The 139,963-nt window shown below is 48.4% G+C and overlaps 5 protein-coding genes and 11 non-coding genes across 18 annotated transcripts in view; 4 read left to right on the plus strand and 12 right to left on the minus strand.

The window, feature by feature from the left end:
• PSMB1 (proteasome 20S subunit beta 1) overlaps positions 1-9,789 on the minus strand; it is a 14,281-nt gene extending 4,492 nt beyond the window's left edge. Inside the window, exons 1-4 of the mRNA XM_004470703.5 lie at positions 9,608-9,789; positions 6,168-6,275; positions 5,118-5,199; positions 2,393-2,522 (exon numbers count right to left, since the gene is read on the minus strand). Coding sequence (XP_004470760.1) covers positions 2,393-2,522; positions 5,118-5,199; positions 6,168-6,275; positions 9,608-9,720 — 433 coding nt within the window. The 5' untranslated portion in view covers positions 9,721-9,789. The remainder of the gene's footprint in view (positions 1-2,392; positions 2,523-5,117; positions 5,200-6,167; positions 6,276-9,607) is intronic.
• Positions 9,790-13,565: 3,776 nt separating this feature from the next.
• TBP (TATA-box binding protein) lies at positions 13,566-73,332 on the plus strand. 3 transcript variants are annotated; one of them, XM_058289711.2, is made up of 8 exons: positions 13,566-14,072; positions 15,047-15,252; positions 36,596-37,005; positions 44,712-44,799; positions 56,841-56,932; positions 67,753-67,920; positions 69,693-69,787; positions 71,451-73,332. In XM_058289711.2, exons 2-8 carry the CDS (start codon positions 15,199-15,201, stop codon positions 71,528-71,530), a joined length of 987 nt encoding a protein of 328 aa, XP_058145694.1. In that variant the 5' UTR covers positions 13,566-14,072; positions 15,047-15,198; the 3' UTR covers positions 71,531-73,332. The 3 variants fall into 3 exon arrangements, with proteins under 3 accessions (XP_058145694.1, XP_058145692.1, XP_058145693.1); XM_058289709.2 differs by having other exon boundaries at positions 13,570-13,679; positions 15,044-15,252; XM_058289710.2 differs by having other exon boundaries at positions 13,571-13,679.
• Positions 44,934-45,040, plus strand: LOC111767127 (U6 spliceosomal RNA). Its single transcript, XR_002799023.1, has one exon. It is a non-coding gene; the product is annotated as a U6 spliceosomal RNA (small nuclear RNA).
• A 3,983-nt stretch (positions 73,333-77,315) lies between the features above and the next one.
• PDCD2 (programmed cell death 2) lies at positions 77,316-109,600 on the minus strand. The gene is given in 8 exon segments (XM_058289708.2): positions 77,316-77,604; positions 91,289-91,402; positions 92,850-92,858; positions 92,860-92,906; positions 92,909-92,953; positions 105,712-105,840; positions 108,511-108,750; positions 109,231-109,600. Coding segments are annotated over 8 exon segments (1,026 nt in total). The 5' UTR covers positions 109,514-109,600; the 3' UTR covers positions 77,316-77,445.
• Positions 109,601-112,166: 2,566 nt separating this feature from the next.
• Positions 112,167-112,285, minus strand: LOC111759295 (5S ribosomal RNA). Its single transcript, XR_002793336.2, has one exon. It is a non-coding gene; the product is annotated as a 5S ribosomal RNA (ribosomal RNA).
• Positions 112,286-114,972: 2,687 nt separating this feature from the next.
• LOC111761854 (5S ribosomal RNA) lies at positions 114,973-115,091 on the minus strand. The gene has a single exon (XR_002795096.1). It is a non-coding gene; the product is annotated as a 5S ribosomal RNA (ribosomal RNA).
• Positions 115,092-117,802: 2,711 nt separating this feature from the next.
• LOC131276503 (5S ribosomal RNA) lies at positions 117,803-117,921 on the minus strand. The gene has a single exon (XR_009183975.1). It is a non-coding gene; the product is annotated as a 5S ribosomal RNA (ribosomal RNA).
• Positions 117,922-120,637: 2,716 nt separating this feature from the next.
• Positions 120,638-120,755, minus strand: LOC131276501 (5S ribosomal RNA). The gene has a single exon (XR_009183973.1). It is a non-coding gene; the product is annotated as a 5S ribosomal RNA (ribosomal RNA).
• Positions 120,756-123,478: 2,723 nt separating this feature from the next.
• LOC131276498 (5S ribosomal RNA) lies at positions 123,479-123,597 on the minus strand. The gene has a single exon (XR_009183970.1). It is a non-coding gene; the product is annotated as a 5S ribosomal RNA (ribosomal RNA).
• A 2,059-nt stretch (positions 123,598-125,656) lies between these two features.
• LOC139437786 (basic proline-rich protein-like) lies at positions 125,657-130,539 on the plus strand. Its single transcript, XM_071212463.1, has 4 exons — positions 125,657-125,806; positions 126,456-127,640; positions 127,763-127,857; positions 129,318-130,539. Exons 1-4 carry the CDS (start codon positions 125,657-125,659, stop codon positions 130,537-130,539), a joined length of 2,652 nt encoding a protein of 883 aa, XP_071068564.1.
• Positions 126,339-126,457, minus strand: LOC131276505 (5S ribosomal RNA). Its single transcript, XR_009183977.1, has one exon. It is a non-coding gene; the product is annotated as a 5S ribosomal RNA (ribosomal RNA).
• LOC131276500 (5S ribosomal RNA) lies at positions 129,179-129,296 on the minus strand. Its single transcript, XR_009183972.1, has one exon. It is a non-coding gene; the product is annotated as a 5S ribosomal RNA (ribosomal RNA).
• A 1,440-nt stretch (positions 130,540-131,979) lies between the features above and the next one.
• On the minus strand, positions 131,980-132,098 carry LOC131276504 (5S ribosomal RNA). Its single transcript, XR_009183976.1, has one exon. It is a non-coding gene; the product is annotated as a 5S ribosomal RNA (ribosomal RNA).
• A 2,317-nt stretch (positions 132,099-134,415) lies between these two features.
• LOC139437787 (basic proline-rich protein-like) lies at positions 134,416-139,272 on the plus strand. The gene is made up of 6 exons (XM_071212464.1): positions 134,416-134,454; positions 134,935-136,110; positions 136,232-136,387; positions 136,437-137,065; positions 137,825-138,944; positions 139,066-139,272. Exons 1-6 carry the CDS (start codon positions 134,416-134,418, stop codon positions 139,270-139,272), a joined length of 3,327 nt encoding a protein of 1,108 aa, XP_071068565.1.
• LOC131276507 (5S ribosomal RNA) lies at positions 134,818-134,936 on the minus strand. Its single transcript, XR_009183978.1, has one exon. It is a non-coding gene; the product is annotated as a 5S ribosomal RNA (ribosomal RNA).
• LOC111763280 (5S ribosomal RNA) lies at positions 137,685-137,803 on the minus strand. The gene has a single exon (XR_002796172.1). It is a non-coding gene; the product is annotated as a 5S ribosomal RNA (ribosomal RNA).
• Positions 139,273-139,963: the final 691 nt, after the last annotated feature.

The raw sequence follows: 139,963 nt of genomic DNA on the forward strand, positions 1-139,963 counted from the left end.
CAAGCACACGTAAATTCATCAGCATAAAATTATAGCCAATGTATGGTTACAAGAAAATATGTTGTATGGTCCCATTTATGTAAAACTACACGCATATGTGTGTACAGCTTGTATGAACACCAAGATATCTAGAAGCCCGCTTTCCAGGAGTTTAATGGTAATTATCTCTAGGGACAGGGTTTGGGATTATTTCTACCCTCATCTTTGTATCTTTCTACAATGTTTGAAACTTCTTCAGCAAGCATTATTGTTTTCATTAAAGAAAAACTAAAGCCATTTTCAATGCAGAGGAAAAAATTGAAAAGAAGGTGACAGCAGCAGTAAGTTAAAGCACAGAGGTCAAAGTAGACAATTTTTTGACTCCTAAAAGTTCTAAAGGTCTTTAAGGAGCACTCGTTCTCCAGGTCCCACAACTCCACCAATACATTTAAGCTACTACCCCATTCTCCACAGAAGACAGGAAATACAGTCTCTTGAGATATTAAGCAGAGGCTTTGGACTTGGGGATACCAGACTCAGGAGTGAACAGAGACAAAGGACAGGAACAAAAACAGAAACCTTGGGAAGCGGACTTGGCCCAGTGGTTAGGGCGTCCACCTACCACATGGGAGGTCCGCGGTTCAAACCCCGGGCCTCCTTGACCCGTGTGGAGCTGGCCCATGCTCAGTACTGATGCGCGCAAGGAATGCCCTGCCACGAAGGGTGTCCCCCGCACGGGAGTAGCCCCACGCACAAGGAGTGCGCGCAGTAAGGAGAGCCGCCCAGCGCACAACAACGTGCGGCCTGCCCAAGAATGGCGTCGCACACATGGAGAGCTGACACACACAAAAAAAGAAACAGATTCCTGGTGCCGTTGATAAGGATAGACGTGGTCACAGAAGAACACACAGCGAGGGACACAGAGAGCAGACAACTAGGGGGGGCGGGAAGGGAGACAAATAAAAACAGAAGCCTTAAGTGGAAGTCTGATATGGAAAGAAGAGAGACATCCAGTCTCCTACCTCCTCCTGGCTCTAGAATGCTGGCAACCAGGCTTATTTCCTACCTCGTCCACCCTCCCCCAGGCACAAGATTTAAGGAACTGTCAGCTGAAGAAAATGCTGGCTACCTAATCACCCAGTTGTAAAATCAACACAGACCTTTACAATCAGATTTTTGGTATATCACACAAATATGAAAGGACATATAAAAATCAACAGAAACTTGAAGAGAGCCTCCAGAGTAGAAAACAAAGGCCAAAAATAAAGAAAGAAAAAAAAAACCATTTAATGAAATGCAGAAAACCAAAAATATATCTTAGAGAGATAAGGGGATCTACTGCATCCACTGCACAAGAACAGGATGCTTTGGGGGGGAAAGGGGAGTCAAAAAATAAAAAGCACTTAGAAATTAAACTAATAGTAGCAGAAATAAAAATAATTACATTAAGGATTAGAAGCTAAAATTTTCATAAGAACAAAAACCAAAGATTTGGACAACATGAGGAAAAAAGAAGAGAAAATTAGAGGATAATAATCCACGTAGTGGCAGAAAAGGACAAGATTGGGAGGAAGGGGAGAATGAGAACACAATGAATGGGAAAAGACCCCAAACAAAGATTACCACTGTAAAATGTCAAACATTGGGGTAAACAAAAGATCCCAAACGCAAAGCCTTGGAAAAAGCCCCATGAATTATTTTTTTTTAACCTACTGGGAGATGTACACCAACAAAACAAGCAAACAAATCACAAGAAAACACGGGATCCAGGAAATGGGGACGCCAACACCAGGGACAAACCAAAGGAAATTCTCACATGATGGCAAAAGGCGCCCAGGATGCCAGCCGTGCTGCCAAGCAGGGTCGTGTAACCCTGGGTCAAAAACCAGATGGAAACAGAAACAGGACTGATTTTCTCAGGGCTGATTTTCACGGCTGATTCTCACAGTAAAATCAAAGAGTGTTTCAAAAATGTTCTGAAAACACTTTGATGGAATGCATTTATTAGTAACCTAAAATGACTTCTAAGACACCACTTTTTAAAAAAATATTGAAGCCAAGTATGTTTCCTAATAAACTGTCCTTACTTAGAATCACACTTGGGTCAAGTGGCTCGAGATCAGGTAGGATAAAAATACTTATTATCTACTCCTGAACACACACAAGCCCTGATAAAATAATTAAAATAACCAATTGCCCAATCACTCCTGTATTAGAGCTTTCATACACCACTTGCTGTATGCCTTTTGCTAATCATTTATTTCACTTTTAACTTCAATCTCCTTATCACTTAATTACCAGAAAGCGAAGTTGTTAGATTAGTTGGTGTTTTTGGTTCTTTTCAACTTTAGGATTCTGTACCTGTAGATGGAAATACATACATCTAAGATGCTCCAGAAGGAAAAAATTTTACCTTCTTCATCAAGTCCGCCGATGATGTTGTAAACATAATATGGAAAGAAGCGTCTTGAATAAAGGATTGTAGATAGCATTGCAGCAATTGCCCCCGTAGTCATGGCCTTATTATTGGAATGCTTATACATCTGTAATTATTAATGAAATTAACAGACATACAGAGGCAGGATACATTACAGAATAGCACAATCAATGGTAAAATGAAAAGAAAGCATAAATCAGTGAAGGGGGAAAATACACCAGTTTCTTTCATGATCAAACACCACAATATTCATAAAATAAAATAATTTATTACACCCTATCATTTTGGGGACTATAAAAAATTTTAAAGGGAAGAATGCTAAATTTGTCTTGAGCTCTCTAGTTTACAGGTACTATTTTGCATGCCTGTGTTATCTCAGGCACTGCTACCTCAAGAGCAATTGCATACAAGCAGTGCGCAGGTTACTTGGGAAGAATGTTTCAAATAGCTCTCACCATAACTCTGCATCTAGACCAGGGGTCAGCAAATCATAGCCCAATGGCAAAATCCAGCCCATCATGTGTTTTAATGAAGTTTTGTTGTTACACTGTCATGCTCATTCATAATATAGCCTGCATTACAACAGCAGAGTTGAGTAGTCACAACATTCTCCGTATGGCCTGAGAAGACGAAAACATGTACTATATGGCCCTTTATGGATGAAGCTTGTGACCCCTGATCTAGACCCAGACATAGTCCCTTTCTTGCCAGAGTGGATATCTAAGAAGATATGAGGGTGCAGCCTTCCTCTGCATGATTCTAAAGCAGGGCAGAGGCCTTTCCCTTGAAGCATCTCCAGTGGAACACTTACAAGAATGTTAGGATGATAACACAGTGATTTCTAGATCTGAATTTATTTACTCCCTTGGGAAACCTAAATTACCGGGCAGATGGAGAAACTGTACCTAAAAAGTGCTAACATAAGATAATTTGAGTTCACCAATTTCTTTTGTCAGCCACATAGCAAATCTCTTTAAAGTGGGACCTAAGAAGTACTGTAAAATCAAACAATGACAGTCAAAATACTGAAAAAGATTAGAAATCAGTGGTACTATACATAATGGATAAATCAATTTAGAAGATTTTTTTTCCAAGATAAAAGTTCTAAAAAGATAATTCTTAAATTGCATTTTGAAACCAAGTACTACCAGTATCCACTCACTTAACCATGTAATAATTTATTTAAGAAAACTTTCAGGAAGGATTGTTCATTAAGTTGAACTCATTTATCCTTGTTTTATTTTATTAACAAAACACTACTCTATGCTATGTGTTTTTTTGGGGCTCCAATATCTATTTTTAAAATATGCATTAGGCATCATTGTGTAAATATAAATCAATAAATATGAGTCACTGTGTCAATAAATGTAAATCACTGACCCTTTTGATGTAAGCAAGGGTTTTAAAACAAGTATTGGATATAGTAACAATGAACACTGAGTGAAATCATTTCAACACATTACAAAAAGCAGGTGTCACTTAAATACATCATGTACGCCAATGACTGTAACTACTCATAAGTGTAAGTAACCTCAAGTGTTATTCACAAATACACAAAACAAAATGTGATCAGTCTTTACCAATTTTTTCATGAACCAGATAGACTTATCAAGTAAGTATAAGTTATGATATGTATCCTATAATACTAAAAAAAAACAAAAAACAAAGGACATATAACACTGATACTGTAAATGTCATTAACAACTATGAAAACAATTCTAGTAGGCTATACTTGTTTGAAACCCAAACCTATGTTTCCAAATATTGACATCTGGTGACAATGACTCTCAACTCTATACTGTTACCAATTAAGAAGAAAGCATGAATTAGAGGTTATTACAAATAAAACCCCATTATAATACATTCCAAATGACTCATATTCTATTCTCCTTGAAATTAACTTAAAGCAAATACTTCTAAATATGCTTAAAATACACAGGCCAAAATTAAAATCCAGAAATGCCTTTGTTTTATCCAGAGGCAGTTTACCAGCATGTCTCCCATCCTGGCACACGAGACATGCAATGGCAGTTACCAGCCTCAGGCCCATTAAAACAAACAAACCAAAAAAGAAACCTGCAAAAGCAGCTCATCTTATTTCCTCATTTTTTCCCACAGGCTACTTCTTTGCTTCTTTTTTCCTATCTCTAGCACATGCCAAATCTTTTGCTTCAGCAGGCTCTTCCTTCTCCAAACTCCTGGCTTGTTCCTACTCCTGCTCATGCAACTGGTCAACTACAAGTGCAACCAAGAATGTAACTCCGTAAATAGAGACAGCATATCAGCTGATGGAGTCCCAAACCAGGCTCCTATCTGAAAGCTCATCTGGGATAACCTCCTGCCACAGAAACTGAATTGTTTTATTTGAGGAAAGAGTATCTTCCAGAGGAAGAAACCCCCTCCCAGGATACCTCTAACAGGTAGAGAACCCGCTGCGTTATACTGTAACAGGATTTTTAACAAATGAAATCTGCTATAGTTTGATATACTATACTAACAACCCTGCATTAACAATATTATTTCATTTCTGGGATACACTACAGTCTCACCAACTAACCTAGTGCCTCACCAGCTATTCTAAACAACAGTCATGCTGGAGGCCTATAAAAATCCAGTGAATTGCTATATGCTGGAGGCCTATAAAAATCCAGTGAATTGCTATTAATTTTTCAATACTGTAGACATATATAAAAACATCTACCTTTAGTCTTGCTTCAATAATTTTTGTAAGTGTTAGGCAGTCTCCATGAAAACCGCTGCATCCAATGACTGTTTTGTCTGTTCTGTAAGAAGCACATTTCAGGAAATTGAGTTATTTCAACAGTAAAGTAAAACATGTCTTGGACAATTTTAAACTTAAAACTACTACTCCCTTATTCAGTAAATGGCAACTTATCTAGCCCTTTGGGGGAAAGGGAGGACTTATACCAAATAAATTACAGATGAATAAAAGATTTAAATTAAAGAAAGACAAAAAAAGGAACTGAATGGACTAGAGAAAACATGGGAAAATTTTGTACAGTCTTGGGCCGCGGAAAGCCTATTTCATTATGATACAACCCAAGAGTCACAAAGAAAATATTCATAAATTTGACTACATTCAAAATTAAAATTTCTATAGAGAAATACATGAACAAAATTTTTTTAAAAACTAAGAAAATATATTAGTACAAATGACAAAACTCCAATTTTAATAGTCTACAAAGTAATCCTACAAGTAAAAATATTAACATAATAGAAAAATGGATGTTATAAGAACAGATGGGGGTCACATAAAAAGAAGCAAATCACCATTAATATATGAAGAGATCCTCCGTTATACTCAGAAACTCATATCTAAACAAGAAACAATTTTCTACCTACTAGGTTAACTAAAATTCAAAATTTTGAGGTAAAAAACATGTTAACAAAACACTGCTGGTACCTAGAAATGGCAAATATCATGAAGATAGTATGCAAATGAATTACTAGGAAACACTAATTTAGAAAACTTTTCAAAAGAAAAAGCAAGATAAGTTCTAAACATCAACTTTAAAAATTCATGAAATATTTCTTTTAGAAGTTGAAATCTCTAATAGAGTTGTCATTACAAAGGAGTTGGGAGGGAAGTGGGTGTAGCTCAGTGGTTGAGTGCCTGCTTCCCAGGTACAAGGTCCTGGGTTCAATCTCTGATATTTCCTAAAAGAAAAAAATTATATAGATATATATTTTTAAAAGGAGTTGGGAAGTGTGGCCTTAGAAATTTACTTACAATTTATAACACTTGGGGCTGTCCCGGGTATGAATTGAAAAGCCTTCACTCAATCGAGTGTCAGAAGCAACAATTGAAAAATCTTCTCCAGCAATTGCCAATACAGTACTAAGGGGAAAAGAGGAAAAACTTAATTAATACTTCAGTATGGTAATAGTATTTCCCCAAATAGTAGAGTAAACAAGAACAGGATTCAAGTGGAAAAGGAAAGACTAGGGGGGAGAGGGGGACGGGGATGATTCCTGGCTATGAGTATCACCTAAAAAACTAAGACTAAACCAGAGGAAAGGCTCCTCAGCAGAAGACAACTGAAAAGGCGTTGGATTATCATTGTCAGCAAACAATTAAATGCCAACTTTGTGCAAGGTCCTGGAGTTCTTTGAAGACTAAGCACAGAGAGTGGCAGAGTACAGAGCTATAGGCACTCAGAGAAGATGATTAATCGGGTTTTTTTCATTTCTTTACATTTAAGCCCTACATACGGTCTAGTGCATAGTAACACTCAAATATTTGCTGAAAAATGAACAAACCAAAGAGCAAACTTTTGCTTGAGTTGTTGTATAATTTATTACAGTAGTTTAATGAAAGGCTGAGAGCATTAATTCCAGGAGATTGCCTGGGTTCCAATTCTGGCTCTTCCACTTTGCAGTTCTAAAGGCTGTGGGTGAGCGAATCACTTTCTCAAAGCCACAATTTCCTCATAAGTAGAATAGATATCTTAACAGAAACTCATAATTAGAATGTTGAAAGGATTAAATGTGTTAAGAAATGTAAATATAAAGCAATTAGAACTGGTATCTATTAAGTGTTAACTTAGCTATTATTGAGGCATATGCATGAGGCAGTATAGTATGATGATGAAGCACTTGGGCTCTGGAGTTAAGATAGAGCCCCATCTCTGTCACTTAATAGCTGTGACCTTGGACAAGTTCTTCAGGTTCAAGCCGATGATAGTAATGGTACTGGTGTTACAGGGTAACTGAAAATTTAAGAACATAATTAACATAAAGCACCTGGCACAATGACTCACATAACTTAAGAAAATTTTAGCCACTATTGTTACTGAGGTGGGATGTGAGCTAATAAAGCTTTGAAGAAAAGGATGCCATTCCAGGTACTGTGAACAGTGAGCAAAGGGAAGGAGGTAATAATTCCAACAGTACATTCAAGCAATTTATCCACTTTTTATATAAGCAAGTAGAAGAATATAAGACTTATTATAAATGGACAGGGATCCTACTGGAGAAGATCCCAAATTCCAAGACTGAAATTTTAGCAAGGAACCACGAAGTTATATGAGCAAGAATGGGAAAAGTCCCACTTACGAAGTAGGGTTTTAAGACTACTCTGACAGTAACATATGAAACAAGACAGGAACATTGTACCAATAAGACTAATGTAATAGGAAGGAAGAGGGGTGAATGGAAAGAAACAGAGAAATCCAGAAAACATTAAAAACAAAATGGACAAATTTTTCTACCTATTTAAATGTGGTGGGAACTAGAAGAGCCAACTATAACATCCAAGATTTTAAACTTGACTGTTTAAACAGAATAATGGCATTATAAAGAGGAAAAGTAAGGGGAGAGGATGAAAGAAATTATTAGCTTGCTTTCTCCGACAGAAAATCCAGGTAGAAATGTTTTATAAAATGCCAGAACTGAAGGACTCACGAGAGGTAGAGTTAGTGAAAGAGATTTGGGAATTATTCTCCCAGGAATGATGACTGAGCCAGACTGAGACAAGTGAGTGCTAGGTGACAAATGTGGAAGCTAATGACTTGGAGTTTAGCCACATTTAAAGAGTTAAAGAGTAGAAAGAGGTATAGCACTAAGCCTAATTTTGTAAAAGAAAGCAAGGGATGGAATTTTAAGAGCCAGCAGCAATGAAAAAGAACAAAATTTGAGAAAAGGTAATTTAATCATCAGAAAGTCCTGAGTAACAACTTTCAAGGTGGTAATGGTGTAATCAGATTACAATGGGTTAAGAATGACTAATGAGTACTGAATATTGAATGCCTTGAAAATTCTTCTTATAAAGAAGTTATACCTACCTTATGAAATGGGTCTAATACTCCACCTTACAATAAAACTACTTAAGTCACCACAGGAAATGTTAAAAAATGTAACAGAAAATACACACACAAACTCAGTGGTGAGAGAGATGAATTCAAGTCTTGGATCATCTTCACACCAGCTGTGTGTTGGTGTGGCCAGGGGCAATTTATTTTCTCAGAGTCTCAGGTTCATTTGTAAAACTGAGGCTAATATCATCTATCACTCAGTTACCTCAAGAATTAAGTGACATAACTGCTTGCCATTTACAAAATGCTTCTCATTTGATTTGCCTCCCAAAATTCAAGAAGTAACTAAGGCAGATAAAGACATAAGAGTTTGATATTGAACCCAATAACTGCACAGCCCTTTGGTGAAATTGAACCCAATAACTGCACTAGGTCTAAAATCACAGCCTTTACACTTGGTTTCCAACATACTCGAAAAATCTGCCTCCGTATTTCAAATTCATAAGGACCTAACTGATGTTTGTGGTCTTCTTGAACTATCTGTTCGAATTAGGTGTATGTTTTAATGTACAAAGCCCAGCTGGTAAACTATAGCCACAGCTTCCACTTACAACTCTTCATTGTTATTGTCCTAAACAGAGCATCTTTAGAACCCTGATTCTTTTGCTGTACTCGTGGGGAAAAGCATTACCAAAAAAAGCAAAACAAACTTGTATTTAAAACAAAAAACAAAAAACTAAAATTCTGAATGTAACATGCAAGGATACACATATTAAAAGATCCCTCTTCTGAGTATTTTTTTTCCCTGAATTTAAACGTTCAAAAAAAGGAATAATCTTTTTAAGTTGTCTGGCCAGCTACGTCGAGCTTCAACTTAAAAGTAACAGGAAATGATTAAGCTGTTTCCTTAGATGTTTCAGCTACAACACAACTATGCCTCTAATACGGAGCAATCAATAATAAGGTTTTTATTTCACATATTAAACCTGCCCCCCTTGCCTGCTGGCATGGGAAATGTGTTCAGACGATACAAAAAGATACATTTTTAAGCTCTTCCAAAAAGCAAAGGATATGTTTCAATTTCTATTTACTGTCTCGTTACGGCAAAGAGCAGGCTATGTGGACTATGGAGGTCCACATAAAGACCCAAAAGACTCATTTATGAGGGGAACCCCTAAAAACCAAAGCTGTGCCTCAACTGCCAAGTGAACCCGAGCAAGGCAGGCATGAAGAAAGACGGGAAAAGGGAGGAGGGGACGGAGCCGTGCCATTGTACGAACGCACACAGCTCAGGGTCCTGAAGGCCTGTGGGGTGACAGAGGGGGCCGTGCCCTTCCCGCCCGCGACCCCAAATAAGCTTTCGCACACAGCGCAGAGAAGGGTGAAAGTGAAAGCGGCGGCTCTCTATGGATTTTACCCTCCGTTGAAAGCGTAGGGCGAAAAGCGAAGCTGCGAGGGACCCGCGGCTCTGTAAGGTTCCATCCCCAGTTCTCGGCCGGGACCCGAGTACATAGCTGCTGAGGACAACATCCTCCGGCTCCGGCTCCGGCTCCTGCTGTCTCACGGCGAGATGGCGGCTCCGACCGGAAATCAAGCCACTTCCGGGTGTTCCTCGGCGCCCACCTCCGAGCCGCTCTATCTCGTACTCCTCGTTGCTCCTGGAGGACACGGCCGTCACCTGGGCCAATGGGTAGAGGGCACTTTCTATTCCAAGAAAGCGGTCGGGGGTGTAAAGGCTTTTGGTTTTTGTTTTCCTTAAGGAAACATTCGAATTCCCTCTAGGTGAACAAAGATTAAAATGTCTGGCCATATAAAATATTAGCAAAAATGAGGTACAAGGGAAACTTGTAAACCTTATTGGTGGGAATGTAAACTGGAACAGCCAATTTGAAAACAGGTGGGCATCGTCTACCTTAGCTGAAGATATGCATCAGGTCCCAATCCTAGGTATGTACTCTAGCCATTCAGACATGCACAAGAATGTTCACAGTAGTATGGTTCTCCCTGGCCCCAAACTGGTAATGAGCCAAATGTCCATTAAACAGAAGAATGGGTAAATTGAAGTATACACATACAACGCGATACGTCGCAACACATAAATTAACGAACTGCAGCTAAATAAATCAACATGGGTAAATCTTACATTATTGGGCAATAGAATACAAACTATATCACTTAGGGATTCATTTAGAGTAGGAGAGGTCGGTTGGCCATATGAGAGGGGTATTACAGTATTGGCAATACTGTTTCTTTACTTGGTTTATAACTATTTGTTAATCTGTACATACGTTTTCATTCCCTTTCCTATAGGAATGCTATATTTTACAAAATTTTTTTGTATTTTTTAAAAATTTTAAGGTTATTTTAAAAAAGCAAGCAAATAAGTAATTGGTTAATATAGGATTGTGAGGCCATAAAACCAGAGAAGTCATAAATTCCTAGATAAGACAAAAACAAAAAACCCTCTGTAAGTGCATCTTATACACATGCACATTCCTAAACATAGTAGCTGTCTCTACTAGAACTCCTTCACCTACTATCAGGGACTTCAGAACAGATGTTTAAAGTCTTGGAAATCCCGACTTGGTTCTGCGCTTTCCTTGTTTTTGCCTATAGCCACAAACACACTAGGCAGCTCTGAGTGCTCCTCCAAACATCCTGCAACCCCCTAGGATCAGTTTCCCCATCTATACATTCCCTAATAAACTGTTACTGTTTTGCTATATGGAGTGAGTGGCCTGCATTGGTCTTGGGTCTTAAGTGCCTGTCTCACTTTGGCAGAACCTATTCTGTAGGTTACAGCCAGACAAGGATGGACTACCTGATCTATACATATAATCTGGGATCAAAAAAGGCTTTAAAAAGTACTCGTCTGATTAAAACTTGTCCCATAATTCACTGTAAATAAATATGGACAGAGAAGTACTGTACTTATTCAGTTCTCTTCATAGGCTAACAAAGTGTTGTTACCTGTCTGCCGCCCCCCCCCCCCCCCCAAGAGGGTTCACTTGCCCAGTGTACGCAAAAGCCAATACTGAGTCAACAGGATTTCGAGAAAAAAGTTCATTACTAAGTCAACAAGAGGAAGGTCTCAAATCAATCTCCCTGAGCAAAACGCGGGGTCTGAGATTTTATACTGTGTGGGGAAGGCAGGCTTAAGGGTGTGGCTAATAATGGGGTGAAGTGATGTGGGCCAATCCGCTTTGAGAAAAGGCGGGGTCAAAAAGAGCCTGCTGGGTTGCAGACTGCCTTTGGTGATTAGAACCAGTCAGAGCTGGCTTTAGCAGGCCCTGAGAGGAAAAGGCAACAGTAATTTATCTTGCCTTACAACAAGCCTGCAATGAGTAAACAGGAGGAGGCAGGCATTTGAACAAAAGGGAAGTAGAAACCTCTAGAAACTTATATGAACCGGTAAGGGAGGGGCTACACTAAAAAGTGGGTTGGTAAGTGGCTATTTCAATGTCAGGTACTGTACTAGATACAGAAAGTGTATATATCATTTCCTATCCTTAAAGAGATGACAACCTTGGTGATAAAAATATAAAGAAGGAAATAAACAAGACAAAGCTGCACAATATATCGTTAAACCCAGAAGGGAGAAATCAAGGTGTGCAGGATCTAGTCAAGAAGGAAATGAACTAAGAAACAAGTACCAATAGCTTTGTGACATATGTCAAAAGATTACAGGAGATGATTGTTGTTAGAGAAAAAACGGCCCTCACTGGGGCACGGAGACTGACAATTACAGGCAGGAAATTTTTTGAGAAGTTCTCTCAGCAGAGGGAGTCGGAAGATTCGACTTCAGCCTGCTCGTGGAAGGTGGTGGATATGACTTTATACAGTACATCAATAGGTGGGGAGGGGGTTAGAGTCTGAGCCTGTGGTCAATAAAGGGTTGTAAAAGTGAATTCTTCTTGTGTATGGCCCGGGGTTGCTCGCTCGGAGGCAGGGTATTCTTGGAATGTGGGAGGGTTGGGTTGAGGGTCCTTATCTGCTCCATTCCTACTGTGATACGGCTCTTTCTTGGCGGGTGTTGCGATTTTCCTCACATAGGCAGTGTTGCTCAATCTATTGGAATGGAGTCACAGCCTTATGACCTGTTAATCACTGTAACCTTGTAAGGGGGAAATTCTTTTTTTTTTTTTTTTTAATATTTATTTATTATTATTATTTTTAATTACATTAAAAAAAAATATGAGGTCCCATTCAACCCCACCGCCCCCGCCCCCCACTCCCCCCACAGCAACACTCTCTCCCATCATCGTGATACATCCATTGCACCTGGTAAGTTCATCTCTGAGCATCACTATATCCCATAGTCAATGGTCCACGTCATAGCCCAGACTCTCTCACGTTCCATCCAGTGGGCCCTGGGGGGATCTACAGTGTCCCGTAATTGTCCTTGAAGCACTAAGGGGGAAATTCTTAACAGTTGTATTAGTGGGATTCTCCAGAGAAACAGAACTGACACATATACATATGTAAATCTTCAGGGATTTACTAAAGGAATTGGCTCACACAACTGGGGATTGGCAAGTCTGAATTCCATAGGGCAGGTGGCTGGTTGGGAATTCAGTGAAGGTGACGAGGTATTCCCGGTGAGAAGCTGGCTGGCTGAAGTAGAAACAGAAATTCTTTATGACTGCTGAAATCCTCAGTTTTTGCTTTAAGACCTCCAACTGATTGATAAGGAAACTCCTTTCATTGCCAAAGCAAACTCCCTCGTGATTGTGGATGCAATCAACTGTAGGTGAAATCAACTGACTAATGACTTAAACCCATCTACAGCATGCCGCCCCAGAAACAGACCAGTGCTTGCTTGACCAAACAAGTGGACATTATAACCTACCCAAGTTGACACATGAAATTATCCTTCATTATATCAGTATCAGAATTATAAATATAACGGTATCTCTTTATTAAGGCTTTTTTTTTTTTTTGGTTGTTCTTATGCTACATGTTTACGAAGGATTCTCTAACATTCAATAAATGCCTACCAGGTGCACTGTTCACACACCTACTTAACCTCACAACATTTCTATAGTGTAAATACTATTAAACCATTTTATAGACAAACCCAGGGCGAGCTGTCAGGTAAGTGCCAAAGATTACACAGCCACCAGGTTTAAAAAAAAAAAAATCAACATTTAAAAAATCAATAGCTTGCCTACATCCACCAAGGACCAATCAGAAAACGTTATGGCAAAGCGTCCCCGCCCCGGAACTCCCTGAAGGGCTCTCACCCTTATTTCCCTTAAGCCTAGCTCGGGAGAAACATAGGGAAGTGACGTAGTGCCCGACTTCCCATGCCCGTCGTTCCAGCAGCCGAGTGCCCGCTGAAGCTGAGGGCGGAACTGGCGGAAGTGACATCATTTATCCCGCGCCGGGAGTTCAGTAGGGTCGAGAAGGGTCGCCGTGGCGGGCGCCAGGGTCGCCTGCGGCTGAACTGGGTTTGCGTTGGCTGGTGGCCGTTATCACGGTGACTCCAGGTATCAGCCCCCTTGACTTTTCCTGTTCTCCTGAGGACTGTGGCGTGCGGAAGAACGGCGGCTCTGGCCGAGGCGGCAACGGCAGCGAGGCCCTCCGGGCGGTGAAGGGGGAGGGGGTGCGGGGCTGGGAGCACAAGGCCCGGCGCGGGGGGGACGTTCCTCCCGGCTCGTGCCTCCCACCGTTTCTGGCTGTACCGGCGGCCCGCCTGCCGCGGCCGCCATTCCCATCCGGTTCCCAATACGGCTGAGGTTCGAAAAGCGGCTTTCCGTCGCCCGAGTGTTGGGTGCAGGGCGTTTAGAAGGGTCCAGCCCGGAGGGCCGCTGCGTGCCTCAAAAACCCAGAGTCTTCCCTGCCCTTTTCTGTCACACGTTTCTTCTTCTCGAAGATAGAAGGTAGAGTAACGCTCGTCTGTGCCTGCTCGTTTTTCTAACGTGCTGGTTTTACTCTAAAGTTGTGCTTGGGACCTTTTTAACATTTTGTCATAAGCCTGAGACTTCGGGGTTCGTATGGCTTAGATAAGAATAAATATACGCCACTTTATTTACAATGCCTACATCTCTCGATCCAGGCCAGTGTGATTTTCCAATTTAAAACTCCAGGTTAGCTTCACTGAAATGGGGCCTCACAGATTGTTTGATTGAGTTACGCAGACGCTAGAAGGCGATGCAGAATTAATTGGTTCTCTTCAATTATCAGTGATTGCCATCAAAAAGAGATCTGATTTGATGTCTTCAATTTCCAAAAGATGAAGGCACTCTCTAAACAATTATATTTTCTAAGGATAAATTAGTGCAGTTTTAGTGACAAAGACGAGGAAACGATGGTTTCTCCCATCACTGGAAGTGATGTGCTGTCTCTGGGATTAGCTCTGAACAATTATGACATAAGACCCCCAGTCTAGTTCCTCAGGTTTCTTCATTAGACTTTTAATTGGCAAAAAGTAGTCTGGAGCTATAAAGGCTGTGGATAAATCTCCAGATAGTAATATTTATGAGTGCTTTAAGTCCTGCCTTATATCTCTTGCCCTTAACCATGTGGTGATCCCTTTCTGTTCATTTAATATCACAGTGCTATATTAAAGTAGGAGCTCAATAAATTATTTTGCTAAAGTTTATTTAATCCAATTCAATGTTTATTGAACTTTATGCACAAGTCATTGTGGAGGATACAAAACTTAATGGGATATTTTAAAATTTGCACTTGACCTAATGGTGCATTAATTTTTTCTGGGGTTTCCTTCCCAAAAGTTTTAATGCTGACAGGAAACATGGAAAGAATAAGTTGTGTTATATATATCCATGAAACTGGCTTATGAGACTTTTTAGCATTCCTGTTTCTTACTTAAACTTCAATTTTTTCAAAGCAGTATCACTTAATCTTGGTGTATGTGAAGATAACCCAAAGAGTTAAGGAAGTTGCTGAGAAGAGTGCACTTGTGATGTTCCAAGGAAAAGACTGAATGCTGAGGGCAAGTTCCAGTCCAAGAGTTTTTGATTTACCAAGAATAAAGTGAACATCATGGATCAAAACAACAGCCTACCACCTTATGCTCAGGGCTTGGCCTCACCTCAGGTAACACAGCTGGAAGGAAGGCATGGGTAGGGGGTAGGTATCTGCACCGTGAGAGACAGTAGAAAAGAGAAAAAGGACCTTAAACATATATTGTTGAAAATGGATTTCTGTTTTATGTAAGCCTTTCTTATATGCACATTTTTATATGTATAGATAAAATAATTTTATTTGTAGACAAGTTTTATGTTGCATAAAAGTCATTGAAAGTATAGGGATTCCCATATACCCCACCCCTTCCCCCTTTCTTATTAGTTTTATTGGGAAGTTCTGTTAGGCTTTGAGTAAACATACTGTATATGTCTTTAATACAGTTTTTTTTTAAAGCAGCTTTATTGAGATATTCACATACCATACATTCCATCCAGTATGTACAATCAGTAACTTCTACTATAACACCGAGTTGTGCATAAATCACCACAGCCAATTTTAAAACATTTTCTTGGGGAAACGGACTTTGGCCCAGTGGTTAGGGCGTCCGTCTACCATATGGGAGGTCCGCGGTTCAAACCCCGGACCTCCTTGACCCGTGTGGAGCTGGCCATGCGCAGTGCTGATGCGCGCAAGGAGTGCCGTGCCACGCAAGGGTGTCCCCCGCGTGGGGGAGCCCCACGCGCAAGGAGTGCGCCCGTGAGGAAAGCCGCCCAGCGTGAAAAGAAAGTGCAGCCTGCCCAGGAATGGCGCCGCCCACACTTCCTGTGCTGCTGACGACAACAGAAGCCGACAAAGAAACAAGACGCAGCAAATAGACACCAAGAACAGACAACCAGGGGAGGGGGGGAAATTAAATAAATAAATCTTTAAAAAAAAAAAAACATTTTCTTTACTCGAAAAAGAAAAATCCCATACCCGTTAGTTACTTCTCAAGCTGTCTGTCCTTCCCCAGCCTTATATAACTGCTAATATAATTCTGTCTCTATGGATTTGTTTATTTTTATAGAAATGGAATCATACCATATGTAATGCTTTGTGTCTGCTTTCTATCGCTTAGCATGTTTTTCATGTTTTTTTATTTTATTTATTTCTCTCCCCTTTCCCCCGTTGTCTGCTCTCTGTGTCCACTTCGCTGTGTGTTCTTCTGTGTCTGCTTGCACCTTTGGTGGCACCAGGAAACTGCATCTCTTTTTTGTTACATCATCTTGCTGCTCTCCGTGTGTGTGGTGCCACTCCTGGGCAGGCTGTGCTTTAAGGGGCAGCTCTCCTTGCAGGGCGCGCTCCTTGCGCGCGCTAGCTCTGTGCGAGGGCCGGCTTACCACACAGGTCAGGAGGCCCTGGGATTGAACCCTGGACCCTCCCGTATGGTAGGCAGACCTTGTATCAGTTGAGCCACGTCTGCTTCCCATTGTGTTTTTTTAATTGTAAAAAAATATTTCTTAATTTCGAGAATTTGTAGGTTTACATAAAAGTCATTTAAAAACGATAACATTCCCATTTACCCCCCTTTTGTTGACACTTTGCATTGGTGCCATACCTTAGTTTCAATTAGAAAATTGAATATTTAATATTGACTATTAACTATAGTCCATAGTTTGCATTAGGGATATTTTTTTTCCAACTTAACTCCCTATTAACACCTTATAATAGTGACGTACAGTTGCTGTAGTTCATGAAAGAACATTCTAATATTTGTACCACAATCTGATTACCACAGAGTTCACTGTGTTCTATAGTCCCATGTTTTAGCCTCTCACTTTCCTTTTAGTAATAGACACAACCTAAAACATCCCCTTTCAATCACATTCATACACAGAATTCAGCGCTGTTAATTATACTCACAGTAATGTGCCACCATCACCTTTATCCATTTATACAAATATTTACAAAACATTTAAATCAATCTAAATGGAAATTGGGCACAAATTAAGATCAACTCTCCATTTGCTACCTATTCTATCTCCTGGTAGCATATATTCTAGATTCTAACTCTGTGAGTTTTCAAAATTATACTCAGTTCGCATTAGTATGAGATCATACAATATTTGTCCTTTTCTCTCTGGCTTATTTCACTCACTATAATATACCTCCAGGTTCATCCGTGTTGTCACATATATCAGGACTTTTCATTCCTTCTTAGAATGATAGTCCATTCCTTTGTATATACCATTTCATTTATCTGTTTATTGGTTAATGGACATCTGGGTTGATGCCATCTGTAAAAAGTGTGTGATGCAAAATACCAGAAATCAGTTTTTATAAAGGGTATTTATTTGCGGTAGAAGCTTACAGTTACCAGGCCATAAAGCATAAGTTACTTCCCTCAGCAAAGTCTATTTTCACGTGTTGGAGCAAGAGAGCTGCCGACGTCTGCCAGGGTTCAGGCTTCCAGGGGTTCATTTCTCTCCAGGCTCAGCTCCTCTTATTTTCTCCACAAGGTCAGCAGTAGACTATGAGGTTCTCCAGGCTTTGCCTCTCTCCACAAGGCCAGCTGCAGACTATCAGGCGATGGGCTCTGTCTCTAACTGGAGCTTCTGCCGTGTCTAAGGAGCCATCTCTATTTCTCTGTGTTCTTCTCCTGTGTGTTCCTGTTCCCCGGCTTCAGCTCAGAACTTCAGCCCTGTCTTTGGCCTTGTCTTTGCTCTGTGCCATGTCTTTTAGCACCCTTGCTGTATGGGGACTCAACACCCTGTTGATCATACTTTAATCACACCCAGGTACAGACGAGTTTACAAACATAATCCAATATCTATTTTTGGAATTCATGAACCATATCAAACTGCTGCACCATCTTTTGGCACTTGTGAATACTGCCGCTTTGATTCTGGGCGTGCAAATATCTGTTCACATCCCTGCCTTAGAACTTACAATCTTAAACAGTGGCTACATTCCCACCAACAGTGAAAAAGTGTTCCTGTCTCTCTACATCCTCTCCAAAGCTTGTAGTTCTCTGTCTTTTTAATGGTGACCAGTCTGATAGATGTGAAATGATATCTCATTGTGGTTTTGATTTGCATTTCCCTAATCATTATTGATGTTGAACATTTTTCATGTTTTTTGTTTTTTTTTTTCAATTATATTTCTTCTTTGGACAAATGTCTATTCACGTCTTTTGCCCATTTTTTAATCTGGTTATTTGTCTTCATTGTTGAGTTGTAACATCTCTTTATATATCATGGATAGTAAACCCTTATCAGACATGTGATTTCCAAATATTTTCTCCCATTGAGTCAGCTGCCTTTTCACCCTTTGGATAAAGTCCCATGAGGTACAAAGTGTTGAATTTTGAGGAGGTCCCATTTATCTATTTTTTCTTTTTTTGCATGTGCTTTAGGTATAAGGTCCAGTAAACCACCACCTACCACAAGGTCTTTAAGATGTTTCCCTACATTTTCTTCCAGCAGTTTTAGGTTCCTGGCTTTTATATTTAGGTCTTTGATCTATTTTGAATGGATTCTTGTAAAGGGACTGAAATAGGGGTCCTCAATTCTTTTGGTTAAGCTATCCAATTCTCTCAGCAGCATTTGTTAAAGAGGCTGTTTTGTCCTGTTAACATGGACTTGGTAGGTTTGTAATAAACCAGTTGTCCGTAGCAGTAAGGGTTTATTTCTGGACTCAGTTTTTTTTTTTTTTTTTAGATTGAATTCTTTTTTTTTTTTTTTTTTTTTTAATTTTTTTATTTTTTATTGACTTTGTAATAATATTACATGAAAAATATATATGTGAGGTCCCATTCAACCCCACCCCCCCACCCCCCCTCTCCCCCCCCCCAACAACACTCGTTCCCATCATCATGACACATCCATTGGATTTGGTAAGTACATCTTTGGGCACCTCTGCACCTCATATACATTGGTTCACATCATGGCCCATACTCTCCTCTATTCCATCATGTAGGCCCTGTGAGGATTTACAATGTCCGGTGATTACCTCTGAAGCACCATCCAGGGCAGCTCCATGTCCCGAAGACGCCTCCACCTCTCATCTCTTCCTGCCTTTCCCCATACCCTTTGTCCATTATGTCCACTTTTCCCAATCCAATGCCACCTCTTCTATGTGGACACTGGATTGGTTGTGTCTGGACTCAGTTTTATTCCACTGATAAATGTGTCTATTTTTATGCCAATACCATGCTGTGTTCACCACTGTAGCTTTGTAATATGTTTTAAGGTCAGGCAGTGAAATTCCTCCCCTGACGCTCTTCTTTTTTAGAATGCTTTTGGCTATTCAGATGTACTTTCCCTTTCAAATGAATTTGGTAATTGTCTTTTCTATTTCTGTAAATTAGGCTGTTGGAATTTTTACTGGTACTGCATTGAATCTGTAAATCAATTTGGATGGGATTGGCATCCTCATGATATTTAGCCTTCCAATTCATAAACATGGAATGTCTTTCCATCTGATTAGGTCCTCACTGATTTCTTTTGGCATTGTTTTGCAGTTTTCTGCATATAGGTCTTATACTTCTTTGGTTAAATTGATTCCTAGGTATTTGAGCATTTTTGTTGCTATTATAAATGGAATTTTTCCCCTCATTTCCTCCTCAGATTGTTCGATACTAGTGTACAGAAACAGTACTGATTTTTATGTGTTGATTTTCTATCCTGCCACTGTGCTGAAATCATTTATTAGCTCAAGTAGCTTTGTTTTAGACATTTCAGAAATTTCTGAATATAGGATCAAGTCATCCGTAAATAGTGTTTTACTTCCTCTTGTCCTATTTGGATGCCTTTCTTTTTTTTTTCTTGTCTAATTGCTCTAGCCAGAACTGTTAGTACACTGTCAAATACCTGTGGTGACAGTGGGCGTCCTTGTCTTCTTCCAAATCTTCGAGGGAAAGTTTTCAACCTTTCCCCATTGAGTGCAATATTGACTATGGGTTTTTCATATATGCTTTTTATCATATTGAGAAATTTTCCTTTTATTCCTATCTGTCGAAGTGTTTTTATCAAGAAAGGATGCTAGAGTTTATTGAATGCCTTTTCTGCCTTGATCAAGAAGATCATGTGGTTTTTTTCCCCTTCAGTTTGTTAATGTGGTGTGTTACATTGATTTTCTTACAGTGAACCACTCTTGCATACTAGGAATAAATCCCATTTGGTTGTTGTATATAAGTCTTTTTTTTTTTTTCTTTTTTTCTATTTTCATATATAAGTCTTTTGAAATATGCTGCTGGATTTGATTTGCAAGTATTTTGTTGAGAATTTTTGCATTGATGTTCATTAGAGATTGGTCTATAATTTTCTTTTCTTGTAGTGTCTTTATCTGCTTTGGTATTAGGTTGATGTTGGCTTCATAAAATGTGTTTGGTAATTTTCCCTCTTCTTCAATTTTTTGGAAGATTTGAACAGGTTTGGTGTTAATTCTTTTCAAAATGCTTGCTAGAATACTCTTGTGAAGCTACCTGGTCCTGGACTTTTTCTTTGCTGGGAGATTTTTTGACAACAGATTCAGTCTCTTTATGATTGATTTGTTAAGTTCTTGTATTTCTTGTAGCATCATTGTAGGTTGTGTGTGGATTCTAGGAAGTTGTGCGTTTCATCTAGGTTGTCTAGTTTGGTGGCAGAGTTTTTCATAATATCCTTTTATGATCCTTTTTATTTCCATGGGGTCAGTTGTAATTTCCCCCCTTTCATTTCTGATTTTATTTATTTGTGTCTTCTCTTTTTTTTTCTTTGTTAGTCTAGCTAGGGGCTTGTCAATTTATTGATCTCAACCAGTTTTTGGTTTTGTTGATTTTTCTCTTTTTTATTCTCAATTTCATTTATTTCTGCTCTGATCTTTATTACTTCTTTCCTTCTGCTTGCTTTGGAATTGGTTTACCATTCTTTTTCTAATCTCTTAGTTGTTCAGTTAGATCTTTGATTTTAGTCCTTCTTTCTTAATATAGGCGCCTAGGGCTATAATTTCCCCTCTCAAGACTGCCTTCACAGTATGCCGTAAGTTTGATAAGTTGTGCTGTAGTTTCCTTTTGTCTTAATATATTTACTTGTTTCACTTGCAATTTCTTCTTTGATTATATAGAAGTGTGTTGTTTAACCTCTACACATTTGCATATTTACCTCTTTCCTATCTGTTATTGATTTCTAGTTTCATTCCATTATGATCTGAGAAGGCATTTTGTATAATTTCAATATTTTTATATTTATAGAGAGCTGCATTGTGCCCTAACATGTGGTCTATTCTGGAGAAAGATCCATGGGCACTTGAAGAATGTATAACCCACTGAATTTAGGTGCAGTGCTTTGTATATGACTGTTAGGTCTATCCCATTTATCATAATGTTCAAGTTCTCTATTTCCTTTTTGATCTTCTGTCCAGCTGTTCTTTCTAATGATATGAGTGGCATGTTGAAGCCTCCAACAATTACTGTGTCTATTCAGCTTCCTTGTTTCTTTAGAAGGCATTGTGGGCCAAACCTGGGACCTCTGATATGGGAGGGAAGTGCCTAATTGCTTGAGCCACTTCCACTCCCTGCTTTGTTGTGTCTCTCATTATGTTTTTCCTCCCCCGTCTGTTGTTGTGTCAGCTTGCAACACTTGCCCATCACACCAGCTCATTGTTTTCTTTAGGAGGCACCGGAATTCGAACCAGGGACCTCCCATTTGGTAGGCAGGAACTTAGTCGCCTGAGCCACATCTGCTTCCTTGCTTTCGTTTCTAGGAGGCACTGGGGACCGAACCCAGGACCTCCTGTGTGGGAAGCAGGCACAGAGTCACTTGAGCCACATCTGCGTCCGCTCAATTTCTTTTCCTTTTTTTTAATTTTTCAGTTTCTTCTTGATGTTATCTCTTTGACCATATTGTCTTTCCACTCATTAATTTGATTTTGTAAATTAATGTGCATCTTGTTAATCAGTTGTCTCAAATCCTGCATGTTTTCTGGGGCTTTTATGTTTTCCTTTCCTTGGGCCATGTTTTCCTTTTTCTTAGTATGGCTTGTAAATTTTTTGCTGATGTCTAGGCATCTAATTAGGATGGTGAGTTTACTCAGGTGCTCAATTTCTCTCTTTTTTGTAGGGATAAGTGACAAGAGGCTGTGTGTTATGATGTTCTTTGATTCTTGCTTCATCCTGTTCTGGGTCTTTAGGATTGTCCCTGTTATTTGCTCAAAACTGGGCTCTGAAGCCACTTCCAAGGGCCTTGAGGATTTACTTTTTTTTTTTTTGAGGTAATTTATTTTGCCAACATTTTTTTCCTCTCACCCTACCCTTTCCCATCCCCCTCCCTGCTGTTTTTTTGCTGTCTGTGTCCATTTGCTGTGTGATTTTCTTTATCTCTTTCTCTTTCTGTCTTCTCATCTTTCTCTGGGATTCACTGGGATTCGATCCTGAGGATTCCTGATGTGGAGAGAGGTTCCCTGTCAATTGCACCACTTCAGTTCTTGGTCTCTTCTGCACCTCACCTTGACTCTCTTTCTTTGCATCATCGTCTTGCTGCGTGACTCACTTATGCGGGCACTAGCTCACCGTGTGGGCACTCAGCTCACCACGCAGGTACTTGGCTTACCACACAGGCACTGGCTCACCGCACAGGCACTAATGTGGGCATTCGGCTTGCCACATGGGCACTCGCGTGGGCACTCTGCTTGCTGTACAGGCACACTTTCTCTTCTTTTTTACCAGGAGGCCCCAGAGATTGCATCTGGGTCCTCCCATATGGTAGGCAGAGACCTTGTCACTTGAGCCACATCTGCTTCCCTCATTTAGTTTTTTTTTTTAATTTATTAAAATATATCACTGATACATAAACATACATAAACAAGTGTATAATAGTTGTGAACTTACAAAACATATATAACATCAAACAAACATATGACATCTCACCCTATCACTAATAACTTGCATTGTTGTTAAACCTTTTTAACTAATAATTAAAGAGCATTGTCAAAATATTACTACTAAACAAAGTATTTTCACCTGATCAATCCTGTTGTTATCTTTATATTTTTTATTTATGAACATACATAAACAATTAAGTGTATAGTAAAAGTTGTGAACTTACAAAGCAAACATGCATAACATTATACAGGGGTCCCATACATCAACCCTCCACCAACACCTTGCATTGTCATGAGACATTTGTTACAAATTATGGAAGAATTTTGTCAAAATCTTACTACTAATCATAGTCCTTATCTTACATTTGGTGTGTTTTCCCCAGCCCACCCTATTATTATTTTTTAAATATATTTTTTATGACAGAAGTTGTAAACTTGCAAAACAATCATGCACATGTGCAGAATTCCCAAACAACACCCCTCCATCAACACACCACAATTATGGTGTGTCATTTGCTACAGATGAAATAATATCATCTGATTGTTACCATGTCTGTAGTGTGTATTTGGCTCACATTTTCCACACTGCCTCAGTATCAACACAGTACCTCTTTCACATAGATGAAGAATATTATATTATTGCTACTAACCACAGCCCATAGGTCACTCCAGCTGTATTTTTCCCATGCTCCTCCACATTCCCAACACTCTGCAGTAGTGATATACATTTGTTCTAGCTAACAAAGGACACTCTTGTATCTGTACCATCAACTACAATTCTCATCCACCTCTTGGTTTACTGTGCTATCCAGTTCCTAGATTATTCTCTAGCATTCTGTCAATTGGCATTTGTATAACTAGACTACCATTTTCAGTCATATCCCCATTTATAAAAACAACTTATTTACTGTGTGTTACCATCCACTCTATACATTTCCACACTTTTACAGTAAAGCTAATTAAAACTTCTACATACATTAAACATCAGTAGTCCACTCAGTCCTTCTCTTACGTCCTTTAAGAATACCACCTACCACCAGGTCTTGAAGATATTTTCCAATAATTTCTTCTAGAAGTTTTATGGTTCTTGCTTTTATTTTTAGTTTTTTTGATCCATTTTGAGTTAGTTTTTGGATAAGGTATGAGATAGGGGTCCTCTTTCCTTCTTTCAGCTATGGATGTCCAATTCTTTCAGCATCATTTGTTGAATGGATTGTTCTGCCCGAGCTGTGTGAGTTTGACAGGCTAGTCAAAACTCACTTGGCCATACCTGTGAGGGTCTGTTTCTGAACCATAAATTTGGTTCCATTGATCTATTGTGTCTGTCTTTAGGCCAGTACCATACTGTTTTTACCACTATAGGTAGGTATTATGATTTTAAAATCTGGAGATAAGGGTTCACTTTTCCTTTTTATGATGTTTCTGGCTATTCAGGACTCCTTACACTTCCAAATAAATTTAATGGTCATGTCTTCAGTTTTTTCTTTAAAGCTGGTGGTATTTTTATCGGGATCGCATTAAATCTGTATATCGATTTAAGTAGAATTGACATCTTGATATTTAGTCTTCCAGTTCATGAGCATGGAATGTTCTTCCGGTTATCTAGGGCTTTTTTGGTTTGTTTTAACACTGAGTTGCAGTTTTCTGAATACAAGTGCTTTACATCCTTAGTTAAGTTTATTCCTGACTGTTTGAGTTTTATCTGTCATATTTTATTTTCACCACTCTTTTGACACTTTTAGTTACTTTTATTGGTATAGTCTTCATTTCTAGCCTCTCTTCCAGGCCCCTTTCTCCTGTCTTTTCTTTTCAGGCTCTGGTACACCCTTTAGTATTTCCTGAAAATCTGGTCTCTTGCTTAGAAAATCAGTTTCTGTTTATCTGTGAATATTCTAATCTCATCCTCATTTTTGAAAGACAGTCTTGCTGAATATAAGATTCCTGGCTGGAAGTTTTTCTCTTGTAGTTTCTTAGATATATCAGACCACTCACTGTCTTCTTGCCTCCATGGTTTCTGGTGAAAAATCAGCACTTAATATTACTGGATATCCTTTATATGTTATGCATTGCTTTTCTCTTGCTGCTCTCAGAATTCTGTCTTTGTCTTTGGCCTTTGACATTCTGATGAGTGTGTGTCTTAGAGTTGGTCTATTTTGATTTTTTCGGATGGGAGTACGTTGTGCTTCTTGAACAGGGATATCTATGTCCTTCAATAGAGTTGGGAAATTTTCTACCATTATTTCTTCAGATATTCCTTCTGCCCCTTTTTCCTTCTCTTCTTCTTCTGGGACACCCATGACACATATGTTTGCATGTCTTTCGCTGTCATTTAATTCCCTGAGACCTTGTTCAATTTTTCCCATTCTTCATCTGTTCTTTAGTATGCTTACTTTCAGAGGCCATTTCTTCAAGCTCACCAATCCTTTCTTCTGCATCCTCAAATCTGCCGTTATACGATTCCAATGTTTTTTTAAATTTCATTCATTGCACCTTTCATTCCCATAAGATCTGCTGTTTTTCTATGTATGCCTTCAAATTCTTCTTTGTGCTCATCCAGTGTCTTCTTAATATTCTTAATCTCTTTCACCATCTCATTGAATTTATTAAGAAGATTTGTTTGAACATCTATAATTAGTTGTCTCAATTCCTTTGTGTCATCTGGAGGCTTATCTTGTTCCTTTAACTGGGCCATAGCTTCCTGTTTTCTTGATGTGGATTGTAATTTTTTGTTGGTGTATTTGCATCTGGCTTACTAGAGTATTTATTTTGGGTGCAGTTTTTCTCTTCAGTGTAGGGCTTCCTATCCTTTCTCCCTTGCTGGTTGTGCAGTAGGAGCCAAGAATGTAGTTGGTGCTGTAAGCTGTGGAGGCTCAAGCTGCCCTCATTGTGCCATGGACCAATGAAGCTTCTTCCACCTTTATCCTTTGCCAGGGGTAGGGACAGAGTCACCGCTATGTGGAATAACCCAAGTGCAGGCCTAGACTGTAGTTGCCCAGAGAGACTGATGAAGCTTCACATCCCTTTCTCCCTTGCCTGGGGTGGGGATGGAGCTGCAGGTGTGGGCAGCAATCTATGCAGTGCGGGTCCAAGGTGACTGCAGTTGCCCTGGTAGACTTCTGACTATCAGTCTGTGCCAGCCAAAGTACCTGCAGTTACCTGTATAGGCTGGTGCAGGGCTCCTCAGGCTCCTCCCCACCAGAAGTGGGGCTGAAGCCTAGGCTAGGGCTGCAGGCTCATCTGCGTGAAAGAAACTGGTTCCTGCTGACACTGAGAGTTTCAGTCAGCCTGGCTTCCCCTTAGGCTGGGGGCAGTGTCAGAATGGCAACTACGGCGTCTTCTGACTTGGGCTAGTTCACACCCCAGCTTTTCCCAGGGTTATCTCTTAGCCAAGTCTACTAATCAGTAGCCAAAATTGGCAGCCAACCATCTTCTCCTCCCCTATTTCTGGGAAATGGAGCTTCCAAGTCCAGCCACAGAATATCTCCTAGGGCGGCTCATGCCACCAGAGTAGGATAATCACTGGCCTCCACAGCTTGGCCAGTAATTTCCCGGAGAGGCTGGCGCAGGTCCCTGCAGCTTCCTCCCTGCTGGAGGTGGCACTGGGGCCTGGGCTAGACCTGCCATCTGACCTGGATGGGAAGAAGCCAGTTCCCACCAGCACTGGGATTCTCAGTCCGCCCCGCTTCCCCTTGTGCCAGGTGCGGTGTTAAGATGGCAACTCCCAGCCTCTTTCTGACCTGGACAGGCCCAAATTGTAGCTGTTCTCAGGATTATACTGTAGCCCGCTGAGTTTGCTCATCAGTAGCTGAAATTGGTGCCTAAGTGTCTCTTCCTCCCCTGTTTTGGGAAAGTGGAGCTTTCGATTCCAGCCGTGGAACAGCTCCCTAGGCAGCTTGTGCCTCCAGTGGAGGATGGCACCGGCCTCCATGGCGTGGAGGCTCTACGTACGAGTCTTCTCTGCAGACGGGCATCTCCTCCTTCCATTCCTTCAAGGATGTTGCAGGATGCCCATCTGGCTTCCTGAAGCCCCCAAATAGGTGCTTCAGCTAGCTCCAGAGAGCTCTGGGTGTGTGCTAACTGCCCTGTAGCAGGAGCTGACTGTAGGAGCTCCTCACTCCACTGCCATCTTGCAGGTTCTCCCCTCATTTACTTTTAATTTCATCATGTGCACTTCCTTGTTCTCCCAGTAGGTGGCGCTCTTTGGCAGCCCTTGCAGTTCAGTGCCTGGTCCAAGTGTGTTTGTAGGTGGCCCCCTCCCTTCTCCCAGGTAGGCAATAATTCTACTCCCCAAGTGTCCTCAACAATCAGTCCCGGTTAGTCGAGAGGGAGAGTGGAGGGTTGGGTGTCTTTAGTCCTGGATCTTAGTCTTGATGGGCTCCCAGGGCCCACAATGGTGCAGCCCCACCCAGCCTGGAAGGGCTCATGGGACACCCAGACCAAATTTGTGGAGCAGAAGCTAAGTCAGCCATAGGCTATGTCCCTCTCCCCTTTCCTGAGGAGTTGTGTTCACAACAATCAGTCCAAGGGAAGTGGACATGGCTCAGCTGATAGAGCATCTGTCTACGGTATGGAGGATCTGGGGTTCAAACCCCGGGCCTCCTGACCCCTGTGGTGAGCTGGCCCACGCACGGTGCTGCTGCCACACACAAGGAGTGCCGTGCCACGCAGGGGCATCCCAGCATAGGGGTCCCTCATATGCAAGGAGTGGGCCCCGCAAGGAGAGCTGCCCTGCGTGAAAAAATCACAGCCTGCCCAGGAGTGGCGCCGCACACACAGAGAGCTGACACAGCAAGATGATGCAACAAAGAGAGACACAGATTCCTGGTGCCGCTGACATGAATACAAGCAGACGCAGAAGAATACACAGTGAATGGACAGAGAGGGGAGACAACGGGGGCGGGAGGTAGGAAAGGGAGAGGAATAAATAAAATCAATCTTAAAAAACAACAATTGGTCCAAGTTAGTAGAGAATGAGATTGAGAGGGTCGGATCTCTTTAGTCCGGAGTTTGCTCCCCAGTTAAACAATGGCCCGGCCCCACCTGGCCTGGAAGGACTTGTGGGACGCAACAGATCAAATTTGTGGGACAAAAGATGACTCAACCTTAGCCTGTGTCCCTCTCCCTTTTCCTTGGGGAGGGATCCCTGGGGCCCCATTTGTTTGTAGCCCCCGGCCCAAAGGCCTGAGAATTCAAATGTCTTTAGTGTGGGGGAGGGTAAAAGTGGCAGTAGCAGCTGCCACTTTTAACTCACAGGTTTGCAGTCATGATTTTTTCCCTTTGTCCCTCTCTGGGTAATGTCCAGCCTTCCACTGGTGTCCTAAAACCTAGAAGATATTTTTCTAGGCCGTTTCCACCGTTCCCTAGCTATGTTTCTTGGAGAGAAAAGAGTCCTGTGTCTTTCTAGTCCACCATCTTTCTGGAAGTCCCCAATAATTGTTTTAGTATGTTGTTGGATTCGACTTGCCAGGTATTTCATTGATGATTTTCCCATCTATATTAGAGAGATTGATCTCTAATTTTCTTTTTTTTTCAAAGATTTATTTTTTATTTATTTCTCTCCCCTTCCCCCACCCCCACCCCAGTTGTCTGTTCTCTCTGTCCATTCACTGTGTTTTCTTCTGTGTCCGCTTCTGTTCTTGTCAGCGGCACCAGTAATCTGTGTCTGTTTTTGTTGCATCATCTTGCTGCGTCAGCTCTCCATGTGTCCAGCGCCACTCCTGGGCAGGCTGAACTTTTTTTCGTGCTGGGCGGCTCTCCTTACGGGGTGCACTCCTTGCACATGGGGCTCCACTACATGGGAGACACTCTTGTGTGGCATGGCACTCCTTGCACGCATCAGCACTGCATATGGTCCTGCTCCACATGGGTCAAGGAGGCCCTGGGTTTGAACCTTGGACCTCCTACGTGGTATGTGGATGCTCTAACCGTTGAGCCAAGTCTGCTTCCCTGTAATTTTCTTTTTCTTCTAGTGTCTCTGTCTGGCTTTGATAACAGAATGACGTTGGTGTCATAAAATATATTGGGTAATTTTCTCTCCTATTTTTTGGAAGAGTTTAAACAAGATTGGTATCTTTGAAGTGTTGGTAGAATTCACCTGTGAAGCCATCTGGTCCTGGACTTTTCTTTGTTAGAAAACTTTTGGTGACCAATTCAGTCTCTTTACTTGTACTTGGTTTGTTGAGTTCTTGCATTTCCTCTGGAGTCAGTGTAGGTTGTGCATTTCTAGGAATTTGTCCTTTTCATCTAGGTTGTTTAATTTATTGGCATACAGGTTTTCATAATGTCCTCTCATGATCCTTTTTATTTCTGTGGAGTCAGTCATAATGTTTCCACACCATTTTCATTCCTGATTTTATTTGCATCTTCTCTCTCTTTATCTTTTTCAGTCTTGCTAAGGGTTTCTCCCAATTTTACTGATTTTTCTCAAAGAGCCAGCTTTTGATTTTGTTGATTTTCTGTATTTTTTTGGTTCCCAATTTGATTTTTTTCTGTTTTAATCTTTATTTCTTTCTGCTTGCTTTGGGATTGATTTGTTGTTCTTTTTAGTTTCTCTAGTTTTTCAATTAGGTCTTTTTTTTCTTTCTAAAGGTTTATTTTATATAGCCCCTTGTTTTAACTCTATGTCTGCTCTCTCTGTGTGTTCATTGTGTACTCATCTTTTTAGGAGGCACCAGGAACCGAACCCAGGACCTCTCATATGGGAGGTAGGTGCCCAATGTCTTGAGCCACCGCCACTCCCTTTTTTTTTTTTGAGGTACCAGGAGCCAGGGATTGAACCTGGGACCTTGTATGTAGGAAGCTGGCACTCAACTATTAAGTCATATCAGCTTCCCTGAGTTGGTTTTATTTTGTTTGTTGTTTTTTTTTCAGAAGGCACTGGGAACTGAACCCAAGACCTCCCATGTGAGAGACAGGCGCCCAACTGCTTGAGCCACATCCACTCCTAAATCAGATCTTTGATTTTAACTCTATCTTGTTTTTTAATAGAGGCATTTAAGGCTATAAATTTCCCTCTCAGCACTGCCTTGCATATCCCATAAGCTTGTGTGTTCCTGTTTTGTTTTGTTTTGAGTAGTTTTATTGAAATATATTCACATACCGTACAATCTATCAAAATGTACATTTTTGTTTTTTTTAAAGCAGTTTTATTGAGATATATTCACATATCATACATCTTTCCAAAGTGTAGAATCAGTGGTTTTTAGTATAATCACAGTGTTGTGTATTCATCAACACAGAAAATTTCAGAACAATTTCATTACTCCAAAAAGAAAAACTCCACACCCTTTGGCAGTCCCCTCTCAATCTCTCTGTCCTTCCCCAGAATTTTCCTGTTCTCCACCTGTTATTGGCTTCCAGCTTTATTCCATTGTGCTCAGAGAAAGTACTTTGTTTAATTTCAATCTTTTTGAATTATTAAGACCTGTTTTGTGGTCTCTCCTGGAGTACAATCCATGAGTAGTTGAGAAAAAATGTATATCCTGCCATTGGGTACACTGTTCTGTATATCTCTATTAGGTCTAGCTTATTTTTCACAGTCTCCGTTTCTTTATTGATCATCTATCTAGGTATTCTACGTACTGGTGAAAGTGATACATTGAAGTCTCCCAACTGTTATTGTAGAGAGGTCTATTTCTCCCTTCAGTTTTGCCAGTGTTTGCCTCAAGTATTTGGGATACCCTAGTTAGGCGCATAAATATTTATGTCTCTCATTTCTTCTTATTGATTGCTCTCTTTGTTGCTATATAATGTCCTTCTTTTTCTCTTACAATTTTACATTTAAAGTCTATTTTGTCCAATATTAGTATAGCTATCCCAGTACTTTTTGTACTTCATGTTTGTATCGCATGGTGTATCTTTTTCCAGCCTTTCACTTTCAACCTTTTTGTGTCCTTGTGTCTAAGGTGAGTGTTCTGTTGACAGCTGTATATTAATAGACGGATCATATTTTTTTAATCCATTCTGTCCACCTGTGTCTTAACTGGGGAGTATAATTCATTAACATTCAGTATTATTACTGTAAAGGCAGTACTTCAACTATTTTTTTCCTTCAGCTCTTATATTTCATATCTTATTTTTATGTCTTTCTTTCTGTCCTTTTACTTACCCTTACTGATAATCATCATTTTTACAGTCTCCTCCAAGCCTCCCTCTCCTGAATTCCCTTTCAGCCGCAAAACTCCCATTAGTATTTCGTGTTGGTCAGGTCCCTTGTTGACAGACTCTTTCTATTTCTGTTTATCTGTGACTATTTAAATTTCGCTCTTATTTTTGAAGGCGAGTTTTACTGGATAAAGAATTCTTGGCTTGCAGTTTTTATCTTTCAGTACCTTTAATATATCATACTACTGTCTTCTCACCACCCTGGTTTATGATAAATCAGCACTTAGTTTTATTGACCATCTCTTGTATGTGATGAATCACTTTTCTCTTGCTGTTTTCAGAATTCTCTCTTTATATTTGATATTCTGATTAGTACATATTTTGGAATTGGTCTGTTAGGATTTATATTCTGTTTGGAGTATGTTGTGCTTCTTGGACATAGATATTTATATCTTTCTTAAGAGTTGGGGGAAGTTTTCAGCCATTATTTCCTCAAATATTCTTTCTGCCCCTTTTCCCTTCTCTACTTCCATGATGTGTATGTTTATGCAGTTTGTGCTGTCCTTCAAGTTCCTTGCCCTGCTCAATTTTTCCATTCTTTATCTTTTCTTCTGTCTATAGGATTTCAGATGTCCTGTGTTTTAGTTTGCTGGTTCTTTCTTCTGCCTGTTCAAATCTGTTGTTATATGCCTCTAGTTTGTTTTCATCTCTTTTATTGTGCCTTCCATTCCCATGAGTGCTGTTATTGTTCTTTGCATGTTTTCATATTCTTTAGGCTGACATAGTGTCTTCTTAATATTCTTTTTTCTCATTAGCCACATTTTACTTTGTCTCCTTGGATTGATTTAGGATATTTGAACAGCTTTTCCAAATTCATATCTCCTCCAACTTTGTAATTTGTTCCCCTGACTTGGTCATATCTTCTGTTTCTTAGTACGGCTTGTAATATTTTTGCTGAGGTCTAGGCATCTGATTGTCTTCATGTGTGTACTATGATGATCAGTTTCTCTTTCCTAGGGTTTTATTGTTGATTGTCTTTGTGTTAAGACTTTTCTTTGACACCTTATTCAATTAATTCTAGATCTACAGAATTGCCTGTGTTTAACTGATCATAACAGGGCAAAGGAACCAAGAGGGGGGCACAGACCAGTTCCAAAAGGCCCTGGGAAGAGGGTCAGGAAAGATGTGAAAAGCCTTTTTGTTGGCCCTCTGAAGCTGCATTTTCCTGGTCTGCCAGCTAATGGAGCTCTTTGGCAAACTGTTCTTTATAGCCCTAAGAAGGGAGTATGTTTTTTTTTTTAAGATTTATTTATTTTTTATTTCTCTCCCCTTTCTCCCCCCCCCATTGTCTGCTCTCTGTGTCCATTTGCTGTGTATTCTTCTGTGTCCACTTGTATTCTTGGTGGCACCAGGAATCTGTGTCTTTTTGTTGTTCTTGCATCATCTTGCTGCGTCAGCTCTGTGTGTGTGCGGTGCCACTCCTGGGCAGGCTGCACTTTTTGTTGCACAGGGCGGCTCTCTTTACAGGGCGCACTCCTTGCACGTAGGGTTCCCCTACACGAGGGCACCCCTGCGTGGCATGGTACTCCTTGCGCGTGGGCGAGCTCCACACGGGTCAGGAGGCCCTGGGTTTGAACCCTGGACCTCCCATGTGGTAGGCTGATGCTCTATCAGTTGAGCCAAATCTACTTCCTTAGGGTGTATGTTTTTCATCCTCCACTGACAGCGCCACTGTCAAGGGCAGTATTGAAACAATGGCCGTGATGATCTCTGTCCACAGGAGGCTAGCACTGTAATTCAGAGCTGCACCCAGAAATCCAAACTTGCTGATCAGAAGCCACCCCCAGCTCTTGGCCTTGTTCTCCACTGCTTCCTGGGGAGGAAGCCCTCCATATCCCTTTCTGTTTGCAGCAGTCAACCACAGACCCTCATACCCAAGGCTATTTGCCTTGAAGGTAAAGGGATGGGTGCCAGCCACTGCTGCAGAAAGATTCACTCACGGTAATTTTGCTACTGCTTCCTAGTCTCTCCGTCCTACTCTTCTTTGGAAGCTATACAGAGTTCCCCTGCATCCAGAGCCTCAGAACTGTTGTTCACTGCCTGTCCACTAGCTGATTTTAGAAGAGAAGTGTGCCCTGTAGCTCCCTGTTCCTCTTATCTTCCCTGGAAATTCTCTCAATGTATTACCTAATAAAGCATCCCTCCACCTGATCTCCATGTAAATTTTGATCTGGATCTTGCCGAAGTTGGCTGTTGCATCACCTCATCAGGAGGAGCAGCAGCAGCAGGCCGAGGGAAGGGGCCGAACACTTAATCTTTAATAAGTACTTGTGAAGGTCTTCCAAGTATTACAGGGTCTTTGATTTTGAAAGTTGCTCTCTAGGTTTATATTTTCCTTTTTCCTGTGAAAATTCTAAATCATAGATTTATCTTTTCAGGTAAATTGTTGAGGTATAATTTACATACAATATGCATACCAATTTTAAGTGTACTTTTTGATAATTTGCATCCCTGTACCTTAAAAAATTCCTGCCTGCGCCTTTATAGTCAGTCGTCCTCATCCAGCCTCAGGATGGTCTGGTTTTCCACCACTGAAGATTTTGTGTGCTCTTTTGGCCATCTTTCTGTGCCGCCACAATGGTGTGCATGAACATACTTGCTGATGCTCTCAAGAGCATAAACAGTGCCAAAAAGAGAGGTGAAGACCAGGTTCTCATCAGGCCATGCTCCAAATCATCAGGTTTCTAACTGTGATGGTGAAGCATGGTACCATTGGCGAATTTGAAATCATCGATGATCACAGAGCTGGGAAAATTGTCGTGATCATCACAGGGAGGTTAAACAAGGGTGGTGTGATTAGTCCCAGATTTGATGTGTAACTCAAAGATCTAGAAAAATGGCAGAATAATCTGCTCTCATCCTGTCAGTTTGGTTTCATTGCATTGGCGACCAGGCATCATGCACCATGAGGAAGCAAGGCGAAAACACAAAGGAGGAAAAATCCTGGGATTCTTTTTCTAGGGATGTCAAATATACATGCAAATAAAATGCCTCCATGGGAAAAAAAAAGATTTTGTCTGTGTCTGCCTGCTTTGCCCAGCATTGTTAGGCGTATCAGTAGCTGATTGCTTTTATTGCCAAGTAGTATTCCATTGGATGGATGTACCACAGTTTGTTCATTCTTGAGTTGCTGGACCTATGGGGGTTGTTTCCAGTTTGGGAATGATGAATGAAGGTGATAAAAACACTTGCGTACAGGTCTGTGTGCACTGTGCTTTTGTTTTGTTTATTTTAGAGTAGGATTGCTAGCTCAGACAGTAAGGGTATGTTTAACTTTATAAGAAACTCCAAATCATTTTCAGAAGTGGCTGTCCCATTTTGCAGTTCTTCCAGCAGTGTAGGAGAGTTCTAGATGGTCCACATCTTCACCAACATTGGGATTGTCAGGTTTTTTTAATTTACATTTTCTTGATGAGTACTTATTTTGAGCACCATGTCTAGTGCTTACTGCCCATTTATATATCTTCATTTGTAAAATGCTCACTTTAATCTTTGGCCCATTTTCGGGTGGTTTATTTGGTCATCATCTTTTACTGAGTTGTTAGTGCATTTTATCACGTGTATTTAGAAATGTTTTCTCTCAGTCCATGTCTTGCCTGTTAACTTTTTTAATGTGTCTCATGAAGAGCAGAAGTTTTAAATTTTCTCTGAAGTATCCTGTCTAAGAAGTCTTTGCCTACACTAAAGAGTATTCTCTTTATGGCTCTAGTTTTTACATTTATGTTTGTGATCCATTTTCATTTAATTTTGAATATGATTTAAAGTAAAGCAGAGAATAAAATTTAAAAAGGGAAAAAAGGAAAAATTAAGACAAAGCTACTTTTAAAACTTTTGTCTAATGGTAAAGATTATGTTGCAATGTCTTTTAAATTGATGTAAACTGAATTTTTTTTCCTAGCTCATATTTTTATAAAATAAGTGATAGATACTCTAGAACAGTATTTGCAAGTTAGGCCTACAGTATATATTTGGCCCTCTTTCTCATTCTTTTTACCACTGTGTCAGAGGTGAGCAATTTTACATAAAATATCTTTTTAGCTTATACTTTCTGCTAAGTAAATTGGTGGAAATGGGAACAGATTGTCTCTTTTTCAAATCTTAAACCTCTTTGAGAATTTACGAAAAACAGGAAAATGTACACAGAATGTTGCCTGTAGTTTGAAAAGGTTCATAAAGCCATTGCAGGCTGTCTTTGGACTCCATAGGGACCCATGGATTTTGGTATGATGGGGAGAGCATTGGACTGGGTCTCAGGAAAACTTGGCTGGGATTGGCTCGTCTAATTAGATCAGGGATTTGGTGGGACAAGTCATTCAACATCTCTAGATGTCCACCTTCTTATTTTAATATTTTTAATATGGGGAAAAACTACTGTTTTCCTTTTTCCAAAGGAACATTTCCAAAGGACTCAGTGTGACAATGTGTGAAAAAGTTAGGAAGCATTATGGAGAAGTAAATTGATATTATTATTTTTTTTTAAGATTTTTTTTTTTATTTCTCTCCCCTCCCCCCCCCCAGTTGTCTGCTCTCTGTGTCCATTCGCTATGTGTTCTTCTTTGACTGCTTTGATCCTTATCAGCAGCACCAGGAATCTTTTCTTTTTGTTGTGTCAGCTCTCTGTGTGTGTGGCGCCATTCCTGGGCAGGCTGCACTTTCTTTTGCGCTGAGCGGCTCTCCTTGTGGGGTGCAGTCCTTGCACGTGGGGCTTCCCTATGTAGGGGACACCCCTGCATGGCACGGCACTCCTTGGGCGCATCAGCACTGCACGTGGGCCAGCTCCACACAGGTCAAGGAGGCCTGGGGTTTGAACCACAGACCTCCCATGTGGTAGGCGGACGCCCTATCCATTGGGCCATGTCCACTTCCCTGATATTATTCTGATAGAGCCATTGGATTTGGTTGATTTAAGCTTTGGGGAGAGCAAATGTTAAACCTTTTTGAATAGTATTTGAATTATTCTAATTACATAGCTAACACTTCACTGTTTTTTATGTGCGTGTCATCATGTTGAACACTTGAAGTGAATATCTCTAGGATAACCATGTAACTTTTCATCTAAACTAGGATGGATAGTTGGAAGGAAATGGTGCTACCTAGATGGAATGCTAGGATAATGATTTAAGCAGGGATGTGTGGTCACTGTAGTTTTCTCTTTTATTCTTACTGACCACCTTAGAGCGTTATGTCCCCTTTTATGAATGAAGGGTTGAGCAACTCCCTGAAGTTCTCATAGGTAATAGGTAGTAGGATTGGAATTCACACTCAAGTCTGATTCCAAATCCTATGCTCTTGACTGAAGAAGAAAGTGGGGTATATAAAAATAGTTCCTCCTTCACTCTTCCTCATAATCACCCTATTTATCCTTGGAAGGCGGTGTCTTTGCACATTTTGCCTGCTGGTCCACTCAGGCAAGTCCCACAAACACTAGCTACCAGCCAGCCTAACCCAGTTTTCTCCTCACTGTCTGCAGAGCGCCATGACTCCTGGAATCCCCATCTTCAGTCCAATGATGCCTTACGGCACAGGCCTGACCCCGCAGCCTATTCAGAACACCAACAGCCTGTCCATTTTGGAGGAGCAGCAAAGGCAGCAGCAGCAGCAGCAGCAACAGCAGCAACAACAGCAGCAGCAGCAGCAGCAGCAACAACAGCAGCAGCAAGCAGCAGTGGTGGCCGCGGCAGCAGCAGTTCAGCAGTCCACATCTCAGCCAGCGACACAGGGGGCCTCTGGCCAAACCCCACAACTCTTCCATTCACAGACTCTTACCACTGCGCCTTTGCCAGGCACCACTCCCCTGTACCCCTCCCCCATGACGCCCATGACGCCCATCACTCCCGCCACTCCAGCATCGGAGAGCTCTGGAATTGTACCGCAGCTTCAGTGAGTATTTGTGCTTTGTGCCTTCTCTCTTCCTGCCCCTTAGGGTTGTGTTGCCATTTTGTTTTTAGATTAATTGATCTAGGGGAGTGGCACTAATTATAGTCCTGTATCAAAATTTGCTTTATTTCTCACTTGAGAAATGAAAGCAAAATCATCTTAGTGAGGCAGTACCCTCTTTAACATTTTTAGAAATTTGGTAGCTTGTATTATATAAGTGGGCCAATGAAATCTATAGCCAGATATCAATCTGAATATCTTTGTTATTGTTACAACTGTTTCCCTTTAACTGATTTGCTAAATCTCCTTCCCTTGTGGGAAGTCTTTGGAACCATAAATTAGTCACAACATCAGTATTTTCTTAATGATCCTGTTTTGGTTTTTTTTTTTAATTCTTACAATGAGAGCTTTCAAGAACTAAGTTCCTCCTACAAGGTAAGGATGGCTTCTCCTATTTGAAATGGATTTTCCTACCTAAATCAAGTGAGTCCTTTATGTAACAGGGTAGGAATAGGAAAATGTTCTTCCTCCTGAAAACCTGGTAGATAGTTCAGATATAAGTCAATGAAAAGTATATAGGATTAAAAAAATAATAATAAATAAATAAAAAGAAGAAGAAAAGTATATAGTTAGGATCTCTGATTATATAGGGCAGTGGATGTAGCTCAAGTGATTGAGCTCCTCCTTCCCATGTACAAGGCCCCAGGTTCAATCCCTGGTACCTCCTAAAAACAAAAAAGTATATAGCATTTACTTTTAGAAAGCGTATGGCGAAATTAAAGGGTCATTTGCAAAGATTATCGTACATTCACCTTGGTTTTTTTTTTACTTTCCTATATCTGATTTTATTAGAAATATGTTTCATTTTCACTTTTTTTTTTTTACAGTTTAAATTTTCCTTTATTTTTTAATAAGCTTTATTTTAAAAGAGATTGTAGACTATAGAAAAGTTGTATCAAGAGTATAAGGAATTCCCATATATCCCACATACTTTCCCTCCCACGTTTTCACCAATTAATAATATTTTACAATTGTGGGATATATTTGTTACAATTGATGAATAAATATTGAAGCATTGCTACTAACCAAGGTCTATAATTTACATTGTGGTTTACACTTAATTTCAATGCTCTAAAAATGCCCTATGTTCCAGTAACATATCCTCTCCCCTCAGAATCTATGGCAACCACAATCTTTTTTTTTTTTATTGACTTTGTAATAATATTACATTAAAAATTATATAAGGTCCCATTCAACCCCACCACCCCCACTCATTTTCACTTTTTAATCTCATTCACATTTTACATTAAAAAAATATGAGGTCCCCATATACCCTCCACCCCCCTCACCCGCTCCTCCCCACATAGCAACATTCTCCTCCATCATCATGAGACATTCATTGCATTTGGTGAATACATCTCTGAGCATCGTTGCACCTCATGGTCAATGGTCCACATCATAGCCCACACTCTCCCATGTTCCATCCAGTGGGCCATGGGAGGATATACAATGTCCAGTAATTGTCCCTGCAGCACCATCCAGGACATCTCCAAGTCCCAAAAACGCCCCCACATCTCATCTCTTCCTCCCATTCCCCACATCCAGCAGCCACCATGGCCACTTTCTCCACACCAATGCCACATTTTCTTCGATTACTAATCACAATAGTTCATGAATAGAATTATCAGTAAGTCCACTCTAATCCATATTCTATTCCTCCATTCTGTGGACCTTGGATTGGTTGTGTCCACTCCACATCTATATTAAGAGGGGGCTTAGATTCCACATGGATGCTGGATGCAGTCCTCCTGCTTTCAGTTGCAGGCACTCTTGGCTCCATGGTGTGGTGGTTGACCTTCTTCAACTCAATGTTAGCTGAGTGGGGTAAGTCCAATAAACCAGAGTGTAGGAGTTGAAGTCTGTTGAGGCTCAGGGCCTGGCTATCATATGGTCAGTCCAGAGATTCAGATCCCCTGAGTATATATTAAACCCCAGTACCAACTACAATTCTGGTAAAGTAACAGGAAAGGCTTGTGAAAAAAGATCACATCTGAGTCCAGCTCCATCACACAGAAATACAAACTCCAAGGAAGGGCCAACTGACATGACAGTGAACTCCATCTGCCGTGACCATAGAACCTGTGGGTCTCTGTAGCCCTCAGAAGAACCAATATCCGGGGTTGTATCTACTTTATCTGTCTCTCTGACTCTGCTGAGATGTGCATAAGGGTGACCCCTCTGATAACCTCCTGGCTGTTTTTTGGAGACTCATAGCCATATAAACTCATTTGTTCTTTCCATTTCCCCCTTGATTCAGGTCAAAAAGCATTTTTAACTCCTGTTTTTATATGTAGACTGAGATATTCTGCTGGTCCAAGTTGAACCTTTTATTCAAGGTCCTTTTCTAGTCACATCATCAGCTGGTACTTGGTAGTAATCCCTTGGCGCCAGGGAGGCTCGTCACCAGGAGTCATGTCCCACGCTGGGGAGAAGGCAGCGCATTTACATGTTGAGTTTGGCTTCGAGACTGACCACATTTGAACAACACGGAGGCTCTTAGGAGGTAACTCTTAGGCACACTGCAGCTTTAGGCCTTGTTCTTATTTCAGGTGCACAGGCTCACAAGCATAGTCATTAGTATCAAGGGCTCATTGTTGGACCTTCCTTCTTTTTTGGTCTCTGCCGTTGCACTTGGGTCACCTTGGTTTTAATGTACAGTTATCCCCCCCCTTTTCCTATCCCATTTATATGTGTTATTAACTATTTGCCCTTAGTCATCTTGTTATTATAAGCCATCTCTGATCAGTTTTTAAAAAAACTAAGCCATGTTTAAATCAGAGATCCTAACTGTTACCCAAAGTCTTGCCTCAGGTATGTCTTATCTGGTCCCATACAATTTTAAGAATAATATGGGAAATGGATGTGGGTCAGCCAGTTGGGCTCCCGTCTACCATATAAGAGGTCCAGGGTTTGATGTCCCTCCTGGTTAGGGCAAGCTGGCCCACACATGGAGTGCCAGCCCATGCGGGAATGCTAAGCTAAGCAGGAGTGCTGCCCCCTGTGAGAATACGGCCCAGCACGGGAAAGCCACCCCGCACAGGAGTGCCAGCTAACACAGAACTGGCATAGCAAGCTGATGCAACAAGAGACACAGAGGAGAGAAAATAAGAAGACAGAGCGGAAAAGGGAGTTGAGGTGGCACAAGAGATTAATTGCCTCTTTCCCACTCTGGAAGGTCCTAGGATCAGTTCCCAGAGCCACCTAATGAGAATACAAGCAGACACAGAAGAACACACAGTGAATGGACACAGAGAGCAGCCGACAAGGGGAATGGGGGAGGGGGAATAAATAAATCTTTTACCAAAAAAAAGAATAATATATTTTTTATTTCAATGATTTTAAGGAAATGAGCATGTATGACTTCACTTTTATCAACACCACTCCATATTGACCTGCCTGGCTTCTATAAACTTTAAATCCGCAGTACATGGTTTAAATTATAACCTATTATGGTAGAGTGTTTGTTTCTCTCTGGTGCCTCAAACTTTTTGATATCCTATAAACCATCCAGTCAGCCAGGTTGTCGAATTTCCACAATCTACAAAGAGTCCCCATTTGGTAAGAATTCAATGGCTTCTAAATTACAAGCTTGTGAAGAATTAGGATAAATACTTAATTAGCTAAAACATAGAAGAATAAGTTTAACAGTTACATTAAACTTATTCTTACATACTTTGTGTTCAATGTCTCTGGCACACATGTCAAGAGACTTCTAGAATGACTGGCAAAACCAGAATCACTTAGGTTAGTCTGAGGTGTTCCCTGGAGGATGAGGCTCCTTGAGCAGTGCTTTGCAAAAGAGAAATATGTGACTCTATTCAGAAGAAAAAGGTAAGCCTGGTGGAACTGGGACTCAAATCCTGATCGTGCCACTTAATGACCCTGTGACCCTGAGAAAGTTAATTAATCTTTTTGAGATTCCGTTTTCCCAACTTTAAAATGGGGCTAATAATGCTTACTTTGTAGGGTTGATGGGTCGTTTCAATGAAGTAATAATACAGATATAAATTACCTAAATATTCGCACATTAACAGGTAGCTGCCAGTGCAATGTATGCAACCTGCGTTCAGATGTTCAGAAAATAGATAGATGGATGATAGATGAATAGAATGATACAGCAAAAGTGGCAAAATGTTAAAAATTAATGATCTGGGGGAATTGGGGGTATTTTGGAATTGTCTGTGTGGGGGTTGTATTATTTTTGCATTTGTCCTAGAAGTTTGAAATTATTTCAAAATAAAAAGGTTGAAAAACAAAAAAGCTGCCAAGGTTAGGGGTAGGGGAGTAGTTCTCAATCAGGAGTATTTTTGTCCCCCAGGGCATGTTTGGCAATGTCTGGACACATTTTTGGTTGTCACAACTGGAGGAAGTGCTACTGGCATACCGTGGGTAGAGGCCAGGGTTGCCACTAAGCACACTGCAGCACACAGGCCAGCCCCCTCACATGAATAATTACCTGGCCTAAAATGTCAGTAGAACAGGGGTTGAGAAACCCTGAGTCAGAGTTAGTCAGATGAGATGACATGCATGAACTTAATGGCATGTGACATGCGACTTAATGAATTGTGGCACAAGTCACAAGCCAGTGTCCTGCAGCTTCCAGTGTTTTTAGTTTGAGAGAGACAGTGTTTGAACTTGTGAGCCTGATTTTTAACCTTATAGAAGTAGAATGGTAATGTATCCTTTTATTGGAAAAACTAGTGTAATGGAGTGATATAGTGGCATTTTTGTCCCAGATGTGGCCTAGGAGTATTATCCTGGAAAGATGATGAATGCAGTTAAGTTTAGCTTCCTATATGGAAATGAATTGATTTGAGATGCTACTTGATAAATCTATTTCTTTACTTATCCACTTTGTGTGCATGTTTTATGGGCAGAATTTTCTGGTATAAACTTAGACTAATTGAAAAAATCATGCCTATATTCCATAACAGACACTAACTATATGTTTAAATTATAGAAACATGTACTATATAACTTTAAAAACTTTTATACATTTTGAAGTATTTCAGACTTGCACTAAAGTAGAAAGACTAGTTTAATGAACCCTGTGTACTCATCATCCAACTTCAATAAAATAACTTCACCATTCTTATTTCACTTCTTTCTTCCCTTCCTACCCCCCACCCCCAATTTATATGACTTTGCTAATTGTAGTCTTCAGTTTACCATTAAGGTCCGTATGAACCCAATTGTGTATTTCATTTTTTTTTGGCAATTCTAACTACTTGTATCTGTTTGGTTCTTTCTTAGAAAAAGAACAGATAGGAAATTTTTACCTATTTTAAGTTAGATCTTGCAGTTACCATATGGTGCTATTAGATCCTTTTATTATTTAAGATTCATTGTGGGATCACAGTGACAATATTTTTCCTATATCTTGAAACATTTTGCCCATTCCAAACTGTGTTTAAAAAATTAAAATAATAAGGAAAATAATGGGGAAATGGTGGAATCACTTAGAAGGATGATACAATAGCAAAATAAATCATAATTTCAGTTTTCTCGTGGTGCCCAAAGTATTGAATCATCTTTTAAGAAGGCATAAAAGACATCTGGAGACATTGTTGTAGTCTTTTTTTTCCCCAGCTTTCACAGAACACAGGAGTGCAGAATTTTTAATATTCTGCCCATGTTGGTAGCAGGAAGAAATTCATGGAGGAAGCTGTTTCACAGTTATTAGATGACTCAGAAAATGAATGCAAAGAGAGATTCTAATGATGACGGTGAAATCTCAGGCTGTGGATGGTTGGATTTGATGGTTGGACATATGGTTTTATGAAGTTTATGTGTCCAGGGTTTACTTAATCCCATTCATAAGTGGACAAATGCTGAAGACAGGTGTATATACAGAAGTGATTGGAAAGAAATAGATGATATAGAAAAGAAAAATTCATTGCATTGTTCATCCTAATAGGTTTTACAGTTATGAAGCAAAGATGACAGTCACCTCTAGCAAAATCGTAAGCCACTGAAGTTTTCAAAAGCATTGCATTTTGACAGTACCAGAAAAAGTACCAGAAGCAATAATAAGCAGGAACCTATTAGATAGTTATTTGATATCTGAAGTCAGTATTTCCAAGATGACTAAATGGCTGTGTTCCAGGTTCATGCATGAGAGTTGATAGGCACTTAGTTGCATTTAAAGGGCATTACCTTCTCCAGAGTGAATCTCTGGTCTTGTTGGGCTAATGCCCCCCCTCCCCCCCCGGTCTTTGCCTAAGCAGTAGGTGGTCACGACCATGAGTGTCCCCTCTCTCTAGCCAAGCATTGGCTCTGGGGACAGGTCGCCTAGGAGCAAAGCCGGGTTCCACCACTTAATAGAGCTGTGGCCTCAAGCAAGGGAAACAACCCCTCTGGGCCTCAGTTCTGCATCTGCCAAATGGGCCACCTACCCCCCTCAAGTACCTGGATTAAATGAGTTGATACTTAGAGTTGAGGATTAAATAAACCAACACATTTAGAAATAAATAAAAAATAAAGGGCATTACCCATGTCAAGTATATATCACTTCAAAACCAGGACAATATGAAATACAATTTTGTATTTGTTGTGTACAGATTCTTATTAAAATTTCTAATAATTGTTTTTTACTGTATTATTTTGTGAATTAGGTATAAAAATGACTTAAGGGCCTTAAAAAAATGGAAGCAGGATCCATTGGACCCAGATCGTAAATGATGTCTATCTTTCCTGAATTACTGAGAGTTACTCGGAAGAAAAAGCAAGCTTTTTCCCTTACGGAAAGAGACTGAATTCTTTTTTTTTTTTTTTTTTTAAGATGTATTTATTATTTATTTAATTCCCCTCCCCTCCCCCGGTTGTCTGTTCTCTGTGTCTTTTTGCTGCGTCTTGTTTCTTTGTCCGCTTCTGTTGTCATCAGCGGCACGGGAAGTGTGGGCGGCGCCATTCCTGGGCAGGCTGCACTTTCTTTCGCGCTGGGCGGCTCTCCTTACGGGTGCACTCCTTGCGCATGGGGCTCCCCTACCCGGGGGACACCCCTGTGTGGCACGGCACTTCTTGCGCGCATTAGCACTACGCATGGGCCAGCTCCACACGGATCAAGGAGGCCCAGGGTTTGAACCCCGCGGACCTCCCATGTGGTAGACGGATGCCCTAACCACTGGGCCAAGAGACTGAATTCTTATACTTTCAAAAGATACTTATTTCAACAGGAAAATCCATGACTGATTGTTTTTCATTATAAATAGTGGTTTTTAGGATGTGGCAGATGGGGGTGGGGGTGGGGGCCTTTCATTGCTTCCTGGACTAGAGATGGTCAGTACACGTTAGTGGTTAAGGGTGTGGGCTCCGAAGACAGACTGGGCTCAAATCCTGGCTCTGCCAGTTATGAGCCCTATGCCCCTGAGCAAATTGTGCAATCTTTAAGCCTCAGTTTCCTTTTCTGAAAAGTGGAAGTATTAGTAAGTTACTAGTTTATGGCACTTTTCAAGTATTAAGGAGATAATCTTTGTAAATGCCTAGTGCAGTATATATGGTACATAGTAAACGTTTAGTAAATGTCAGTACTTTGTTTTTAATTAAAGCCTAATGAAAGAATCATACATTTCTAGATAATCATCTAATACTCCATTCTGTAAAAGTTTGATAATTTAAATAATAATGTTTTCTTTTCAAATTTCCTACAGAAACATTGTATCCACAGTGAATCTTGGTTGTAAACTTGACCTAAAGACTATTGCACTTCGAGCCCGAAATGCTGAATATAATCCCAAGGTAAGAGTTATTTTAATGTATTTCAAACTATATAATAAAACAAGAATTCACTTTTTAAGGGCCCTAGATCGAAAAGTTTGTGTCATACTTAAGTTTCCTGATACCAACAAAATGAGAATATAAAGCAAAATGTAGTATTCACTTCAGTAGCACATACACTAAAATTGGAATGATACAGAAAAGATTAGCATGGCCCCTGCACAAGGATGACACACAAATTTGTGAAATATTGCACATTTTTTGTTAAAAACCAAATAAATTCCCATTGTCAAAGCCAAAAAGAAGCAAAATTTATCTTTGATATTTAGTGAATAGAACAAGTTCATTCAGCTGATACTTCGTGAGTATCTACCACATAAGAGGCCCTCTGCAAGATACACTAAGCCTCTTATGCAAGGAACTTACATTGTGATGGGGATCGTGTGAAGTTAAAGAATAGCGTGTATATATATATATATGATCCCATTTGTGGTGTTGATGATTGTATGGGATAGAATGACATATCTAAAATTTACTTTAAAATAATCCAGTTGCAGAATTGAGAGGGGGAGTCATAAAGATGAAACAAGATTAGTAATTGATAAAGTTGGATAAGAGTTACAACAAGGCTTATTATATTTTTGCTACTTTTGTATGAGTTTTTAACTGTTTTATGATAGTCTGGAAAGGAAAAAATAAAAACCTATAATGTTTCTCATTTTAAAAATACTGCACATGTAGCCATACCCAGAAACAAGAGCAGACATTGTCAGAGACCCAGATAGAAACTGAGGAATCTGAAAATCTGATAGGAGGCAAGTTCAGAATAAAGAGGAGACCAGCTGCTGAAACCTTGGGCACGATCCTGGGAAGTGAGGAGTGCCTAGCAAAGAATGACTCACAGCCATATAGTTAATTAACCGCATGTTCTTCACTTATATTCAAGGTAAACTAATATTGAATTGATTTAAAAACTAAGGAAAAATAAGATTTAAATCAGAAGAAGAAAAGAGAGGGAAAAAGAGAAAGTTTTGAACCATTTTAAAGTACAATACTTGTTTTTCTTTCAGATTTGGATAAGCTCTTGCTAGCTGCCAGCTAGCAAAGAAGCCTTTCCAGCTATTCTGCCCTTGAGTAGTTAGATATCTCACCCAAGAAAACAATTTCAGTTATTTTTGAGTTCTTCAGAAAGCTTGTAAATTTAACTGAATTATATGTGACAGGCTCTCTCTCAGTATAATGTCTATCAATGCTTTGCGTTTATATCTCCATCTTTGTTTTGCTACATTAGTACCATTTTCTTTTCCAGTGGCTCTCAGTTCTCTGCTTGGTTAAACTAATCCAGATGGACTTTGAGAGCTTCACTGTTCTTCTCATATGTCATTAGATTAGTTCTTGAAGCAGCAGTTGTATTTAAGCACCTGAGTATTAGACAGTGGAGAAGGACAGAAACAGTAAGAACAGTCTTAAATATCATAAGAATGATGTCCAACTCACTTCACATTTAAATTTTCAGTTGCTCTAAACCAAACCAGGAAAATAAGTTTTAGGAATCAGCATGGTCAATTTTAGCTAACCAAGTCCTTTTTTTCTCAACTGATTAAGTAATTGTTCCACTTTTTGTTCCCCCTGAACTATTTATATACAGCTATATTAGCCATCGTACAGATTCTAATTTGACTGACCACTAAATAGTTGAGGGCAGTTCAATTATCTAGGTCTGTTTTAGTCAGTGAATTTCTGGATAGCTTCTTAGGCTTCTAAAGCTTGAGCTGTTTCATTTGCTTTTCAAGCAGACTCATATGGTATTTTTGCTTTTGTTTTTGTTTTTTAAAACACTTTTATTGAGATATATTCACATACCATACAATCTATCCATAATGTAGAATCAGTGGTTTTTAGTATAATCATAAATCGTGCATTCATTCTTTTTCTTTTTGGAGTTTTTCTTCTTGGAGTAATGAAATTGCTCTAAAATTTTTTTGTGGTAATGAAGATCACATGTTTTAATTCAAAAACTCCTAGCAGTGGGAACAGATGTAGCTCAATAGTTGGGTGCCTGCCTCCCATGTACGAGGCCCTGGGTTCAGTCCCTGGTACCTCTTAAAAAAATAAAACAAGGACTCCTAACGAGGGTACAAATTGTTATACCAATAAAATGTCCAGGGTCTTGTGTTTCTCCTGAGAAGATACCGTGTCAGAATCCTAATAATATGTGAGTATTATGCTTGGAATGCTTGGAAAAGCCAGATTTTTTCGCTTCCTAGGCTGCTCCAAGCAAATACCCAGAAATGGGTTGTCTTTAAACAATGATAATTTATTAGCTTACAGTTTGGAAGCCATGAAAATGTCCAAATTGAGACATCATCAAGGCATTGCTTCCCAAAGACAGGCTGCCAGCAATTCTTGGCTCCTCTGCCACATGGCAGGACACATGGCCTGCTCATCTCTCCCTTCTCTTCTGGGTTTCTTTGATTTCAGCTTCTTGCTTCTGTGGCTTTCTCTCTTTTTGTCTGAATTTCATTCTCTTATAAAGGACTCCAGTAATAGGCTTAAGACCCATCCTGACGGAGGCGGAATACACCTTAACTGAAGGAACCGCATCAAAAGATGCTACTTAAAATGGTTTCCACCACAGCAATGGATTAGATTTAAGAACGTGTTTCTCTGGGGTACATACAGCTTCAAACCACTACACTCCACCCTCTGGATCCTAAAATGACCTGTTCTTTCTACATGCAAAATACAGTGATTCCATCACAGTATCCCAAAAGCCATAAGTCATTTCAGTAACAATACTAAGTACAAAGTATCATCAAAATCGGTTATTCCAAGCTTTGAATTTGATCACATTTCTACTCTGGCAAAGTTTTAATTTTTCCATTTAAATATTGCAAAGCAAGGGCAGCTAATAGTTGATGAGAAGAAGTTTCTCTTTATAAAATCCTAGCTGAGATCCAAAATGTATTCATCAAATGCAGTGAATGTGCCACACTGATGAAAGAGGTTGTTGATGTGGGAGGAGTGGGATGAGGGGTGGGGGGTATATGGGAACCTCATATATTTTTTAATGTAACATTTTGTGTCATCTATGTATCTTTGGGGGAAAAAAGACAGTAAAAAATGTTATGCAAAAAATTCCAGCTAAGAAATTAACAAGGAATGAAAAATGTCTCTATGTTGCAACCTAATAAAATATTGGATGTAGACAATCGAGACCTTCTAAGAGCACAAAAGAAGATATAACCAGATATTTTGTGCCTTCTGGTGGGTTTATCTTTTTTTTTTTCTGGCGAGAGTATCTTAAACTACCTGTGAAGTAGTTTTGCCAAAAAAATTTCAACCTGACTCTGATCAAGCTTCTAGACTAGTTTATAGGAAATGAAGGGAAAAAATAAACATGTTAAACTCCACAGTATAAGTCTAGAAAAACCTAACTTTATGAAACTACACAAGGCAAAGTCTCTGGTTTCTTTAGCACATATTAGGTTGGTGCAAAAGGAATTGTGGTTTTGGACTGTGAATTTTAAGTCAATATAACTAGGCTCAAACACATCTTTGTTAATCATAATAGGAACCATTACAGTCAACACGTTTTTGCCAATGAGAAATAAGTTTGTTTATTCGCCTGTAGTAAAAATCCATGCTTCAGAATTCAATGAACTCTTGGTAAGTATTTTCTACATCCTGCTGGCTGTGGAAGTGTTTGCCTTGCAAAAAGTCGTCAAGATACTTGAGAAGTGGTAGTCAGTTGGCAAGAGGCAAACTGAGTATGGCGGATGAGGCAAAACTTTGTAGCCCAATTTGTTCAACTTTTGAAGCATTGGTTGTACAACATGCCATCGAGCATTGTCATGGAAAAGAATTGGGCCCTTTATGTAGACCAGTGCTGGCTGCAGGCATTGCAGATTTTGGTGCATCTCCTCAGTTTGCTGAGCATACTTCTCAGATGTAATGGTTTCGCCGGGATTCAGAAAGCTGTAGTGGATCAGACTGGCAGCAGACCACCAGTGACCATAACTTTTTTTTGGTGCAAGTTTGACTTTGGGAAGTGCTTTGGAGCTTCTTCTCCGTCCAGCCACTGAGCTGGTCATCCCCAATTGTATAAAATCCACTTTTTGTCACATGTCACAGTCCAACCAAGAAATGCTTTGTTGTTGTGTAGAATAAGAAGACAACACTTCAAAACGATTTTTTTTATTTTTGGTCAGCTCACGAGGCACCTGCTTATTGAGCTTTTTTACCTTTCCAATTTGCTTCAAATGCCAAACGACCGTAGAATGGTCAACCTTGAGTTCTTCAGCAACTTCTCGTGTAGTTTAAGAGTATCTGCTTTGATGATTGCTCTCATTTGGTCGTTGTCAACTTCCAGTGGCCAGCTACTATGCTCCTCATCCCAAGGCTCTGGTCTCCTTTGCAAAACTTCTTGACCCACCACTGCACTGTATGTTCAATAGCAGTTCCTGGGCCAATGCATTGTTGATGTTGCGAGTTGTCTCCACTGCTTTACGACACATTTTGAACTCAAATAAGAAAAGTGTTTGAATTTGCTTTTTGTCTAACATCATTTCTATAGTCTAAAATAAATATAAAATAAACAGCAAGTAATAAGTCATTAGCAAAAAAAAACATAAAGCGAGAAATGCACATTAAAATGATGTATAACAATCACATTTTTAAAGAAGATATTCAAATACCGAACACAAATTTCAACAATGCAAAACTTCATTTACTTTTGCACCAATCTAATATGTTGCAAGGGAGGAAAAAGAGAGGGGGAACCTATGGATTAAAATAAATATAGCAGCCAAAAAAAAAATCAGTTATAGTTGTGCTCTGTCCTGGGGCACAGTTCCCCTCTCTCTGTGCACCTGTGAAATCTAGAGAACAAGTTTTCTGATTCCAGTGTACAAATGAGGGACAGGCATAGGATAAACATTTGCATTCCCTTAGGGAGAAAATGAAAGGAAAGCAGAGGTTACGGGTCCCAAACAATTCTGAAACCTAGCAGGGCATACTCCATTAAGTTTCAAGGTCTGAGAGTCATCTGTGAAATATTTTGTCCTTCAGGCCTGATGGGGCAGCAGCCACACCCATTGTAATTGCTTGTACAATAGCCATGTTCTCCCCTAACTCTGGGGTGAAGGCTCCACCCTCTGCGAGAACATTTCTGTGATAACATTTCCTGAACAGTGGGTTGGAGGACCCACCCTCCCCAAGCACCAGGGCAGATTTACCTTTTCCAGACACATGGATGGACCCCAGTCTCTTGACCCAAGGAAATTTCTTCAGTCCAGGCCTCAGCTTCTATGGTTCTGCCTTTGAAATCACTTCAGTTTATCCCATTTCTGTCCCTTTTAGTCCAGGCTAGCAATGGTTCCAGTCACACAGATCTCACAGAAAACTTGTCACTTTCTTGTGCAGCACACACAGGTCCAAACCATCAGACAGTACGGCTTTCCACAGATCCTTCCTGGTTAACTGCACCTTCAGTCCTCACTTGGCATGGAAATTGCCGACTGGTTCCATGATCAGTTAAACCCTCACATGGAGCACTATTCTCTGAGGACTTGCTTTCCAGAAACTCAAAATTTTCCAAGTCATCAGTTTCTTGTGTCTTTGTACCCAGGAGCTCAGTTCTCAGCTTGCCTCTCTCTCACATTTTACCATAAGCTATAAGGAGAAACCAGGCTGCACTTTCCACACCTAGCTTGGAAATCTAAGCTAAATACCCAGGCTCATCGCTGTCAGATACATCAGGATTCCATTTCACCAAGTTCTCTGCCACTTTAAAAAGGCATTACCTCTTGTCCAGTTTTCAATAACACATTCATCATTTCCTTCTACGACCTCATCAGAAGTACTTTGTTTTTTCCACCAGGGCCAGGGTTGAAACCAGGACCTTGTATGTGGGGAAGCCGGTGCACAACCACTGAGCCATACTGGCTCCCTTGAGTTGTTTTTTTGTTTGTTTGCTTGCTTGTTGTTTATTTGGTTTTTTTAGGAGGCAGCGGGAACCAAACCCAGGACCTCCCATGTGGGAAGCATGCGCTCAACCACTTGAGCCACTTCTCCCCCAGAAGTACTATTAGCATCCCTGTTTCTATGAACACTCTCCTCAAAGCAGTTTTTGTATCAAGCGCGTCAATTCTTCCAGTTTCTATGCATTACCTAATTCCAAAGCCATTTCCACATTTTTGATATTTGCAATAGCATCAACCCACTTTCTTGGTACCAAAATCTGTTTTAGTTTCCTAGGCTATTCCAAGCAAATAACATGAAATGGGTTGGTTTTAAATAATGGGAATTTTTTTTAGCTTACAGTTTTGAGGCTGTGAAAAAGGCATCATGGAGACGATGCTTTCTTCCCAAAGACCAGCTGCTGGTGATCCTTGGGTCCTCTGCCACTTGGCAAGGCACGTGGTGGCATCTACTGGTCTTTCCCTTCTCTTCTGGGTTTTGTTTATTTCAGTTTCTTGCTTTTTTGGCTTTTTCTGTGTCTGAATTGTATTCTCTTATAAAGGATACACCTTAACCGAACCTCATCAAAACAACTTACTTAAAATGGATTACACCCACAGGAATGGATTAGCTTTATGAACATATTTCCCTGCAGTGCATACAGTTTAAAACCACCACACTGGATAACAAATTTAATGGTGGAGAAAGAGCAAAAAAGGATTAATACTAAGGGAAGAAGTGAGAGAAAGAAAAAACAATAATAAAGTGTAAGTCTGTTGCCCTAATTCTGGGTTTTGATCTGAAGATCTTGGGGTGAAGCTGTAATTTCAGTAATTGCTTCTAGAGTCCTTTCATTGAGCATCAGAATAAAGTCCAGTTGTAGGATATTGAGTAGGTGTAAACTTGGAAATTTATATCCAAGTGTATATATCCTGGCGCCTAAGAACAGTATTTTAGTTAAGAGTTTTTGCATCATTTTATTCTACACAATTCTGAAGTGACCTTCATTGATGTATCTTCCATCTTACCATCTCCTTACTATCACATAGAGATGTGTACTTAGTGGTGTTTTATTTGGGAAGAAATTAATATCTTACCATGGCTGGGCGTATGCATATGACTTCGTTCAGGATGTTAGTTTGATAGTATTTTATTTTGTTTTATTTTAAAGATTTATTTTTTAAATTTCTCTCCCCTCCCCCTGGTTGTCTGTTCTCTGTGTCTATTTGCTGCGTCGTCTTCTTTGTCCACTTCTGTTGTTGTCAGTGGCACGGGAATCTGTGTTTCTTTTTTTGTAGTTGTTGCCTCATCTTGTTGTGTCAGCTCTCCGTGTATGCGGTGCCACTCTTGTGTGGGCTGCACTTCTTTCAAGTGGGGCGGTTCTCCTTGCAAGGCACACTCCTTGTGCGTGGGCACCCCCGCATGACACAGCACTCCCTGTGCATGGCAGCTCTGCACGAGGGCCAGCTCACCACACCAGTCAGGAGGCCCTGGGGAGTGAACCCTGGACCCTCCCATTTGGTAGGCAGACGCTCTATCAGTTGAGCCACATCCACTTCCCCTCTAGTAGGTGGTTTTGATGTGCATTTCCCTAATAGCTAGAGATGTTGAGCATCTTTTCATGTGCTTTTTAGTCATTTGTATTTCTTCTTTAGAAAAATGTCTATTCAAGTCATTTGCCCATTTTTTAATTGGCATGTGTTTTTGTTGAGTTGTAGGGTTATTTTATGTATTCTGAATATTTTAAACCCTTATCAGATATGTGGTTTCCAAAAATTTTTACCATTCAAGTATGCTGCTTTTTTTTTTTGCTTTTTAGACAAAGTCCTTTGAAGTACAAAAGTATTTATAAGGGGAAATGGATGTGGCTCAAGCAGTTGGGCTCCCATTTACTGTATAGGAGGTCCAGAGTTTGATGCCCAGGGCCTCCTGGTGAAGGCAAGCTGGCCCATGCAGAGTGCCTGCCCATGCAGGAATGCTGTCCTGTGCAGGAATGCTGCCCTATGCAGGAGTGCCAACCAACGTGGAGAGCTTTCGCAGCAAGATGATGCAACAAGAGACACATAGGAGAGGCAATAAGAAGACATAGCAGAACAGGGAGCTGAGGTGGTACAAGAGAATGATCACCTCTCTCCCACTCAGAAAGGTCCCAGGATTGGTTCCTGGAGCAACCTAATGAGAATACAAGCAGGCACAGAAAGAACACACAGCGAATGGACACAGAGAACAGCAGCAGGGTGGGTGGGAGAGAAATAAATCTTGTTTTAAAAAAAAGTAATTTGTGAGGCGTTCCCTTTTATTTTCCTTTGTACTTTGTAAAAAACCATTGCCTACCACACGATCTTGAAGATACTTCTGTATATTTTCTTATAGGAGTTTTAAGATCCTGGCCCTTGTATTTAGGTTGGTTATTGATCCATTTTGAGTTAATTTTTGTATAAGGTATAAGATAGGGGTCCTCTTGAATTCTTACGCATATGAATATCCAGTTCTCCCAGGACCACTTGTTGAAGAGACTGTTCATCCCAGCTGAGTGGACTCAGTAGTCTAGAAAAAATCACTCAACCATAGATGTGAGGGTCTATTTCTGAACTCTTAAATCTATTCCATTGATCAGTATATCTAGCTATATGCCAGTACCATGCTGTTTTGACCACTGTTGCTTTATAATATACTTTAAAGTCAGGAAGTGTGAGTCCTTCAACTTCTTTCTTCTTTTCCAAGATGTTTTTGGCTAATCAGGGCCCCTTACCCTTCCAGATACATTTGATAATTGACTTTTCCATTTCTACAAGGTATAGCCTGTTGGAATTTTTATTGGGATTGTGTTGAGTCTGTAAATCAATTTGGGTAGAACTGGCATTTTAACATTAGTCTTCCAGTCCATGAACACTGCTGAATGTCCTTCGATTTATTTAAGTTTTCTTTGATTTCTTTTAGCAGTGTTTTTTGTTTGTTTGTTTGGACTTTTTTTTAATAAATTATGTTTATGTCCCATAAAATCACAGTAGGTGATGGTAGCACTACAATGTGAATATATTTCACACCACAGAATTATATACTTGAAAGTGGTTAAATAATTAATTCTAGGTTGTATAAATGTCACCAGGATTTAAAAAAAGAAAAACAGAGAACTGTACAACACAAAGAATAAACCATAATGTCAACTATGGACTGTAGTTAATAATACAATGATATTGTTTCTTCAACTGTTAACAAAGGTACCACACTAATGAATGCAAAATGTTAGTAATAGGGAGAACGGGCTAGGGGAGAATAGAGTGTTCTGTACTTTCTGCATGATTTTTCTCTAAATCTCCAACTACTCTAACAAGAAGGAAAATTCCCCACCAACAGTGTTGTAAAGTGCAAATCAGTGTAAGTTTTTGTCTCTGCCATTACTTGGTGGAAGTGGTGTGTTTAGGCCGTGCATGTGCACACGTGCATATGCGTAAGTATTAACATTTGAAGGTGGTTTTGACTAACACAAAGCCATTTGGAGGTGTTTAAGTAAAATGGAAAAGATGATTACAAAGTTTCTGCACCTCCTTTCTCTAAAAATAGATTATCTTTGTGGTACCAATGGTGGCAAAACCTAGTAAAAGCTACTTATATAAAAAATATATATAATATCAGCATATTAAGGAAATGCATGTCATATTGAATTTACAGTGTAATGAACTGTAACCGTTTCCTTAAAGATAAAATATATCTATATATAATATTCCTTGGGAAACGGATGTGGCCCGACCAGTTGGGCCCCTGTCTACTGTATAGGAGGTCCAGGGTTCGATGCCCAGGGCCTCCTGGTGAGGGCATGCTGGCCCATGCAGTGGGCTGGCCCACATAGGAGGGCTGCCCTGCGTGGGAATGTCACCTTGCACGGGATAAGCCGCTCTGCACAGGAGTGCCAGCCAACGCGGAGAGCTGGTGCAGCAAGATGACACGAGACAGGAGAGAAAATAAGAAGACGTAGCAGAGGAGGGGAGCTGTGGTGGCACAAGAGAGTAATTGCTTCTTTCCCACTCCGCAAGGTCCCAGGATCAGTTTCTGGAGCCCCCTAACGAAAATACAAGGAGACACACAAGAACACACAGCGAATGGACACAGAGAACAGACAACAGGGAACAGTGGCAAGGGGGGGAAATAAAAATCTTTTAAAAGAAGAATATTTCTCATTGGCTACTGTACATGGTACAGTTGCAGCCATTTATATTGCAACCTTTAGTCAAAGCAATCCGCTTCTGTGATTTCTAGACACAAGGAAAACTAGAAGGTAGAGAACCAAGAAATGGCTGCTATCCATGAATGCACATTATATATCCCTTTCATAATTTTTAAAAAATGGAACAAATGATCATGTTTTCAACATCTTCCAAAGGCATTTATCCTTTCTCATGGTTATTCTGTAACATAAAAATGAGAGTAAAGGGTAAATTAAAACTGTTTATTGACCCGTATATTAAAAGACTTTTTAATGTTAGTCTGAGATCTTAAGTTAACTAAGGGTCTGGAAATTGCCAGTAACTAAATAATGTCTTATGATTTTATTTTATTTATTTATTTATTTTGAGGTACCAGGGCTGAGAATTAAACCTGGGAACTCATATGTGGGAAGCTGGCACTCAACCTTTAAGCCATATTGGCTCCCGAATTGGTTTTCTTATTTGCTTTTTTTTTTTTTTTTAATTTATTTCTCTGCCCTCCACTCTCCTTTTGTCTGTTCTGTGTCCATTCACTGTGTGTTCTCATTAGGCAACTCCAGGAACCGATCCTGTAACCTTCTGGAATGGAAAAAAGGCTATTACTCTCTTGTGCCACCTCAGCTCCTCTATTCTGCTTCGTCTTCTTATTTTCTCTCCTGTCTCTTGTTACATCACCTTGCTGCGCCAGCTCTCCACGTTGGCTGGCACTCTTGCGCGGGGTGGCTCTCCTGCATGGGGCCGCATTCCCACGTGGGCAGCTCACTGTCTGGGCCAGGTTGCCCTCACCAGGAGGCCTGAGGATCAAACCCTGGACCTCCTATATTGTAGATGGGAGTCCAGTAGGTTGAGCCACATCCGTTTCCCTCATTTGCTTATTGATGGTGTTTTGTTTTTAGGAGGCCCTGGGAACTGAACCTCGGACCTCCCATGTGGGAAGCAGGCACTCAACAGCTGGAGCCTCATCTGCTCCCCAATCATAAATATAGTGCTAGCGTTCTTACATGGTGCTACAATCAGAGAGAAGGCATAGAGCAGTTTTTTTATTTTGTTTTTTTTACTTCAGTCATTTTATTTCAGCTTCACACAAAGACAAATTTTGGAAATAAGTAAAGTGGTGGATGATTGTACAATGGTGTTATCATTCATGCTAAAGAAATATTTAGAGAAGTTGTAGGTTTACAGAAAAATGCATAAAGTACAGAGTTCCTATATATAGCAGAATTTTTTTTCTTATGCAATTAAATAAAAGATTAAAATTTTAAAGTTATTTGAAAGTAATTTTTTACTTTTTATCATGTAGCCAAGAAATTGAGACTATTAATTCAACCCACAGTTGAAATATTTTCCACTTGAGTTACAAGTTTAGCTAGGAAAAACAATTATTTTCCAATAAGCCAACATGTTAAGAAAAAGGAGAAATTAAAAGTTAAAACTTTTTCTTACCTTGTATTTATATAACTGGTTAGTACATTTAATAGTTTCTAAAAGCCAAATGGAAACCAACACTCACTCCATTATACAGTATTTACTTAAAACCTAATATGTTAATTCATGATGTTATTCATGATTATCAAATCACAAGAAGTGGCAAATACAACTTTAGAATGTAATTAAACTAATGTTGCACTCCTGTTGTAATGTGTATGAGAAAGAACAGGTCTTGGCATAACTTGCTTAGCAGTACTCACAAATTACATTGTCTGCTCTCTATGCAGAGGAATACTTGTTACCTGGTGAGATAAGGGATTCCTGTAGCAGGACTGTAGGACACAGGTTTTGTCACCCTTGTATGTGTCCAGTTCTTCTTATTAGTTGTGATGTGCTTTGTCATTGTCTAGTTCTCCTAACCTACATCAGCTGTTTGGTGTGACCTCACTTTTGCTCTGATCATTTTAGCGGTTTGCTGCTGTAATCATGAGAATAAGAGAGCCGCGAACTACTGCACTGATATTCAGTTCTGGAAAAATGGTGTGCACAGGAGCTAAAAGGTAGGTTTAAGGAACTCATTTTCTTGTTCTGTAGATATAAAAGAGAAGGTAATCCCCTATATATTCTCTATAATATTTATGTAGTCAAAGTGTCTTTTAAAAAATAAAGTGGGAAAAAGTGATATCTCATGATTTCTAGGTTATTAGGCTTACACTTTAAGATGTTACTGTACCGTATTAAAATGCTTAATTTTTGTAGCAGTGATTGCATTTTTATAAAATCAGCTGGTGGTTTCTTGGTGTAGATTACAATGCTTATTTATCCAGACAGGTTGCGTTTTACATATATTTGCCATAATGCAACATGAAAAATATTAAACATCCCTTTATGTTAAAAATGTTTTTTAAATAACACAAATTCATCCCCATTTGAAAAAAGCTGATCAAAAAGCATAAAACTTCAAAGCTGGTGTTGTGAGAGCATGCAATCCTTTGTGTGGTATAAGTTTTGCACGGTCTTAAAGAATGCACCCCTCTGTGTTCTGCACCTCTCGGAGTGACCCTGCCTCTGACGTTCAGCTGCTTTGGGGCCTTGACCGTTCCAAACATTCTTTAACAGAGCCCACACATTTGGTAGAAGGCAAGAACTATGGGGAGGTGAGGGGTGTGGAATTAGTAACATTAACTTCCTAAAGTTTGAAGCCAGTTGACCTAAATTAAGGTTTTTTTTATAAAAGACAAATAAAATGTACTTGGAGGTGTCAACATACAGTGGGGGACGGTAGGTGCTTTTGCTTATTCTGAATTTAAAATTGTCTTTTAATGAAGGGAAGACCATTGGTGTGGACATTCTGGCTCCTGTCTCTCTGATCTTTTTCAGAAGGTAGGAAAGTGGATCAGCCCTTTGTTTCTACCCCACGTTGGCCCCACATTCAGTAACTCTTCATTTTGGAGCCTTTTTTTTGTTCGTTTCCCCTGGATGAAACATCAGAAGCATTTGGTTTAACAACTGATGTCAGATGTTTCTGTTTCTTTCCCAGATAGGCTTTTTTTTTTTTTTTACTTTATACATTTAATAATTGGAAATACAGTTAAAAACTAAAAAGAAAGCATAGTTGAATAAAAATATATATTTCTCATTTAAATGTACTGGATACACATACTCTTTTTTTTTTTTAAATCAAACAGTATGTTACACAATATATTTGGTTCACAGTAATGCAATCACACATTTTGTGTCTGCCTTGCTTCACTCAAGATAATGTCTTTCAGGTTCATCTTTGTTGTCATGTCTTTATGACTTCATTTCTTCTTATACCTGTATAATATTCCATCATGTGACTAGACCATAGTTTGTTTATCCATTCATCTGTTGATGGACACCTGGATTGTTTCCAGCTTTTGGCAATCATAAATAATGTTGCTATGAACATTAGTGTGCAGATGTCTGTTCATGTCACTGCTCTCGGTTCTTCTGGGTTTATACAGGGTAATGGTATTGCAGGGTCATGTGGCAAGTCTATATTCAGCTTCTTTAGGAACTGCCAAAGAATCCTCCACAGTGACTGTACCATTCTGCATTCCCACCGACAATGAATAAGTGTTCCTATTTCTCCACATCCCCTCCAACACTTGTAGTTCTCTTTTTAATAGTGGCCATTCTGATAGGTGTGAAATGATATCTCATTATAGTTTTGAATTGCATTTCGCTAATCACTAGTGATATTGAGCATTTCTTCATGTGTTTTTTTGCCATTTCTATTTCTTCTTTGGACAAATGTCTATTCAAGTCTTTTGCCCATTTTTTAATTGGGTCATTTGTCTTTTTTTTGAGTTGTAACATCTTTTTATATACCCTGTATATTAAACCTTTATCGGATATATGATTTCCAAATATTTTCTCCCATTGAGTGGGCTGCCTTTTCACCCTTTTGACAAAGTCCTGGGAGGTGTAAAAGTGTTTAATTTTGATGAGGTCCCCTTTATTTTTTCTTTGGTCGTAAATGCCTTGGTGTGAGGTCCAAGAGACTACCACCTCCTACAAGGTCTTAAAGATGTTTCCCTACATTTTCTCGTAGTAGTTTTATGGTCCTGCCTTCTATATTTAGATCTTTGATCCATTTGGAGTTGATTCTTGTATATGGAGTGAGATAAAGGTCCTCTTTTCATTCTTTTGCTTATGGATATCCAGTTGTCCCAACACCATTTGTTGAAAATACTGTTTTGTCCCATTAACATTGACTTGGTAGGTTTGTCAAAAACCAATTGACTCTATAGATGAGGGTTTGTTTCTGGGTTCTCAAAATTGATGTGTCTGTCTTTATGGCAGTACCATTCTGTTTTAACCACTGTAGTTTTGTAAAATGTTTTGAGGTCAGGCAGTGAAATTCCTCCTATGTCACTCTTTTTTAGATACTTTTGGCTATTTGGGTGAACTTCCCTTCCAAATGAATTTGGTAATTGCCTTTTCTAATTCTGTAAAGTCAGCTTTTGGGATTTTTATTGGTATTGCATTGAATCTATAAATCAGTTTCAGTAAGATTGACATCTTCATGATATTTTTCCAATCCATGAACATGGAATATCTTTTCATTTGTTTAGGTCTTTTTAAATTTCCTTTAGCATTGTTTTATAGTTTTCAATATATAGGTCCTGTACTTCTTTGGTTAAATTAATTCATAGGTTTATGAGTCTTTTTGTTGCTTTTGAAAATGAAAATTTCCCCAATTTCCTCCTCAGATTGTTCAGTGCTAGTACACAAAAACATTACTGACTTTTGTGTGTTGATCTTATATCCTGCCACTTTGCTGAACTCATTTATTAGCTCAAGTAGCTTTGTTGTATATACTTTAGGATTTTCTAAGTACAGAATCATGTCATCCGCAAACAGAGTTTTACTTCCTCTTTTCCTGTTTGGATGCCTTTAATTTTCTTTTCTTGTCTAATTGTCCTAGCTAGAACTTCTAGGAAAATATTGAATAACAGTGGTGGACAGTGGGCATTCTTGTCTTGTTCTGGATCTTAGAGGGAAGGCTTTCAACCTTTCCCCATTGAGTATGATGTTGGCTGTGAGTTTTTCATATATGCCTTTTATCTTATTGAGGAATTTCCCTTCCATTCCTATCTTTTGAAGTGTTTTTATCAAAAAATAATGCTGGATATTGTCAAATGCCTTTTCTGCATTGATTGAGATGATCAGGTGGTTTTTTCCTTTGTTTGTTAATATGATGTATTACATTGATTGATTTTCTTATGTTGACCCAACCTTGCATACCAGGATCCCACTTGGTCATGATGTATAAGTCTTTTGGTATGCTTTTGGATTCAATTTGCAAGTATTTTGTTGAGAATTTTTGCATCTATGTTCATTAGAGAGATGGGTCTATAATTTTCTTAAAGTATCTTTATCTGGCTTTGGTATTAGGGTGATGTTGGCTTCATAAAATGTGTTGGGTAATTTTCCTTCCTTTTCAACTTTTGGAAGAGTTAAAACAGGATTGGTGTTCATTCTTTTTGAAATGCTTAGTAGAATTCACCTGTGAAGCCATCTGGTCCTGGACTTTTCTTTGCTGGGAGTTTTTTTGTTTTGTTTTGTTTCCTTGTCTGCTCCCTGTGTCTGTTCTCTGTGTGTACTTCTGTGTCTGCTTGTATTCTCATTAGGCGGCTCCGGGAACCGATCCTGGGACCTTCCGGAGTGGGAGAGAGGCAGTCATTCTCTTGTGCCACCTCAGCTCCCTGTTCTGTTACGTCTCTTACTGTCTCTTCTCTGTGCCTCTTGTTGCGTCATCTTGCTGCGCCAGCTTTCCCCATCGGCTGGCATTCTGCACAGGCCAGCTTGCCTTCACCAGGAGACCCTGAGCATCAAACCCTGGACCTCCTATCCCCAACTGCTTGGGCCACATCCATTTCCCTGCTGGGAGATTTTTGATGATGGATTAATTCTCCTTAAATGTGATTGGTTTGTTAAGTTCTTACATTTCTTGTAGCATCAGTGTAGGTTGATTGTGTGTTTCTAGGAATTTGTCCGTTTCATGTAGGTTGTCTAATTTGTTGGCATACAGTTTCTCATGATATCCTCTTTGATTCTTTATTTCTGTAGGGTCAGTTGTAACTTCCCCCCATTCATTTCTGATTGTTTTTATTTCCATCTTCTTTTTTTCTTTGTTGAGTCTAGCTAGGGGTTTGTCAGTTTTATTGGTCTTCTCAAAGAACTAGCTTTTGGTTTTGTAGATTTTCTCTATATTTTTTTTTCTCAATTTCATGTGTTTCTGCTCTAATCCTTTTTTTTTTTCCCTGCTGCTCTAATCTTTATTACTTCTTTGCTGCTGCTTACTTTGGGATTGGTTTGCTGTTCTTCTAGTTTCTCTAGTTGTTCATTTAAATCTTTTGAGTTTAGCTCTTTTTTAATACAGTCATTTAGGGCTATAAAAAGTTGTGTTTTCATTTTCATTTGTCTCAGTATATTTACTGATTTCACTTGCAATTTCTCCTTCAACCCACTGATTATTTAGGAGTATGTTGTTCAGCCTCCACACATTTGCAGATTTACTTTTTTCCTATTACTCATTTCTAGTTTCATTCCATTATGATAAGAGAAGGTGCATTGTATCCTTTCAGTCTTGTTATATTTATTGTGAGCTGCATTGTGCCCTAACATGTGGTCTATCCTGAGAAAGATCCATGGGCACTTGAAGAAAATGTATAACCAGCTGATTTTGGATGCAGTGTTGTATGTATGTCTGTCAGGTCTCATTCATTTATCATATTGTTCAAATTCTCTGTTTTCATGTTGATCTTCTGTGTAGCTGTTCTATCTAATGATGTGAGTAGGGTGTTTGAATTCTCCAAATATTATTATAGAGAAGTCTATTTCTCTCTTCAGTTTTGCCAGAGTTTGTCGCATGTATTTTGGGGCACCCTGGTTTGGCGCATAGATATTTATAGATTTTATATCTTCTTGGTGAATTGTCTCTTTCATTAATGTATAATGACCTTCTGTATCTTTTATAACTATTTTGCATTTAAAGTCTGTTTTGTCTGATATTAGTATAGCTACCCCTGCTCTTTTCTGGTTAGTGTTTGCATGGAGTATCTTTTTCCGACTTTGACTTTCAGCTGGTTTATATCATGGGTCTAAGATGCGTTTCTTATAAGCAGCGTATGGATAGCTCATGATTTTTTATCCATTCTGTCAGCCTGTATCTTTTGATTGGGGAGTTTAATCCATTCACATTCAGGGATATTGCTGTAAATGCACTATTTACTTCCTCCATTTTATTCTTTGGTTTTCATGTCATATCTTATTTTTGTCTGTCTTTTTACTCTTTTGGTTATCCTTTCTGCTATTCTTTCTTTAATATTCTCCTCCAAGCATGTCTCTCCTGTCTTTTCCTTTCAGGTTTTAAGGCTTCCTTTAGTATTTCCTCCAACGATGGATTCTTTTTTGCAGACTCACTTAGTTTCTGTTTTGTTTATGAATATTTTATACTCACCTTCATATTTGAAGGACAGTTTTGCTATATAAAGAATTCTCAGCTGACAGTTTTTCTCCTACAGTCTCCTAATTGTATCATACCACTGTCTTCTCACCTCATGGTTTCTGAATAGAAATCTGTGCTAAGTCTTCTTCATGCAAACCTCGTACGTGATGGTTTGCTTCTCCCTTGATGTTCTGAGAATTTTCTCTTTTATCTTTGACATTTGACATATTGAGTAGTATGTGTCCTGGTGTAGGTTTGTTTGGATTTATTCTGATTGGGGTATGGTTTGCTTCTTGGACATGTAAGTTCATTTCTTTCATGAGAGTTGGGGATATTTTCAGCTATTATTTCCTCAAATATTCTTTCTGCCCGTTTTCCCTTCTCTTCTCCTTTTGGAACTCCCATGACACGCATGTTGTTGTGCTGTATGTTGTCATTCAACTCTCTGAGCCACTGCTCAGTGTTTTCCATTCTTTCCTCTCCCTGTTCTTTTCTCTCTTCAATTTTAGCTGTTCTGTTTTCGGTACCACTTATTCTTCTGTCGTTTCTATTCTGTTCTTGTATGCATCAAATGTGTTTTTGATCTCACCTTGTGTCTTTCATTCCTATGAGCTCTGTTACTTTTCTGTTCAGGATTTCAAATTCTTCTTTGCCTTCGTCAGTGTCTTCCTTTTTTTTTTTTTTTTAGGTACCAGGGCCCAGGGATTGAGTTGGTTTTATCTTTTGTTAGCTGTTTGCTTTTTTTTTTTTTTAAGATTTATTTTTTATTTATCTCTCCCCCCCCCCATTTGTCTGCTTTCTGTGTCCATTTGCTGTGTGTTCTTTTGTGTCCACTTGTATTTTTGTCAGCGGCACCGGGAACCTACGTCTCTCTTTGTCGCGTTATCTTGCTGCATCAGCTCTCTGTGTGTGTGGTGCCACTCCTGGGCAGGCTGCGCTTTTCTCATGCAGGGCGGCTTTCCTTGCAGGGTACACTCCTTAGCATGGGGCTCCCCTAACACGCAGGCACTCCTTGTGCGCATCAGCACTGTGCATGGGCCAGCTCATCACACAGGTCAGGAGGCCCAGGGTTTGAACCCTGGACCTCCCATGTGGTAGGCAGATGCTCTATCCATTGAGCCAAATCTGCTTCCCTGCTGTTTGCTTTTTTTGTTTTGTTTTTAGGGGGCACTAGAAACCAAACTCAGGATCTCCCATATGAGAAGCAGCATACAACCACTTGAGCCACATTCACTCTCTCAATGTCTTTTTTTTTTTTTTTTAATCAAATCACAGTTTAATAAAGGAAAACACAAACCAAGAAATACCAGAAGCAGAATCTAAGCAAAATCCTCCTACCATATAGCAGTGATGCATAGCTTTCCTTTGTGCTGATGGATACTTTCATCATCTTCTTTGGGCAAGTGAATTTCTTCCACAGAGCTAAATTGTCCTGAGCTGTTAAAGGAGAGTCTCAGCATGGGTGTGTGCACATCCACCTCTGCAATGTAAGAATTTGCCTCCAAATGGTGCCTCTCATCAGCTCCATTGTGCAAGGGGTACTGGGTTGTCTGTGGCAGGGAATTCTGCCTCCTGTCATGAGAATAACGTTAATACCACCTGGTCCCTTCTGGAACTCTCCGGGGCTATAGGAAGTTGCAGTGGTCTGTGGTGATGAGGTTTTAAACACTTCCTCCTGGTTTGGGAGGAGACATAGCTGCCACCCTGTACCCAACTGTGGGGCAATGTACGTTCACATGAGTAGTCACCCTCCTGGTTTACCAGGCCCAGGCCACATTCCTAGTTTCTGATCAAACCACCATGCTGCAATGTAGGCCTTTTCTCTAAATCTGCTTGGGGTGGCCAGCAGCACATTGAAGACAATGGGACTGTCCACCAGTACTGTTGTCCCATCACTGCTGAGCAAGTGGATGCTGAGTGCTGCAGCCAGGGTCAGGTCATAGGGTGTGCTGTTTCCTGCCATATTTCCATCCAGTACTTGCACATGAGGAACGCTGCCCGTTTCAGCTGGGTTGCTGGCAACAGTGAGGAAGGCAGTCCGGTCACTGTCGCTGGTGTTCGTGGGCAGCCTCAGGGCTCTCCTCTGGAAATGCACCAGAGTCTTTTGTCACGTGTTGGAGCAAGATGCCTGCCAGTGTCTGCCAGGCTTCAGGCTTCCTGGGTTCCTCCTCCCTTCCCAGGTCTTGCTTCTCTCTCGGCTCAGGGTTCTCTTTCCTCACAACCAACTTCCTCTGTGTGCTCACTTTCCGGGGATCCAGCTCAAAACTTCAACGTCAAAACCTCCCCCTCAATGTCTTCTTGATGTAACCATATTGTCTTTCAGCTCATTAATTTGATTTTGGAAATTTTTAGGTATCTCACCAATTAGTTCCCTCAAATTCTTTATCCCTTCTGGGGCTTTGATATATTCCTTTTCTTGGGCTGTATCTTCTATATTCTTAGTATGGCTTGTAATTTTTCTGGTATCTAGGCATCTGATTAGGATGTAGTTTACTCAGATGCTTAGTTTCTTTTTTTAGGGATTTAGTTGCTGGAGGCTGTGTGTTACCACTGCTTTTTGATTCTTGACTTGACCTGGATTGTTAGAATTGTCCTGCTGGTTGCTCAGAACTGGGCACTGGACCCAGTAATTGGTTGTAGAGTCCCTTCTTAGGGCCTTGGGGAGGGAGGTTGTAGAGGTGGGAAAAAGCCTCTCCTACTTATTTTTAATTTTCTTGGTGCACTTCCTTGGTCAGCCAGCAGATGGTGCTCTTTAGCAGCCCTCCCAGTTTAATTCCTGGTTGGAATGTTTTTGCTGCAATAGAAGGGATCAGTGTGATAGAGCTTCCTGTCTGGAGGCTGTGAGCCTTGTAATTCAAACTTTCTCTGATACAATTTTGCAGCCTTCTCTGGCAGCCCCCCCCCCCCCTTTTCTCAGATCAGAAGTATTTCCTGTTAGTAGAGGCAGACCAGACTTGTGAGTCAAAAGCTGAGTCAGCCTTAGGCTGTGTCCCTTTCTCTCCCGTTTTCTGGGGTAGTAGATCCCTGGAGCCCCCGTTGTCTGTAGTCGTAGGTCAGAGCTTTAAAGTGTCTTTAGCGTGGGGGATGGTGCCGGTGGCAAGAGCCGCTGGTTTCAACTCACAGTTGTGTCCTTGCGATTTCCCTCCTTTGTCCTTCTCTCCTCTGGGCAGTGTTCAGCCTTTGTCTGGTGTCCTAAACCCTAGAAGATCTTTTCTAGGCTGTTTCAGCCTGTCCTCTAGCTGTTTTTCTGGAGGAGAAAAGAGTCCCATCCCAGTTAGGCTTTTTTTTTTTTTTTTTTTAAGATTTATCTTTCTCTCCCCCTAACCCCTCCCCCCGCCCCATCTGCTCTCTCTGTCCATTCTCTATCTCTTCTTCTGTGTCTGCTTATATTCTCATTAGGCACCTTCAGGAACCCATCCTGGGACCTTCCGGAGTGGGAGAGAGGTGATTACTCTCTTGCACCACCTCAGCTCCCTGTTCTGCTGCGTCTCTTATTGTCTCTCCTCTGTGTCTCTTGTTGTGTCATCCTGCTGCGCCAGCTCCCCGCGTCAGCCGGCACTCCTGTGCAGCGGGGCACTCCTGCGTCGCCGTCACTCTGCATGGGTTTGTCTTCACCAGGAGGCCCTGGGCATCGAACCATGGACCTCTCCTATATGGTAAAAAGGAGCCCAGCTGCTTGAGCCACATCTGTTTCCCCCAGATAGGATTTTTTTTTCTCTCCCCTCCCCCCCCCAGTTGTCTGTTCTCTGTGTCCATTTGCTGTGTGTTCTTTGTCTGCTTTTGTTGTTGTCAGTGGCACGAGAATCTGTGTTTCTTTTTGTTGCGTCATCTTGTTGTGTCAGCTCTCCGTGTATGCGGCGCCATTCCTGGGCAGGCTGCATTTTCTTTCACGCTGGGTGGCTCTCCTTACAGGGGACACTCCTTGCGTGCATCAGCACTGCACTTGGGCCAGCTCTACACTGGTCAAGGAGGCCCGGGATTTGAACCGCAGACCTCCCATGTGGTGGACAGACGCCCTAACCACTGGGCTAAGTCCACTTCCCCCCAGATAGGCTTTTAATGCAGTATTTAGCCTTCTTGGTCTCAGAGCGTTTGTAGACTGAATGGTATATATGCAATAGGGTGACTGTTTTAAACAAGACAAGAGACCACTATTGAATTTGTTTTCATTTGGGCAGGGGGAATACCTGCATATCTGTTTCCTTAATTTTTGTCATTCCTGATACCCTGTGTTTGAGGGTCTTTTGTTCAAGATAGCAATACTACTTTTATTCCACTTTTCTTATATAAAATCTTAAGTTGCTAAGTCATAGTTTTATCCAACAATGAGGCCGTAAGAATAGATAAAGTGCGGAGCAGATGTGGCTCAAGCAGTTAGAACCTCCTTCCCACATGGGAGGTGCCAGATTCCTGATGCCTCCTAAAAATAAAAAACCAACAACAAACAAGTAAACAAACAAAAAATCAACTCAGGGGAGCCAGTGTGGCTCAGTTGGTTGAGTGCCTGCTTTCCATGTACAAGGTCCTGGGTTCAATCCCCATTGCCTCCTTGGGAAAAAAAAAAACCATTATATATGTATATAAAACTGTGATATAAAACTATAGGATAATAAGTATTTTTAAAAAAGAACATAAAGAGACTTGATATAAAAGAGGACAGAATTTATATATACATTTTTCAAGAATAAATCTCATTTAATATTTTTCTATCAAAATGTTAGTCTTGGAAGCAGATGTGGTTCAAGTGATTGAACTCCTGCCCAGCACATGGGAGGTTCTGGGTTCGGTTCCCAGTGCCTCTTGGAGAAGATGAGCAAGACAGTGAGCTGGCATGACAGAATGACGCAACAAGGAGACTCAAAGAGGAAAGACAATGAGACACACAACAAAGCAGGGAACTGAGGTGGCACAAGCAATTAAATGCCTCTCTCTCACATGGAAGGTCCCAGGTTCAGTTTCTGGTGGCTCCTAAAAAGAAGACGAGCAGACACAGATCACACAGCAAGCGCAAACAGTGGGGGAGGAATGTGATAAATAAGATAAATCTTAAAAAGTTATTATCTCTAGAAATTTGTGGGCTAAAAAATAATGAATACTGATGATGTTAGGACATTTCACATCCATAAAATCTCAGCTGTCAATAATAGGGTGAATTGAAAGGGTGATGTTTTTGGTAAGCCTACAGGTTCCTGCCAAGGACACAGGAATGCTTTATAATGATATTGTTAATAATGTCTGTTGATCTTTTCTCCTGTTGGAGGGGCAGTTGGGTTCCACTTTTTTTAAAAATAAAAATAAAAGCTTTTCTAATTTGGACTTTTTAAGTCATTCCTCTAAATATTATTTTTGCTGGCTTCGAATACAAATGTCTCTTTTTTTTTTTTTTCCTCCTTTCCTTAGTGAAGAACAGTCCAGACTAGCAGCAAGAAAATATGCCAGAGTTGTACAGAAGTTGGGTTTTCCAGCTAAATTCTTGGATTTCAAGATTCAGAATATGGTGGGGAGCTGTGATGTGAAATTTCCTATACGATTAGAAGGCCTGGTACTTACCCACCAACAGTTTAGTAGGTAAGTGTAAGATTCACTGGACTTGATTTTGGCAACAGTTCATTTAGAATCTATTTATACATTTTTAGGATAAAATAATAGCAAAATATTTAGTATATAAGAATAAATAATATAGTTATAGTTGTATTTATTCATTGAAGTTACTTATTAATCCTTACCAACCTCCTGAACATTCCCATCTCACTTGGTGACATTCAGAATCACCTTTATTGGAATGAATTTGATTCCCTGCTTTGCATATCATAAAATGAAGTGGAGAAGGAGGAGGCTGGTTAGGATTGAAAAATAAGAACTTTGAGTCTCCATTTTATTGTTCAATAAATATATTTTAACCGAATGAATGAAATAAATGAACTTTTTTTTTCTTTGAGTTATTTATCCCATCCTCCCCCCCCCCTCACATTGTCTGCTCTCTGAGTCCATTCACTGTTGTGTTCTCCTGTGTCCGCTTGTATTCTCATCAGGCAGCACTGGGGACCTGTGTCTCTTTTTTGCTGCGTCAGCTCTCCATGTGTGTGGCACCACTCCTGAGCAGGGCTGCAGTTTCGCGTGGGGTGGCTCTCCTTGCTTGGGGGGCACCCTTACAGGGGGGCATCCCTGCATCGGCTGGCACTCCTTGCGCACAGCAGCACTGCGTGTGGTCCAGCTCACCACACAAGCCAGGAGGCCCTGGGCATTGAACCCTTGGACCACCTGTATAGTGGGCAGACGCTCTATCTGTTGATCCACGTCTGTCTCCCTAAATTAACTTCTTGTATCAGTTTTTTCCCCAGTTTGAATCTTTTCTTCTAGTTAACATTATATCAGATCTACCAGCAAGGTGTAAACTGTAGCAATATGAATATCCCTTCCATTTATTTTCCTGCTACTCATTGGTGAAGATTTAAAAGGCAGCTCATCGCTGCCCACTCCCAGCCCCATCCCTCACCATGTTCTCCTTCTCTGAGCCTCTGCCACACTGCCTTTCCTCGAGCCTAAGCTCATAGTGCTCCCTCCTGCCCCAGGCCCTGCCCACAGGGGCGTGTTCTTATACCCTGGTGAAACTCACTCATGTTTCAGAAATCCCACCCAAGGATCTCTTCCTCAGAGAAGCCTTTTCTGAATTTTCTCCTTGTTCATTCACATACAGACCATTTTTCTCTGAATTAACAAAAATGAACTTACTAGGATTAGAAATAATAGGATCAGTAGTGCATTCAGTTACAACAGCATAATCAGGAATAAGTTCATTTTCATGTCAATATCTAGCACATTACTTTGGTTAAATTAACCTGGCCAAAGTTAACAGCTAGAGAATATTTCCGTTAAAGGAGATGAGATGGGAATAAATAAAAAACAGGCTCTTACTGTCACATCTTTGAAATAAATAATCATTAGGTTCTTATAAATCAATATACCTAAGCTTTGTCTCAGAATGAGTCTTGATAAGGATCAGAGATGACCAAATGTACATACAAAGCTGTTTTTCTTATGTCTGAAAATTCACATTCACTAAAATAGGATGAAGTGATAGAACAGCTATGCATTTAATAGAGGGTAAAGTTGGTCATAGAGAGTAGATTACAAATAGGTTACAGTTCTTGCCCCTCAGTACCACTCCCTCCTTTGTTGCTACTATTGATAAAGACCTAGACTTCACTTTTTGATTGGTTTGTCTATTTAGTGGTTTCTACCTATGACCAAACAATATTTTACCTGGTCCTAGTCTTCATTTTATCTGAAAGCACAGGCAGCTTTTCATTTCTAAACTGATTTTTCCATTTTTCTTCTAGTTATGAGCCAGAGTTATTCCCTGGTTTAATCTACAGAATGATCAAGCCCAGAATTGTTCTCCTTATTTTTGTTTCTGGAAAAGTTGTATTAACAGGTAAGTTGTACCAGGAAAGAGTTTCTCAAGGTTTGAGTTTCAAGGCTGGCATTTTTCTCAGTGCTTAATAATTATTGGAAAGGAATTTTCAGTGTTGGGACAATTGGCTAATGACCTGTAAAAAGGCTTTTTGCCTTTTTTCTCTTCCTGCCAACCTAACAATCTGAAGAGAAGCATAACCCACAAAAAAGAACGGGAAGGCGGTGATCAGACCACGACCCACTGCAAATCTTACAGCGAGACAAGGGGAAACAGTGCGCATTAGATTCAGTGAGAGATGATGTCGTAAACTGGGGTTAGTCCCCTAAAGCTTTGTGATTCAGGTGCAGTAGTATCATTAGGAGACAAGAAAGATTCAGAAGAGTTCAGTTGAAGTCATCAATTGGGAAAATAAAATTAAGCCTTTCTTACTGCTGCCCTACCCAGCTCATTTCAATGACCTGGTTGCACAGACTACAGAGAAAAGTACAAAAAGGACACATACCACACCAGTGGCATGCTAATTATGCCATGGATGAACTGCAGAGTGGGAGACTGGAGGCACCAAAGGCATTGCTTTTCTAATATAAGTTTCAATCTTTTTCAGAAAATTTAGTTTTAACAACAAAAATGGGATTATAATAAGGTATCCTACCTCTGATGTTTTAAAAAATGCCTGCATCTGTTAATCCAATTGGGTAGGGAGAGAATTGTGCTTGCAGTGTTTTTTTTATGCATAAATATGTATGCTTTGCCTTTGTAATACAAATGGCAGCATATTTTTACAATCAGTGAAGGTTTCTCAATCTCAGTACCTAGAATTTTCAACATTTTTCAAGACTATAGTATTCTTTTTTTGGAAGTGCATTGACTTTTCTTAATATATACATTTTTATTAGGCAAGTGAGCTTACAAAACAATCATGCATAATGTGTAGGACTCCCATACATCACCCCTCATCCAGCAGCACCTCAAATTATGTGGAACATTTGTTATAGATTATGTAAGAGCATCATCAGACTACTGTGGTCTATAATGTATACTTGGTATTTTTTTCCATACCTCCCCTTACTATTAACACCATATATTAGTATTACACATTTGTTATAGTTCATGAGAGAACACTCGCATATTTGTACTGATAACCACAGTCCGTCTTCCACCACATGGTTCATTGTGCTGCACAGTCCCATGCCCTGTACAGTCCATCTACAGTGTACACTCAGTAGCTCTCAGTTCCATCACAGAGTTGTACAATTACCGCCCCAGTAAATTTTTGGACACTGTCCTTAGTCCAAAAGAAAATCCCATACTATTTTGGGATTTTATTGGCCCTTAGTGTTGATACAGTACCATCTTTGACATTGGTGCAAGAATATTACCGTATTATTAAAATAGTCCATAAGTTACGTTAATTGTATTTTTCCCATGCATCACCATATTCTTAGCACTTTGTGAAAGTGATGTACATTTCGTAGAGCATACTTATATTTGTACTATAACCACGATTCTCATCCATCACTTGGTTCACTATATTATTCAGTCCCTAGATTACTCTCTAGCTTTCTTTCAATTGATTTTTACATCCCTAGACCGTGCAGTTTTGATTTAAATAATTTGACCTTCTCAGTATGCTAAGAAATCTGATTTCTAACTCTTGTTTCTACTCCACCTTGCCTCTTAGGTGCTAAAGTCAGAGCAGAAATTTATGAAGCTTTTGAAAACATCTACCCTATTCTAAAAGGATTCAGAAAGACAACGTAATAGCTTTCAGAAACTCCTGCCTCCCCAACCCACTTGTTTTTTTTTTTTAAACAAAGCAGTTTTGGTACATGTAAATGGTGTTATTGTGAATGGCTCGGCAGTTCTTGAGAAGATGGACTTCAGTTGCAATTGCAGGACCAGGTGTTGCTTTTCTGGCGCATATCCCATTTAGGAGTGCTGGGAAAGGGTATTAATTCTGTACAGAGATCACCTGCCTGCTCGGCATTACTGTGAGTTGCTAGTATTGTGCTGCTATCTGGGCAGCGCTGCCCATTTATTTATATTTAGATTTTAAACACTGCTATTGACAAGTTGGTTTAAGGGACAAAACTTTTAAGTGTTAATGCCACCTCTGCAGTTGATTGGACTTTTTATTTTGTTTAATTTTCTCCCCTATAAACCAGTTTTTATATTTCTACCAGAAAAGTAAAAAAAATCTTTTTTAAAAGTGTTGTTTTTCTAATTTGTAACTCCTAGGGGTTATTTTTGTGCCAGACACATTCCGCCTTTTCAGTATTGCAGGACAGAATAGATGTATTAATGAAAACAAATGGCTATACATATTTTTCCTTCTTCGGAATACTCTGTACAATAAATGCTGTTTATAAAAGTGTTAGATTGTTGTTATAAATGATACCTTGTAAGAGTCATGTGGTCATACTGTTTTTTAAAAGTTGTATTTTAGATATAATGTCTGAAACCATTTTGATGTTTGTTTGCTTATTTTAATTAACATTTCATTGTGTGTTCTAATGAGAAAGGATAAAACTGCGTGGAAATTTAAGGTTGCTTAAAAAGCATTTATTTATTCCATATATAGAACACCTCCTGTTTTCGCAGCTACACAGTATTGCAACATGCAGCAAGTTAGGATTAATTTCTATTTTATAGGCAAGGCAACATAGGGCCCCCACCCGGCTAAGAAACATGCCCAAGTTGCATAGCAGGTAAGTGTAAAACGGGCTCTTAAAAGATGGGAAAGCGCGTGTGCGCTTCACACAACTGCGTTCTCTTCTGTCACTTTTTTGGTGCTTCCCTCCCCCCTCCCTCCAGCCTCCATGGAACATCAAGGGGACATTTGTCAGTGTGGGGTTTTGTTTTGTTTTTAATTGTAAAAACACATTCCTGTTAAAATCTCAGAGAGCTCCTATGTATGTAATCAGGAAGGAAAGGGCTTCTCTTGCTCTCCCTTCTGCCTGTTTCTCCAAGTACCAAATTAGTGGGTTTCTTCCAAGCCTTGTTCTGTGCTAATTCTATTCTTTGGAGGTGCTTTTTTGTTTTTGGTGGAGTTTTTTTGGTGGTGGTGGAGATAAAAATATAGATTCAATTTTACAGCTTGCTTTTTTTTTCAGTCAGTCTGTCATGAACATATTCCCAAGACATGGGATCTCATGGTGTCATGTAAATGTGACACACCCCCTCTTACTGTGCTTTTCCCTTATGGGCATGTGCATTCTCTCCAGGGCTTCACAGTTATCGCCGACCTGCAGGGAACACCCTTGTGTCTGTGTGTTTGTGGATAATTACAGGTGTTTCTGTGGTACACATTCCTACAAGAGGAATTCCTGCATCAGAGACTATTTATTTTAGGTTTTTAGATGGATACCAGGTGCAATCCAAAGAGGACCAGCAGTGGGTGAGACTGCCCTTTTCTTCCATGTCTCTGATCATTAGTGATGCCAATGATGTGTCGATTAATTTAGAAAGACATTGATCTAATATTAAATCTTTCTATCCAAGAAAGAAGTCTCAATGTATGTAGGCCTTCTCTTGTGTCCTTCAATAAAGATTTTTTTTTTCCATCTGGAGCTTTTATATTTCATAAAAGTTACTTCCTAGGTATTTTATGGTTTCTCTTGTTTTAATGGAATTTTTAATGTTTAAAATGAATTGTCATTGATAAATTTATCCTCATTCCCAGTCACTTCACTGAACTCTTTATGAGTGCTGTTCTCTAGTTGTCTTGAAAGTTCTAAGCATGTAATCATCTCTATATAATAGTTCTATCTTTTTCACTTTTTTCTTTTTGCCACCTCACTGGTTAGGACTTTCAGAATCACCTTTTCTTTTTATTTTTTTAACTTTTTTAAACTCCAGAATTACCTTTTTAAATCTTTTTAAATTAGAAGTTGCAATCCTAAATCTAAGCAATTTTATTGAGACAATAAAGTACATGCAGGAAACCCTGCAAAATAAATGTGCAGTAGAACATCTTACTGAAAGGCAAGTACCCTTGCAACTGCCACAGGGCAAGAAATAGAACGTTGCTGGCCATCCCAGACGCCCCTCCTTAAGCTCCGGCCCACGTTACCCACTTTCCCCAAAAAGTAACCATTACCTTTTCACAGTAGTTACTTTCTTGTGTTTTATAGTTTTATCGCCCAAATGGAGATCACTACTATAGGTTAGTCTTCCACTGAATAACATATCTATTTCTTTCTCTCTTAATCTTCGAGGTTTCCGTCTCTTTCTTTCCTTATAAGTTATAGGCCATTTGACTTGTTAGAGTTTCTCGTAGTCAGTGTTGTGCTCATTCCAAACTCATGATGCAGGTCACCTTGTTCCTCTTCTATTTCTTAAAAATTTGCAGCTGGATCCAGAGGTTGATCAGACACAGGTTCAGTCCCTTTGGAAAGATGAGTTCGTGGTGTGTTCTTTCATTAGGTGTCAAATGTCTGGAGTCTTTTTTTTTTTTGAAGATTTACTTTTTATTTATTTCTCTCCCCTTTCCCACCCCCCAGTTGTCTGTTCTCTGTGTCCATTCGCTGTATGTTGTGTGTGTGCTTGTATTCTTGTCATCGGCACCTGGAATCTCTCTTTTTGTTGTGTCATCTTGCTGCGTCAGCTCTCCATGTGTGCGCTGCCACTCCTGGGCAGGCCACACTTTTTTTGCGCTGGGCGGCTCTCCTTACGGGGCGACTCCTTGCGCGTCAGGCTCCCCTATGCAGGGGACACCCCTGCATGGCAGGGCACTCCTTGTGCGCATCAGCGCTGTGCATGGGCCAGCTCCACATGGGTCAAGGAGGCCCGGGGTTTGAACCTTGGACTTCCTATGTGGTAGGTGGATGCCCTTTCCGTTGGGCCAAATCTGCTTCCCTCTGGAATCTCTTGATGGTAGCAGCTACTGTTGTGCAATGCTGAGATCCATTAATTTATGGGTTGCAAATGAAATAATGGTTTTCATTACTTTTTCATTTACTAGTTGGAATTCTTATATAAAGTGGTGTGGTTCATATGGCAAGATAAATGCTTGGTTCCTTTCCTTTATAGGTTTTGAAGACAGACTCTCTCTTGAATTTATACTGATAGTTCAATTTGAGATTCAGGCAGGACAAGACGGTTTTTATTTAGCCTCTTCCTTGTCACTTCTGTACATCTTTCTTTTACACTGAGACTCTTCATTTTTTCAAGAGCACAGGCCATGATGAACTAGAATATCCTCTATGACCCACTTGCTTCACCCCACATTACAGACACAAGTCTCAAAATAACAAAACTAATACTGCCACCTCCAGTGTGATTACCGAAAAGATTTTGATCTCTGAATTTTCAAAGGATTATGAGACCAGCACTTAGTATCTGAAATAAAAATACAAAGCTGAACTTACTGCTACGGGAGAGCTGTTCTGGCCAGGCAGTGTCGAAGCCGAGCGGTTGGCTGATCTTAAACTAGGGTGAGGGGAGATTTGGAGGACAGGGGTTAGTGGGCGTACGGGGACAAAGTGATTTGATGTCATCTGTAGAGGCCTGGTTACTTGGACGAGATACTTGTTGGTCATCTTAGTTTTTTATTATTGACTTATTTTGGATATCATTGCTATATTTCAATGCAGTTGTCAAGTTAGCATCATGACTTTTTCTTTCTGGTGATTTGGGCCAGTCTCTGATGCCACCTGTTCTAAGTGAAAAATGATATGTGCATTCTTGCCACCATCTCCAGAGATGGCCTGCAACAACAGCCATATCATCCAGTGATGTCCCCAAGTAGCATCTTTTATCAGACAGACTCTCATGAATGTGCTTAAATTACAGGGCTTCTTAACCTTTTTTGTTCCATGGACCCCTTTTCCAGTCGGTGGAAACCACGGACCCCTTACCAAGTCCACACTACACTGTGTATTATTTAATAAATAGATCTCACCCACACCATGTTTTTCTGAATTTAAATTCAAGCTCATGGACCAGTTGTTAAGACCCCGGACTTAAAATGCCCTTAAGAGTTGGGATGCTGGTATACTTTCAGGCATTTCCTGTAACATATCCTGACAATAAGGAATTACCTATATTTGGTTTATGAAAGCCCTGCTAGTCCAGTTTTCCATAAACCTCTGAGCTTCTGCTAGTGATGGCAACTTTTGATGTATCTTCAAATAGCCACAGGTTATACCACATAGTTATAGGTGAACCCTGCTGATATAACCACCCCAGCTTCAAAACTCTAACATCATTCTTTCCCTCCTTTAAAAGTAATCTGGTAATAAGTCTCCCGTGGGAATATCCTATACTGCAGTTTCCTATATGGTGCCATGTGTAACTGTATTTCTGTTTATATCAACAATAGGGCCTCATCAGGCCAGGACTTTGATACACAAGTGTAGTAAAATAGCAAAGTAGTGAATCGCAATAGCAAGTAATGTTACCTCCAAGAAGTTGTGAAGAATTATGATGGAAAATTCCATTTTAGAATCAGCAGGGATGTGTCACAGGGGGATGTGAGCCAATGTAAATTAAGGAAATAAGCATGAGTCAGTTATCAGAATTCCCTGTCAATTTTCAAGCACTGATCAATAGCAGTGTTTTCTTTCAGATTTGCCTTAGTGTTGGATAGGCATCACTGATGTTAAGAGAATTGGGAATTTATCACAAAATAACTGTTCAAGGGGCTGGTGTTCTCGTAATGGACTTTAGAAAGCACTGGCTTCAACAGATCAGAAGATGGACAAAGTGCTGAGGTAGAAAAGGAAGATGATCTCTTGCATTTCAGTTTCTCATATGTAAGCAGGGGAAAGTGGTCACTTTTGAAGTAGAATCTTCAAATGAGGGTTTCTGACTCACAAGTCTAGTGTGCTTTCCCTGATCCGGCTAAGTCTGCTACTTGTACTGTTGCTTCGGAACCTAGATCCATCCATCATATTAATTTCACTTACCATCCTAATTATGTTCAGTAGTTTCAAATGTGTTTCCAAAGTACACAATGAGAAGCCTGTGATAATCAACTGGTTATCAGATAATCGATTTTATATCTCGAACACTTGTACCCATTTGAGAAGAAATGTTCTCAGAGTGATGGCGTTGACTTAATTATGCTCATGATTCATTTTTATTATACAAAGAAATATACAAGAAAAAAGATCATGTCACATAATCCCATTGATAACCAGTTAACATATATACACATATAAACGGTTTTACAAAAATATGGTTATACTGTAAATACCACTTATAATGGTACCTTGGTGTTAATTTAGATTTATAGAGGAGTGGATGTGGCTCAAGTGATTGAACACCTGCTTCCCATATGGGAGATCCTTGGTTCAGTTTCTGGTACCTCCTAAAAATAAACAACAAGCAAAACAAATGAAAAAAAACCACTTGGGGAGCCAATGCAGCTCAGTGGTTGAGCACTGGCTTCCCACACCCGAGGTCCTAGGGTTCAATCCCAGCCTGGTACTTACAAAAAAATTTTTTTAGATTTATATCTTATTTGGTATGGAGGTGTATCATTGCATTGTATGCATGTACCAACTACTGAGTGCCCTGTCATTAGACATTTTCGTTTTTTACCAGTTATACGTTGTGAACAATGCCTCAGTTAACATCTTTGTACCACCATCTGTGGTATGATTACTTCATGAGAGTCAATGGAATTACAAAGCATAAGGCATATTAACGTGTAAGGCTTTATGATGATGTCTTTAAGCTGTGTCTGTCACATCTTGCTTCCATACAAACTCCTCTGTATAGCCAGTACCCAGGCTACAGCTCTCAGCACATGTGAAGACAGCCAGGACACCCCAGTCCACACTCTTGCCCAAGCTGTCAGCCTTTAGGTGGTTCAGCAGCTGAGGCATAACCTGAGAAGAGAATGACATGCCGTAAGTGCACAGATCCTGGGTGAGGAGCACCTGCTGCCTCCAGTAGACCTTTCCTACCAGAGCAACTGTAAACTTCGCAGTCTAAATCGCCACACTACAGGGCAGAGAAGTCCCACTTACCTGTTCTTTCTTCTGATGCTCGTGCTTTCAAGTATAAGGTCTAGGAACCCACCTCCTACCACAAGACCTTGAAGATGTTTCCCTATATTCTCTTCAAGGGCTTTTAAGGTCCTAACTTTTATATTTAGATTTTGATCCATTCTGTTCCAAGTAAATGTGGTAATTGGCTTTTGCATTTCTGTAAAGTAGGCTATTGGAATTTTGATTAGGGTTGCACTGAATCTGTAAATCAATTTGGGTAGAACTGACATCTTAACTATTCATTCTTTCAATCCATGAACATCGAATGCCCTTCTATTTGTTTAGGTCTTTGATTTCTCTTGCATTGTTTTGTAGTTTTCTGAGGACAAGCCATTTTCATCCTTGGTTATAAATTTATCCCTAGGCATTTGATTCTTTAGTTGCTATTGTAAATGGAAATTTTTTCTTGATATCCTCCTCAGCTTGGTCATTACTAGTGTATAGAAACACTACTGACTTTTGTGTTGATTTTGTATCCTGCCACTTTGCTGAACGTATCTGCTATATAGTTTTGTTAGAGAAGAAAAGTATAGACCATGTCATCCGCAAATAGTTTTACCATGTCATCTGCAAATGGAGTTTTACTTCTTCCTTTCCAACTTGGATGCCTTTTGTTTTTGTTTTCTTGCCTAATTGCCCTAGCTAGAACTTCTAGCATAGTGGTATTTAACAGTGGTGACAGTGGACATCCTTGTCTTGTTCCTGATCTTAGAGGAAAAGCTTTCAGTCCTTCCCCTTTGATTTTGATGTTGGCTGTAAGTTTTCATCGAGAGAGAATGTGGGAAAATTAAATAGGAAAAAAAAACAAAAAGGATGTGGGCTTTTGTCAGATACCTTTTTCTGTGTCAATCAAGATGATCAAGTGGATTTTCCATTTGACTGGTTAATGTGGTATATTACATTAATTGATTTTCTTGTGTTGAACCACCCTTCCACACCAGGATTAAACCTACTTGATCATGGAGTATAATTCTTTTAGTGTGCTGTTGGATTCTATTTTGTTTGAGAATTTTTGCATCTATGTTCATAGAGATTGGTCTGTAATTTTCTTTTCTTGTAATATCTTTCTCTGGCTCTGTTACTAGGGCGATGTTGGTTTAACAGAATGTTAGGGAGTGTTTTCCTTCAACTTTCTGAAAGAGTTTGAGAATGACTGGTAGAATTAACCTGTGAAGCCATCTGGTCCTGGCCTTTTCTTTGTTGGGAGGTTTTTGATGCCTGATTCAACCTCTTTACTTGTGATTGGTTTGTTCAGGTCTTGTATTTCTTCTAGAATTGGTGTTGGTTGTTCATGTGGGGTAGGTTGAGTCTTATGGACCCCAGAAGATTATGCTTTTCAATTGGTCCACTCTTGTGGGCGTGAACCTACTGTGAACATATTAAAGTAAACTTGGTTAAGGGCCATATAATTAGATTACTCCAGTAAGGGGTAGCCCAGGGTGAGTCTTAATCTTCTTACTGGCGTCTTTATAAACTGGAATCTGCAGAGCTGCAGAAACAGAGAGAAGCCCCAAGAAGCTGAGACAGAAGGCCCTGGGAGCCAGAAGTTGAAAACAAGAGACACAGAAGCTGAAAACAAGGCCCCGAGGAGAGACAAGCAGCTGCCTCCTTGTGCCCTGCCATGTCAGAGAAGAGGACACAGGACTTCCGGCAAGATGGTGGCTGAGTGAGCTTGCCTTGCCGTCTCTCCTGGGAAGAGGCAGCTGGGCACCACTGGAGGTTCTCCGGGACCAGGCTTTTTCAGGATTTTTTCAGGGCAGGAAGTGTCTGGACATCGATTTGGTGGGAAGGTAACGGAAAGGACTGGTCTATAAGATATAAATTGGGACTTTTCAGGAGGGGGAGGCAAGATGGCGGCTGAGTGAACTTCCCGGTTACTAGCTCCTGGGGGGAATTGGCTGGGAGGCGTCGGAGACTCTTTGGGACCGGCTGTTTCGGGATTTTTCCTGGTCCGGAGGTGTCTGGACATCGATTTGGAGGGAAGGTAACAGAGAGGATCCATCTGTGAAATATACACGGAGATCCCAGCTACGTGTGGAGGATTCCCTCCTTGGGTAGGCGGAGCCGAGGCAGCTAGCACCGCGCGGAGCCCCGGCGGGCGGCGGCCAGGGTAGCCGAGTCCGGCCGAGCCGGCTGAGCCGCGGCGGGCGGCGGGGCGGAGCCCGGCTGAGCTCAGCCGAGCCCAGCCGCACCGCGCCGCGAGCGGGAGAGCCGAGCCGCGCTGCGCCGGGCGGCGGGCGGGAAAGCCGAGCCCAGCCGAGCCCAGCCGAGCCCAGCCGAGCCACGGCGGGCGGCGGGCGGGGGACCGGAGCCCAGCTGAGCCCAGCCGAGCCTGGAGGCGGGGTTTCTGTTCTTTGGTTTTTTTTTTTTAATTTTTTGTTGTTGTTGTTGTTCTTGTTGTTCTTTTTTTTTTTTTTTCAATCCTCTCTTTCTTGTCCCCAATATTCTTCTTATACTATTTTACCTTAACAATACAATAGGTCCTACAGGAAATACCTCACATTTGCTGGGTTTCCTCACACTCCACTGCCTCATTTCTCTGTGAATAGATTTAGCCTATCTACACTATCCCCTTTCCCCTACAACTTGATATCCTCCACCATCTGCTATCTCTCCTATATTCCATCTCCCTTTCTTTGATCCACAAAGTGTCTAACTCTTAATTTCTAATACCTTTGTTTAGTTTTCCATCTGGTATTCGTCCCTGAAACTATTACCTCTCTTTTCTCTTTCCCTCTCTCACGAAAACAATAGCCTCTGAGTATGTACCACATTCCTCCCATATTCAGTCGTCTACCTCATTATAGGTACTTTCCTACTACTATAACTCTACACAATTTACATGATCTAACCTCCATCCTCCCAGAACTCATATTGTTGCTTTGTAAACATATATCACCAATACTACTTCACACTTTTTCCTTCCTTACACAATTGACTTTCCCCAGCACTAATACTTTCCTTTAAAGTGAGCTTAACTAGCAATAAGAAATTGGAATAAGAAGAACAAAGTGACAAAGAGAAGATATAACACTTACGCAAAAACAACAGCTAATTAATCTCCAAGACTAGACAAAGAAGCTAAGGAACTGATTAAACCCGTCAAGAAAAAATGTTGACAAGACAGCAACAAAAATCTACAAACCAAACCAGTAATCAGGAAAACATGGCTGAATCCAATCAACAAACTGAAAATCAGGAAGGGGGGCAGGACTTCGCACAAGCAATGAAAGATCTCAGAACATTTATCACCGACAAATTTGATGAAGTAATGAAAGAGGTTAACAGCGTGAAGACAACACTTGGAGGGGAAATTGCAGACATGCGCAAAAAAATAACAGATATGATGGAAATGAACACCACAATTCAAGAAATCAAAAATACACTTGCAGCAAATATCAGCAGACTAGAAGAGGCAGAGCAGAGAATTAGTGATGTGGAAGACAGTGCATTGTAAATCAAACAGACAGTAGAAGTGGTCAATAAAAAGGTAGAAAAAATCCAGATAGGACTTAGGGACCTGAATGATAACGCAAAACGCTCAAACGTACGTATTATAGGCATTCCAAAAGGAGAAGAGAAGGGAAAGGGGGTCAGAAGGAGTGTTGCAGGAAATAATGAATGAAAACTTCCCAAATCTACTGAAAGAGACAGATGTACATATCCAAGAAGCACAGCGCACTCCACTGGTCATAAACCCCAACAGGCCCACCCCAAGACATATACTTGTCAAATTATCCAATGCTCAAGACAAAAAATTCTAAAAGCAGCAAGAGAAAAGAAAACCATCACATACAAGGGAAACTCCATAAGATTAAGTGCTGATTTCTCATCTGAAACCATGGAGGCAAGAAGGCAGTGGTATGATATAGTCAAGGTACTAAAGGAAAAAAATTTCCAACCAAGAATACTCTATCCAGCTAAACTAGCATTCAAAAATGATGGAGAGTTCAAAATATTCACAGATAAACAGAAACTGAAAGAGTATATCAACAAGAAACATCCCCTTCAAGAAATTCTTAAGGGAATTCTGCAGGAAGAAAGGAAAAAACAGGACAGTCAGAGATGGAGGAGAGTGTAAAAGCAACAAGAAAGACAAAAATAGAAGGGGAAAATAAAATAATACAAACAAAATATAACAAACACAAATCCAACCAAAATATGGCTACCATAAATAACTCTCTAAACGTAATAACACTGAATGTCAACGGATTAAACTCACCTATCAAAAGATTCAGACTGGGACACTGGATAAGGAAATACGACCCATCTATATGCTGCCTACAAGAGACACATCTTAGACCCAGAGACTCATGGAGATTGAAAGTGAATGGCTGGAAAACAATCATACAAGCAAACAACAACCAAAAAAAGGCAGGAGTAGCTATATTAATATCAGACAAAATAGACTTTAAATGCGAAACAATTGTGAGAGACAAAGAAGGATACTATATTTTAGTGAAAGGGACAATTTGTCAAGAAGATCGAACAATCATAAATATTTATGCTCCTAACAAGGGCGCCTCTAAATATGTGAGGCAAACACTGGAAAAACTAAGTGAAAGAATAGATGCATCTACAATTATAGTGGGGGATTTTAATACACCACTATCAACTCTGGACAGAACATCTCAAAAGAGAATCACTAAAGAAACAAAACATTTGAACAGTATATTAGAAGAGCTGGATCTAATAGACATATATAGATCATTACACCCAAACACAGCAGGATATACATTTTTCTCAAACGCACATGGAACATTCTCCAAGATTGACCATATGCTAGGCCACAAAGAAAGGCTTAATGAATTCAGAAAGATCGAAATCATACAAAACAATATCTCTGACCACAGTGGAGTCAAGCTGGAAATTTGCAAGGGACAGAGACCCAGACTTCACACGACAATCTGGAAATTAAACAGCACACTCTTAGAAAAACAGTGGGTCAAAGAGGAAATCTCAAAAGAAATCAATGACTACCTTGAAACAAATGATAATGATAACACAACATACCAAAATTTATGGGATGCAGCAAAAGCGGTACTGAGAGGGAAATTTATAGCCATAAATTCATATATCAAAAAAGAAGAAAGAGCAGAAATTGAAGAATTAACTGCACATTTGAAGGAATTAGAAAAACAACAACAAAGTAACCCAACAGGAAGAAGAAGGAAGGAAATAACAAAGATAAGAGCAGAACTAAATGAAATAGAAAATAAGAAAGCACTTGAAAAAATAAACAAGACCAAGAGCTGGTTTTTTGAGAAGATCAACAAAATTGACAAACCTTTAGCGAGACTAACAAAGAAAAAAAGAGAAAAGATGCAAATACACAAAATAAGAAATGAGAAAGGTGAAATCACCACTGACCCCACAGAAATAAAGACTATCATAAGAGGATACTTTGAAAAACTATATTCCAACAAAAATGACAATTTGGAGGAAATGGACAAATTCCTAGAAATACATAAGCAGCCCATACTGACGAAAGAAGAAATTGATGATCTTAACAAACCAATCACAAGCAAAGAGATAGAATCAGTCATTAAAAATCTCCCAACTAAGAAGAGCCCAGGGCCAGACGGCTTCACAGGTGAATTCTACAAAACATTCCGGAAAGAACTAACACCAATCCTGTTGAAACTATTCCAAAAAATCGAAACAGAAGGAACACTGCCTAATTCCTTCTATGATGCCAACATTACCCTAGTACCAAAGCCAAACAAAGACACCACAAGAAAGGAAAATTACAGACCAATTTCTCTAATGAACCTAGATGCAAAAATACTTAACAAAATACTTGCTAATCGTATTCAACAACACATTAAACGAATTATACACCATGACCAAGTGGGATTTATTCCAGGTATGCAAGGATGGTTCAACATAAGAAAATCAATCAATGTAATACACCATATAAACAGATTGAGAGAAAAAAACCACATGATTATATCTATAGATGCAGAAAAGGCATTTGACAAAATACAGCACCCCTTCCTGATAAAAACACTCCAAAAGATCGGAATACAAGGAAACTTTTTGAACATGATAAAGAGTATATATGAAAAACCTAAAGCCAACATTGTTTACAATGGCGAAATCCTGAAATCCTTCCCTCTAAAATCAGGAACAAGACAAGGATGCCCATTGTCTCCGCTCCTATTTAACATTGTCTTGGAAGTACTGGCTCGAGCACTGAGACAAGAACCAGATATAAAAGCATTCAAATTGGAAGGGAAGAAGTCAAAATTTCATTATTTGCAGATGACATGATCCTATATATAGAAAACCCTGAGAGATCTACAACAAAGCTCCTAGAACTCATAAATGAGTTTAGCTAAGTCGCAGGTTATAAGATCAATGCGCAAAAATCAGTAGCATTTCTATACACCAATAATGAGCAAGATCAGGAGGAAATCAAGAAACAAATACCATTCACAATAGTAAATAAAAAAATCAAATACTTAGGAATAAATTTAACTAAAGAGGTAAAAAACTTATACATCGAGAACTATACAAGATTGTTCAAGGAAATCAAAGAAGACCTAAATAAATGGAAGAATATTCCCTGTTCATGGATAGGAAGACTGAATATTATTAAGATGTCTATCCTACCAAAACTGATCTACGCATTCAATGCAATCCCAATAAAAATCAACACAGCCTTCTTTAAGGAACTAGAAAAACTATGAAATTTATTTGGAATAAAAAGAGGCCCCGAATAGCCAAAGACATATTGAAAAAGAAAAACGAAATAGGAGGAATCACACTTCCTGACTTCAAAACATATACAAAGCTACAGTAGTGAAAACAGCATGGTACTGGCATAAGGAGAGACACACAGACCAATGGAATCGAATTGAAAGTTCAGATATAGAACCTCATGTATATAGCCATATAATATTCGATAAAGCCACCAAACCCTCTCAACTGGGAGAGAATGGCCTATTCAACAAATGGTGCCTGGAGAACTGGATAGCTACATGTAGAAGAATGAAAGAGGATTACCATCTCACACCTTATACAAAGATCAACTCAAGATGGATCAAAGACCTAAATATAAGAGCCAAGACCATAAAGACCTTAGAAAGCAGTGTAGGGAAACATCTACAGGACCTTGTAATAGGAAATGGCTTCATGAATATCACACCAAAAGCACGAGCAGCAAAAGAACAAATAGATAAATGGGACTACCTCAAAATTAAAGCCTTCTGCACCTCAAAGGAGTTTGTCAAGAAAGTAAAAAGGGAACCCACACAATGGGAGAAAATATTTGGCAACCATATATCTGATAAGAGACTTATAACTTGCATATATAAAGAACTCATAGATCTCGAAAACAAAAAGATAAACAACCCATTTAAAAAATGGGAAAAAGATTTAAACAGACACTTCTCCAAAGAAGAAATACAAATGGCTAAAAAGCACATGAAAAAATGCTCCAAATCCCTAGCTATCAGGGAAATGCAAATCAAAACTACAATGAGATACCATCTTACTCCCATAAGATTGGCAGCCATGAAAAAAACAGTAGAATACAAATGCTGGAGAGGATGTGAAGAAAGGGGAACACTCATCCATTGCTGGTGGGAATGCAGAAGGATCCAACCATTCTGGAGGACAGTTTGGCAGTTTCTCAAAAAATTATCCATAGATTTGCCATATGACCCAGCAATACCACTGCTGGGTATATACCCATCAGATCTGAAAACAAGGACACAAACCGATATATGTACACCAATGTTCATAGCAGCATTGTTCACCATCGCCAAAAGTTGGAATCAATCCAAAAGTCCATCAACAGATGAGTGGATCAATAAAATGTGGTATATACACACAATGGAATACTACTCAGCTGTAAGAACCAATACACTACAATCACACGTGATAACATGGATGAACCTTGAGAATCTTATGTTGAGTGAAGCAACCCAGGCATTGAAGGACAAATACTATATGACCTCAATGATATGAAATAAGTTAACTGCCTCAGAGAGCTAGAGTCTGGAAAAGTGGCTTACTGGAAATCGGGGGGTGGAGGAAGGATGTGAGTTAATGTCTGTAGGGGTGGAATCTGTGATGAGCTGGGGGTAAGTATGAGCACAAAGAAGGGACAAAATGGGGGCAAGGGGTTACCTTCGGGTGGGGTTTTCTGGGTTTGAGGGGGGCTGGGGATGGGAAGAGGGGTAATATGGTCCAAGAAATAGGTGGGAGGGAGGGGAAACATACAAACATGGGAGAGTGCCAGAAGTTCATTGAGAACTAAATGTTGAGTAAAACGTATCAAAGTATAAGTAGGAGGGTTACCTGGTTAGGACGCTCAGGGGGTATGGTCTGATGCGGGAGGACTCCGGAGGGAATAGCTGAAGGCTCATTTTGCCAAGGTGGGTTCTACCATTGGGTGGGGTGGACCCATATCCTGGGGAAGACTAATGCCGACGAATAGAGAGAACTGTATCTCTCGTGAGAAAGGACGGCTCCCAGGGCATTAGATTGGCAGGCGTTGTGGGCCCTAAGGGGAGGGGAAAATGGACGTGCAATGGATGGAACAAAGGTAAATAAGGGGGCAAAAGAGGAGTTATGTGAGAGTACACGAGGATGAATATAAAACAGCTAATATTACACCAAAAACATATAAGGGACGACAGACTAATAATGAAAACCATAAGTCAAAACATAGGATAACTAAAAAATTTAGAAAACTGTACAACCTAAAGTATGGACCACATAGTAAGCACAAATGTTACTTTGTTTGAAAACTATAGTTTCGGAATCTGTACATGAGTTTCAGGAAATATGATATGAATAAGTTAAAAGATTATTGCTGTGCAAGGGAAAAGGTTTTATGGTGGATCTGGGGAAATACTGTATATTGTATATATGAATTTTGGTGATCTAAGACTCTTCTGAAGCTGACATTATGTTGGGATTCACTTTACGGGAAGTTTTGGATCACAGAGTGGTTCAACAATGGCAGTGGAGGAATACTGATATGGGATGTTATTGACAGGATATATATGGTTGACAGGGAGTTATACAGGGCATATGCCCAAGGTATACGGTAATGTCTATATATACTCATAGTGGAAACAATTAAAAACAACAGCTGGGGGGGTACTGGGCTCCTGGCCGGGGGGTCACTGTTGTGGGCCCTGGGAGAGCAGCGGCAATCCTCCAGGTGCAACGGCAAAAACCAGGAAGGAAGGAGGGCCCAACAGTGGGCTCTTGATACTAATGGCTACACTTTTGAGCCTATGCACCTGCAATAAGAACAAGGCCTAGAGTAGCATTGTGCCTGGGGGTTTCCTCCTGACAGCCTTCATGTTACTCAAATGTGGCCACTCTCACAGCCAAACTCAGCGTGTAGATATGATGCATTCCCCCCAGCGTGGGACACGACACCCGGGGATGAGCCTCCCTGGCACCGAGGGATCACTACCACATACCAGCTGAAGAAGCAACTAGAAAATGACCTTGAATTAAAGATTCAATGCGGAACAGCAGAATATACCTATCTACATATAATAACATGACTTCGGGAAGCGGTTTGACCTAATGTAAGGGGGAAATGGAAAGGAGAAATGAGATTATAAGGCTGTGAGTCTCTAAAAAAGAGTCTGGAGGTTGTCAGAAGGAATACCCCTATGTACAACTGAACAGAGTCTAAGAGACAGATAAGGTAGATACAACCCCAGGTATTGGTTCTTTTGAGGGATAAAGAGACCCACGGGTTCTATGGTCATGGCAGAAGGGGTTCACTGCCATGACAGATGGCCCTTCTTTGGAGCTGGTGTTTCTGCGTGATGGAAATGGACTCAGAGGGGATCTCTTTTCACAAGACTTGCATGCTACTTTATTGGAATTGTAGTTGGTGCTGGGTTTAAGATATATGTAGGGGATTTGAATCTCTGGACTGATAATATGACACCCAGGCCCAGAGCCTCAACAGACTTCAGCTCCTACACTTTGACTTATTGGACTTACTCCACTCAGCTAACATGGAGTTGAAGAAGGTCAACCACCACAACATGGAGCCTAGAGTGTCTACAACTAGAAGCGGGAAGAGTACATCCAGTACCCATGTGGAATCTAAGCCCTCACTTGACATAGGTGTGCAATGGACACAATCAATCCAATGTCCACAGAGAAAATGTGGAATGGGTGTGGGAACGGTAGCCATGGGGGCTGCTGGGTGTGGGGAACGGGAGGAAGAGATGAGATGTGGAGGCGTTTTCGGGACGTGGAGTTGTCCTGGATAGTGCTTCACGGACAATTACGGGACACTGTAGATCCCCCCAGGGCCCACTGGATGGAACGTGAGAGAGTCTGGGCTATGATGTGAACCATTGACTATGGGGTGCAGTGATGCTCAGAGATGAACTTACCAGGTGCAATGGATGTATCACGATGATGGGAGAGAGTGTTGCTGTGGGGGGAGTGGGGGACGGGGGCGGTGGGGTTGAATGGGACCTCATATATTTTTTTTAATGTAATTAAAAAAATAATAATAATAATAAATAAATATTAAAAAAAAAAAAAAAAAAAAGAGAAGAGGACACAGCCCAGCAGACACCTCCATGTTCCTTGTCACATGAGAGAGGATTCCAGGTTTGCCGTCAGACAGTCTCCTGATGAAGGCTTGGACATTTTTCTCACCCTTGAAACTGTAAGCTTTTAAACTAATAAATCCCCATTGTAAAAGCCAACCCATTTCTGGTATATTGTCTTGGCAGCAGTGTGGTTCTAGGAATTTGTCCATTTCTTCCACATCGTCTAATTTGTTAGTATACAGTATTTCATAATAGACCTCTTACGAGACTTTTTCAGTGAGGTCTCCTCATTTTTTATTTTATTTGCATCTTTTTTTCTTTGTTGGTTTGTTGTTCTTTTTCTAGTTCATCTAGGTGTGCAGTTAGATAAGTGATTTTAGCTTTCTTCCTTTTTTATGTAAGGTCTTTAGGGCTATAAATTTCCCTCTTAGTTCTTCCTTCACTGCAGCCCATAAATTTTGATACATTGTGTTCTCATTTTCATTTGTCTCAAGATATTTACCAATTTCTTGCAATTTCTTCTTTGACCCACTGGTTGTTTACATTTGTTAACAAACTCCATATATTATGCTTGGAGAAATGCATTGAGACTTGTCTTGTGACCCAACGTGTGGTCTGTCCTGGAGAACGATTCATAAGCCCCTGAGAAAACTATATCCTGTTTTGGGGTGCAATGTTTTGTATATGTCTGTTAGATCTAGTTTATCGTATTATTCCAGTCCTCTGTTTCCTTATTGATTCTCTATTGATGAAAGTGGTATATTAAAGTCTCCAATTATTGTAAATAGAGACATCTGTTTTTCCTTCAGTTTTGGGGTTTTTGGTTTTGTTGTTTTTGGGAGGGACTGGAGATTGAACCCAGGACCTCATACATGGGAAGCAGGCACTAAACCATTGAGCTACATGTGCTCCCCTTTCCCTTCAGTTTTGCCTCATGTATTTTGGGGCACCCTGCCATGAGAAAGGGTGCTTACATATTTATGATGATTTTTTCTCTTTGTCTCATAACAGTTCTGCATTAAATATGTTTTATCTGATATTAGCTACCTCTGGTAATATCTACCTCTGCTCTTTTTTGGTTACTGTTTGCATAGAATACCTTCTTCCAAACTTAGCCTATTTGTATCCTTGAGTCTAGACAGCATATAGATGGCTCATTTTTTTTTTAATCCATTAACATCCAATAACATTCAGTGTTACTACTGTAAAGGCATTACTTCAACCATTTTCTCCTTTGGCTTTTATATGTTATATTTTATTTTTGTCTTTTTATCCTTTTAGTTATACCTTTACTATAAAATCTTCATTTCTACTCTCTTGTGTCTTTTCCTTTCAGCCTCCAGAACCCCCTTTAGTATTTCTTATCCGACAGGTTTTTAACCTCACCCTCACTTCTCAAGGTGAGGTTTTACGCCTCATAAAGAATTCTGGTGCTGGCAGTTTTTCTCTTTCAGTATCTTAAATATATCTTGCCTCCATGATTTCTGATGAGAAAGCCACACTAAGGGACATCTCTTGCATGTGGATAGATTGCTTTTCTCTTCCTGCTTTCAGGATTCTCTCTCTGTCTTTGGCATCTGACTTTCTAGTAAGCGATGTTTCGCAGTCGGTCTGTTTGGATTTATCCTGCTAGGAGTAACTGCACTTCTTGGATGGACATGTTCATGACTCTCATAATAGTTGGGAAATTTTCAGCTATTATTTCCTCAAATATTCTTTCTGCCCTTTTCCCTTTTCTTCTCTTTTTGGGACAACCATGACATGTACATTTGTGTGCTTCATGCTATCGTCAAGTCCCTGAGCCCCTGTTCAGTTTTTTCCATTCTTTTCTATATCTGTTCTTTGGTTGCTGATCCTTTCTTCTGGCACTTACTATCTGCTTTTGTATACTTCTATTTTTTTTGCCTCAAGGGCGGGAAGTGGGTGCTCTTCCCTGTTGCGGGGAGGTGATTCACTCACAATATTTGTTCTGGCTTCTCCGTCTCCCCACGCCGCTCCCTCCTGGGCCTGCAAACCTCTGGGACAGTCTCTACTTGTTTTTTGGAAGACAGGTGATCTCTGCCTGTTTCTGTGCTGCCGTTTTCCTGGAAGTCTTTTCTTCTCTATTTGAGAAAGATGTTTCTCAGTTGTACCTGGATTTTAACCTATTTTTTATTACTCCTGGGTCACAAAATAGGGCTGAGGCATCTATTTGGGCAGCTTGTATCTTGGCTCATTTAAAACCTTAATAACTAGGACTGAGGAAACACTAATAGATTGTATTTGTATAGACTAGAAAGGGAGCTTGGAAGGCAAGCAGTCTAATCATCTGAAAGAACAGGGAATTATTTTATACAAACTCTGCCAGCTTACCTTATGGAGCAAAAGAGAAGTACCAAGCAAAGTTTTGGGTACCGTCCTCATAATTCATTTTTTCTTTTTTTTCTTTTTTACCCAAAGAAAACAAATATTATCTACTGTAATGACTCCACAGTTCATGGGCATTACCACCAAAACCAAACGGATTTTGAAGCTAGCAATTCACTTGAACAGAAACATTTCCCGTAACAGATCCAGCAACCAAGATAAATAGTGAAGGTTCAAAACACAAAGTAAGCAGTCAAAGACCTTAAATAACGAACAAGAAAAAAGATATAAACATATTATTTGAAATTAACAATAAAAGCACTAAAAATATAATGACACATTCACAGCAAGAGGTGGTACAAGCTACTGCATTTACATCCTCATCACAGAAGTCAATAAATAAGGTGTAAAAAACAGCGACAAATAGAATAAATAAACGTGTAATATAACCACCAGAAAAAGCAACCTGAGGTGGGGCAGAAAACTACTCTTTTATTTTTGGGGTACCTGCTATACTAACCTGATTTAACCAAGTGTATGTACTGCTTTGGTAAAATTTTTAAATATTTAGAAAGAAAAAATCGGTAATTATATACTAAAATATTCCTTATTTTTAAGGGTTGTACCTGGAATTCAAATATTCTCTTGGCACCACAAGGGCAATTTGGAATATCCTTTTCTTGAGGGATATTTTCACCAGAAATCCATATGGGAGGAATCCCTCTGCCATATCTGAGAATCTGAAATCAATTAGAATCATGTTCAAATAATCAACACTTTAGCTAAAAGTTTTCAACGGTAACATTATCTGATTAGCTTTTAGATCTGTAAAATGCTTACACACTTTACTTGATAGAACCCTAAACTGAAAAGATACTTTTTTATTTTTTGGAAGGCTGGGAATTGAGCCTGGGACCTCACATGTGAGAAGCCGGCATTCAACCACTGAGCCACATTCCCCTGAGTTGGTTTTCTCATTTGTTTGTTTTTAGGAGGCAATGGAAACTGAACCCGGGGCCTCCTGTGTGGGAAGCAGGCGCTCAACCACTTGAGGTACACTTGCTCCCCATGAAAAGATACTTTCCACTCTGCACATTAGACCTAGCTGTGCCAGTACACATCATGAATGCCTTCACAGAACAATCACAATTTCAGCTTACCTGACTCACAGGGGCATCAAAATTATATTTTGTAGAAAACTAATACTGTTTAATATAGTTAGGATCTTCATCCTATGACTAGCCCTTCAAGACTAAGAATAATGCTACTACCACATTCCATATCCAAAATATAGCCCAGGGCTTAATTTCATAAAAGTACTAAGGAACCTTAATTTTTAAAATTTTAAGGGGCAAATACAAAAGACAAGTGTTTAAATAAAACCCATGACAGAAGCTTCCTATAACAACTGCGTGATTTTCCTGTAATATTTTGTTAAAAATAAATGCCCTGCTAAAAACTGCCTTCTTCGTGTTTAGAACCTAGATTTATTCTTCCTATAACCTCCCTGCACATTTATTAGATCCATGACTGATTAGTGTGGATTTAGTTATCGTCTTAAGTGACAGGTATTGTCTACAGCAGGGTGGGTTAAGGGGAATAACGCTGACGGAAGAACAGAAGATGAGAACAGCAACGTGCTAAACACGACGTGCCTAGAGTCCCATCACTTCATCCTCACAACTACTCTATTTTTTTTACACTGTAAATAAGATTACAGCAGAAGTTCATTTAGTAATTAATGGATCCATGATTCAAACCTGGGTCCCTTCCAATTCTGAAGCCTCTACTCTTTTCCCAAACCATAGTTATCTTTGGGTTAAAATGTTGTCATGTTACTCTTAGAAGCCAATATTCCCTACTGGAAACTGGGCAAAAATTTCTTTCCTTTTCCTCTTTCTCCTATTTGCCCCTAAATTCCACGTGTTATAAGCAACATCATATTCTTCTCTATACCACTGAGAGAACAGTAAACCTCAATATGTAGCCTCTTTTAAAAATATGATATCTATACGGTAATAGTATAACCTTCAGTCTTTTAATAACTAGTTAATGGATTAGCCATGCAGAAAACACCTTTCTATAGTAGCTATCTGTGTTCATGAGATCCTAAGAGTTAGTTCTCATGGATTGTACCCAGAAGATAAGACCTAAAGATAATAAGGAGGTACATGAGTTCTATTTTACCTGTTCTGGTTTCAAGGGCTATATGACTTTTAAACTTCTGGAAAATTTTATCTTCCTGGATTCATGTTTTGCCAGGGACTCCAATTCTTCCTCAGGCACTTCATCTGAAAAATCAACATCAGTATTACGCAAGATGGGAATAATGCCCGGAACTTGACTGTTCACGCGTGGGGAGGGAACCCAGTTTTAAACCGCCAAACTGAAGTGTTAAATCAGACAGCTTTCCCTGCTCAGGCACGTCCCGTCAACGCTTTATGAACCAACCTGAATTTCCGGTTACTCCATGAAGTGTTATTTACTAAGCAGGCTCCTGCCTAGCGCTTGTCTTTAAAGCTCAAAAGAACTGCTCCAGGCACATCGTAAGACACCCACGGAAAGGTCAGCATCACGACCACTGTACTTAAGCCATTCCTAACAGGTGGGAGAAGATACACCTAACCAGATGTCTCTTTCTTCCTTTCCCCTAGTTTGTACATTCATCTTCTCAGTCTCCAAAACTGTGCACCTACCGCCTGGTCCTCATCTCTTGGGATCCCCCATCAAACTCCGGCCACACTGAAGCGCTCAGCTCCCCACCAGGCCCAGGCTGTCCCCTCCGCAGTAGGCCCCTGTGGCTGCCTGCCACCTAGGCCCTCAGCCCATAGCCCTCCCCTCCACCCTTTCACCCGGGGCCTCGGATAGGACCCAGCTAACTCTGAGGTGTTTTTTTTTTTAAAAAAAAAAAAAAAACTCTTTATTTTGAAGTTTTGAACTTGCATAAAAGTAGAAAAGATACTGTCCTCATCGCCAGCTCCAACAGTCATCACGTGTATGACACTGTTTCTGGGCTATCTCCACTACTTCCCCAACTCCCATTACTTTGAAGTAAATCCTGGGTTTTTCACTTTTTCTGTGAATAATTTACTATATGTATCACTAAAAGATGTATACAGATACCTCTTTAAATGCTTGATCTTCCCTTTGTTTACCAATTTTCAAAATCGTGATTTCCCTAGTATTCCACAAAGGTGATTATTAAGGTTTTCTTAAAGTCATCATTTCAACCCACTAATTTTTTTTATATTCCCCCACACACCCCTTGTGGCTTTTTGCATGCTGTCTGTTCTCTGTGTCCATCTGCTGTGCACTCTCCTGTGATTTTCCCTGTCTCCCTTTTTTGTTGCGTCACCTTGCTGAGTCAGCTCTCCGTGGCGCTTGCGGGTGAGCCTGTCTTCACAAGGAGGCCCCGGGACGCGAACCCAGGGCCTCCCATGTGGTCGACGGGAGCCCACATGAATGAACCACAGGCGCTTCCCTTGAACCCACTAATTTTATCATAGCTGATGTGTTTTAATCTACAGCAGTTATTGATGTTCAAATCTTTTGCCAATGGGAGCCATGACCCTCGTACTTTTTGACTGCCTTGCTTTCTGGTACGATGATGTTCCAGCATTTGAACATTCCTTGCCCCAGCTCTGGAATCTGCCATTTCTCTAAAAAGCCTTGCTTCCTTTGAGAGGGAAATGGTATATAGAGACCACCTTCCACACATCGGGTAACCACTGCCCCTGGCTTAGTCATTAGTTCTAGGCTGGTTTTCAGTGGAGAGAGCTAGAAAAACTTTGTTGAGAAAAAACACATCATGAGCTCATACTGAAACTTCCAATTTAAATTCAGACCTACTGGGTTTTATTTAGTGTCATCATTACACCTACATCTTTTTCCCATGCCCCAAATCCTAGTTCTCAGATACGCCAACATAAAGCATTTACATGGCAGCACAATCCCACCTCACAATGGCCACGTGAATGGGGTTGACAGGGCTGGCATCGGTGACGGGGTTGGGCTGTCCACAGAGCTGAGGGGAGAAGAAGAGATGAACCCTGGGGAGGCAGAGGACTGCGGCTGAGAATAGAACTGTGGGAGTGCTCTTTTGGAAACTACGGCGGGGGGGTCACTGGTGCGGGGTGGTGGTGGGCTGGGAGGGTGCACCTGGCGCACACCTCTATGGAATCCAAATGTTCATGTGGTCATAGGGTGTTATCTCAGTGGGTGGAGACAAATATTTCAATAAAATATTAAATACCCATCCTTGGGAGTCCTGCTATATTCTCTACTAGTGTAGTGGCAAAATCTCTAGAGTACACAGGCAGTGCCTAATAAAAGAAAACAGACCAGTATGGCAATCCCTCGATATTAATGCTTGTATTTATGAACCTTATTCTGGTAAAGCTGAAACTTAGCCTACTAATATCTATTGCCTAAGAGTTATTACCTTCTGGAAACCTCCTGGTTACTCAAATGTGGCCTCTCACTAAGCCAAACTCAGCAAACAAAGACACTGCCTTCCCCCCTGGCATGGGACACAACTCAAAAGACCATGACCAAAAGGGGCCGGAATTAAAAGCAAAAGAGTTTTATGGCTAAGATTTCAAAGTGAGTCGGGGGTCATGTACCTCTCAGGTGGATCTCACTAACTGCACAGAAAGGGGTGCTCCTGGGGGCTCTAGAATCATCTGGACACTTGAGGCATGGCGCACAACCCCACGAAATCAGCACCCTGTTGGTGGGCCTTACCTTGGAATATATGATAACCTGTTTCCCCCTAACAGAGTTAGGCTCATTTATAATTCCCCTACACATGACTCTTCTACCCCTTTTATTTGAACCTATAATTAGCACCATACCCAATAAATATATATTCGGTCTATTCACACACATGCCAGTTGAACCTTGAATCTCAACAGAGTTGTAGCCAACGTTTACTCTCCAGTTTGCTGGACTTGCCCAGGAAACTAAATGATAATGGACAACCCCCATCCCAAAAAGCAAAATATCTACAACTGCAAGCGAAACAGTTCCTTCCATCTGCCCAGTAAGAGCTAAGCCCCCTCAATCTGAAGGAGAGCGGGCATCACCATCCCAGAATCCTCCATACCAAGGAATGAACAAACATCAGGGGTGAATCCACCCACAGACCAAAGCAGACTTCTTATTGTATTAACGGAAGAACAATGTAACAATGACAGAGTGGTTACCAGAGGTTCTGAGGGAGGGGAGGGGAGAAGAGGTGACCACAGGGCATTTTTAGGGCACTGGAATTGTTCTGCTTGACTCTGCAGTGACGGCTACAGGCCACTGTACAGTTTGCCAAAACCTATAAAGTTACACAGTGCTAAGTGTAAACCATAATGTAAACCCTCTCCATCACCCTCCTTACTGACCAGGAATGGTTGCTGAGGACGCAGAGCGGGCGGAATTCCTTCCTACCTTGGAAAAGCGAGGGGGCTGCCAGCAGAGGCTGGAGAACAGCCTCTCAGAAAGTTTGGATTGGGAGGCTGTGAAGAGCCTCAGGGAGGGATCCTCTATCGCACCGATCTTGTCCATGTTGGAGCAAAGCCACTCGCACCAGGCTTTCAACTGAGAGACTGTAACGAACAGGGACGATCCTGAAGACCAAGAATAGGATGAACCAAAAATCACAGCAGCAGGCACATACAGCCTCCTGCCACTAAATCCCTATGAAACAGAAACTGAGCGGAGAAAACTCACCATCTTCATCAGATGCCTACCCTAGGCATTAGCAAAAAATCACAAGCCATAATGAGAAAATGAAAGAAATGGCTCAAGCAAAGGAATATCTCAAATAAAGCCCCAGATGAGACACAACATTTGAGACAACTAATCAATGAGATTCTTAGAAATTTCCAAAATCAAATCCATGAGCTGAAAGAAAATATGGCAGGAAGAAGATACTGATGGGACCGGATGGGGCCCAAGTGACTGAGTGGCTGCTTCCCACATTGAAGGTCCCAGGTGCAGGCTCCAATGCCTCCTAACAAACAAGGAAACAAATGGAGGAAGAAAAAAAACCTAGGGGAACCGATGTGGCTCAGTGGTTGAGCACTGGGTTCCCACATACTAGGTCCCAGGCTCATTCCCTGGCCATGGTACCATTTTAAAAAAAAGACACTGAGTGGGCACAAAGAAGAATAGAAAAATAACAGGAATGAAAAACACAATAAGTGAGATCAAAAACACATTAGAATGTATGCTCAGGAGACCTGGATCTCTGAACTGGCCATGCGCCAGCTGGGCCCTGAGCCTCAGCAGATTCCAACACCTACTCTCCGGTTTGTTGGGCTTAAGGTCAGCTAACATGGAAGTGAAGATGGCCAACCACACCATGGAACCAAGAGTGTCTACAACTGCAAGCAGGAGAATCCCATCCATCAGCCATGTGGGATCTAAGCCCCCTCCTGATTTAGCGGAGTGGACATCGCCATCCCAGGGTCCACAGGATGGAGGAATATAATATTGATTGGAGTGGACTTGCTGGTATTCTACAAAATTGTTGTGACTAGCAATGGAAGAAACTGTATCACTGATATGGAGACGGTGGCCACGGGAGTTGCTGAGGGCAGGGTGAGAGAGGAAGAGGTGTGATATGGGGCATTTTTGGGACTTGGAGTTGTTCTCAATGATACTTCAGGGACAGATGCAGGACAATGCATATCCTGCCATAATCCACTGGATGGACCGGAAGAGTGTGAACTACAATGTAAACTACGGTCCATGCAGTGTTGCAGCGCTTCAGGGTGTATTCATCAAATGCAGTGAATGGGCCTTTACTGATGAAAGGGGATGCTGATGTGGGAGGAGCAGGAGGGAGGAGGGTGGGAAGTAGGGTATATGGGAAGCTCTTATGTTTTTTAACGTAACATTCTGTGTCATCTACTTACCTTTAAGAAAAAAGAATTTTTAAAAATTACAACAACAAAAAAACACATTAAAAGGAAGCAGATGTGGCTCAAGCAAGTGAGCGCCTGCTACCACATGGGAGGTCCCTGGTTCAGTTCCCGGTTCCTCCTAAAGAAGATGGTGAGCTGGCGCAATGGGCAGGTGCGGTATGACAACGCAACAAGAGACACAAGAAAAAACGAAAACAGATCCAAGAAAACCTTAAAAAAAAAAAAGAAAAAGAGGGAGATACAACAAAGTAGGGAGTGGAGGTTCCCAGTGTCTCCTAAAGAAGACGAGCAAGACAATGAGCTGCTGCGACAGGCAGGCACAGCGAGCTGACGCAACATGCGATACAAAAAGAAAAACACAATGAGAGACAACAAAGCAGGGAATGGAGGTGGCTCAAGCAGTTAGCCGCCTCCCTCCCACATCAGAGGTTCCAGGTTCAGTTTCCGGTGCCTCCTAAAGAAATAAGACAAAAAGACACTGCAAGTGCAAACAACGAGGGGGTGGGGAGAAATAAATGAAAATAAAATCAATCTTCAAAAAAAAATTAAAGAATCCAGAAAAAAAAAACACATTAGAGGCATACAAGGGCAGACTCAAATTGATAGATGAAAAAATAAGTAATAAAGAATAGAGAACCACTGAAACTGAAGATAACAGAAAAAAAATGAGCAGAGGCTAGGAAGCACAGTAATAATGATGCATGGGAGTTACACAAGGAAAAGAGAAGGGAAAATGGACCGAAAGAGTATTTGAGAATGGCTGAAAATTTCCCCAACTCTCATGAAAGAAATGAACTTACATGTCCAAGAAGCACAGCATATCCCAATTGGAATAAATTCAAATAGCCCTACTCCAAGACACAGACTACTCAGAATGTAAAACAAAAAAGAGAAAGAGAAAATTAGGAGAGCAGTAAGGGAGAAGCAAACCATCACATACAAGGGACACCCAGTAAAACTTCATCTGAATTTCTCATCAGAAACCATGGAGGTGAGATGACAGTGGTATGGTACAATTAGGATCTCGACAGAGAAAAACTGACAGCCAAGAATTTTTTTTCTTCCCCTCCCCCTCCCCTACTCTGCCGGGGTGGGGGGGTTTGCTGTCAGGGTTTACTCTCTGTGCAATCTTCTGTATCAATGTCTCTCGCTCTCTTTTTTTTGTCTTCTTAGCTTTCTCCTCTAGGATTCACCAGGATTTGATCCTGAGAACCTCTGATGTGGAAAGAGGTTCCCTGTTAATTGTGCCACCTCAGTTCCTGGTCTCTGCTGCACTTCACCTTGACTCTCCCCTTGTCTCTCTTCTGATGTGTCATCATCTTGCTGCACGAATCACTTGCACGACTCACAGGCAATGGCTCGCCGTGTGGAAACGCGCGCAGGTACCCATGCAGGCACTGGCTCACCGCGCAGGCACTGGCTCGCCACGTAGGCACGCTTTCTCTTCTTTTTCTCCAGGAGGTCCCAGGGATCGAAACCAGATCCTCCCATATAGTAGACGGAGGCCCTATCACTTGAGCCACATCCGCTTCCTGACAATTCTTTATCCAGTAAAACTGTCCTTCAAATATGAAGGCGAGTTTATAATATTCACATATAAAAAGGAATTCAGAGTTCATAAAAAAGAATCCAGGAAGTATTACAGGGAGCCTTATAGCCTGAAAGAAAAAGACAAGAGAGGCTTGGAGAAGAGTGTAGAAAGCAAGAATAGCAGAAAGGATAACCAAAAGAGTAAAAAGACAAAAATAAGCTATGACATACAAAAACCAAAGAATAAAATGGTGGAAATACATAATGCATTTACAGTAATATAATTGAATGTGAATGGATTAAACTCTTCAATCAAAAGATATAGGCTGACAGAATGGATAAAAAAACATGAGCCATCCATATGCTGCCTACAAGAGACTCAGACTGAGGGATACAAACCAGAAAGTGAAAGGTTGAAAAGAGATGCTCCATGCAAACAGTAACCAAAAAAGAGCAGAGGTACCTATACAAAGTCAGACAAAACAGACTTTAAATGCAAAATAGTTCTAAAAGGTACAGAAGACCATTAAACATCAACAAAAGGGATAATCCACTGGAGGAAATAACTCATAAATATATAAGCACCTAAGCAGGGTGCCCCAAAACAAAACACATGAGGCAAACTCTGGCGAACCTGAAGGATAGACATCACTATAATAATCGTCGGAGATTTCAACGCCCCATTCGCATCATTAGATAGAACAGCCAGACAGAAGATCAACAAAGAAACAGAGAACTTGAACAATATGATAAACAAGCCAGATCTAACAGATATTTACAGAACACTGCATCCCAAATCACTGGGTTATACATTCTTCTCAAGTGTTCAAGGATCTTTATCCAGGATAGAGTAAATCTTAGCTCACAAGGTAGCTCTCAATAAACATAAAAAGACTGAAATTATACAAAGCACCTTCTCAGATCATAATGGAATGAAACTGGAAATCAATAACAGACAGGAAAAAAGTACATTTGCGAATGTGTAGAGACTGAACACGCTCCTAAAAATAAGTGGATCAAAGAGGAAATTGCAAGTGAAATCAATAAATATATTGAGACAAATTAAGACAAGAACACAACTTATCAAAACTTATGGGACACAGCAAAGGCAGTGCTGAGAAGGAAAATTATAGTCCTAAATGTCTATATTAAAAAAGAGCTAAAGTCAAAGATCTAACTGAACTAGAGAAACTAGAAAAAAGAACAGCAAACCATTCCCAAAGCAAGCAGAAGGAAAGAAATAATAAAAAGTTAAAGCAGAAATAAATAAAAATGAGAACAACAACAACAACCAAAAAAACCCCAGAAAAATCAACAAAACTAAGGGCTGGTTGAAAAGATCAATAAAATTGACAAACCTCTTATCTAGACTAACAACAACAAAAAAAGATACAAATAAAGTTTAAAAATGAAAGGGGGGAAACAGATGTGGCTCAAGCAGTCGGGCTCCCATTTAACATATAGGAGGTTGAGGGTTCGATGCCCAGGGCCTCCTGGTGAAGGCAAGCTGGCCCACGTGGAGAGCTGGCATAGCAAGATGACACAACAAGAGAGACAGAGGAGAGACAATAAGAGATGTAGCACAACAGGGAGCTGAGGTGCCTCAAGAGAATGACTGCCTCTCTCCCACTCTGGAAGGTTCCAAGATCGGTTCCCGGAGCTGCCTAATGAGAAGAACACACAGCAAATGGACACAGAGAGCAGACAATTGGGAGGTAGGGAGAGAGGGAGAGAAATAATCTTTTTTTAAAAAATGAAAGGGAGAAGTTACAACTGACCCCACAGAAATAAAAAGCATCACAAGAGGATATTATGAGAAACTGTACGCCAACAAACTCGACAACCTAGATGAAATGAACAAACTCCTAGGAAGGCAAAACCTACAATGACTACAAGAAATACAAGAACTTAACAAACCAATCACATTTAAATAAATATTGAATCAATCATCAAAATCTTCCCAATAAAGTAAAGCCCAGGACCAGACAGTTTCACAGGTGAATTCTACCATGCATTTCGAGAATTAACACCAATCCTGGGAAGCGGATTTGGCTCAATGGCTAGAGCATTTGCCTACCACATGGGAGGTCCAAGGTTCAAACCCAGGGCCTCCTGACCCGTGTGGAGCTGGCCCATGCGCAGTGCTGATGTGCGCAAGGAGTGCCATGCCACACAGGGGTGTCCCCTGCGTAGGGGAGCCCCACACGCAAGGAGTGCGCCCTGTAAGGAGAACCGCCCAGCATGAAAAAAGTGCAGCCTGCCCAGGAGTGGCACCACACACATGAAGAGCTGACGCAGCAAGATGACCCAACAAAGAGAGACACAGATTCGGGGTGCCACTGACAAGAATACAAGCAGACACAGAAGAACACACAGTGAATGGACACAGAGAGCAGACAACGGCAGTGGCGGGGGGGGCGAATTTTTTAAAAATTAAAAAAAAAAAACACCAATCCTGTTTAAACTCTTCCAAAGTATTAAAAACAGGGAAAAATTATCCCCACAGTTTATGAAGCCAACATCACCCTAATCCCAAAGCCAGATAAAGACACTACAAGAAAAGAAAATTACAGACCAGTCAATGAAGACAGATGCAAAAATTCTCAACAAAATCCTTGCAAATAGAATCCAACAGCATGTCAAAAGAATTATACACCATGACCACGTGGGATTTATTCCTGGTAGGAAAGGGTGGTTCAACATAAGAAAATCAATTAACATACTATACCACATTAACAAACTGAAGGGAAAAAACACAAGACCATCTCAATCAAGGCAGAAAAGGCAATCAACAAGATCCAGCATCATTTCTTGATTAAAAACACTTCAAATGAGAGGAACAGAAGGAAAATTCCTCAAAATGATAAAGGGCATATATGAAAAACTCACAGCCACCATCGTACTCAATGCTCTAAAATCCAGAGCAAGACAAGGATGCCCACTGTCATCACTCTTGTTCGATATTTTGCTAGACATTCTAGCTAGAGCAATTAGACAAGGAAAGAAAAAGTGACATCCAAATAGGAAAAGAGGAAGTAAAACTCTATTTGGTTTTTTTAAAAAAAGAAGAAACGAAGTCATGAAGCATATGACAACATGGTTGACCTGAAGGACGTTATGTTCAGTGAAGCAAGCCAGACACAAAAGGACAAATCCTGTGATTTTGCTATGAACTAAATACATTGTGTAAACTCATGGAGTAAGATAAAAAGTGGGTGCCTCATGAGCTGACCGAAAAAAAAAAAAAATCATCATTTTGAAGTGTCCTCTTCTCTTATTCTATGCAACAACAAACCATTTCTTTTTTTTAAGATTTCTTTCTCTCCCCTTCCTCCCCCCCGCCCCAGTTATCAGTTCTCTGTGTCTATTTGCTGCGTATTCTTCTTTGTCTGCTTCTGTTGTTGGCGGCACCCGGGAATCTGTGTTTCTTTTTGTTGCATCATCTCGTTGTGTTACCTCTCCATGTGTGTGGCGCCATTCCTGGGCAGGCTGAACTTCCTTTTGCGCTGGACGGCTCTCCTTTTGGGGCGCACTCCTTGCGTGTGGGGCTCCACTACACGGGGGACTCCCCTGCATGGCGGGGCACTCCTTGTGCGCATCAGCACTGCGCGTGGGCCAGCTCCACACGGGTCAAGGAGGCGCGGGATTTGAACCGCAGACCTCCCATGTGGTAGACAGACGCCCTAACCACTGGGCCAAGTCCGCTTCCCTAAACCATTTCTTGATTGGATTGTGATGTGAGACGAAAAGTGGATTTTATATAACAACCAGTGACAACCAGCTCAGTGGCTGGACCAAGAAGAAGCTCCAAAGCACTTCCCAAAGCCAAACTTATACCCAAAACAGGTCAAGGTCGCTGTTTGGTGGTCTGCTGTGGGTCTGAGTCAGTACCGCTTTCTGAATCCCAGTGAAACCATTACATCTGAGAAGTAAACCGAAGAGATGCACCAAAAACTGCAGCCGGCATCGGTCAACAAAAGGGGCCCAATTCTTCTCCACGCCCTACTGCAGCACAACTAATGCTTCAAAAGTTGAATGAATTGGGCTAGGAAGTTTTGCCTCATCCACCACATTCACCTGACCTCTCACCAACAGACTACCACTTCTTCAAGCATCTGGATGACATTTTGCAGGGAAGACACTTCCACAACCAGAAGGATGCAGAAAACGCTTTCCAAGAGTTCACCGAATCCCGAAGCACATATTTTTACGGTATACAAATTAGCAAACGTGTGTTGACTGTAACGGTTCCTACTTTGATTAGTAAAGATGTATTTGAGCCTAGTTATAATGATTTAAAATTCACGGTCTGAAACCACAACTCCTTTTGCACCAATATAATAGAATATGGGTCACCAGAAAATAGAATGAGACTAGAGAATGAAAAGCTGACGGTTTATCTGTGTAGAATTGGTGAAAAGGTTGTCTTCAATCTTTGAAAATGAATAGAAAAGGTGAAAGCATAACAGTGTTTGCATCTAGCACTGCTATTATATGGGCGTGGCAGTAGTTGAAAGGGGAGCTGATGCTGAATACAAGTAGAATTTTAATAAGGTGGGCTGTAAATGTGTCGAAATGGACAGAGTTGATGGAAACACATCATTGTGAGTATAACCAACACAGCTGGCTTATAAATGTGCATGTACCTGACAGGTAGTCTAGGGAGGTTAATGTCAATTGAAAGAAAGCTAGCGGATAATCTAGGGACTGTATAACAGTGATTTTGGTCGTGGATGATGACTAGTTAACAGTACAAATACAAGCTGTTCCTGTTACAAGGTATTTAAGGATATGGAGAGGGGGGCAGGGCTTCCCACCACCCCCAGTCTCTGCAGAAAATGACCACTGCTCCTGGGCAGCCTCCTGTTTTCTAAAAATCTATTTATATTGTCATTTTATAACACTAGCCCTTGCCCCAACCCCGCCCTGTAGGGTGGCACTGGGTGCAGAACCCTTGCTAGGCGAGTCAGGTTCCTGCCCTGGCACTGCAGCCCCACCCTCAAGTTAGTTTTACAATTAAAGTATTTTTCTTGTTAAAAAAAAAAAAAAAAAAAAGAATACAGAGAGACATGATACATGGGGAAAATACAACTAATATAATGTACAGAGCACAGTTATAGTAATATTGTAATATTTTTACAACAGTGGCAAAGAAGGTGCTCTATCAGTGCTAAAGGTGCAAACGGAGGGGTGTAAAGGGGGTATGGGATTTTCCCTTCTGGAGTAATGAAAACATTCTGAAATGGACTGAGCTGATGACAGCACAACTCTGTGATGAAACTGAGAGCCACAGAGGGTGAACTCTGGCTGGAGTGTACAAGGCAGGGGACCAGAGAACACAGCGAGCCCCGAGGTGGATGACTGTGGCTAACGGTACGAATAGGGAAGCGGATATGGCTCAAGGGATAGAGCGTCTGCCTACCAGATAGGAGGTGCAGGGTTCAAACCCAGGGCCTCCTGACCCATGTGGTGAGCCGGCCCACGCGCAGTGCTGATGCGCGCAAGGAGTGCCGTGCCCTGCTGGGCTGTCCCCTGCAAAGGGGAGCCCCACGCGCAAGGAGTGCACCCCGTAAGGAGAGCCGTCCAGCGCAAAAGAAAGTACAGCCTGCCCAGGAATGGCACCACACACACAGAGAGCTGACACAACAAGATGACGCAGCAAAAAGAAACAAAGATTCCCGGTGCCACTGACAAGAATGCAAGCGGACACAGAAGAACACACAATGAATGGACACAGAGAGCAGACAACGGAGGCGGCGGGGGGGGAATGGGAGAGAAATAAAATAAAAAATAAAAATAAAAATAAAAAACAGTACAAATAGAACTCTGCCATGTGCCAAGTACAGTGCTGGGCACACTCACGTGCATTATCTCAGCCTGAGGAGAAGCAGGTCTTAGGCCAAGTCCACCTTACCAAGTGTCTGCCATCTTTTTTATTTTTTTTCCAAGATTTATTTCTCTCCCCTTCCCCCCCACCCCAGTTGTCTGTTCTCTGTGTCTATTTTCTGAGTCGTCTTCTTTGTCCGCTTCTGTTGTTGTCAGCGGCACAGGAATATGTGTTTCTTTTCGTTGCGTCATCTTGCTGTGTCAGCTCTCCGTGTGTGTGTGGCACCATTCCTATGCAGGCTGCACTTTCTTTTGCGCTGGGCAGCTCTCCTTATGGAGCGCACTCCTTGCACATGGGGCTCCCCTGGGCGGGGACATCCCTGCGTGCATCAGCACTGCACGTGGGCCAGCTCCACACGGGTCAAGGAGGCCCGGGGTTTGAACCATGGACCTCCCATGTGGTAGACGGATGCCCTAACCACTGGGCCAAGTCCACTTCCCAAGTGTCTGCCATCTTACGTGGCCCTACCCAAGTGACCACCCAGGCCCCTCCTTTGGCAGGTCTTGACTGGCAACCAGAACGCAGCTGAGATAAGCCAGGAAGCAGGGTACAGGAGGGATATTTTCACCTGAGACAATGAGAATATTAGACTGCAGCCTCCAAAGTGAGCCCTCTTTCTCCTTTTAGTACCTTCTCTTCTTGCCGTATTAATGAGACCTTTTTTCAAACGTTATATTTAATTGTTCAAGGTATAAATCTGAAACTCACTCCTTACCCATGCTCCCTGTAAACTCTGAGTCGACTTCCTTTTCCAGAACTTCCGGAGGACATTTGTCTTCTGTTTCTATTGCAATTTCAAATTCTGGAAAAAGAAAGTTGTGGTCTGGAATTGTATCCAAATTATCTAAAAGAGAAGATTATTAGCATCATTAGTAATCATTTAGATTTGAAGGTGGCCAAATAAATCCCAATTTCTAACATATTCTATTCCACATGGTAATGGATTTCCTAGTAAATTAACATGTACTTCCTGTATTTAGATTATTAGGAGGCATAAATTAAATGCCTATAAAAGGGGCAAGGCTGTCAGCATAAATGAATGGAATGAGGCAGCAGACTTGGCCCAGTGGTTAGGGCGTCCGTCTACCACATGGGAGGTCCGCGGTTCAAACCCCGGGCCTCCTTGACCCGTGTGGAGTTGGCCCACGCGCAGTGCTGATGCGTGCAAGAAGCGCCCTGCCACGCAGGGGTGTCCCCTGTGTAGGGAAGTCCCACGCGCAAAGAGTGCACCCCGTAAGGAGAGCCTCCCAGCACGAAAGCAAGTGCAGCCTGCCCAGGAGTGGCGCCGTACACAAGGACAGCTGACACAACAAGATGACACAACAAAAAGAAACACAGATTCCCGTGCTGCTGACAACAACAGAAGCGGACAAGAAGGATGCAGCAGGTGGACACAGGGAACAGACAATGTGGGGGGGATAAATACATACATAAATCTTTAAAAAAAAAAAAAGAATGGAATGAACTGGTCTTAGCTACCATCTGGGTAGTTCCTGCTTTGTTTTCAAATCACTAGTGAAGACATGGGTACAGAAAAATACTTATCCACTATAAAAAAATAGACAAGCAAGACAAGAAATGGTAACTGTCAGAGTCTACTAGTTCTTCCTCAACACTTGTTCTCCCTTTCTTCCTCAATAATAAAGGAATCTCAGCTTTTGAGCAGCACACAGGGTCACGGGGAACTAGACAGCTCCAGCCTCCACTTCCCCCGAGTTAGACCATGACTCTGAGTCCTGACCATGGGAATGAAAGCACAGCTGCCACCGAGACTCAGAAGTGTCCTAAAAGGAAAAAGGCCTGTCCTCTCTGGCCCCTTCCTCTTTCCTACTGCCTAGAATGTGAACCCACTGGATGGAGTTCTGGGAGCCTTAGAAACTGAAGACACGCAGGAGAGAAGGCGCGTGAGTCCTCAGTGCTGTGTGCACCATGCCACCCCCGCCTAACTGCCACTGGACTTTAACATGTGAGGGACCCAAACTGCAGACTTAGTGAAGCAGCATTATGGGGGGGGTTTCTGCTAATGAGAGCTCAGCATGTTGCTAATCAGCAGGGAGCGCCCAGGAGACAAAAGAAGGTGATGATGGCTGTCATGAGCTGGAGAGCACAGGCCTGTACTTAGGGGACAGCTGCCAAGTTGGAAGAGTAGTCCAGCACTTACAGATCTCCTGATTTTTAAAAAAAGAAGCCAAGAACTCTGATGGTTTATGTGAAATGGCAAAAAAAAAATTAAATATATTTTCTGGGGCCAACAAACTGGATCAGGCTGCTCTGAACACCAGCTGACCCACTCTGTCCTAGATAGAGAAACTCTACAATGGCCAGGGGACCAAGGGAGGGCTTAGCCGAAGAAAGGGCACTTTTATGTACTACAAATAGGAAGCCATTTTAGAGGCACCGGCCAAAGGCACCAAGCTCTTCATGTAATTACAAATGAAAAGTCTCATGAGGAACATGGCAGACCTGGCAAGTAATAATAAAAAGACCTTACAAATAGTACAGAGACAGCCTCTCATGTACTGAGAAAATTGTTTTTATATTCCTCCCCACTCAACATCAGAATGTTCAACAGGCCTCTATGCTGACAGCTAATAAGTTTACCCAAAACTGTATTCACTGCAGCAAGAATGGCAAAAGCTTTTCTTTGTCCCTTCTGTTTTTGATCTTGTTCCTTGACAAGGGTCTAATGACTTTCTCTCTAATTCATTAGGAATTTATTTGCATGCAAATAACAAATATGTGAATTATTCTTTAACATGAATAACTATAACAAAATTTTAGTGAAATGGGGAAATTATAGAAAGTTGAAACCATAACTTTATTTTTAATAAAACATATTCTGTACACACAGAAAAACGTCTGGAAGGAAATAACCTGGGTAGTTGGTTATACAGGACACTATAAATTTTCCTTTTACATTCACTTTTACGTTTTATGAATTTCTTTAACAGCAACATATCTTGCTACTTAAAATAAAAACTACGTACTCTCCTCCTTCTACCTCATTCTAAAATGGTTTTGAAGAAATAGAGTATAAAAAGTCAAAAAAAAGGTTTTTTTTAATCAAATCTTCATTATTCTTCAGATCATTATCAGACAATCTGACTCTCTTTCACTACTCTTCCTCAGCCTATCAGGCGCTGGGCAGGGTAAGCTAAGGTGGAAATGAATACCAAATTTTAAATCTTAAAGGAAATATATGAAACTTATATTAACTTTTTATTATACAATATTTTACATCTACCACGAAAGAGCTTAAATATAAACCTACCAAAAATGGAGCAACTGAAAACTGTCCACACTGGCACTCTTCTCTGAGTCAAGCTAATGCTAAAGGCTTCCCAGCTCCTCTTCTATAAAAGCGTTCACAGACCAAACTAAGAAATATTGAAAAGTTCGGTACCCTTTCTAATTTTAACTTTTAAGCTTATCTTCAAAATAAAAGGCTTTGCATTGACAGAAGCCGTGAAACTGAGTTGAGATTAAAAACCAAAACAGAACACACCTGACTCACCTGACTGTGCACAAGCCTGCTTGTGTCCCAATTTCCAGTCTAGCATCTGATGCTCCTTACTGCAGTAATGTGCCTTCTGACATCGGGAGCATGTTTTGGGAGCTAAGCAGCCACAGACCCTGCAGAGATGAGCACCCGACTTGAGCTGGAGACAAACAGATACTACTTCTGAGGGAGGATTCTCAGAAGGTGGCTCGTAAGAGTAGAAGTCATTTTTCCTGGGTAACTGATTCCTAAAAACTAAGAAAAAAATAGAAGAAAAACTATGAATATTATCAATAAATCCAGAGCAATTCAATCGCACAAATACTTCAGCCTCGACTCAGACACAGGTCAAAAAAGTCATTTTAAAAACTAATAATAAAGATAAATAGAAGGAACTTTCTGCTCCCAGGAGGTTTATTTACTGGAAGAGGAGAAAAGAAAATAACATGCATAAATGAAAACGACTAGTTTCTGAAGTCCAGAATTGCCTGATCACCTGAGTTGGTTCTTGGGGCGGAACTAAATTTAACTTAACGAGAAGAATTAAGTGAGATTGATAAAATTTGAGTACTGCCTGAATTTTAACCCTGTGCACGTAGGAGCTATTCAAAAATATCTATAAGAAAGCACTGAGACCACAACGAGAAACCAAGCTTGGGTGAAACAGCGCGGGGAGAAATGGGTCTTCACTAACGACCACCGACCCCCAAACCGTCACCTGCGGGCGGGCCTCACCTCGCAGGCCGGCGCAGCAGGGCGGCTCGCGGCAGCAGAAGAGGAAGAGGTGCCTGTGGAAGGCGTCGGGCCGGCAGGGCACCGGGGCGTACAGCTGCAGCAGGAAGGCCAGCGGGCGAGAGCACAGGGGGCAAGCCAGCTCCGCGGGGCCCGGCAGCGCCGCCTCCCCGAGCCACGCCGGCCGCCCGCCCACCTTGCTGGGAAACTGCTCACTGCGCAGCCGCCACGCCGGGGCCTCCTCCGCGAACCCCAGCTCCACCGGCGCGGCCAGCTCGGACGCCATGGAGAACACCCAGGAGTAAGACGCGCCGAGGGTGACACTTGTTCAGGCAAAACCCATAACACCCACGTGGCCCTGGGGAAACCGGAAGGCGGAAGTAGGCTGGAAGGAGCGGCCTCAAAGAATTGGAAGACAGAGGCCAGGAGGCGGGACACGTAGGCTCAGCAGGGTCAAGGCCCGCCTCTTCCGTTGCGCACTTCCGGCGCCTCCACCTGCGCCCGCTTAACACTGCTCAGGGGATTCCACCAGGGGAAAAAAGATAGGTGCCGATACAAATTGACAGCCGGGGAGCGTTTATAACTGAGGAACAGGGCCGATTTGCACGTTTTCGAAATTTGTTATGTAAACGCGGGAATATATTGAATACATTTAATTATACTAATCTAGGCTAACCGATGAAAATATGTTTGAAATCTCTGGAGCGAAAGGGTCTTAAGGCTACTCCCCTAACGCAAAAAATGAAGAATGTGTTTTTCGACAAATCGAGGCACAGGCTACATTCACCCTCTTCTCCCAGAAGGCTAAAACTATTTTTTTCTAAATGTATATTCCTACAGTTTAAAGGATGGTAAAATGGGACCAGGCAATGAGAAAGAATGGGTGAAATTACTTTTCTAATTACAGTTATACTCTAGGGAACTATTACAACTACTCGATATAAAATTCATCATTCTCAATAGGACATGATTATTAAAGAACGCGAAAGGAAACCTTGATGGAGATGGACTATCTGAAAACGAGGGGAGGACTACAGGAAGGAACGGGTGAATACTGTGCTTTTGTAGGTCCAGATGAAGACAGTGGAACTCTAGCGGCTCTCATTTTTAACTTTATTCAAGAACTACCTAGTTATTTGTGTTCCTCCACAGAAATCAGTTTTCTGAGATTAGCTATTGATGTGTAATGAGCATACATCTAACAGATAGGAAACAATCACTGTCTCACATTATGTGTGAGCAATGGTGATACTCATTTTTTTTAAACAACTACCACAATGTTCATTTGGGATGCATTGTATTAAGGCAAAATGAATGAAATAAAACCAGAGTCAACTTCTTATATGCCTACAATGTTAGAAGAGAAATAGACTTTCAAATAAAATTTGAAAGAAAAGTGTTACATTTATACAAATATTTTCTTAAAAAAGGAAACGTTGAACAATCGATAGGCATAATTAAGAAAGGTTGGCAGATAAATACAAATGATACGCAGAGAAAATATGATTTTACACTACTATGTGCATGATAAATTTTCTATTTTCATTGGAAATTTTAGTTTAGGTAATTTAAAATGGGAAGCTGAATTAAAGTAGTAGTCTACTAGAAAAAAAGAACATTAATACCTAAAATATTAGTTTATAAAAAATACCAAAACAGAGATGACTGCCGACAGCAGACCTGCAGTCAACCTGGGCTCACGGCCCTCTATGGAAGGAAATGCAGGGATACATCCACAAGGGGTGGTGGGGGTGGGGAGAGTGGAAGAAAAAAGCCTTCAGGGAAGCTGACTTGGCCCAGTGGTTAGGGCCTCCGCCTACCACACTGAAGGTCTGCGGTTCAAACCCTGGGCCTCCTTGACCCATGTGGAGCTGGCCCATGCACGGTGCTGATGCGCCCAAGGAGTGCACTGCCACTCAGGGGTGGGAAGCCCACGTGCAAGGAGTGCACCCCTCGAGAGCTACCCGGCACGAAAGAAAGCGCAGGCAGCCCAGGAATGGTGCCGCACACACAGAGAGCTGACGCAGCAAGATGATTCAACAAAAAGAGGCACAGATACTCGGTGCCGCTGATAATGATATAAGCACTCACAGGAGAACACACAGCGAATGGACACAGAGAGCAGACAACTGGGGGAAGTAGGTGAGGGAAAAGAAACAAATTTTTTTTTAAATCTTAAAAAAAAAAAAGCCCTCAACTGTACACATGGAAGAGAAATCCTGCCATAAAGACAAAAGTCAGGGGATATATGATACCCAAGATGGACTCGGAAAGGAAAGAAATGTTCAAGTCCAAATACTACCTACAATAGGACTGATAAACCACAGGATTTTCGCTGGGTGTCGCTGTATCTGTATCAATTTCTGTATTGATTTCGAAGGCTGTTGGTTGAGACTACCACCCAATTTCAACTAGAAGTTCTCATACATAAAGGTAAAAGGCCAGAAAGCACGTTGGGTAGGGCTTATACCTAGGACAAAAGGAGACAAGTCTGGGGGATGGGATCCAGCTTTTTAGGTGAAATTTTGCCTTAGGCCAATCTTGGTGGAGCACGGAAGGCAGGGAAAGAGGGAAATGACTAACCCAGCAGTAGAACAAGATTTATACAGTGGGAAGAAGGTGCCACAAGGAGGGCTGCAGAGAGGCCTAGGTCTAGCAGGACAAGGGGCTATGAACACTATACCATTTGCGAGAGAACCATGAGCGACCCAGGCTGGTGTGGGTTAGTGAGACCTTGAAAGCTGCAAGGAAGACCTGGGTGGCCGCCGACTGAGTGGCTGCCTGCTTGGCTGCGTCACCGGGAAAGGTAGCGCGCACGATGGGCAGGAGACAGGGCCGACGACTGGCATGCCTGGCCCTGCAGGCGACGGGGAGCCAGGCTCCCGCAAGCTCGGGGCCGGAAAACGGAGCGCGAGCGAGAGTGAGCAGCGCGTGGCAAAAGCCTACAGCACCCGGTATTCCCAGGCGGTCTCCCATCCAAGTACTAACCAGGCCCGACCCTGCTTAGCTTCCGAGATCAGACGAGATCGGGCGCGTTCAGGGTGGTATGGCCGTAGACGCCGGCTGCCGCCGCCGGCAGCCTCAAGAGCCCGCTGCGCGCCGCCGCGCCGCCAGCCGCCAGCCGCCAGCCTCCCGCTCCCGCCCCGCCCGGCCCCGCCCCGCCCCCGGAGGCTGAGGGCGGCCGCCTCCGGGCCGACCGTTCAGCCCGCCGCCGCCGCCGCCAGCCGTTCCGGCCCGCCCCTGGCCTCGGGCCCCACCTGCCCCGCACGCCACTGGCTCCCGGGAGCCCCGCCGCTCGCCTGCCCACACGCCACCGGCCCCGGCCCCGCCCTCGGGCCCACGGCGCGACCCGCGCGCCCCCGACGGCTCAGTCCCCGGACGGCGCCCCGCCGACTCCCCACCGCCACGCGCACCCCCGTGGCCTGCCCGGCCCCCGACTCTCCCGCAGCGACCCGCCGCAGGCGCGAGCGCCGGCGCCTCCTGCCGGCCGCCCGGCCGGCCGGCCCTGCCTCACCGCGCGGCGCCGGGGCTCCCCGAAGCGCCTGCCACCCCCGCCCACCCGGCGCCCCTCAGCCGGTACTGCCCCGGCCCAGGAGGCGGGGCCGGCCCCAGGCCCGGCCTGCCGCCCACGCGCCCGCTTGTCTCCGGTCCCCGGCCCCCGGCCCCCCACCCACACCCTCACCCCGCACGCCTCTCCCCCACCCCCCCCCCGGAGCTCGGACCCTGGGCCCTGGGCCGCCGCAGCGGGTCCCCGCGTCCAGACCTCGTGCTCCCGGCCGCGCGCGCCGGGCTCTGCCCTCGGCCGCCGGGGCCCGCCCCCAGGAGCCACGCCCACCCGGAGGGCGGGGGTCGGCCCGCACGCCGCCCGGCCTTCAGGCCACACAGCCGCGCCGTGCGCGGCAGCGGCCGCTCTCCCTCGGAGCGTCGCCCACGAGCCGGCTGTCGGATGCGGGCGGCCGCGCTGGCTGCAAACGCTCACCCAGGAGCCAGGTGGAGAGCGGCAGGTGGCCGGGTCGGGGCCAGGCTGTCCGGAGGCCTGCGCAGCTGGGGCCACAGCACAGGCCCTGGGACCTGGCACCGGGGGCTGCCCAGCCGCAGCGGGAGGCCCCGAGGCGCACGCAGCGCAACCGCACCCGGGCCGCGGCGCTGGGCGGAGCCTCGGTCCCCACGCACCTGCGCCTGGGCCCTGCCGGGCTGCCGGCACGGGCCTCTCGTCCCAGAGGCCCTGGGCCGCAGAGCTGGGGCCCCGGCCCGCTGCCCTGCCGCCCCGAGCCCCTCCAGGCGTCCCGGCCTCAGCCGGCCTAGGCCTCGCTGTCGCCAGCGCCTGCTGACAGCGGAGGTCGCCCAGCTCCCGCAGGTGCGCCTGGCCGGAGGCGAGGGCGACAACGGCCGCCCGCTCGGCCAGGCCTTCCACAAGGCGCCTGGGCGCTTGCCGCCCGCCGGCGGGAGGGACCCTTGCAACCCGCGCCGCGCGCCCCGTGGGGGACATCTCCCTCGGGAGGCCGCTTCCTTCAGTTCTCCGGCTAGCGAGACCCGGCCTCGGCACACCTGCCCGCCGCCAGTGACGGCCTGGACCGCTGGGCCTCGGTCTCCCAGCCCCTAGCCCAACTGGACGTGGCGCCGGGCTGCCAGGACCAGCGCCTCTGCTCGCCGTGCCCTCGTGTGCCCTCGGGTCCCGAGCACACATCCTGGGCCTCGGGCCCTGCCGTCCCCCCCCACCCCCACCCCCCGGGGGAAAGAGGCCCCGGACTGCTGCTGGGGCCAGAGGGGGCACGGGCCAGAGGCCTCCCGGGCAGCGGACCGGCGAGTGTCCGCCGGGCAGGGCAGGGAGCTCTGGCCCCAGCGGGCCCGGGTGGCGGGTGCTGGTGCTTGGGCTGGACCCGGCGGGGAAGGCACCGGCCCGGGACCCGGGCTCAGCCACGTGGGAGCCCCGCTCAGCCAGGTGAGAGCCCGGCTCAGGCAGGTGGGACCCGGGCTCAGCCAGGTGGGTCCCGGGCTCAGCCAGGTGGCCCCCGGGCTCAGCCAGGTGGCCCCCGGTCTGCCTCCGCCGCCGGCGGCGGTGTGTCCAGGCGCCATGGGCTCTGAATGCCACCAGCCCCGTGCGGGAGGAGCGATGGGCCCCGGGCCCGCGGGGCTTCTGTCCGTGCGTGCGTGCGCCTGCGTGCCTGCTTCGCGGGCTCCGGACCGTGTCCCGTTGGTCGGCACAGGGGTACCGACCGCACTGGCTGAGGGAGAGCGAGCGCCGCCCGCTTTCCCCGCTGCCCGAGGGGCCACGGGGCAGTGGGGCGGCTGGTTGGGTGGGGCCTGTCCCCTGGGCTCAGGGGGCCACGGGAAGTCTGTGGCATGGGGCCCATCGGCGTGGTGCCAGGCGAGGCGGGGAAGGCGAGAAGGGGCAGGCCGGGTGTGCACGGTTCCGGGACACGGGCCAGGGGCAGGGCCCGCCGGACGCGGACAGGTGTAGCGGGCCTGGGGTCTTGGGCCCAGGCGCAGTGGGCGCGGGCCCCTGCGAGCCCCAGCCGGGTGAGGGTTGGTGCGTGGCTGCGAGCTGCAAGGAAAGGCTGGGTGGCCGCCGCCTGAGTGGCTGCCTGCGTGACTGCCTGCGTGGCTGCGCCGCCAGGAAAGGGCGCGGGCGGCTTGGGGCCGGGGGCCGGGGGCGGGCATTCCTGGCCGTGACGGCTGCGGGGAGCCCGGCTCGGGGCGGGCAAAAGGAGCGCGAGCGAGAGGGAGGGGGAGGCTGGTGGCAAAAGCCTACAGCACCCGGTATTCCCAGGCGGTCTCCCATCCAAGTACTAACCAGGCCCGACCCTGCTTAGCTTCCGAGATCAGACGAGATCGGGCGCGTTCAGGGTGGTATGGCCGTAGACGCCGGCTGCCGCCGCCGGCAGCCTCAAGAGCCCGCTGCGCGCCGCCGCGCCGCCAGCCGCCAGCCGCCAGCCGCCAGCCTCCCGCTCCCGCCCCGCCCGGCCCCGCCCCGCCCCCGGAGGCTGAGGGCGGCCGCCTCCGGGCCGACCGTTCAGCCCGCCGCCGCCGCCGCCGCCGCCGCCGCCGCCGCCCGCCGTTCCGGCCCGCCCCTGGCCTCGGGCCCCACCTGCCCCGCACGCCACTGGCTCCCGGGAGCCCCGCCGCTCGCCTGCCCACACGCCACCGGCCCCGGCCCCGCCCTCGGGCCCACGGCGCGGCCCGCGCGCCCCCGACGGCTCAGTCCCCGGACGGCGCCCCGCCGACTCCCCACCGCCACGCGCACCCCCGTGGCCTGCCCGGCCGGCCCCCGACTCTCCCGCAGCGACCCGGCGCAGGCGCGAGCGCCGGCGCCTCCTGCCGGCCGCCCGGCCGGCCGGCCCTGCCTCACCGCCCGGCGCCGGGGCTCCCCGAAGCGCCTGCCACCCCGCCCACCCGGCGCCCCTCAGCCGGTACCGCCCCCGGCCCAGGAGGCGGGGCCGGCCCCAGGCCCGGCCTGCCGCCCACGCGCCCGCTTGTCTCCGGTCCCCGGCCCCCGGCCCCCCACCCACACCCTCACCCCGCACGCCTCTCCCCCACCCCCCCCTCGGAGCTCGGACCCTGGGCCCTGGGCCGCCGCAGCGGGTCCCCGCGTCCAGACCTCGTGCTCCCGGCCGCGCGCGCCGGGCTCTGCCCTCGGCCGCCGGGGCCCGCCCCCAGGAGCCACGCCCACCCGGAGGGCGGGGGTCGCCCCGCACGCCGCCCGGCCTTCAGGCCACACAGCCGCGCCGTGCGCGGCAGCGGCCGCTCTCCCTCGGAGCGTCGGCCACGAGCCGCCTGTCGGATGCGGGCGGCCGCGCTGGCTGCAAACGCTCACCCAGGAGCCAGGTGGAGAGCGGCAGGTGGCCGGGTCGGGGCCAGGCTGTCCGGAGGCCTGCGCAGCTGGGGCCAGAGCACAGGCCCTGGGACCTGGCACCGGGGGCTGCCCAGCCGCAGCGGGAGGCCCCGAGGCGCACGCAGCGCAACCGCACCCGGGCCGCGGCGCTGGGCGGGGCCTCGGTCCCCACGCACCTGCGCCTGGGCCCTGCCGGGCTGCCGGCACGGGCCTCTCGTCCCAGAGGCCCTGGGCCGCAGAGCTGGGGCCCCGGCCCGCTGCCCTGCCGCCCCGAGCCCCCTCCAGGCGTCCCGGCCTCAGCCGGCCTAGGCCTCGCTGTCGCCAGCGCCTGCTGACGGCGGAGGTCGCCCAGCTCCCGCAGGTGCGCCTGGCGGGAGGCGAGGGCGACACGGCCGCCCGCTCGGCCAGGCCTTCCACAAGGCGCCTGGGCGCTTGCCGCCCGCCGGCGGGAGGGACCCTTGCAACCCGCGCCGCGCGCCCCGTGGGGGACATCTCCCTCGGGAGGCCGCTTCCTTCAGTTCTCCGGCTAGCGAGACCCGGCCTCGGCACACCTGCCCGCCGCCAGTGACGGCCTGGACCGCTGGGCCTCGGTCTCCCAGCCCCTAGCCCAACTGGACGTGGCGCCGGGCTGCCAGGACCAGCGCCTCTGCTCGCCGTGCCCTCGTGTGCCCTCGGGTCCCGAGCACACATCCTGGCCCTCGGGCCCTGCCGTCCCCCCGGGGGATAGAGGCCCCGGACTGCTGCTGGGGCCAGAGGGGCACGGGCCACAGGCCTCCCGGGCAGCGGACCGGCGAGTGTCCGCCGGGCAGGGAGGGAGCTCTGGCCCCAGCGGGCCCGGGGTGGCGGGTGCTGGTGCTTGGGCTGGACCCGGCGGGGAAGGCACCGGCCCGGGACCCGGGCTCAGCCACGTGGGAGCCCCGCTCAGCCAGGTGAGAGCCCGGCTCAGGCAGGTGGGACCCGGGCTCAGCCAGGTGGGTCCCGGGCTCAGCCAGGTGGCCCCCGGGCTCAGCCAGGTGGCCCCCAGTCTGCCTCCGCCGCCGGCGGCGGTGTGTCCAGGCGCCATGGGCTCTGAATGCCACCAGTCCCGTGCGGGAGGAGCGATGGGCCCCGGGCCCGCGGGGCTTCTGTCCGTGCGTGCGTGCGTGCGTGCGTGCGTGCGCCTGCGTGCCTGCTTCGCGGGCTCCGGACCGTGTCCCGTTGGTCGGCACAGGGGTACCGACCGCACTGGCTGAGGGAGAGCGAGCGCCGCCCGCTTTCCGCTGCCCGAGGGCCACGGGCAGTGGGCGGCTGGTTGGGTGGGGCCTGTCCCCTGGGCTCAGGGGGCCACGGGAAGTCTGTGGCATGGGGCCCATCGGCGTGGTGCCAGGCGAGGCGGGGAAGGCGAGAAGGGGCAGGCCGGGTGTGCACGGTTCCGGGACACGGGCCAGGGCAGGGCCGCCGCCGGACGCGGACAGGTGTAGCGGGCCTGGGGTCTTGGGCCAGGCGCAGTGGGCGCGGGCCCCTGCGAGCCCCAGCCGGGTGAGGGTTGGTGCGTGGCTGCGAGCTGCACGGAAAGGCTGGGTGGCCGCCGCCTGAGTGGCTGCCTGCGTGACTGCCTGCGTGGCTGCGCCGCCAGGAAAGGGCGCGCGCGGCTTGGGGCCGGGGGCCGGGGGCGGGCATTCCTGGCCGTGACGGCTGCGGGGAGCCCGGCTCGGGGCGGGCAAAAGGAGCGCGAGCGAGAGGGAGGGGGAGGCTGGTGGCAAAAGCCTACAGCACCCGGTATTCCCAGGCGGTCTCCATCCAAGTACTAACCAGGCCCGACCCTGCTTAGCTTCCGAGATCAGACGAGATCGGGCGCGTTTCAGGGTGGTATGGCCGTAGACGCCGGCTGCCGCCGCCGGCAGCCTCAAGAGCCCGCTGCGCGCCGCCGCGCCGCCAGCCGCCAGCCGCCAGCCTCCCGCTCCCGCCCCGCCCGGCCCCGCCCCGCCCCCGGAGGCTGAGGGCGGCCGCCTCCGGGCCGACCGTTCAGCCCGCCGCCGCCGCCGCCAGCCGTTCCGGCCCGCCCCTGGCCTCGGGCCCCACCTGCCCCGCACGCCACTGGCTCCCGGGAGCCCCGCCGCTCGCCTGCCCACACGCCACCGGCCCCGGCCCCGCCCTCGGGCCCACGGCGCGGCCCGCGCGCCCCCCGACGGCTCAGTCCCCGGACGGCGCCCCGCCGACTCCCCACCGCCACGCGCACCCCGTGGCCTGCCCGGCCGGCCCCCGACTCTCCCGCAGCGACCCGCCGCAGGCGCGAGCGCCGGCGCCTCCTGCCGGCCGCCCGGCCCTGCCTCACCGCCCGGCGCCGGGGCTCCCGAAGCGCCTGCCACCCCGCCCACCGGCGCCCCTCAGCCGGTACTGGTACCGCCCCGGCCCAGGAGGCGGGGCCGGCCCAGGCCCGGCCTGCCGCCCACGCGCCCCGCTTGTCTCCGGTCCCCGGCCCCCGGCCCCCCACCCACACCCTCACCCCGCACGCCTCTCCCCCCCCCCCCCGGAGCTCGGACCCTGGGCCCTGGGCCGCCGCAGCGGGTCCCCGCGTCCAGACCTCGTGCTCCCGGCCGCGCGCGCCGGGGCTCTGCCCTCGGCCGCCGGGGCCCGCCCCCAGGAGCCACGCCCACCCGGAGGGCGGGGGTCGCCCCGCACGCCGCCCGGCCTTCAGGCCACACAGCCGCGCCGTGCGCGGCAGCGGCCGCTCTCCCTCGGAGCGTCGGCCACGAGCCGCCTGTCGGATGCGGGCGGCCGCGCTGGCTGCAAACGCTCACCCAGGAGCCAGGTGGAGAGCGGCAGGTGGCCGGGTCGGGGCCAGGCTGTCCGGAGGCCTGCGCAGTTGGGGCCAGAGCACAGGCCCTGGGACCTGGCACCGGGGGCTGCCCAGCCGCAGCGGGAGGCCCCGAGGCGCACGCAGCGCAACCGCACCCGGGCCGCGGCGCTGGGCGGGGCCTCGGTCCCCACGCACCTGCGCCTGGGCCCTGCCGGGCTGCCGGCACGGGCCTCTCGTCCCAGAGGCCCTGGGCCGCAGAGCTGGGGCCCCGGCCCGCTGCCCTGCCGCCCCGAGCCCCTCCAGGCGTCCCGGCCTCAGCCGGCCTAGGCCTCGCTGTCGCCAGCGCCTGCTGACGGCGGAGGTCGCCCAGCTCCCGCAGGTGCGCCTGGCCGGAGGCGAGGGCGACAACGGCCGCCCGCTCGGCCAGGCCTTCCACAAGGCGCCTGGGCGCTTGCCGCCCGCCGGCGGGAGGGACCCTTGCAACCCGCGCCGCGCGCCCCGTGGGGGACATCTCCCTCGGGAGGCCGCTTCCTTCAGTTCTCCGGCTAGCGAGACCCGGCCTCGGCACACCTGCCCGCCGCCAGTGACGGCCTGGACCGCTGGGCCTCGGTCTCCCAGCCCCTAGCCCAACTGGACGTGGCGCCGGGCTGCCAGGACCAGCGCCTCTGCTCGCCGTGCCCTCGTGTGCCCTCGGGTCCCGAGCACACATCCTGGGCCTCGGGCCCTGCCGTCCCCCCCCACCCCCACCCCCCGGGGGAAAGAGGCCCCGGACTGCTGCTGGGGCCAGAGGGGCACGGGCCAGAGGCCTCCCGGGCAGCGGACCGGCGAGTGTCCGCCGGGCAGGGCAGGGAGCTCTGGCCCCAGCGGGCCCGGGTGGCGGGTGCTGGTGCTTGGGCTGGACCCGGCGGGGAAGGCACCGGCCCGGGACCCGGGCTCAGCCACGTGGGAGCCGCCGCTCAGCCAGGTGAGAGCCCGGCTCAGGCAGGTGGGACCCGGGCTCAGCCAGGTGGGTCCCGGGCTCAGCCAGGTGGCCCCCGGGCTCAGCCAGGTGGCCCCCGGGCTCAGCCAGGTGGCCCCCGGTCTGCCCTCCGCCGCCGGCGGCGGTGTGTCCAGGCGCCATGGGCTCTGAATGCCACCAGCCCCGTGCGGGAGGAGCGATGGGCCCCGGGCCCGCGGGGCTTCTGTCCGTGCGTGCGTGCGTGCGTGCGTGCGCCTGCGTGCCTGCTTCGCGGGCTCCGGACCGTGTCCCGTTGGTCGGCACAGGGGTACCGACCGCACTGGCTGAGGGAGAGCGAGCGCCGCCCGCTTTCCCGCTGCCCGAGGGGCCACGGGGCAGTGGGCGGCTGGTTGGGTGGGGCCTGTCCCTGGGCTCAGGGGGCCACGGAAGTCTGTGGCATGGGGCCCATCGGCGTGGTGCCAGGCCGAGGGCGGGGAAGGCGAGAAGGGGCAGGCCGGGTGTGCACGGTTCCGGGACACGGGCCAGGGGCAGGGCCCGCCGGACGCGGACAGGTGTAGCGGGCCTGGGGTCTTGGGCCCAGGCGCAGTGGGCGCGGGCCCCTGCGAGCCCCAGCCGGGTGAGGGTTGGTGCGTGGCTGCGAGCTGCAAGGAAAGGCTGGGTGGCCGCCGCCTGAGTGGCTGCCTGCGTGACTGCCTGCGTGGCTGCGCCCGCCAGGAAAGGGCGCGGGCGGCTTGGGGCCGGGGGCCGGGGGCGGGCATTCCTGGCCGTGACGGCTGCGGGGAGCCGGCTCGGGGCGGGCAAAAGGAGCGCGAGCGAGAGGGAGGGGGAGGCTGGTGGCAAAAGCCTACAGCACCCGGTATTCCCAGGCGGTCTCCCATCCAAGTACTAACCAGGCCCGACCCTGCTTAGCTTCCGAGATCAGACGAGATCGGGCGCGTTCAGGGTGGTTGGCCGTAGACGCCGGCTGCCGCCGCCGGCAGCCTCAAGAGCCCGCTGCGCGCCGCCGCGCCGCCAGCCGCCAGCCGCCAGCCTCCCGCTCCCGCCCCGCCCGGCCCCGCCCCGCCCCGCCCCCGGAGGCTGAGGGCGGCCTCCTCCGGCCGACCGTTCAGCCCGCCGCCGCCGCCGCCGCCGCCGCCGCCGCCGCCGCCGCCCGCCGTTCCGGCCCGCCCCTGGCCTCGGGCCCCACCTGCCCCGCACGCCACTGGCTCCCGGGAGCCCCGCCGCTCGCCTGCCCACACGCCACGGCCCCGGCCCCGCCCTCGGGCCCACGGGCGCGGCCCGCGCGCCCCCGACGGCTCAGTCCCCGGACGGCGCCCCGCCGACTCCCCACCGCCACGCGCACCCCCGTGGCCTGCCCGGCCGGCCGGCCGGCCCCCGACTCTCCCGCAGCGACCCGGCGCAGGCGCGAGCGCCGGCGCCTCCTGCCGGCCGCCCGGCCGGCCGGCCCTGCCTCACCCGGCCCGGCGCCGGGGCTCCCCGAAGCGCCTGCCACCCCGCCCACCCGGCGCCCCTCAGCCGGTACCGCCCCGGCCCAGGAGGCGGGGCCGGCCCCAGGCCCGGCCTGCCGCCCACGCGCCCGCTTGTCTCCGGTCCCCGGCCCCCCGGCCCCCACCCACACCCTCACCCCGCACGCCTCTCCCCCACCCCCCCCCTCGGAGCTCGGACCCTGGGCCCTGGGCCGCCGCAGCGGGTCCCCGCGTCCAGACCTCGTGCTCCCGGCCGCGCGCGCCGGGCTCTGCCCTCGGCCGCCGGGGCCCGCCCCCAGGAGCCACGCCCACCCGGAGGGCGGGGGTCGCCCCGCACGCCGCCCGGCCTTCAGGCCACACAGCCGCGCCGTGCGCGGCAGCGGCCGCTCTCCCTCGGAGCGTCGGCCACGAGCCGCCTGTCGGATGCGGGCGGCCGCGCTGGCTGCAAACGCTCACCCAGGAGCCAGGTGGAGAGCGGCAGGTGGCCGGGTCGGGGCCAGGCTGTCCGGAGGCCTGCGCAGCTGGGGCCAGAGCACAGGCCCTGGGACCTGGCACCGGGGGCTGCCCAGCCGCAGCGGGAGGCCCCGAGGCGCACGCAGCGCAACCGCACCCGGCCGCGGCGCTGGGCGGGGCCTCGGTCCCCACGCACCTGCGCCTGGGCCCTGCCGGGCTGCCGGCACGGGCCTCTCGTCCCAGAGGCCCTGGGCCGCAGAGCTGGGGCCCCGGCCCGCTGCCCTGCCGCCCCGAGCCCCTCCAGGCGTCCCGGCCTCCAGCCGGGCCTAGGCCTCGCTGTCGCCAGCGCCTGCTGACGGCGGAGGTCGCCCAGCTCCCGCAGGTGCGCCTGGCGGGAGGCGAGGGCGACACGGCCGCCCGCTCGGCCAGGCCTTCCACAAGCGCCTGGGCGCTTGCCGCCCGCCGGCGGGAGGGACCCTTGCAACCCGCGCCGCGCGCCCCGTGGGGGGACATCTCCCTCGGGAGGCCGCTTCCTTCAGTTCTCCGGCTAGCGAGACCCGGCCTCGGCACACCTGCCCGCCGCCAGTGACGGCCTGGACCGCTGGGCCTCGGTCTCCCAGCCCCTAGCCCAACTGGACGTGGCGCCGGGCTGCCAGGACCAGCGCCTCTGCTCGCCGTGCCCTCGTGTGCCCTCGGGTCCCGAGCACACATCCTGGCCCTCGGCCCTGCCGTCCCCCCGGGGGATAGAGGCCCCGGACTGCTGCTGGGGCCAGAGGGGCACGGGCCACAGGCCTCCCGGGCAGCCGGACCGGCGAGTGTCCGCCGGGCAGGGCAGGGAGCTCTGGCCCCAGCGGGCCCGGGTGGCGGGTGCTGGTGCTTGGGCTGGACCCGGCGGGGAAGGCACCGGCCCGGGACCCGGGCTCAGCCACGTGGGAGCCCCGCTCAGCCAGGTGAGAGCCCGGCTCAGGCAGGTGGGACCCGGGCTCAGCCAGGTGGGTCCCGGGCTCAGCCAGGTGGCCCCCGGGCTCAGCCAGGTGGCCCCCGGTCTGCCTCCGCCGCCGGCGGCGGTGTGTCCAGGCGCCATGGGCTCTGAATGCACCAGTCCCGTGCGGGAGGAGCGATGGGCCCCGGGCCCGCGGGGCTTCTGTCCGTGCGTGCGTGCGTGCGTGCGTGCGTGCGCCTGCGTGCCTGCTTCGCGGGCTCCGGACCGTGTCCCGTTGGTCGGCACAGGGGTACCGACCGCACTGGCTGAGGGAGAGCGAGCGCCGCCCGCTTTCCGCTGCCGAGGGGCCACGGGGCAGTGGGCGGCTGGTTGGGTGGGGCTGTCCCCTGGGCTCAGGGGGCCACGGGAAGTCTGTGGCATGGGGCCCATCGGCGTGGTGCCAGGCGAGGCGGGGAAGGCGAGAAGGGGCAGGCCGGGTGTGCACGGTTCCGGGACACGGGCCAGGGGCAGGGCCCGCCGGACGCGGACAGGTGTAGCGGGCCTGGGGTCTTGGGCCCAGGCGCAGTGGGCGCGGGCCCCTGCGAGCCCCAGCCGGGTGAGGGTTGGTGCGTGGCTGCGAGCTGCACGGAAAGGCTGGGTGGCCGCCGCCTGAGTGGCTGCCTGCGTGACTGCCTGCGTGGCTGCGCCGCCAGGAAAGGGCGCGCGCGGCTTGGGGCCGGGGCCCGGGGGCGGGCATTCCTGGCCGTGACGGCTGCGGGGAGCCCGGCTCGGGGCGGGCAAAAGGAGCGCGAGCGAGAGGGAGGGGGAGGCTGGTGGCAAAAGCCTACAGCACCCGGTATTCCCAGGCGGTCTCCCATCCAAGTACTAACCAGGCCCGACCCTGCTTAGCTTCCGAGATCAGACGAGATCGGGCGCGTTCAGGGTGGTATGGCCGTAGACGCCGGCTGCCGCCGCCGGCAGCCTCAAGGAGCCCGCTGCGCGCCCGCCGCGCCGCCAGCCGCCAGCCGCAGCCTCCCGCTCCCGCCCCGCCCGGCCCCGCCCCGCCCCCGGAGGCTGAGGGCGGCCGCCTCCGGGCCGACCGTTCAGCCCGCCGCCGCCGCCGCCAGCCGTTCCGGCCCGCCCTGGCCTCGGGCCCCACCTGCCCCGCACGCCACTGGCTCCCGGGAGCCCCGCCGCTCGCCTGCCCACACGCCACCGGCCCCGGCCCGCCCTCGGGCCCACGGCGCGGCCCGCGCGCCCCCGACGGCTCAGTCCCCGGACGGCGCCCCGCCGACTCCCCACCGCCACGCGCACCCCGTGGCCTGCCCGGCCGGCCGGCCGGCCCCCGACTCTCCCGCAGCGACCCGGCGCAGGCGCGAGCGCCGGCGCCTCCTGCCGGCCGCCCGGCCGGCCGGCCCTGCCTCACCGCCCGGCGCCGGGGGCTCCCCGAAGCGCCTGCCACCCCGCCCACCCGGCGCCCCTCAGCCGGTACCGCCCCGGCCCAGGAGGGGGGGCCGGCCCCAGGCCCGGCCTGCCGCCCACGCGCCCGCTTGTCTCCGGTCCCCGGCCCCCGGCCCCCCCACCCACACCCTCACCCCGCACGCCTCTCCCCCACCCCCCCCTCGGAGCTCGGACCCTGGGCCCTGGGCCGCCGCAGCGGGTCCCCGCGTCCAGACCTCGTGCTCCCGGCCGCGCGCGCCGGGCTCTGCCGCGCGCGCCGGGCTCTGCCCTCGGCCGCCGGGGCCCGCCCCCAGGAGCCACGCCCACCCGGAGGGCGGGGGTCGCCCCGCACGCCGCCCGGCCTTCAGGCCACACAGCCGCGCCGTGCGCGGCAGCGGCCGCTCTCCCTCGGAGCGTCGGCCACGAGCCGCCTGTCGGATGCGGGCGGCCGCGCTGGCTGCAAACGCTCACCCAGGAGCCAGGTGGAGAGCGGCAGGTGGCCGGGTCGGGGCCAGGCTGTCCGGAGGCCTGCGCAGCTGGGGCCAGAGCACAGGCCCTGGGACCTGGCACCGGGGGCTGCCCAGCCGCAGCGGGAGGCCCCGAGGCGCACGCAGCGCAACCGCACCCGGGCCGCGGCGCTGGGCGGGGCCTCGGTCCCCACGCACCTGCGCCTGGGCCCTGCCGGGCTGCCGGCACGGGCCTCTCGTCCCAGAGGCCCTGGCCGCAGAGCTGGGGCCCCGGCCCGCTGCCCTGCCGCCCCGAGCCCCTCCAGGCGTCCCGGCCTCAGCCGGCCTAGGCCTCGCTGTCGCCAGCGCCTGCTGACGGCGGAGGTCGCCCAGCTCCCGCAGGTGCGCCTGGCGGGAGGCGAGGGCGACACGGCCGCCCGCTCGGCCAGGCCTTCCACAAGGCGCCTGGGCGCTTGCCGCCCGCCGGCGGGAGGGACCCTTGCAACCCGCGCCGCGCGCCCCGTGGGGGACATCTCCCTCGGGAGGCCGCTTCCTTCAGTTCTCCGGCTAGCGAGACCCGGCCTCGGCACACCTGCCCGCCGCCAGTGACGGCCTGGACCGCTGGGCCTCGGTCTCCCAGCCCCTAGCCCAACTGGACGTGGCGCGGGCTGCCAGGACAGCGCCTCTGCTCGCCGTGCCCTCGTGTGCCCTCGGGTCCCGAGCACACATCCTGGGCCTCGGGCCCTGCCGTCCCCCCCCCACCCCCACCCCCCGGGGGAAAGAGGCCCCGGACTGCTGCTGGGGCCAGAGGGGCACGGGCCACAGGCCTCCCGGGCAGCGGACCGGCGAGTGTCCGCCGGGCAGGGCAGGGAGCTCTGGCCCAGCGGGCCGGGTGGCGGGTGCTGGTGCTTGGCTGGACCCGGCGGGGAAGGCACCGGCCCGGGACCCGGGCTCAGCCACGTGGGAGCCCCGCTCAGCCAGGTGAGAGCCCGGCTCAGGCAGGTGGGACCCGGGCTCAGCCAGGTGGGTCCCGGGCTCAGCCAGGTGGCCCCGGGCTCAGCCAGGTGGCCCCCGGGCTCAGCCAGGTGGCCCCCGGTCTGCCTCCGCCGCCGGCGGCGGTGTGTCCAGGCGCCATGGCTCTGAATGCCACCAGCCCCGTGCGGGAGGAGCGATGGGCCCCGGGCCCGCGGGGCTTCTGTCCGTGCGTGCGTGCGTGCGTGCGTGCGTGCGCCTGCGTGCCTGCTTCGCGGGCTCCGGACCGTGTCCCGTTGGTCGGCACAGGGGTACCGACCGCACTGGCTGAGGGAGAGCGAGCGCCGCCCGCTTTCCCGCTGCCCGAGGGGCCACGGGGCAGTGGGCGGCTGGTTGGGTGGGGCCTGTCCCCTGGGCTCAGGGGGCCACGGGAAGTCTGTGGCATGGGCCCATCGGCGTGGTGCCAGGCGAGGCGGGGAAGGCGAGAAGGGGCAGGCCGGGTGTGCACGGTTCCGGGACACGGGCCAGGGGCAGGGCCCGCCGACGCGGACAGGTGTAGCGGGCCTGGGGTCTTGGGCCCAGGCGCAGTGGGCGGCGGGCCCCTGCGAGCCCCAGCCGGGTGAGGGTTGGTGCGTGGCTGCGAGCTGCAAGGAAAGGCTGGGTGGCCGCCGCCTGAGTGGCTGCCTGCGTGACTGCCTGCGTGGCTGCGCCGCCAGGAAAGGGCGCGGGCGGCTTGGGGCCGGGGGCCGGGGGCGGGCATTCCTGGCCGTGACGGCTGCGGGGAGCCCGGCTCGGGGCGGGCAAAAGGAGCGCGAGCGAGAGGGAGGGGAGGCTGGTGGCAAAAGCCTACAGCACCCGGTATTCCCAGGCGGTCTCCCATCCAAGTACTAACCAGGCCCGACCCTGCTTAGCTTCCGAGATCAGACGAGATCGGGCGCGTTCAGGGTGGTATGGCCGTAGACGCCGGCTGCCGCCGCCGGCAGCCTCAAGAGCCCGCTGCGCGCCGCCGCGCCGCCAGCCGCCAGCCGCCAGCCTCCCGCTCCCGCCCCGCCCGGCCCCGCCCCGCCCCGCCCCCGGAGGCTGAGGGCGGCCGCCTCCGGGCCGACCGTTCAGCCCGCCGCCGCCGCCGCCGCCGCCGCCGCCGCCGCCGCCGCCGCCCGCCGTTCCGGCCCGCCCCTGGCCTCGGGCCCCACCTGCCCCGCACGCCACTGGCTCCCGGGAGCCCCGCCGCTCGCCTGCCCACACGCCACCGGCCCCGGCCCCGCCCTCGGGCCCACGGCGCGGCCCGCGCGCCCCCGACGGCTCAGTCCCCGGACGGCGCCCCGCCGACTCCCCACCGCCACGCGCACCCCCGTGGCCTGCCCGGCCGGCCGGCCGGCCCCCGACTCTCCCGCAGCGACCCGGCGCAGGCGCGAGCGCCGGCGCCTCCTGCCGGCCGCCCGGCCGGCCGGCCCTGCCTCACCGCCCGGCGCCGGGGCTCCCCGAAGCGCCTGCCACCCCGCCCACCCGGCGCCCCTCAGCCGGTACCGCCCCGGCCCAGGAGGCGGGGCCGGCCCAGGCCCGGCCTGCCGCCCACGCGCCCGCTTGTCTCCGGTCCCCGGCCCCCGGCCCCCCACCCACACCCTCACCCCGCACGCCTCTCCCCCACCCCCCCCTCGGAGCTCGGACCCTGGGCCCTGGGCCGCCGCAGCGGGTCCCCGCGTCCAGACCTCGTGCTCCCGGCCGCGCGCGCCGGGCTCTGCCCTCGGCCGCCGGGGCCCGCCCCAGGAGCCACGCCCACCCGGAGGGCGGGGGTCGCCCCGCACGCCGCCCGGCCTTCAGGCCACACAGCCGCGCCGTGCGCGGCAGCGGCCGCTCTCCCTCGGAGCGTCGGCCACGAGCCGCCTGTCGGATGCGGGCGGCCGCGCTGGCTGCAAACGCTCACCCAGGAGCCAGGTGGAGAGCGGCAGGTGGCCGGGTCGGGGCCAGGCTGTCCGGAGGCCTGCGCAGCTGGGGCCAGAGCACAGGCCCTGGGACCTGGCACCGGGGGCTGCCCAGCCGCAGCGGGAGGCCCCGAGGCGCACGCAGCGCAACCGCACCCGGGCCGCGGCGCTGGGCGGGGCCTCGGTCCCCACGCACCTGCGCCTGGGCCCTGCCGGGCTGCCGGCACGGGCCTCTCGTCCCAGAGGCCCTGGGCCGCAGAGCTGGGGCCCCGGCCCGCTGCCCTGCCGCCCCGAGCCCCTCCAGGCGTCCCGGCCTCAAGCCGGCCTAGGCCTCGCTGTCGCCAGCGCCTGCTGACGGCGGAGGTCGCCCAGCTCCCGCAGGTGCGCCTGGCGGGAGGCGAGGGCGACACGGCCGCCCGCTCGGCCAGGCCTTCCACAAGGCGCCTGGGCGCTTGCCCGCCCGCCGGCGGGAGGGACCCTTGCAACCCGCGCCGCGCGCCCCGTGGGGGACATCTCCCTCGGGAGGCCGCTTCCTTCAGTTCTCCGGCTAGCGAGACCCGGCCTCGGCACACCTGCCCGCCGCCAGTGACGGCCTGGACCGCTGGGCCTCGGTCTCCCAGCCCCTAGCCCAACTGGACGTGGCGCCGGGCTGCCAGGACCAGCGCCTCTGCTCGCCGTGCCCTCGTGTGCCCTCGGGTCCCGAGCACACATCCTGGCCCTCGGGCCCTGCCGTCCCCCCGGGGGATAGAGGCCCCGGACTGCTGCTGGGGCCAGAGGGGCACGGGCCACAGGCCTCCCGGGCCAGCGGACCGGCGAGTGTCCGCCGGGCAGGGCAGGGAGCTCTGGCCCCAGCGGGCCCGGGTGGCGGGTGCTGGTGCTTGGGCTGGACCCGGCGGGGAAGGCACCGGCCCGGGACCCGGGCTCAGCCACGTGGGAGCCCCGCTCAGCCAGGTGAGAGCCGGCTCAGGCAGGTGGGACCCGGGCTCAGCCAGGTGGGTCCGGGCTCAGCCAGGTGGCCCCGGGCTCAGCCAGGTGGCCCCGGTCTGCCTCCGCCGCCGGCGGCGGTGTGTCCAGGCGCCATGGGCTCTGAATGCCACCAGTCCCGTGCGGGAGGAGCGATGGGCCCCGGGCCCGCGGGGCTTCTGTCCGTGCGTGCGTGCGTGCGTGCGTGCGTGCGCCTGCGTGCCTGCTTCGCGGGCTCCGGACCGTGTCCCGTTGGTCGGCACAGGGGTACCGACCGCACTGGCTGAGGGAGAGCGAGCGCCGCCCGCTTTCCCGCTGCCCGAGGGGCACGGGGCAGTGGGCGGCTGGTTGGGTGGGGCCTGTCCCCTGGGCTCAGGGGGCCACGGAAGTCTGTGGCATGGGGCCCATCGGCGTGGTGCCAGGCGAGGCGGGGAAGGCGAGAAGGGGCAGGCCGGGTGTGCACGGTTCCGGGACACGGGCCAGGGGCAGGGCCCGCCGGACGCGGACAGGTGTAGCGGGCCTGGGGTCTTGGGCCCAGGCGCAGTGGGCGCGGGCCCCTGCGAGCCCCAGCCGGGTGAGGGTTGGTGCGTGGCTGCGAGCTGCACGGAAAGGCTGGGTGGCCGCCGCCTGAGTGGCTGCCTGCGTGACTGCCTGCGTGGCTGCGCCGCCAGGAAAGGGCGCGCGCGGCTTGGGGCCGGGGCCCGGGGCGGGCATTCCTGGCCGTGACGGCTGCGGGGAGCCCGGCTCGGGGCGGGCAAAAGGAGCGCGAGCGAGAGGGAGGGGGAGGCTGGTGGCAAAAGCCTACAGCACCCGGTATTCCAGGCGGTCTCCCATCCAAGTACTAACCAGGCCCGACCCTGCTTAGCTTCCGAGATCAGACGAGATCGGGCGCGTTCAGGGTGGTATGGCCGTAGACGCCGGCTGCCGCCGCCGGCAGCCTCAAGAGCCCGCTGCGCGCCGCCGCGCCGCCAGCCGCCAGCCGCCAGCCTCCCGCTCCCGCCCCGCCCGGCCCCGCCCCGCCCCCGGAGGCTGAGGGCGGCCGCCTCCGGGCCGACCGTTCAGCCCGCCGCCGCCGCCGCCAGCCGTTCCGGCCCGCCCCTGGCCTCGGGCCCCACCTGCCCCGCACGCCACTGGCTCCCGGGAGCCCCGCCGCTCGCCTGCCCACACGCCACCGGCCCCGGCCCCGCCCTCGGGCCCACGGCGCGGCCCGCGCGCCCCCGACGGCTCAGTCCCGGACGGCGCCCCGCCGACTCCCCACCGCCACGCGCACCCCCGTGGCCTGCCCGGCCGGCCCCCGACTCTCCCGCAGCGACCGCCGCAGGCGCGAGCGCCGGCGCCTCCTGCCGGCCGCCCGGCCCTGCCTCACCGCCCGGCGCCGGGGCTCCCCGAAGCGCCTGCCACCCCGCCCACCCGGCGCCCCTCAGCCGGTACTGGTACCGCCCCGGCCCAGGAGGCGGGGCCGGCCCCAGGCCCGGCCTGCCGCCCACGCGCCCGCTTGTCTCCGGTCCCCGGCCCCGGCCCCCCACCCACACCCTCACCCCGCACGCCTCTCCCCCCCCCCCCCCCGGAGCTCGGACCCTGGGCCCTGGGCCGCCGCAGCGGGTCCCCGCGTCCAGACCTCGTGCTCCCGGCCGCGCGCGCCGGGCTCTGCCCTCGGCCGCCGGGGCCCGCCCCCAGGAGCCACGCCCACCCGGAGGGCGGGGGTCGCCCCGCACGCCGCCCGGCCTTCAGGCCACACAGCCGCGCCGTGCGCGGCAGCGGCCGCTCTCCCTCGGAGCGTCGGCCACGAGCCGCCTGTCGGATGCGGGCGGCCGCGCTGGCTGCAAACGCTCACCCAGGAGCCAGGTGGAGAGCGGCAGGTGGCCGGTCGGGGCCAGGCTGTCCGGAGGCCTGCGCAGTTGGGGCCAGAGCACAGGCCCTGGGACCTGGCACCGGGGGCTGCCCAGCCGCAGCGGGAGGCCCCGAGGCGCACGCAGCGCAACCGCACCCGGGCCGCGGCGCTGGGCGGAGCCTCGGTCCCCACGCACCTGCGCCTGGGCCCTGCCGGGCTGCCGGCACGGGCCTCTCGTCCCAGAGGCCCTGGGCCGCAGAGCTGGGGCCCCGGCCCGCTGCCCTGCCGCCCCGAGCCCCTCCAGGCGTCCCGGCCTCAGCCGGCCTAGGCCTCGCTGTCGCCAGCGCCTGCTGACGGCGGAGGTCGCCCAGCTCCCGCAGGTGCGCCTGGCGGGAGGCGAGGGCGACACGGCCGCCCGCTCGGCCAGGCCTTCCACAAGGCGCCTGGGCGCTTGCCGCCCGCCGGCGGGAGGGACCCTTGCAACCCGCGCCGCGCGCCCCGTGGGGGACATCTCCCTCGGGAGGCCGCTTCCTTCAGTTCTCCGGCTAGCGAGACCCGGCCTCGGCACACCTGCCCGCCGCCAGTGACGGCCTGGACCGCTGGGCCTCGGTCTCCCAGCCCCTAGCCCAACTGGACGTGGCGCCGGGCTGCCAGGACCAGCGCCTCTGCTCGCCGTGCCCTCGTGTGCCCTCGGGTCCCGAGCACACATCCTGGCCCTCGGGCCCTGCCGTCCCCCCGGGGGATAGAGGCCCCGGACTGCTGCTGGGGCCAGAGGGGCACGGGCCACAGGCCTCCCGGGCAGCGGACCGGCGAGTGTCCGCCGGGCAGGGCAGGGAGCTCTGGCCCCAGCGGGCCCGGGTGGCGGGTGCTGGTGCTTGGGCTGGACCCGGCGGGGAAGGCACCGGCCCGGGACCCGGGCTCAGCCACGTGGGAGCCCCGCTCAGCCAGGTGAGAGCCCGGCTCAGGCAGGTGGGACCCGGGCTCAGCCAGGTGGGTCCCGGGCTCAGCCAGGTGGCCCCCGGGCTCAGCCAGGTGGCCCCCGGTCTGCCTCCGCCGCCGGCGGCGGTGTGTCCAGGCGCCATGGGCTCTGAATGCCACCAGCCCCGTGCGGGAGGAGCGATGGGCCCCGGGCCCGCGGGGCTTCTGTCCGTGCGTGCGTGCGTGCGTGCGTGCGTGCGTGCGCCTGCGTGCCTGCTTCGCGGGCTCCGGACCGTGTCCCGTTGGTCGGCACAGGGGTACCGACCGCACTGGCTGAGGGAGAGCGAGCGCCGCCCGCTTTCCCGCTGCCCGAGGGGCCACGGGGCAGTGGGCGGCTGGTTGGGTGGGGCCTTTCCCCTGGGCTCAGGGGGCCACGGGAAGTCTGTGGCATGGGGCCCATCGGCGTGGTGCCAGGCGAGGCGGGGAAGGCGAGAAGGGCAGGCCGGGTGTGCACGGTTCCGGGACACGGGCCAGGGGCAGGGCCCGCCGGACGCGGACAGGTGTAGCGGGCCTGGGGTCTTGGGCCCAGGCGCAGTGGGCGCGGGCCCCTGCGAGCCCCAGCCGGGTGAGGGTTGGTGCGTGGCTGCGAGCTGCACGGAAAGGCTGGGTGGCCGCCGCCTGAGTGGCTGCCTGCGTGACTGCCTGCGTGGCTGCGCCGCCAGGAAAGGGCGCGCGCGGCTTGGGGCCGGGGGCCGGGGGCGGGCATTCCTGGCCGTGACGGCTGCGGGGAGCCCGGCTCGGGGCGGGCAAAAGGAGCGCGAGCGAGAGGGAGGGGGAGGCTGGTGGCAAAAGCCTACAGCACCCGGTATTCCCAGGCGGTCTCCCATCCAAGTACTAACCAGGCCCGACCCTGCTTAGCTTCCGAGATCAGACGAGATCGGGCGCGTTCAGGGTGGTATGGTCAAGAGCCCGCTGCGCGCCGCCGCGCCGCCAGCCGCCAGCCGCCAGCCTCCCGCTCCCGCCCCGCCCGGCCCCGCCCCGCCCCGCCCCCCGGAGGCTGAGGGCGGCCTCCTCCGGGCCGACCGTTCAGCCCGCCGCCGCCGCCGCCGCCGCCGCCGCCGCCGCCGCCGCCGCCCGCCGTTCCGGCCCGCCCCTGGCCTCGGGCCCCACCTGCCCCGCACGCCACTGGCTCCCGGGAGCCCCGCCGCTCGCCTGCCCACACGCCACCGGCCCCGGCCCCGCCCTCGGGCCCACGGCGCGGCCCGCGCGCCCCCGACGGCTCAGTCCCCGGACGGCGCCCCGCCGACTCCCCACCGCCACGCGCACCCCCGTGGCCTGCCCGGCCGGCCGGCCGGCCCCCGACTCTCCCGCAGCGACCCGGCGCAGGCGCGAGCGCCGGCGCCTCCTGCCGGCCGCCCGGCCGGCCGGCCCTGCCTCACCGCCCGGCGCCGGGGCTCCCCGAAGCGCCTGCCACCCCCGCCCACCCGGCGCCCCTCAGCCGGTACCGCCCCGGCCCAGGAGGGGGGGCCGGCCCCAGGCCCGGCCTGCCGCCCACGCGCCCGCTTGTCTCCGGTCCCCGGCCCCCGGCCCCCCACCCACACCCTCACCCCGCACGCCTCTCCCCCACCCCCCCCTCGGAGCTCGGACCCTGGGCCCTGGGCCGCCGCAGCGGGTCCCCGCGTCCAGACCTCGTGCTCCCGGCCGCGCGCGCCGGGCTCTGCCCTCGGCCGCCGGGGCCCGCCCCCAGGAGCCACGCCCACCCGGAGGGCGGGGGTCGCCCCGCACGCCGCCCGGCCTTCAGGCCACACAGCCGCGCCGTGCGCGGCAGCGGCCGCTCTCCCTCGGAGCGTCGGCCACGAGCCGCCTGTCGGATGCGGGCGGCCGCGCTGGCTGCAAACGCTCACCCAGGAGCCAGGTGGAGAGCGGCAGGTGGCCGGGTCGGGGCCAGGCTGTCCGGAGGCCTGCGCAGCTGGGGCCAGAGCACAGGCCCTGGGACCTGGCACCGGGGGCTGCCCAGCCGCAGCGGGAGGCCCCGAGGCGCACGCAGCGCAACCGCACCCGGGCCGCGGCGCTGGGCGGGGCCTCGGTCCCCACGCACCTGCGCCTGGGCCCTGCCGGGCTGCCGGCACGGGCCTCTCGTCCCAGAGGCCCTGGGCCGCAGAGCTGGGGCCCCGGCCCGCTGCCCTGCCGCCCCGAGCCCCTCCAGGCGTCCCGGCCTCAGCCGGCCTAGGCCTCGCTGTCGCCAGCGCCTGCTGACGGCGGAGGTCGCCCAGCTCCCGCAGGTGCGCCTGGCGGGAGGCGAGGGCGACACGGCCGCCCGCTCGGCCAGGCCTTCCACAAGGCGCCTGGGCGCTTGCCGCCCGCCGGCGGGAGGGACCCTTGCAACCCGCGCCGCGCGCCCCGTGGGGGACATCTCCCTCGGGAGGCCGCTTCCTTCAGTTCTCCGGCTAGCGAGACCCGGCCTCGGCACACCTGCCCGCCGCCAGTGACGGCCTGGACCGCTGGGCCTCGGTCTCCCAGCCCCTAGCCCAACTGGACGTGGCGCCGGGCTGCCAGGACCAGCGCCTCTGCTCGCCGTGCCCTCGTGTGCCCTCGGGTCCCGAGCACACATCCTGGCCCTCGGGCCCTGCCGTCCCCCCGGGGGATAGAGGCCCCGGACTGCTGCTGGGGCCAGAGGGGCACGGGCCACAGGCCTCCCGGGCAGCGGACCGGCGAGTGTCCGCCGGGCAGGGCAGGGAGCTCTGGCCCCAGCGGGCCCGGGTGGCGGGTGCTGGTGCTTGGGCTGGACCCGGCGGGGAAGGCACCGGCCCGGGACCCGGGCTCAGCCACGTGGGAGCCCCGCTCAGCCAGGTGAGAGCCCGGCTCAGGCAGGTGGGACCCGGGCTCAGCCAGGTGGGTCCCGGGCTCAGCCAGGTGGCCCCCGGGCTCAGCCAGGTGGCCCCCGGGCTCAGCCAGGTGGCCCCCGGTCTGCCTCCGCCGCCGGCGGCGGTGTGTCCAGGCGCCATGGGCTCTGAATGCCACCAGCCCCGTGCGGGAGGAGCGATGGGCCCCGGGCCCGCGGGGCTTCTGTCCGTGCGTGCGTGCGTGCGTGCGTGCGTGCGCCTGCGTGCCTGCTTCGCGGGCTCCGGACCGTGTCCCGTTGGTCGGCACAGGGGTACCGACCGCACTGGCTGAGGGAGAGCGAGCGCCGCCCGCTTTCCCGCTGCCCGAGGGGCCACGGGGCAGTGGGCGGCTGGTTGGGTGGGGCCTGTCCCCTGGGCTCAGGGGGCCACGGGAAGTCTGTGGCATGGGGCCCATCGGCGTGGTGCCAGGCGAGGCGGGGAAGGCGAGAAGGGGCAGGCCGGGTGTGCACGGTTCCGGGACACGGGCCAGGGGCAGGGCCCGCCGGACGCGGACAGGTGTAGCGGGCCTGGGGTCTTGGGCCCAGGCGCAGTGGGCGCGGGCCCCTGCGAGCCCCAGCCGGGTGAGGGTTGGTGCGTGGCTGCGAGCTGCAAGGAAAGGCTGGGTGGCCGCCGCCTGAGTGGCTGCCTGCGTGACTGCCTGCGTGGCTGCGCCGCCAGGAAAGGGCGCGGGCGGCTTGGGGCCGGGGGCCGGGGGCGGGCATTCCTGGCCGTGACGGCTGCGGGGAGCCCGGCTCGGGGCGGGCAAAAGGAGCGCGAGCGAGAGGGAGGGGGAGGCTGGTGGCAAAAGCCTACAGCACCCGGTATTCCCAGGCGGTCTCCCATCCAAGTACTAACCAGGCCCGACCCTGCTTAGCTTCCGAGATCAGACGAGATCGGGCGCGTTCAGGGTGGTATGGCCGTAGACGCCGGCTGCCGCCGCCGGCAGCCTCAAGAGCCCGCTGCGCGCCGCCGCGCCGCCAGCCGCCAGCCGCCAGCCTCCCGCTCCCGCCCCGCCCGGCCCCGCCCCGCCCCCGGAGGCTGAGGGCGGCCGCCTCCGGGCCGACCGTTCAGCCCGCCGCCGCCGCCGCCGCCGCCGCCGCCGCCGCCGCCCGCCGTTCCGGCCCGCCCCTGGCCTCGGGCCCCACCTGCCCCGCACGCCACTGGCTCCCGGGAGCCCCGCCGCTCGCCTGCCCACACGCCACCGGCCCCGGCCCCGCCCTCGGGCCCACGGCGCGGCCCGCGCGCCCCCGACGGCTCAGTCCCCGGACGGCGCCCCGCCGACTCCCCACCGCCACGCGCACCCCCGTGGCCTGCCCGGCCGGCCGGCCGGCCCCCGACTCTCCCGCAGCGACCCGGCGCAGGCGCGAGCGCCGGCGCCTCCTGCCGGCCGCCTGGCCGGCCGGCCCTGCCTCACCGCCCGGCGCCGGGGCTCCCCGAAGCGCCTGCCACCCCGCCCACCCGGCGCCCCTCAGCCGGTACCGCCCCGGCCCAGGAGGCGGGGCCGGCCCCAGGCCCGGCCTGCCGCCCACGCGCCCGCTTGTCTCCGGTCCCCGGCCCCCGGCCCCCCACCCACACCCTCACCCCGCACGCCTCTCCCCCACCCCCCCCTCGGAGCTCGGACCCTGGGCCCTGGGCCGCCGCAGCGGGTCCCCGCGTCCAGACCTCGTGCTCCCGGCCGCGCGCGCCGGGCTCTGCCCTCGGCCGCCGGGGCCCGCCCCCAGGAGCCACGCCCACCCGGAGGGCGGGGGTCGCCCCGCACGCCGCCCGGCCTTCAGGCCACACAGCCGCGCCGTGCGCGGCAGCGGCCGCTCTCCCTCGGAGCGTCGGCCACGAGCCGCCTGTCGGATGCGGGCGGCCGCGCTGGCTGCAAACGCTCACCCAGGAGCCAGGTGGAGAGCGGCAGGTGGCCGGGTCGGGGCCAGGCTGTCCGGAGGCCTGCGCAGCTGGGGCCAGAGCACAGGCCCTGGGACCTGGCACCGGGGGCTGCCCAGCCGCAGCGGGAGGCCCCGAGGCGCACGCAGCGCAACCGCACCCGGGCCGCGGCGCTGGGCGGGGCCTCGGTCCCCACGCACCTGCGCCTGGGCCCTGCCGGGCTGCCGGCACGGGCCTCTCGTCCCAGAGGCCCTGGGCCGCAGAGCTGGGGCCCCGGCCCGCTGCCCTGCCGCCCCGAGCCCCTCCAGGCGTCCCGGCCTCAGCCGGCCTAGGCCTCGCTGTCGCCAGCGCCTGCTGACGGCGGAGGTCGCCCAGCTCCCGCAGGTGCGCCTGGCCGGAGGCGAGGGCGACACGGCCGCCCGCTCGGCCAGGCCTTCCACAAGGCGCCTGGGCGCTTGCCGCCCGCCGGCGGGAGGGACCCTTGCAACCCGCGCCGCGCGCCCCGTGGGGGACATCTCCCTCGGGAGGCCGCTTCCTTCAGTTCTCCGGCTAGCGAGACCCGGCCTCGGCACACCTGCCCGCCGCCAGTGACGGCCTGGACCGCTGGGCCTCGGTCTCCCAGCCCCTAGCCCAACTGGACGTGGCGCCGGGCTGCCAGGACCAGCGCCTCTGCTCGCCGTGCCCTCGTGTGCCCTCGGGTCCCGAGCACACATCCTGGCCCTCGGGCCCTGCCGTCCCCCCGGGGGATAGAGGCCCCGGACTGCTGCTGGGGCCAGAGGGGCACGGGCCACAGGCCTCCCGGGCAGCGGACCGGCGAGTGTCCGCCGGGCAGGGCAGGGAGCTCTGGCCCCAGCGGGCCCGGGTGGCGGGTGCTGGTGCTTGGGCTGGACCCGGCGGGGAAGGCACCGGCCCGGGACCCGGGCTCAGCCACGTGGGAGCCCCGCTCAGCCAGGTGAGAGCCCGGCTCAGGCAGGTGGGACCCGGGCTCAGCCAGGTGGGTCCCGGGCTCAGCCAGGTGGCCCCCGGGCTCAGCCAGGTGGCCCCCGGGCTCAGCCAGGTGGCCCCCGGTCTGCCTCCGCCGCCGGCGGCGGTGTGTCCAGGCGCCATGGGCTCTGAATGCCACCAGCCCCGTGCGGGAGGAGCGATGGGCCCCGGGCCCGCGGGGCTTCTGTCCGTGCGTGCGTGCGTGCGTGCGTGCGTGCGTGCGCCTGCGTGCCTGCTTCGCGGGCTCCGGACCGTGTCCCGTTGGTCGGCACAGGGGTACCGACCGCACTGGCTGAGGGAGAGCGAGCGCCGCCCGCTTTCCCGCTGCCCGAGGGGCCACGGGGCAGTGGGCGGCTGGTTGGGTGGGGCCTGTCCCCTGGGCTCAGGGGGCCACGGGAAGTCTGTGGCATGGGGCCCATCGGCGTGGTGCCAGGCGAGGCGGGGAAGGCGAGAAGGGGCAGGCCGGGTGTGCACGGTTCCGGGACACGGGCCAGGGGCAGGGCCCGCCGGACGCGGACAGGTGTAGCGGGCCTGGGGTCTTGGGCCCAGGCGCAGTGGGCGCGGGCCCCTGCGAGCCCCAGCCGGGTGAGGGTTGGTGCGTGGCTGCGAGCTGCACGGAAAGGCTGGGTGGCCGCCGCCTGAGTGGCTGCCTGCGTGACTGCCTGCGTGGCTGCGCCGCCAGGAAAGGGCGCGCGCGGCTTGGGGCCGGGGGCCGGGGGCCGGGGGCGGGCATTCCTGGCCGTGACGGCTGCGGGGAGCCCGGCTCGGGGCGGGCAAAAGGAGCGCGAGCGAGAGGGAGGGGGAGGCTGGTGGCAAAAGCCTACAGCACCCGGTATTCCCAGGCGGTCTCCCATCCAAGTACTAACCAGGCCCGACCCTGCTTAGCTTCCGAGATCAGACGAGATCGGGCGCGTTCAGGGTGGTATGGCCGTAGACGCCGGCTGCCGCCGCCGGCAGCCTCAAGAGCCCGCTGCGCGCCGCCGCGCCGCCAGCCGCCAGCCGCCAGCCTCCCGCTCCCGCCCCGCCCGGCCCCGCCCCGCCCCCGGAGGCTGAGGGCGGCCGCCTCCGGGCCGACCGTTCAGCCCGCCGCCGCCGCCGCCAGCCGTTCCGGCCCGCCCCTGGCCTCGGGCCCCACCTGCCCCGCACGCCACTGGCTCCCGGGAGCCCCGCCGCTCGCCTGCCCACACGCCACCGGCCCCGGCCCCGCCCTCGGGCCCACGGCGCGGCCCGCGCGCCCCCGACGGCTCAGTCCCCGGACGGCGCCCCGCCGACTCCCCACCGCCACGCGCACCCCCGTGGCCTGCCCGGCCGGCCCCCGACTCTCCCGCAGCGACCCGCCGCAGGCGCGAGCGCCGGCGCCTCCTGCCGGCCGCCCGGCCCTGCCTCACCGCCCGGCGCCGGGGCTCCCCGAAGCGCCTGCCACCCCCGCCCACCCGGCGCCCCTCAGCCGGTACTGGTACCGCCCCGGCCCAGGAGGCGGGGCCGGCCCCAGGCCCGGCCTGCCGCCCACGCGCCCGCTTGTCTCCGGTCCCCGGCCCCCGGCCCCCCACCCACACCCTCACCCCGCACGCCTCTCCCCCCCCCCCCCGGAGCTCGGACCCTGGGCCCTGGGCCGCCGCAGCGGGTCCCCGCGTCCAGACCTCGTGCTCCCGGCCGCGCGCGCCGGGCTCTGCCCTCGGCCGCCGGGGCCCGCCCCCAGGAGCCACGCCCACCCGGAGGGCGGGGGTCGCCCCGCACGCCGCCCGGCCTTCAGGCCACACAGCCGCGCCGTGCGCGGCAGCGGCCGCTCTCCCTCGGAGCGTCGGCCACGAGCCGCCTGTCGGATGCGGGCGGCCGCGCTGGCTGCAAACGCTCACCCAGGAGCCAGGTGGAGAGCGGCAGGTGGCCGGGTCGGGGCCAGGCTGTCCGGAGGCCTGCGCAGTTGGGGCCAGAGCACAGGCCCTGGGACCTGGCACCGGGGGCTGCCCAGCCGCAGCGGGAGGCCCCGAGGCGCACGCAGCGCAACCGCACCCGGGCCGCGGCGCTGGGCGGGGCCTCGGTCCCCACGCACCTGCGCCTGGGCCCTGCCGGGCTGCCGGCACGGGCCTCTCGTCCCAGAGGCCCTGGGCCGCAGAGCTGGGGCCCCGGCCCGCTGCCCTGCCGCCCCGAGCCCCTCCAGGCGTCCCGGCCTCAGCCGGCCTAGGCCTCGCTGTCGCCAGCGCCTGCTGACGGCGGAGGTCGCCCAGCTCCCGCAGGTGCGCCTGGCCGGAGGCGAGGGCGACAACGGCCGCCCGCTCGGCCAGGCCTTCCACAAGGCGCCTGGGCGCTTGCCGCCCGCCGGCGGGAGGGACCCTTGCAAACCCGCGCCGCGCGCCCCGTGGGGGACATCTCCCTCGGGAGGCCGCTTCCTTCAGTTCTCCGGCTAGCGAGACCCGGCCTCGGCACACCTGCCCGCCGCCAGTGACGGCCTGGACCGCTGGGCCTCGGTCTCCCAGCCCCTAGCCCAACTGGACGTGGCGCCGGGCTGCCAGGACCAGCGCCTCTGCTCGCCGTGCCCTCGTGTGCCCTCGGGTCCCGAGCACACATCCTGGGCCTCGGGCCCTGCCGTCCCCCCCCACCCCCACCCCCCGGGGGAAAGAGGCCCCGGACTGCTGCTGGGGCCAGAGGGGCACGGGCCACAGGCCTCCCGGGCAGCGGACCGGCGAGTGTCCGCCGGGCAGGGCAGGGAGCTCTGGCCCCAGCGGGCCCGGGTGGCGGGTGCTGGTGCTTGGGCTGGACCCGGCGGGGAAGGCACCGGCCCGGGACCCGGGCTCAGCCACGTGGGAGCCCCGCTCAGCCAGGTGAGAGCCCGGCTCAGGCAGGTGGGACCCGGGCTCAGCCAGGTGGGTCCCGGGCTCAGCCAGGTGGCCCCCGGGCTCAGCCAGGTGGCCCCCGGTCTGCCTCCGCCGCCGGCGGCGGTGTGTCCAGGCGCCATGGGCTCTGAATGCCACCAGCCCCGTGCGGGAGGAGCGATGGGCCCCGGGCCCGCGGGGCTTCTGTCCGTGCGTGCGTGCGTGCGTGCGTGCGCCTGCGTGCCTGCTTCGCGGGCTCCGGACCGTGTCCCGTTGGTCGGCACAG

Source organism: Dasypus novemcinctus, chromosome 28 (genome assembly GCF_030445035.2).
Source record: "Dasypus novemcinctus isolate mDasNov1 chromosome 28, mDasNov1.1.hap2, whole genome shotgun sequence".
NCBI lineage: Eukaryota > Metazoa > Chordata > Mammalia > Cingulata > Dasypodidae > Dasypus > Dasypus novemcinctus.

Excerpts from the sequence above, each read along its gene's own strand:
- TBP (XM_058289711.2), top strand. The coding sequence starts at position 15,199 with ATGGATCAAAACAACAGCCTACCACCTTATGCTCAGGGCTTGGCCTCA. Across the intron at positions 37,006-44,711 it reads GGAATTGTACCGCAGCTTCA|AAACATTGTATCCACAGTGA; the intron begins GTGAGTATTTGT and ends AATTTCCTACAG. Across the intron at positions 44,800-56,840 it reads ATGCTGAATATAATCCCAAG|CGGTTTGCTGCTGTAATCAT; the intron begins GTAAGAGTTATT and ends TGATCATTTTAG.
- LOC139437786 (XM_071212463.1), top strand. The coding sequence starts at position 125,657 with ATGGCTCTGAATGCCACCAGCCCCGTGCGGGAGGAGCGATGGGCCCCG. Across the intron at positions 127,641-127,762 it reads TGGGCCCTGCCGGGCTGCCG|CGCCTGCTGACGGCGGAGGT; the intron begins GCACGGGCCTCT and ends CGCTGTCGCCAG. Across the intron at positions 127,858-129,317 it reads TCGGCCAGGCCTTCCACAAG|CCTCAAGAGCCCGCTGCGCG; the intron begins GCGCCTGGGCGC and ends CGCCGCCGGCAG.
- LOC139437787 (XM_071212464.1), top strand. The coding sequence starts at position 134,416 with ATGGGGCCCATCGGCGTGGTGCCAGGCGAGGCGGGGAAG. Across the intron at positions 137,066-137,824 it reads GGGCTTCTGTCCGTGCGTGC|CCTCAAGAGCCCGCTGCGCG; the intron begins GTGCGTGCGTGC and ends CGCCGCCGGCAG. Across the intron at positions 138,945-139,065 it reads TGGGCCCTGCCGGGCTGCCG|CGCCTGCTGACGGCGGAGGT; the intron begins GCACGGGCCTCT and ends CGCTGTCGCCAG.